This window comes from Pelodiscus sinensis, chromosome 5 (genome assembly GCF_052426305.1).
Source record: "Pelodiscus sinensis isolate ZL-2025 chromosome 5, ASM5242630v1, whole genome shotgun sequence".
Lineage (NCBI taxonomy): Eukaryota > Metazoa > Chordata > Testudines > Trionychidae > Pelodiscus > Pelodiscus sinensis.
The window spans coordinates 27,036,162-27,158,057 of NC_143056.1; the positions used below are offsets into that span (position 1 = coordinate 27,036,162).

The following is a 121,896-nucleotide window of genomic DNA, read 5'->3' on the forward strand; positions in this document are numbered from 1 at the left end:
TTCAGATGTTCAATGCCAAATCACTATCCTAATGTTTACACATTCTAACATCCTACTACAGATTGCACTTTGCTAAGGGTCAGCAGAAGTGAAATACCAATCCCAAATCGGGGAGGATTTTGAAACATTTTCAGTCTAACACTAGTAAGTCTAACTGCATTTTTTTTTCCTGGAGAGACATATGACTTTACTTATAAAAATACGAAGTTATAGCCTTGAATGTGTTTCTATCTACTCATATCTGCAATACATACCTCCATTCATCTATAGATAAATGAGGGGTCTAATTATATTTTTCTGTACATTTCGTAGACTTTGCATTGCTATCACAAGTATGACTTTGGTAGGAGAAAGATTCCATTCTGACAGAAATAAAGAGCAAACCTTCATTTCAGATCTAATAGTGACACCTGCAGTTGAGCCGAACACACTGACATACAAACATTTTAGAATTAAACAGACATATTTTGAATCAAACTGTTCCAGGTGTACACATCTCCTGCTTAATTACACTGATGTACCTAAAATTTGCCTCTCTCAATTGACAGCACTATCAGCACCGACCAGCATGATTCAGCTTTTTTCCTGTAAGGCAAACAGCCTTCCATGAATGTATATAAATACATTAGACAAAAAACCTTCCCTGGGCTGCTCAGGAGGAGGATAGCAATCCATGCCCATAAATACCAACAAATTCTTCCCGAAGAAACACTTGTTTAAGAAACAGTCAGTTGTATTCTCCATCTGAATTCCCTGCCTATACAAACCAGATATTTAATGATTTGTGGGTTGTGCAATATAAAATTGTGTTTGGTCTGAAAAAGAACTGAGATCTTGAGATGATTCTCCTGCACTTACCCCTCCCTCTTATTTTTGGTGACAGAAGGCCACAAATCAGTAAGTGTGGCCTCTTGTGTCTACTGCCCTTATCTTTCCCAGATGCTCCAAGGACAGGGGATTTTCACCTGTTCATTCTTTTTCACCTATTGTTCAAAGTGTACAAAAAAGCTAAAAGGAAAAAATCCTATTAAAGCTCTTATTTTTCATTGTGGTTTTAAAGACTACTGCTAAAGGGGCCTGAATTCACATATGAATAAGTAGAAGGTAAACCTTGATCTATTATTTGTTTTCCTCTTTTCCTGTTATTTATTATTATTCTGCTTCATCACAAAGCCTGTGATAGAGAACAAGCACCTCTCTGAATGCCTTAGAAGCAGACATTGCAAGTGAAGGCAAAGCCACCACTTTGCTACAGAATAGGCATATTCTGTTTTTACCATCAATCTTATTGACCCACTTTCACTGCAACAGAAAGATTAACAAAGTTCAATATTTCCCTCACCTGCAAACACAGTATGAATGAATGTGATGTTTTCCTTATGGATTTGCTTTATAGCTCATGTATCCATTTCTTCCTGCATGTAAATGTCTGCAAGTTTGTGGTTTTATGTGTGAGAGAAGGAACAAAAAGATTTCTTTATAACTTTTCTCAATGTTCTGCTGATTGCTAGTTCAGTAGCAGATGTGCTATGCTTAATGATGCATATACAAGAAGCATTCCCTAATCCCTAAATGAACTTCTTATCTCTAAATATATACAGGGCAAGCTATATAAACTCAATTTAGCCACTAGGCTATTAAATCTACCAGAACTGAAAAGTGATAAGATATTGTTAAAGGCAATCACCTATGCATATTAATAAAAAATTAACCAAAGCAATGATGACCACAAATCAAAACAAATCAGATACAAGCCCACAGATTCATTTCTATTGTCCTTTGCACCCCATTTAACTAGCAAAAGAAAAGCATATAAGCAGTTCCAGTCAAACTCTTTTGGGTTTGCAAGTGCCACAGTGTGGCAGTCACAATTCATTGCCAAAAAAGAGGTATTGTTTTCAGATGGGCCTTCCTAGCTTTGTGTGATGCAGATGGGTCTAATACAGGATTTAAGAGAAATGTACAATGAAAGGAAGTGCCATCTACTGGTTAGAGTGCAAAAATAGCAAGAACAACTCTGATTATTCCAGCTGTGAGTAACTTTTTTGATTTAGGGAAAGTCATTCAATATCTGCCCCTCCGTTTACTTTTTTCCAAATGGGAATATATTCATCTCATAGCTGTACCTCCAAGATCTGTGCACATGGATCTCTCAGAAAACTAACAATCTTCCCTCCTTTTCCTGTACCTTGCAGAGGAGTGAGCTGGCCAAGGACAGTGCCGGAGAATATCTGTCATTTCTCAGTGGGACTGCAGAGATTCCCTCAGAAAGATAATGAACCTTAGAATATTATAATATTGCGATTAGAAATGGCCCTTCACATAAGACCTCTAGGGGTATCTGCCAACTAGTGAAGTCCTATTAGCATGTTTCCAGTAAAGCCATGGCACTAAGGATGACAGGACATCACTGACCTTAAGAGTCCCCACATGAGCAGTAGTCAAGTGCTATATGCCAACATTCCAGCTTACTTCCAGTTTTTTTTTTTTTTTTTTTTTTGCAGGAAGGAGTAATCAGCTCTACAGTATTGTGAGGTTGGATTCCTAAATCTTTGCAAAGAGCCCTGAGATCCAATGCAAGGAGAGAAGCATCTACTCAACACCTCCACCTCCTTGCATGCATCTCAGAAAATGAACACTGAGGTCTTATCTTTAACTTCCATTACCTCCTGTGTCATCTTCTTTAGAGACTGGCACTGACTTTTCCAATCATATGAGTAGTAAGAATATACAGAGCCCTCACAATGATAGATTGAAGTTAATGGACCCCATTGTTTGGATTGCATCCAACCCCTACTAAACATGAGGCTTTCATAGCATTCCTGGCTCCTGATACAATCTGCTCCCCAGTATCAATGGCACATTTTCCTACCCCCCAGTGGTCATTTCTGACCTAGGATCCAAATCCAGTTTAACATGTGGGTAGTGAAGTAGCAACACTAACAACTTTCTTATTTGGATTCGAAGCTGATCTGATTCCAAAGTGAAATTAGCTGATGGCTTCCCCAGAGACAACTGTGCATGTAACAAGAGAATTGTGAAGATGACCACATCTCAGCACAAGAGTAAGGTCCCTATGTTGGGACAAGAAGAGGTAATTGCAGGTGAGTGGGGGTCTTGTTTAAGAGTATCATGAAACTCCTACCCACATGGTGCTCAGTTCTAGACCTTGTTAATGTCCTATCACCTGAGGTAAATATTAAAACAAGATACAAGAAAAAACATTTAAAAAGAAAAGGCTTATGCATATGCAAAGTGGATTGAAATACTTTTAGATTACACTATAGAAAAGCTGTGGCCTAGTTTTTGAAATACACATTTTACTTTATGTTGTACACAGCTGGGTTTATATTGGCACTCACACCAATATGCACCAATGCACATCTTGAATTCATAAGTGACTCTTTATAAAATGCCAGTAGGGCACCTGTCATCTTTTAAGCCTATATCATTGAAAATAAAAAGCATGTATTAATGGCCAATTTCCGGTTCTGACCATAGCCTAAGAAGATATATGCCAACTTGGTCTGAAAGAATATTTGAAGCAAGCACTATCTCCTAGTCAAAAGGAATTTCATACAATTTGTAGAAAAGAGACTTATTAATTAGGAGTAGAGTATTGGAACGGGAATGTTTGTCAAACTTGATCACAAATGGAACAGTTACTGAGACCTCTATACAAACTCATACACAATCTGATCAGCTGTGTGAAATGATAGACTTGGTTCAATCACATTAAGCATATAAACAAATATTCAATGTAAGCAGATCAACAGATATAGCAAAATATCTGCACTTGATGGTTTTCGATGTTAGCCTACTTTTTTGGTAGCTAGGTGAAGTTACCACGACTAACTGGGAAAATTGCTAGATGGTGAGATTTACTATCTTATGAGTCAAATATTGAAGCGTTTCATCCAAATAATTTCAAAGAAAAGGAACTGGTCCCAAGTGATTTGGCATGACTGGTCCTCATCATGGGAAATTCTCACCGTTTGACAGGGCCTGGATTTTTTTTTCCTTCATCTTTATCCGATACAAGGCTCACCAATTTTCCAGGATTTTGACTGAGAAGGTAGGTTGCAGTATATCAAATAATCTGACCAAGGGTTTTCTTTAACAGATAGATTGAACAGCCTAGTCTTTGCAATGAGAATATTTAACATTTGGTTTTCAACACTGTTCAAAATTTAAACAAGCACTTCATAACCACAAACATATTCATTTTAAAAGCCCCTAACATTATATCAGTTAGTGTATCAGCCAGTCTCTCTCAAAAGTGCAGTGCCTTGATCGTTCATTTGATTTTGTTCACAAGGTTTAGGAAGACAGTTCTATTCTTCGTGACAAAGTATTTCTTTTGAAATCTATAATTATATTGGAATTGTAGTTAACCATTTTCAATGCCTGATGGTATTTGAGGTGCCCTTATTATGAGCAGCAAAATTGTGCAGCACCACTGTCCCATATTTTGTCACATCTGAACAAGTACTCCACATTGGTAAATCACTTAGAGATAAAAGTCATCAACAGCAAGAGCTCTGCCGGGAAATATATACATACAAGAGAAATGCACAGCAACTGCACAGAAAAAGCAAGCTTTGAAAAACTGGTATCTCAACACAACTCCCTGCTAGCCTTTGTTCTTCCCTGAAGTTTGCCATCAGATCATTAATTGCTACCATAGCCTCTCCCCCCTTTGCTTTTATTCAGAATACTGAAAATATCAAATCATGGAAATCGAAGATGGAAAAGACCAAATAGGCTATGTGGAGGCTGCAGTACAAAATTATGCCATACAATGTCTTTTCTGTCTTCATCTAAATGTCTAAGGTTGGCCTTTAATTTTTTTTCTACTAACGAAGGACGTTACAAGCTCAGCTCCCTGCTGGATCAACAGACCACCATTCTTACACACTAGGTAGGGTATCACAAGGTCAGGTATGATCTTATGTTAACTCCTAGATGAGCTTTGGTCAGGACATTAATGACCCCATCCATGGCAATTTTCTCTCACTGTTCTGCAGCGCTGTGTGCGCTATTTGGCTGCCATTCCCGAAATAGCTGTATTGCACTAATGATATATATGTGCATACATTATATATTGTCAAGTATCAAAACAAAAGAAGTCTGTCATCCTCTAAAAATGGAGAGGATAGTTAGTGCACAATCCTGCCGTAAGGCAGCAACTGCTTGTGCAGCGTTACCTAATGTTCATTAAAGGAATCTTGGTGTGATCATACTATAACTGACACACTCATTTAATAAAATAAGGAACCTCAGGGCAGCTCTGGGACGAAGACCCTGCCCCCAAGCCATGTCCTGCTTCCTGGACCAAGGAAGGAACAGTATAGGAGAGAAGAGGTAGGACTCTGCAAAGTGGGCAGGTTTGCCTGCATGCAGTAACACAGTAGCTTCTCTTACTAGTAGCCAGTGAACACGCTTTTCTTGTTGCCAAAATGCTTTGTTGGGGCCTAACAGCCAGATGTTAGTCAGTCTCCAGGTTATACTTCCCTGCATGGATCAGTGGGTTAAAAAACAAAAAAGAAAACAAAAAACCCCACACAACACCCCCCCATCTCTCTCTCACACACACACTCACACACACACACACACACACACACACACACACACACACACACACACACACACACACACACACACACACACACACACACACACACACACACACACACACACACACACACACACACACACACAGCCTGCATGGAGTTTAATATTATAAGGTGCCTGAAGTTATTAGATTAAAAGATTGAGTATAAAAAGTGCATTTAATTATATAACACTTACAAAAGTCTGCTTTAAACATTTTCTTTCTCCCTTTTTATTAACAATTAGCTATAATCTAATGAAGGTCTTTTGACAGATACAGAGAATGTGGATTTTATGTTGATCAATAAGACTGTGATGATTACCTCTTTTACTGGTAAGAACAATCAGGGTCAAAGCCTACGAGGGATATATAAATATGATCCATAATCCAGCCATATAATTCTTCCATTATAGTTGGTATATAAACTGGGTAAAACATGTGGGGTAGTCATTTTAACAGAGCAACAAGGGTTCACAGAGCTTTACATGACAAAGTGCTTCATTCATAGACAGTATTGGGACAACAAATTATTTACTGATGAAACTTTTCCCAATGTGAAAAAACTGGTCACTGGCTGCAACAGTCCAGGGGATATAAAAGATCTAGTAGTTAGAAATGGGACTACTTATAGTTTCAGTTCTACTCCTGCATCAGTGGGTGACCTTGGGCAAGATATAAGTTCTAGTTCTATTTACTCATCTACTACTATATTTATTTAGCTCATGGGGTGTCATAAGGCTCAATTAATGTCTGCTCACAGCTTTGAGATCAGATGAAAGGTGCTTATATCAAGTCCAAATTATTATAAAGACAATGAGAAAAATGGATCAATGCCAAGGCCGTCAATTGGACAAACGGCTTCTCATATCAGCATTGTCCATATTTCAGTTTCTAGTTTATCAGTGGAAATATACATGGCTGTTTAAATAAGAACTCATACATATTCAACTGTGTACAGACCCACTCACCAGAGTTTATAGTCTGAAAACCATAAGAAAGCTTCAAAAGAACTGTTGGCAACACATATATTGCACTTGGAATCCTAGCCATAAATAGTCTGTCTTACAATGTTTGCGCACACTAAGGCTGTGTCTAGGGTTTTTTTTTTTTTTTAAAGTAGCCTTTTTTCGACAAAACTTCCTCTGCGTCTAGACTGCTGCCGCGTTTTCAAAAGTAAATCGAAAGAACGTGGCAGTTTTTTTGACTGCAGAAAACCCTCGTTTTACGAGAACGCCTTTTTTCGAAAGTGCACTTTCGAAAAAAGGCGCTATGTAATGTAAACTCTGCTTTTTCGAAAGTACTGGTTGTAGTCTAGATGCTCTTTTTCTAAAGAGGCTTGCAATCTAGACGAAGCCTAAGGGGAAAATTTCCAAGGGCAGCTCTATGTAGGGGTTAAATGGATATTTTTATATACTATAATATTTGATCAGCTGGCCCTGGAATTGCTTTCCCTTAACTGTTTTATGGGCAAGAACTTAAATTTAGTATCTGCTAGGCACATTACCAATGCCTAAATAAATAAGAATCTTACTTCTGAAGATACCCATATCTTAGTTTGGAGACTACAAGCATTAATCTTTTGCCAAAGCACTGGAGGGGAACTCCTTTTAGTGCTTTAATTGGCTGGGTGAATCACCGATTAATGGAAGACCATCTCCTATGCTTTTCCCCTAATTTGGTGAAAGATAATAAGCCAATTAAACAGCATTCAAAACCCAGCTAGTATTGTAATCCAGAATAGAACACAAAACAGGAGAATATTATGTCTTAACTTCTATAATATACAAGGAACTGCTCCCCGAGCTTGCGGGACTTCTGCTCCCAGCTCTAGCCCTACATAGGGGCCTGGCAGCAATGGCGCAGCCCTCTGCTTGCAGCAGGCCACGGGTAGGGGGCTGCTCCCAAGTAACTGGTTAATCATTACCCACAGAAGCATCACTCAGTAAAGGTGATGCTTACTGGGTAACCGGTTACCAGTTCGTGTCCCTACTGTGTAAGGAGATTCCCCGAGAGCCTAGATCGGGGCTATTCAACACATGGCCCATGGCCCTTTTGTTTGCAGCCTGCAGAGCAGTTTGGGTTTATGTGAGACAACACATGGCCTGCAGGTGGGATCCTTTGAATATGGCCTCCACTGGGAACACGCTCCGCAACAGCAAGGCGTCTCCCAGGAAGAAGGAGCACTGAAAGACGCAAGCAAATAAGCTGGCTGGAATAGATGGGTACAGGATGTCAAGATTTCTCACCCCCGAGAAGGTGCCAGGAGCACTGGGGCACTGTGGGAAGGGCTGGCTGCTTAGCCTTGTGGGTCCAGTGTTGTGGCTTAAGGCTTAACCTTTACCTTTGTATTCATGCCCAGTGTGAAAGTTATTTGCATGTATATACAACCACACTTAAGTTGCAGCCCTTGGCATGTACTGAGTGTATCATTGTGGCCCCCGTGGCTTCCAACGTATGAGTAGCCCTGGCCTAGAGCGACCTGACACCAAGCAAACGTTTTGGACTAATGGGAAGCTGTCTCTGGGAAGTCATTCTCACTGCAGTTACTTACTAGACACAGCCCAAATGTCAATTTTTTTTGTTAGGAAGGCTACATTTACTTGACAACCAAGAGGACATCCCACTACTCTAATCCGCTCCCTTTCAATCTACAGCATACCCCTTGCAAAACAGAAACTTGTCCTAATGAAGTATGGCATAAAAAATTCCCATACCATCTCTACCAGGTCAGACCCAAAACTTAACATAGCATCACTAAAAGGAAGTTATAGATCCATCTGGGTGTTCATTGAGCTGGAAGAGTATCCAAAAGTAGTAAATCCAGAGGAGAAAGCCCTTCCCTCCAGTACTCCAAAACTATTTCCCACAATGTATAAAGTCTAACAAAACAAAGTGCTGTAGAAGATAAATGCTGGTATACTTCAAATTAATTCTCAGAACAATTCCTGTGTTTTGTACCATGCAAACCTTCCACATTCTTTATACACTGTGGAAAACATGAGGAAAGACATGCTCTTGAATATTGTTTCACAATATAAAAATGTGATTAAACATGGAAGCCAGCTAGTTAACTCTTGATAAGATTTGTGTCATATGTTAGAGTAGCACTCTCACCCAAGTTAGACTGAAATGAAGATTAGATACACAAAAAGGAATGAATACATCAGACTAAAGATTCAGGTGGTAACTGGTTATAGTGATTACTGTATAGACAGCACCAATTTTTAAAGAATTATAGCTTAACTTCACAACCTCAAATGAAAAGGAGAAAACAGCCATGAGATATGGATGAGCTGTGATTTAACAAACACCAAGGTAAACCTGTGTTGAATTGGCCAATCTTAATATTTATCTTCACTGGAAGGCTGCAGATATAAAAACCAGGTAGATATAACACTATAGCTCCTATAAAAGTACAGAAAGATTCAATGTTATAACAATGAAGATTCTCAAATTGCTTCCAAAAATATTACATGTACCATACCAGCAAAGAAGGCTGAAAGTATTCTCATTTTACAGATGGATAAACAGAGGCAAAAAGAATCAAGTGACTCAGCTATGCTTATACGATCATCCCCATCTTCAGAGTAGAACCCCTATCTCCCGAACTCAGTTTTGTGCGTTGCCCATCAGAAAATGCTGCTTCCCAATGAGAGTAGACAAGCCAAATAAATGTTTAAATTTTGATAGTACATATATATTTTAAGTCATTTACCCCTAGGCTGTAATTAATGACATCCAAAGTATTTTGAACCTTGAAACAAAAGTGTCACTTTTATTCACAGGGAATTTGAGTAATCAAGCACTTCTGAAGAGACTACACACATTTCTATATAACATATTACAGATGAGAAAAGGCCCTAGTTTGCAAAGTTAACCCAGTTGAGAAATGTATACGTTTTGTTAAAAGACAATTAGTCAAATTCCCGATACTTTTTAAATGTTAAATTTTATCTCTCTCAGTAAATTACAGAAGTTGCCAATATTTGGCTATTAAGAGGTTTGAGTCCAAAATGGAAGTTTTTGCACCTACTATGTGTGTTACCAAGTAAACTAAATAGCATGACAATCTAATTTAACACACATACACAAATAGGTATAAACAAATAAGTAAATAAATTGCCCAGTTAAACTCAAAACTGGGAACATTTGAGAAAAAATCTTCAATTATGTTAATTTTTGTAATGACTGCTGAGCCAGACAGGAAAACGATTTCTGTGCTGTTGAGGTGACGCCTCAAACTGTGAATATCATGCATCTTTTTTTAAAATAAACCTCACAAAGTATTTTCACTGCTCAAAAAGAAACCAACAATGAGGAGCCCAAGGTTGTTGTTTATACTTTATTTGAAAAAAAAAAAGTGAGTGAGAACATCTGGGCTACTTTTAGCTAGACAGGACAAGATCAATGGAGAACAATGCAGATACCAGATCTCCAAAGCAAGTGCAGAAATTACAATTATACAGTCAACAGGAAAAAAAATTCCATGGTTTGCTTTAGTCTTACAGCAGTTGACTGGTACTGTAGACTCGGTAAATAAAGCTGAGATTCTTAGGGCTGAAAGTTGTTTTCACATGCTCAAAGCTTTTGGAAAAGTTCTTGGAGATAAGACTCCACAATCAATCGCAGCAAAAATGTAAAATATGGAAACTAAAGAGAAAAATCATTTCAGCAATACAGAGCTATTGGAAAAAAAAGAATTATCCATATCTGTGCAGCCCTAGGATTGTTCTGTTGACTAAAGAGAAAAGTGTAAAATTTCTTTCACAGCCTATAAACCAAAAAAGTAGAAAAAAAAGCCTTTAAACTTTACATGCACATTGCCCTTTTGTAGGAATTATATCTGTTAGCAAGTAAGGATGACGTTTACAAAAGTGTAACTGAAAAAAAATCACTTATAAACATGCTTACTAGCAATCTACAATTTTTTTTAAAGACTACCACCATGCCTCCTTCATGATGCATATTTTCCAAGTCAGAGCTAGGTTCTCATGTTAGGATCATATTAGAATACTTTTGTCTTATGCTATTTGTGCCATTCTGTCAGAAAATGAGCTCCCACTGCACAAAACCCAGAAGAATATAAAGACTCTCCCTCTTGCAAACAAACAAAAAAGACAAACACTAAATGAGACAGGAAGTGGGTCTAAACCCATAACTAGTTATTCCTGAAAATAAAAAAGCAAATTTTTCCTGAGACAGTTACATCGAATATATACTTTCAAAAATATTCCTAGCAGGCACACTGCTTCTAGTAGTCAAAATAACTTGATCAAGAATAAATACAAACCATGCACCTTCTTCAGAGTAAAGATTAAGAACATCCAGAAATATCATTAGTACATATACATAAGGCTGCACAAACATGGACAAATTACCAAATGTTCTATCAGTCTTGCCATTCTCATATTGTGATGGGTGAAAATTATTCACAATAAACTGTGGCTAAGACACTGAGCACATCCATCCATCATTCTAGACTACTTTTATTCCAACCATGTCATCAAGCTGAATCAAGCTTATGACATATCTCGGCAGGGAGATTCTGAAGGAAGCTAATATCTAGAAAACACATGAATAATGCATTTTTCCATAAAAGCCCCAAAAAAGTTAACTTTAGCCTTAACAAAAGAAGCGAGTTTTACTTCACTAAACAGGACCAAAATGGAAAATTCTGAAAGCCCTAAGAGCACCCTCAAAAATATTTCAGCACTGTACATTTAGAATGGCACATTCTTTATTTGAAACTGAAATTCTTCTCATGTCATGAAACTAATAAAAGACAATGTGTGAAAAATAACCTAAATTAAAAGGATGCCTGAAAGTTGAAAGCGTAATAGAAATCTTGTAGTATAGTGGAAGATTCTTCTGTTCTCATATACTAAGTCTTGGCACAGTGTCCAGGCATGGCTGGCTCTCTGTTGGGGGCAGCATTCTTGGCTGTGAAAGCCGGGCATGCCCTCTGTCACTCATGAGGAGCAGTCCCATCCAAATGTCTCTCTTCAATAACTTAACCATCAATCTTTTTGTTAACAGCTCCACCGTAGCCTCATATTGTAAACAAGGACCAATGCTTCATGTCATTTCTGAAAGGTAAAGAGTACCAGGCACCATACAAGTTTGTAAAGAGGGTATATGACTGAATCCATACAAAAATGCTTTGTTTAAATGTATTAAAAATATACTTTTTATGCCAAAGGTTCCCATTTAGGAGCAATATAAAATTGACTGATTTTAAAAAAAATCAATTAAAGAATATTCCTCAACTTCAAATTCCAGAAACTTCCCTTAATTGATTTCATTTTGCAGCTCAAATTGAACTGTCATATTAGTCAGGGCTACATGATCTAATATACCTTTCAACTTTAATAATTCACCATTCATGCAAAGAAAAGTATTTTATGTTTTAAATGCCTTAGAACTGCATATTATTACTACAGAAGCAAGCTTATACCACAATATGAAGATAATTGTTTTCAGTGAACTCTAATAAATCTATGTATCAATTAAAACTGAAGATTTTTTGAACTATATAAAATGTGACCCAGTATATAGCCTTATCAGGAACATTTATTTGTAAAAAAGGATACAAGTAAAATGTACTCAAAATGAGAATTGCTAGCTTTTAAATAAAGCATACAAATTAGAAACAAGAGACAAATAATATATGCTACTTGTGAATCTGTGTGGGTCACTAATTATGGAGCTGCTTATGTAAGTGTACTGGCTATTTTTCTGTGTTAAAAAAGATCGAGCTTACTTAGGCAACTAAGTCTGAATTTTTACCAGAATACATGAGTAACATTTTGCTTTATTATTCTTTTCCATTAAAGCTGAAACTCTCATCTTGGTACAAATTCTTCTTTAAAACCGTAATTTACTGGAACACTGATTTTGAGAATATCTGCATATACCATTAAGCACAGTTTTTCCATCCATCAAAAGAGGTGGTTTTATTCAAATTAGTTTTCTCATTCAGTATCTTTGAAGCTTATTCTGTTAGATTTTTATTAAAACACATGTAAGAGCTTCTTACTTGCATTAGATGAATTAGAAACATTCCACTACAGCACTGGATTTATGTATACACAGACATGCAGAATTATTTTGTGAGTGACTTGACCTAATTCTTTAGGTGTGAAAACCACTCCCCAAAAACCACTAGAGAGTATAGTAAAACAGTTAATATGACTGTACATTATTTAAAAATGTGTCCCATCTCTTTTTGGGATATTTAAAATAATGTATATACTCTGAAGTTTGATATCTAAGTTAGCTTTTTGGTGATGACAATGGCAGATGTTTGGTGTTTGAAGATTTCAAAAATTAGCCTGAACTTTGTAAACATCTCAAGTTGTCTCAACAAATCTGTGCTTTGTAAACTAAATAAAAATGGTTATTGCTGTTATGTTGGATAGCATGAACATTTGCATCTTTGAAAATATGCACCTGCTAGTCATACTTTTTTGGAAGGATGTAGAAGGAGAGATTTGTTTACTTATGTGACTTACACTGAATAAATAATCTGTTCAACTATAGTAATGGTCACAAGACGTAAAACATTCCAGCAGCTTTTCAGATGGACAACTCCAAGGAATTAAAATAAGCTATAATGACCATTTGAAAACAGGTGAGAGTTCTTTTATAAGTAGTCAATGGTTTTCCAAAACTGTAAATGAAAGAAAATACACAAAAGTAACATTTACACACTAAAAAGCGATTTCCCTTTCACTATTAAGTTTAGTTGGAATTTGAATATGGCCAAGTGTAGCTTTTCGCTTAAAGCAAAGTCAAGTCCAATGTACCCTCTCTGGTTTTGTCTTTTACTTGAGACTTCTCAAGGTACATTTAGCGATTTTCTTTTTATATTCCAACACTATTAAAAGTTACTGCTCACTTACCACCAGAGGCAATGCTATGTGGCTCTTGGAGGAACAAAAGATGCAATAATAGTGTAAAAAGTCTAGAACATTCACTGATCTAAAATATAAGAGCAAAATTTTAGCTAAAATCACTACTAGTGTCGGTGAAGCCTAATTCACATACCCAAAGCCATCTAATTGTGGAAATTAGGAACTATTTTTATTAAACATACAGTACTAAATACAAATTTAAGTCAGTCATTTCTAAACATCTGCAGGATTCTGTGTGCAAGCTAATAAGCTCAATCAAAATGATGCACAGCTACTGGCACCTTCTGAATGTGTAGTTACAGTGCATGTTGGAGTCTGCAGAAGAAAAACAAGAGAACAGTGCCATCTGCTGATAATTTATATAATGAATTGCTTTCAAAACAGCAAGCATGGTGTATTTTAGTTGATCCACGCCCCCCGTCTATGTAAACTGATTATATCTGCTATTTTCCAGTTTTGCCTACCCCAGCCTTTAAGATTTTGAAGCAGGCACTCAAATGAGAGAACAAGGATAGGGTGCTATTCAAATGGATTTGTTCTTTTTAAAAATAAACTATGATAGAAAATAGCAATTTACACTTTTCTAAAATCAGAGTAAAATGCAGCATGCCATTAAATGCCACTTTTCATATCTAGGCTCCATTTAAAGAACAGAGTAGTCTTTGCATTGTTCCTTTCAGGCAGCATTACATTCTATATAGCAACAGAAACAATTAAGTAATTTAACTGGCAAGTCTGAAAAAAAAAAAAAAGATCTGAAAAACCATTTTGAACATTAGAAGAAAATCAGGCAAGTGTGGGATTGTGCTGTTTTTTATTGTGTTTTCAATGGAGAAATACATCATCTGTTTACAAAATAGCTCTTGAAAAATACAAGGAGTACAGATACTATAAAACAAAGCAAACTCCAGTCATGAGACACTACGTACATCATGCGAAAGCAACAGTCTGATCTCCAGGTTATGAAAAACTAGAATTAAAAAGTCACTATACAGATAGAATCCAAGTTTCCAGCTTGGCAAAACTTGGGAGCAGTTACATGAAATGTTTAATAAAATGGAGGAAAAAAAAAAAGATTTCCCAATGTGTAAACAAAGTGACAAAACTAAATTTGTGCCTGGCAATTTCGATCTAAACTCCATAACTACACAAAATACACAGACACCTTGTACACTTCAATTGTTAGTATAACCTTTTTTGGAGGTGGGTGACAGCAGGCTGTACAGGGGAAGGAAAAGAAATGCTGGACATTTTAGACCAATGGCAAAAAAAACCCTTAGTTATTGCACAGCCTAAGGAAAAAAGAAAGCTACACTCTGACTTGGGAAAATTAATTTAGAAGGATATGGGGGTGGGGGAGGGAGAAGAGTGTAAGTCATTTAATTTTAACAGGAAATAAGCACATGTAATAGGATGGAGCACAATGGGAAGAGGAAATTCATAAAACATGCTAATCAGAAAGTATGGGAAGAATGATTTTTACCATTCCAGTTATTTCAGACTAAGTAATAACCAAGTTTGTTATCTACATCTGGTATCATCACCAACATTCCTCATGTTTCCTAAACACCGATGTTCTGCTGCTTAATGATGAAAGAATCAGTTATTTTAAAGAAAACATTTGTTGCTAATCTTTTTGCTAGGACTACAGAACAAAAAATAGAAGTAAAGAGAGCTTGCTAGATGTCAAGTGCTTTCTAGAAATAGGATTGCTAAAATTCAAAGTTGTTCAGTATGTAAAACTATTTTGATAAGCCATCTAGAAATAAAAAAAAGATTAAAATCGTTGGGAAATTTTGTTTGACCTCTATTTAAAATTTGAAATGTTTTAATGCAGACGGGACTTTTATGGAGTGTACAAAAATTATCTTATATTTAGTGATGAAAAGGCCATCAATATAGGTGTTATGCTTCACAGGCACAGTACACAGTTATTCACTCTGAAATTTTCACTATGGGACAAAATTTGGTTTGTGCCTTGGAGCCCCAAAGTTATCTAACATCATGAGATTAGGTTAAAAAAGCATTTGTTTTTGACATTTGTCCTATTTTGTGCATACAAGCTGCAAAAAAAACATTAAACACAAAAGCTTTTCCAAGAATATGGCAAAGGGACCAGCAAGGGAGTAAGTACTTGGATTAGGTCAATGGAAAGTGTATTTGCTGTTTGATCGCTGATCTGTATGCACCATAAAATAATCCTATAAATAAAAATAGATCACATCTTAATCATGTCCCATCAAATACCAAATGCTTCCCAATTATTTTCTCAACGTATGTCATATAACCTCAAGATTTGACATTTTATTTTAAAGGTTTACTGCTGCTTGATGGTAATTTAACTAGATACAGTGTACATTTGGTCTTCAATGCACAGTATATCATAGAAAGTTATTCATTTGCAGATTACTAGTACTGAAGAATCTCTTCAATAAAAATGAAAATTATCAGTTCAAGATCTAAAATTAGTCATACTCCAATAAAAAGGTACATAAAAGTGCATTAAGGGATTCTTATGCCAGTTTTAGCTCAAAAATTTTCAACAATGCATCAAACATAAATCCAATCAGAATGTTAATTATGGCTACAAATAGTGTTAATGTTTGTTTTTAAAGGCAGTAATCCTTCGAAATATTTAATGCAACTGTTGCTAACACATTAAAAGTACTCCTGGCTTCACATACTAACCTGGACTTCCAAAGAGGTGGTGATTATAGCCCAGTCAGGGAAGTGCACAAAATATAGCTAAATCCATTTGCAGTCATGTTTTAGTCTTGCACCCTCAATTTTCCTTTTTTAGCATTAGAAGACAACAGGTTGAGTTGGCAGATATTGTTTATGGACCCCTGAGGTTGTTTTTACCGATTCAATCTCAGTTTTATTGAATTCTTGATAACAGGAATAGGATTTGCAGGGAGAGCAGGGATATCTGAAAGATCTGTACTGGATGTTTTCTACCAAGGAAAGAGTAAAAAGGAAATAGGTTAAATGTATTTTAACTGTCCAATCTGCAAATTTTAAAGCTTTATGTTGTAATCTATTTTGATTATTTCCAAACACCTTAAACACCAAAAATAGTGAGAATTACAACTGATCAGTCAACAGAAAAATTGATAATTAAGAAGAGAATGTTTGTAACAGTCTTCATCATAGGACACGTTTAGTTTTCTACAAGTTAATAAAATGGGAAAAATAGAGCTCAGTAGTAACACTTGAAAAACTCCCACACAGATTTATTGCACAATTCAAATGCTATCTGAATTTTCCTTTTTTTAAAGATGCCTTTAAACTGTGTGATATTTGAGGCCTCCCTCGTAGAGGCATAATGAAGTACAACTGGAAACTATTTACTATGATTTCCTATTACAGAAATAGGAATTTATACTGCAGTGCTGGAACTGATAAAGCTACAAAATCCTATAACTATGTTCATGAAATCAAACTGACAGAATTGGGTGGGTGGGTGGGTGGGTGTGTGTGTTAGGGTGAAGAGAATCAATGCACATATTGCTAAATAATTTTTAAATTGCTTACACCTAAAAATTCTAATTCTTATGTATATATCTAAAAGATTTGCCAGAAAGTTTGTGCTGCCCACCATTGCCGAACACCTCAACTACACTTCCCATATTTAAAGAATTACACAGCGTATTATACGGTTTCCTGGCAATAAGAATTGAGTCTAGGTTTAAATATTTTATATTTGGGGGGAGGGGGGAAAAGGGGAGAGATGAGCCAACAGCGCTTTTACTCATTTGTGGAAAAAATTAAAAATATTAAAGAAATTTAAAATGAATACAGCATGACTCAATATAAAACAAAACAAGAGAACGTGGAAATTCAGAGATTAACCATGAACAAAATGGATATATACACTTAATACCTAAGCTTCCTACACATAACTGTCAACATTTTTATTTTAAGTAATTTTCAGCTGCCCTTTTCTAGCCATATCACTTTACAAAACATTCTACCACCATGATGTGTACAGCTTTCCACAATTTATTAGGCAAGTTAATTTCTTATATGTAAGGATGGTCAAAATTCACATAATTTTTTCTGTGCACAAGGAAAAACAGTACACATTACAATGACAACTGTGTTTACTGACCTTCTATAAATGAACGGAGGTAATAGTGATAAATATGGCAGTGAGTGTAACAGAGGCAGAACTGCGACAATGCAGAATAGTGGTCCTATCTTTACACACTTCAAATTGTCCCCCCTCTCCTCTGCCAATAGGAAATGTGGTGACAAATGCAGCAAAACCCAGAACAGCCCACCAGAATTTTGCAACAGCCAAACTGCATCTCTGCCATAATTGCAACAAATCATTTACATATGAGGTGTTAGAACTTCAGAAACTAAACAATATAGCTCTTGAGCAACTGAAAACTTTTGTTTATTTCAATATTTACGACTAAGTGACCTATAAATAAGCTGGTTTCTGTGATGCAAGCTATTTCGTCTTGTTTTGCTAAGCATCTATAATACAAACAACAACACAGTTTGTCACAAACAATCTTGGCACCTGAGTGAATAATTTGTTTATTTGCGTTATTCACTTACATAGCTATCAGATTGTTTTTTAGGCTATCACCACCCTGGTCAACACAAGTGAAATTTATTCATATTTCAAATCAAGCTAAGTGACCTATGCAACAGTGGAGCTATTTAAACAAGTGCATGTCTACAAGAGGTTTGCAATGGTTCAGCTACATCAATGAACTAACAATAGTGCATTAAAACCCCAGGGGAGATGAAACCTCCTTTTAGAACCAGAATTCCATATTAGTAAACAAAGGAAAAACTTTATTATAAGGCTAGACAGCTGTGTGGCTGATGACTCATTTTCAAGGTATCTACTGAGAAGCAACATGTGGGTAAGCAGAGTATGAGAAGTTACCTTTTCACATATATTTAACAACTTTAAGCAGCTGTCTTGGAATAGCAATTATTTAACTGACTGGTTTAGCTTTAAAATGGAAGCTTCCCCCCTGCAAGATTACATCATAAAGGGTATAATGAAGGGAAAAAAGTGTGCAAAGTGTTGCTTTGACATTTAGGTAAATATTAAGAGCACAACTGTGAACAGATAAGTCAATCCAGCTTTTCTAACAAGTAACAGATACTAAGAATTAAAATACATATGTAAAATGTGAATACTGTGAAGCAAGCACAAGCAATCTGCCACACATATCTTTATGAAAATGTTACACTATATATTTCTTTGCTGCCATTTTAAATATTTGGATGAACCTTATTCTCTGTATTAAGTCATCGTGATTTGAATATTCACAAAGTGACACTTCTTTAACATCAGTACCTGAGGAGCTTGCAGAGGTGCCACTGCCTGAACAGTTTCTGTTTGAGAAGAGTTATCTGTTTCTGCATCAAGTTGTTCCTTAAAAAAAAAAAAAAAGAAGAAGACTGAATTGCTTGTATCAATTTTTTAGAAGTTATACAAACATTCTGAATGTAGCCCAATAACTCAAGAAGAAATGCACACAGGGAGATCTTTCACCAATACTAGAGTGGCTCTGCACAGTGTATATCACAATGCAGGCAAAAACACACATTAAACAGAGGCAGATAACGCTATCCAATGAATCACTAAGCATTTTTGCACAATAAAAAAATCATTGGTTAGCTATTACAGTGTCCTATAATTTGCCTAATCTACATGATTCTTAATTTGTCACATTTTTTTAGGAATCTTTCACATTTGGATCCCTGTAGGTGGAAATCTTTATAAAAAAAATCTCAGCATTTTTGATCCAATTCAAAACAAGGTGTTAAGGATTTCTTCTCAAATTCTGTTTAAGCTCCTTGATCTGTAAAAAGTACACCATAAACAGGAATGTGTAAAGTCTGGAATTTGCAGCAAATGTCATTGTTTGTTCAGCCCATTCTGTTAAGGAGAAAAGTTTAAAAACATGAACCAAATGAAGACAGTGCAATGTTATCTTCCAAAGTCTGTAAAGAGGCTGAAATAGCTCTATGGTGAAATGTCCTATTAATCTCATTGGGATAACTGAAAAACTGAAAGTATTACAGGCAGTTCCCGGGTTACGTACAAGATAGGGACTGTAGGTTTGTTCTTAAGTTGAATTTGTATGTAAGTCGGAACTGGTACATATTGTAGGGGAAACTCTAGCCAAACATTTCTCCAGAGCTCAGTTGTGTTCTCCCACACCTCACTTCCCTTAGTCCTTTATTCTCAAGATGAGGTGTCTGCTGAGAAAAACCGCTTCGCGTCTCCCTGGTCTGCTGGGGGGGGGGGGGGGGGGAGGGCACGCTAGCTTCGCGTCTCCCTGGTCTGCTGGGGGGAGCGCAGCTAGTGCAGGGTTGCCTCACCCTGTTTGTAAGTAGGGATCCGATGTAAGTCGGATCCATGTAACCCGGGGACAGCCTGTAGTTTCCATTTTAGCAGTAATATCTGTTAATATTCTTTCACCTCTATCCTAAACTACTGGGCAAAGTCCTAATAATTCCCTATCCACCCTGGTATTTTACGGTACAATTATGCAGAGTCAATAAAAATCTTCAGCATGTTGAGATAATTTGAGGACAGCATAAAATGATTTCAATTTGCTATCTAAAACTGAGTCTTCTGTACCAACTATTTAATTCACTGAATACCTCAATTTTTCACTTGAAATGAAACATCTGAAGAATCTCCCATCTGACATAGAAGACTGACATGGAATACAGAGACCAAGCAGGTTAGACCTACTTTACTGTGGACTACATGTGCACCTGGATTATACATCAAGTCAAGTACACATGCCACCTATACTGACTGACATTTATACTACTGACACTGAAGGTGTAAAACATTTAAAAAATTACAACTTAAAAGTTGCAAATTATACTGTGTACAGACAGTTGTCATCACAGAACCATGGAACCTGCTAGTTTTAATACCTTTAAATTAGAGAACACTTCTCTAAAAGAAACAAGTACTGCCATGTCAAAATTAAATGGATCAAAACACAGTGCAGTAAGTTATTATTTGATTGCAGTAGCAGAGTTTCTTCAGTAATAACCGAAAGAACATACATAAGAACATAAGAACGGCCGTACTGGGTCAGACCAAAGGTCCATCTAGACCAGTATCCTGTCTACTGACAGTGGCCAGCACCAGGTACCCCAGAGAAGGTGGACCAAAGACAATGATCAAGCAATTTGTCTCCTGCCATCCCTCTCCAGCCTCTGACAGACAGAGGCCAAGGACACCATTTTATCCCCTGGCTAATAGCCTTTTATGGACCTAACCTCCATGAAATTATCTAGCTTCTCTTTAAACTCTATTATAGTCCTAGACTTCACAGCCTCCTCTGGCAAGGAGTTCCACAGGTTGACTACACGCTGTGTGAAGACGAACTTTCTTTTATTAGTTTTAAACCTGCTACCCATTAATTTCATTTGGTGTCCTCTAGTTCTTCTATTTAGGGAACTAATAAATAACTTTTCCTTATTCATCCTCTCCACACCACTCATGATTTTATAGACCTCTATCATATCCCCCCTCAGTCTCCTCTTTTCTAAACTGAAAAGTCCCAGTTGCTTTAACCTCTCCTCATATGGGACCCGTTCCAAACCCCTAATCATTTTAGTTGCCCTTTTCTGAACCCTTTCCAAGGCCAAAATATCTTTTTTGAGGTGAGGAGACCACATCTGTACACAGTATTCAACATGTGGGCATACCATAGTTTTATACAGGGGCAGTAAGATATTCTGGGTCTTATTTTCTATCCCTTTCCCAATAATTCCTAGCATCCTATTTGCCTTTTTGACCACAGCTACACACTGCGTGGAAGTTTTCAGAGAACTATCCACGATAACTCCAAGATCTCTTTCCTGATTTGTCGTAACCAAATTAGCCCCCATTATACTGTACGTATAGTTGCGGTTATTTTTCACAATGTGCATTACTTTACACTTACCCACATTAAATTTCATTTGCCATTTTGTCACCCAATCACTCAGTTTGGTGAGATCATCTTGGAGTCCCTCACAGTTTGCGTCTCTCGACTATCCTAAACAGTTTTGTATTATTTGCAAACTTTACTACCTCACTGCTTACCCCTTTCTCCAGATTATTTATGAGTAAGTTGAAAAGGATTGGTCCCAGGACTGACCCTTGGGGTACACCACTAGTGACCCCTCTCCAATCTGAAAATTTACCATTTATTCCTATCCTTTGTTTCCTGTCTTTTAACCAGTTCTCAATCCAAGAAAGGACCTTCCCTCTTATCCCATGGCCATGTAATTTACACAAGAGCTTTTGGTGAGGGACCTTGTCAAAGGCTTTCTGGAAATCCAAGTATACTATATCTACTGGATCCCCCTTGTCCGCATGTTTGTTAACCCCTTCAAAGAACTCTAACAGATTAGTAAGACAGGATTTCCCTTTACAGAAACCATGTTGACTTTTATCCAACAAATTATGTTCTTCTACATGCTTCACAATTTTATTCTTTACTATTGTGTACACAATTTTATTCTTTACTATTTAACATACTGCAGTGCACTATTAAATATGATGCAACTGAACATTAGTTTACTATTAGCAGCCCAGAAGCTTTTAAATGAACACTGCCTTATAATGGAAGTACAGTAATTCCCTCATTTAACACTATAGATGTTTCAGAAAATGATCGTGTTAAGTGAAAACGTGTTATGTGGGGTCAATTTTCCCATTGAAAATAATGGAAAAGGTGGGGGTTGCGTTTCAAGCAGTGGCGTCTGTTGGGACCGGAACATAAGGTTGGGGAAGAAAGGGGACTGGGTTACAGCAGGGAGGGGAGGTGTTTGGCTCTGGGGAAGGAAAGGAGAGGAGAGGGGAGGAGAATTGGGTTGGGAGTATGCCCCTGTGGCAGGTCTGCCGGGACCCACAATGCGTCTGGCGAGGGGGGGAGGAGCTGTCGCCAGGGAAAGGCGCAGCAAGCTGCAAACCCTCTGCCACTTTGCAGGGAGGCGGGAGAAGCCCTGCACAGCCGCCGGTAACGGGCTGGGTGGGGAAATCGTGTTATTCCAGGGACAGTTGTATAATTCAAAAAAGTTACCTAAAAGAATCATGCTATCGTGAAAACGTGTTAAGTGGGCACGTGATAAATGAGGAATTACTGTCTGTCTAATGAAGGGATGTAAATGTATAACCAGTTAACTGGCACTTGGCCGGCTGCTCAATCATGGCCAGGCGTACCACTTCACATCACTGGCTGCTCCCTTGGCCCTCCACATGTAGTGGGTCGGTTAAATGAGATTTTACATCCCTAGTACAATGCTTGCCAACACTAAAAGCAATAGCATAATTCTAACATTCATATCCAACATATTATATTCTATTTGGTTTAAAAATGTAAGAATAATATACCTTAGTTTCCATTTTATCATCACTCATATCAAGACAATTAGCATCTTCACTTATTTCATCCTGGTGAAACAAAACATTTTAGTGAAGTACACTGAATAGGCAGAAAAATAGAGTGACAAGAAGAAAACTTGAAGAAATTCAAGATAAGCCTGTTTCACAAGCAGAATTGATGCACCAGTGATAAAACTGGTCTGTTTTTGTTCTAAGGGCATGGTGTGGGATATGTTTATAGAGTATAGGAAATGACTGCTGCAAGAGATCTCCTGAAATGAATTCCCCGTTTAACAGAAAACCATTGATAACTCCTTTGAATATAGTTTTTCCACTTGTATACCCACTTTATAGAACTTTCATTTGGATCAGTGGTTCTCAACCAACAGTCCTGGTCCCCTGTTGGGGCCTGAGAACTGGTTTCAGGGGGTCCTCCAAGCAGAGTCAGTGTTAGACTTGTTGAGGCTTAGGGCAGAACGCCAAAGCCATCCTGCATGGGGCTGAAAGACTCCGAGTCCTGCCACACAGGGCTGAAGCCAAAGCCCGAGAACCTTAGTTTCATGGGGGCCCTGTTGCATGGCGTCCCAAACAACTGTCGTGTTCACCCTAATGTCGCCCCTGCCTTTTATATGGCAGAAAACAGTTTTTTGTGGCATAAGGTGGCCATGGAGTTTTTCCAGAATGTTGGTGGGAGGAGGGAGAAAGAAAGAAGAAAACTGAGAACCCTGGACCTGGACATTTCCCTAGTTTGCCTCTGAGAATGTCGTGTGGGACTGTATCAACAGCTTTATCAAGATTTATCACATTTATAACTTCCCCTGCCATCTATTAGGCCAGTAATCCTAGAAAAAAAATTAGGCTGCTTTGGCAAGATTTGCTCTTGACAAAGGCATGCTGTGATTACTTATCAGCCTATCACTTAGAGGGCAATAGAAATTGATTTAATCATTTGTTCCATCATCTTTCTGGATGTAGAAGATAAGATAGCTGGTCTGTAATGCCTCGAGTGTTCCCTTCTTGTCTCCATTGTAATCTCCCCTAAAAAAGTAAGTTACTGAAGGTCCAGTACAGACAATACTGGACCCAGTGAGAGGTTTAAGATTCAAAGCTAACAAACATCATACCCCAAAGGAATGGTATAATTCTCCACTTTAAATGGGGGTACAGAGCTTACTCTAAGGCCTGGAAAGTCAAGCCATCATCTTGAAATTTCTCAAGTTCTTTCCTAAAGTTCTGTGTAATTAAAATCGTGGTAAATAAGGCAGTCTGGTTAACAAGTAGAGAGACATACAAACTGCAGTTGGTATTTCTTTGTCTAACAAATAAAAAATTTTCAAAAATATTTTCTATACAATGCCATATATATAGCATGTGTGTGAAGGGTATGGTATAACAGATTTATTAGCAATCGGATGGGATGACTTCACTCAGATTTGCCACTTGCAAGCAATAAGAATACTCTAGGCTTAGGCAGAAAACATCTTTAGCATACAAACGTATTGTACTGACAAAATAAATTATTGCATTATATTTGGTGTCCTTTGCCATAGTGTTGAAGTTTTAAAAAGAAAAGTTTTAAAATGAATGAGTTACTACACAAAATTATCCCATTTACATTTCCTCTATCCTTAGATGTTTATACTTTATGATTAGATTTTCCAAAGAGCGTAACTGGTACAGGCACTCAAATGCCACTAAAAGGAAGAGCCTCTCCCTAATTCCCTTGGGATATTTTGAAAATCTCTACCTTAATTATTAAAATAGGTAGTAAACAGGATGGTAAATCTATTACTGTATTTCTACACATTTAGAAAGTGTGTGTCTTTCTTTAGAACTAAGAAAAGTGTTTCTTCATGCATTCATAAGTACAATTTTAGCCTACTAACTTATTAAGAGTAATGGCCAGTAAAAGTAATAGTTGCATTGCAAAATTCAGTTTATTATTTAACTTTAAACAAAGGAATAAAATTACTTTAGGCAATTCCTTTCTTGTTAATGTTGCTCATCTTTTAAATAAAGATTTTGTTGAACCATTTTCTGTTGAATCAAATGCCAGAAATAAGCTAAATACATTTTGACCGATCAATTAAGCCTGTGTAATGGGCATTTAAAAAATTAATTCCAGGCTCTGCACATGCTTTTAAAGTTATTACATAATTCAAATCTGCAACTCAGTGTTGATAAAATTGCAAAATGAAAGGCCGGATTCAACCAATTAAACCTGACAACCTTCTATTCTTTATCCTTGGTTCTGTTTTTATTGTAAAGTGCCTTGGAATATATTAGCAAAGTATGTGTGAAACAAGTTCTTAAAGTTCATTTAACACTACCTTAAAAATGACCTATTGACACAAAACAGAACTCATTTATTTTACAGGTATTTAAGTGTTATCCAACCAGAGCAGAAAGATGCATAAAACTGAACAGAATTCCTCACTGCAGTACCACATGTATAAACTCTCCAAGCTGGCAACAAAAGTACTAATATTTCTTATGCACGAACATAATTATGATCAAGGATAAATACCTCTTCTGTTTTTATTTTCTTAGGAGACTCTTCTTTATGAGGGGAAGACGTCCTCTTCACCCCTACGACAGGGCTAGGTATTTTTGTTGCTGTGTTCCCTGATGGTCTTGGTGTTTGGTTTACCAGACGTGTTGAGGAAACAACTCTAGAGATGGTAGGCTTTGGTGGAGGAGAAATGGCTGGCTGTGTGGCAGTTTGAGGAATGCTTTCACTTGAAGAACCTATGAAATTAATAGAATACGTTTTAAAATAGTTTATTTTTTTATCTGAACCCACTGGCACTGAGTGGAACAAAGTTTGGTGTCTAAACATCAAACTTGGACACAAATTACAGGTTGGTCCTATCTGGTATGGCACCCTCAGGGCCTGACCAGTCCCGAATAAGGGAATTTGCCAGACCAGGGGAGGTCTCCGCCAACAGCCCCACAGTCCACTGCCCCTTCTTCACTGCTAGCTCTGCTGCTGATCTCAGCCAGCCCCCTACCCCACCACCATTGGGCTGCTGTGGCCCAGCTCTCTTGCTAGGCTGCTGCTGCAGCCCCAGAAACTGAGGCTACCGCAGCCCTGGCAACGCTACAAAGGCTGCCGTGGCCCCAGCTCCACTACTGGGGTTTTGGCCCAGGTCCCAGCCCTGCTGTCATCAGCCCTACTGGGCTCCAAGCTAGAACTTCCTGATCCAGAGGTCAAACCTATATCTGAAACCACATGTTTAAATCAAAGAAGAATTAAAACTAAGGTCTTTTTGAGAAAAATCAATAAAGGAGACTGGAAGTTCTCTGTTTTATAAGACCATTAAAGAATAGGGATTAATGAGGAAAAAATGCCCCTTTCTCTCTGTTTTGTATCATATCCAGTGAACTAATTAGCTGATAACCAAAGATTATTACACATGCAGTTGGTATAGCTCTCTGGACATATTTGGAATAAGCAACACATGTAAAATTACAGTAGTGATTGCGATTGCTCATCTGCATAAACGAGTAACACTATGTAGCTGACTGAGGCGTGTGAATTAGCAAAATCAGGACCACTTTTGTTTAGACCATTTTACAAAATCCAGAGCAGTATGCTACCCCAACCACCTTTAGCAGTAGCTAAAGACAAGGTTACTTATATGGGAGGCAACTGATTTACAACACAGGACAAAGAGGTTAAGTCAGGTTGGCCCCATGTCGCTGCTCTGGTAAGGCTGCTGTTGGACTAGAGAGGAACCCAGCAGAAGTAGAAGTCTTTAAAAAATTGAACTAGTCTCCCTTACAAGAATTCTGATTTGTTCCTTCTTTGTAGCTACAAGCCTCACAGAAATGATGATTGTTGCTCCATTTTCCTGAGATGATTTTTATCATGAGTATGTTTTTTTGTTTGTTTTTTTTTTTCAAATGAGAAGACAAAGATTCACCTCAGCAACATGGAACGAACTTTACTTGCTCCATAGCTGGGCTAAGTATAGGGAAGTACAGAGTCTGAGGAAATATCACTGAACAGTTTGGCTATTGTCCCCACATTGCCCCATTTCATTCCTACAAAGATTCCAGCAAAGCAGGAGCAGCAAGATCCTGGTCCTGCACCATCTCCTATCCTCATTCAAATTTTAATTGTACTAGGAAGCAGATGTATCCATGGCAGTGGCAATGTAAGGGCTTTAGCAAGTACCTACCCATTCTCTCCTTCATTGGCACAATTGGGAACACAGCCATCATCTATAGTGGGCCTGACCTGAGCAATATTGTATCCCTATGGTGAACAACATACGTGAATATCCATTTTTAGAGGATTTGCAACTTACATGTAGATTACTGAAATTTTAGTAGATCATCACTATTTTGATAATTATAGCAAAATAACCTCAATCCTAAAAGTCTCAGATAGTACGTAAATTAGAGAAGGCTACATGTGGCAAAATTTAAATTTTTCAAATTACGATAATACAGCCTCATTAAAATGCACTCCAGAAATTGATATTAACAATGTAGTACTGTATATAATTTTCCCTACCCCCTGAGCTTTCATTGGAATTGGTTTGTGGCACAGTGACTTCAGAAGCCTGTATGTTGGTCACAGATGCTGCTGTTACAGCTGGAGCAGGACTGCTTCTGCTAAAACATGGAAAAGGCAAAATGGATAACAATGACTATTAAAATATGTATATGATATACTGTTTGCTTTTCATATTATACTGTTTCCATTTAAATAGCCAGAGACCTGCATTGACATGATTTAGCCAATAACATCAACACTACAGAGTTAAAAAAGGGCCAAATTGCAATTATGACAGTGTGAACATAAAAAAACTATGTTAGAAACATTAGTTATAAGACTACACTTTGTGAAATACTATATGAGGTCAATAATTTCATATTAAATAATCCATGTTTCAATCAAGTTGTTAAAGCTATTTGAAAGCAAACAAAAATATTAATGTCCTCCAATTTTTTTTTTTTTTTTAAGGAAGTCAGACCTTTTACCTTTGGAACAGAGAAATCCAAGTGGAGATGGCTGGCATAAGCAGCATGTGTTAATACCATATACATCACTACAGACAGTGCATGGATTGTTTACCTAAATCCCAATTTCTTAACATGAGTAGAGCATTGGGTTTGGTATTATACTAGATTTTGCTGTATCAAAAGGGATGGGTCTTAAAGTGAAGTGTTAAACCCAAAATTTTGGCTATGGTAGATTTTAGGGCTGAGAACCATGCTTAATTATATATGTTCCACCCTGTCTCCCCTTCTTAAAGAAGAGTGCTCAGTAACAAAAACTGAGAATAGTTTAACAAACGAGAATAGTTAAAGAACGGTGTCAAGGCACTAAGATAAGCTACTTCCTTTTTTCTTACATTATACTCCATGCTTTATAATTCAATTTGTGTAGAGTCCACATCAGACACTTTGCATATTAACATACAGATATTAAAATAACCATATTGCCAATCTTAAAGAAAGCTACAGATTGAAAGAGTGCATGATTAGAAATGGAATCTAACAGACCAAATGAAAAAACATTGTTTGCTGTTCACAATTAAGACAAGTTATCTGATGAGGAAAAAAATCATTGCATTAAGTCTAAAACAAACGATATGCCCTTTTGCAATATACACTATAACTACATTAGAGGATCATAAACTAGTATTGAAGGTTTAGATTACAACTATTACCCCTGAGAGCTTCCAGAACTGTTCAATGGACTTGTCTTCATAGCACTAGTAGGAGAAGGCACAGACGTGCTGTTATCACTGTCCATAGATAAGTCTAAGCTGCTGTCATTCAGGACTGTCAGTCTGACCCCTTCTGTTGAATGCTACAACCAATTAGACAATAAATCATGGGTGTTATTTATCCCTTTCAGGACTGAGAATCAGTTGAAAGTCAATGATGCAATATTTCAACTATACCGATAACTTTGTGAAAATAAAACATTTAAACTGGTGAGGGTTGATTACTAGCAAACTTGTATTAGGAATAATTTGACGGAGCTCATGCTGATCAGCAAGTTTCTGTTCATGCTCCAGAACTGCCTAATTAGATCAACTATGTGAGGTTTATATTTTAAAAATAACTAATGCGAAAAGTTCATGACCCAATCTTTGAATGTGGTTTAAGAACAATCATATATTAAAGTGGACTTATTTTTATACATCTTTTTGGGAACCTGCATGTCATGGTTATATACAGCCTCTCCCCGACTTATGAACCGGGTACGGACCAAGCAATTGGTCGTAACTCGGTTTGTTCTTAAGTTGGACCCCATTGAGTTACACGCGATCGCGCTGCGTGGATAGCGTTTGTAACTCGGGGTCCACCATTTGCGACACTTTTGGTCTAAACTGCGAACGGTCATAAATTGACCGTTCGCAACTCGGGGACCGGCTGTACTGCTGTTCGCTTGTCAGCATTCATCTAAACAGCTCACTACAACGTTAGTAGCTTTTAGCCATTGTCACCATTTTAAAATCTCTCTAAATTGTGTAGAAAAGTTTGCACATGGTAGACAAAAATTCAGAATGTATCAAGCTGGCTGTCATCTTACCTCCGACATTAGCCAATGCTGGGTGCTTCAGAAGAAAATATCAACTAGGAATATAAAATCCCATTTAATCCATTAACCAGCTAAATGTCACGTTAGCCACTTAAATGGAGGGCTTGAGCTGCTCCAGCTGGGCTGGGCTTGCCGCGGATGGGGGCTAACTGATTAATCCCCATTCACATTCCTAACATAGACCTCACATGTTGTGTCTAATTAGTCAGTTTTGAAACATGAGTGGAAACTTGGTGAATAGCATGAAGACTGATAATCTTGATGACAGATATACATGAACTCTTACAGTCTGGAAGATCACAAGGTACATTTCCTAATTTCTTTTAAATTCTTGATATTGTACACTTGTATTGATTGAAAACGAGCCATATATATCTGTCATTCCACAAAACCAAATACATTTGAGATGAAGCTGGAATTCAAGACACACAAAGTAAGTACATAAATTGGTCTTGCATGTTGCATTATTTGTGCCTAAATAATGTATCATTCAAACTCTTAATTTATAAGTTCAAAGATAAGACAAAACTGTCCCAATTGCGGGTCAGTGGAACCTTTATATTCAGAAAAATCTGAAAATTCTGAACATCTCTATTTTGTATAACTTTTAAAAGCAATTAATCATGATCAAACTAAAACAGCTTGATCTTAAATTGCTGCTGCCCCTAACGAAATGCTGTTTTGCAAGCTGCCTCTTGCATATGGTAATATAAGCCTGCCATACATTAAAGGGAAAATAAATTTAGACAGAAAATAACCCCTTTCAAAAAATTTCCTGTGTAAGTATAGTAGCCAAATGTCAAGTCTTAACTGTTATTTAAACAATTCCTGTTCAGGATTAAAAGGTTGTACCCAAGACAGAAAACTTTTGAATGGAGACCTTTTCAAGTTTTAGGCCAGAGCATAGTCACATTAACTTTTGAAAGCATTCTAACCCACAGCTTCAGTTATAAATATCCATGTTCGCTATAAATGGCAGCATCAAAGCGTCCAATATTCTACTCAATCATGAGAGGTCATACTATTTCTTTAGTATTTTTATGGTCTACACACAATTTCAAAAACTATTAGTTGACAGGGAGATGTTAGGAAACAAACCAAATTCTTAAGTGTGCGCGCACCAGATAAGCTCTGTTATTCATGGAAGTACTCTGCTGTAAATATTTCTGTAATTTGGCTTCCAAGTTATACTAGCAAGAAGCACTCAATTTTCTAGATCAGACTTAATCTCTTTAGTATTTAATAGAAATCATCATGTCATACCTGCATGATTTTAAGGAGAAGAGATGAAATCAGAAGCAGACACTTCCATGAAGGAAGAAAGGCATGCATGAAATGTATACAGTATACAAATAATACTGTATTAACTCATTGATATTGATGAAATAGGGAGTTATCAATGTTAGGACAACAAATTTTGCATATTAGGTTATCTGTACCACTCTACTGAAGAGGTTAAAAAATTTGTGAATATTACAGATAAAACTGCCCTTTTAAAGTGGGTTTTAGCAGTTTCGTTAGCATACCAAATTATAATGTAATGAATTATACTATAACATTAGTTATGTTTCAGTAATTTGTAGGTTTACCTTTTTTTTTTTCTGAAGCACATGATTAGGTAGCAGTTGGTGAAGTTGCTTTCGTTTTACATGCATTGCAGCAATTTTCATATCCATCTCAAACATCTTGCTGTTTATTGCTTGCCTATAAACTACACGATTAGAAGAAGAATAAAACATATTGAAACATTGAGGAAAATACAGTTAATTTCCTTGGAAGAAAGGGGTTCAAATCACTCAAGGCGGCCAGTATTTCCTCAGGCCTATGAAAACAGAAACAGCCCTTTCTCCTGAACTGACAATTGTATCACATTTGATGAGAGTATTTGAGTTTGGTTATTTTTTAAGAAAGGAAAACACATTAAAAATGTAACCTCTCTCTGAAATATGGGACTGAGTAAGTATTAGAGCCCTTTGTTGTATTTTATGGAAGAATACATTTAAAGATGGAACCAAGTAGAGTCAAGAGGTTTCTCATCTAACTTGACAGAAACTGAAGTTAAGACATTTAACTTAACAGGAATATTTTTGTTACTGTGTACCAGTGCCTGACGCTGCCGGGCCCTAAGGCTCTGCTGTAATTACTGAATCTAAAAATGTACCCTAATTGTAAGTACAACTCTTTCAGCTTCTCAAATCCTGATATCAGCTACTATACAACAGCACAGAGAAACTGAGATGACCACAACCCTGTCCTGTCTGAGGAAAAATTCGTGATGATGCCCCGAACAGAAGAAGAACAAAGTTCCAAATACATAGAGTGGCCAGACTTCCAGCCAAAGCAGCTGTTCATAAATGACTAGCTGTCCACCATTCCAATAACCATCACAACCAGTGATCCTGCTAAACTGTACAGCACCACAGCTTCACAGGTGATTAATCAGCCCCGCCCAATCAGCCAGCTCCAGGCATGGAGCCAGGAGCCTCTGACTGGGTGGGGCTGATTAATCTCATCTGTGAAGCAGTGCTGCCCTACAGGTTAGAGAATACACTGATCACAGCCATATTTTCCACACCTTTTCTATCTGTTTCTTCTCCATCTTGTGTCCATTAAAATTAGAACATAACAAAATTAACACTTCTTTTCATAAAAGAATGCTGTTGGGTGAAATTAAGACACTGATATTTGACTCCAAAGGGAGAAACTTTAATAGGTTTGATTAAGTTTGTGTAATTCATCATCAATCATCATCATCAACCACCACGGGCTCAACACCTGTTGGTGTCCGATGCTTCCCTCACTATTTCCTTCCATCTTTCTCTGTCCAGTGCAGAGTGGCTTATTACTCAATTTCAATATAAATGTTCAGTTTGATTTCTTGTTCTTGTGTTTGATCAATAAATTTTCAGCTTTAGAATGAATGTTTTTGGTATTTACCAAGAAATTGTGTACAGTGGCCTCTGTAAGAACTTTCCCCTCAATAAAACATCCCCAAACTTTTGTATCACTGTTTTAATGTTGGACAATGAATATAGAACGCTTTATTTGTAATGTTAGCACTGTTGATGTAAATTACTGAAATCAGATTAAATTGATTTGATTTCCAATGAAGTGTTTTATTTAGGGGTGAAATGTATTTAATCAAAAAGCCTAGTATATTAATATAGTTATTCATTGCCTCTGCACATCTACTCTATAATGGAAGGAGAACTTGTCATCAAAACACTCTGGTATTGGAAAAGCTGTTTTTCAGTGCATTGAATATCTCAGTCTGAGGGGTAGCCATGTTAGTCTGTAACTGTAAAAATAAGCAGCAGTCCTGTGACACCTTAGAGACTAACTACATTTTGTTAGTCTCAAAAGGTTCCATAGAACTGCTGAGTATGTCAGCTTTCACAAAGGTTTGTTTGCATACTCTAACCAATGTTATGTTATATTAACTATTAATAGCTAGAAGCTATTCCTCTTGTGGAATAAGAACATACAGAAAAAAGAAGGCCTTCTGGTAGGGTTTGTGTACCATTGCTAAGTACTTGTAGGTTAAGGGTATTACATCTTGCATAACAAGTGAGACACATTTACGGAAGCACTAACAGATCAGTAAGAGTGGCATCTCTTACCACAGCAGTTAAGGAGAGGGTGCTATCTGGTGTACTGCTCTCCCAATCCTAGGAAAAGATGAGGAGTTCTCTCTGCTTTTAGTAGAGGAAGGGGGGAGCCAAGCTCCTCTTGAATATATTACTTCTGTTAGGCTATTCTTTTGCCTACGTAAAGGTGTGATTGCAGCAGTTGCTGTTATATTATTTCACTCAGAAGGATATATAGCTGTGCCTAGGACCATGCATAATCAAGCTGACACTAAAATTCACTGGGGCAGAGCATGCTCAGTGTAGAGGGAATGTTTAGTGGCTTCTGCTCTGAGCATAAGCAAATTGCAAGTTTAGTGAATTATAACTTGGTCACATATAAGAGTATTTTCATAGAAAAAACAAAAAAGACTTTCCTTGAGACCACAGATATGTCCTTGACAAATTTTGAGTTTCAATTTCAAACTGTGAGCTCTTCAAATTATATAACATTGCAAAACATATGTATTTCTCTCTAACCTCATTCCTGAAAATAGTTGAGCTCTTTGGTTATACATGAAAAAACTGAGGCAGAGGACATGCATAGAGACCGCCCACAAAAATGGTTGAGTGGCAAAGTCATAAGCAACTAAAATAGTGGTTTACAAATCAACAGGTCATACAATCTTAACATTAGGCTCAATAAGGATGAGATGATCGTGTCCAGAGAAGGATTTGATATCCACAATTCACCCATGAATCTAAGAAGTAGTGTTTAAGTAGTTTATAGCAGGTGGTACTGAAGAAGAGCTGTTTGACCTCATTATCATAAACCTCGTGAGTTGAGATCTATGATGGTGCCCCCCCCCCCCCCCCATTGTCTGCTGTTTAGATCACTAGCCGGTGGCTGATTTAAGGGACTCTTCTCAGCAATGGCGAGATTGTGGTGGATGCAACATTTGTTAAGGATTTCACTGTTGATTTTCTTTCTAAAGCAATCAATGTAAAGATCAAATGTGTGACTTCTTCCACTAAGGGATATCCAGTAAGATTATTCTCTTATGATTATCAGTGGGGATGTAGTAGTTGTGAGTGACATTCAGTGTTGTGAAACAATTCTTCAAACCTGAATTAGTAAAAGAATTCTAATTCTCCATGTTACTATGGTATTAGGTTTTGTGCAACAGTTCAGCCCGTGGGAGAATACAGCTCAGAGTAATCTTGACAAACTGCTGCTGCGTGTAGTGACTGTGATTTTGTCCTGTAGTCATGGTTGTGGCAGTTGGTTCCAATGTTTTGGTGCTGGCTGGATAGCTGTTACCACAGGGTTGTTTTTTAACAGATGTTGAGTTTCCTGTGTGATCTCCAGGTAGGTTTCCTGGAGGTTTTTTCTTCTATGGAGTGGGCCTATGTGATGACTTCATACTCTCCAGAAGGAGAGCACAGCAGACAAGAAGTACAGAAAATAGTTCATCAGTCCTTCTGAAATTGTCCTTCACAGCTGGAGTTTTATAAAGTAGTCAGAAAGTTATAGGTGGTGAGTGTCCCAGAGATATGGTTTTATTACTTGCATTTGCTCAGAAGATATTGCTGTTAATTTTTTCCTCATGTTGTGGAGTTGACATTTCAGATGGCAATATAAATATCCGTTACTGTTTGCAATTTTGCTCAATCCACATTCGTCACAGGATATTAGAAAGACAAGGTGGATGAAGTATACCCCCCCCCATGTGCCCCTTCCCCCCAAAAAAAACTTATTGGGGAAAGACAAGTTCAGCACTTCATGTTTGGGGAAAGGTACTCTGTGTGTCACAGATAATAGGTGGAATAGAACTCGTTTACACATATTGTAACAGACCATTCAAGGTGAAGTGGCAGTTTACACCTCTATAGTCAAAGCACAAAAAAATTTAATTGGCTAAGTACTGTTATAAGAAGCCATTAATACCGTGTCCTTATTCAGAGCATGATTATTAATAGTTAGCAAAGTTACAAATTTAATCTTTTGAAGGCGTTGTGCAAGTTTCCTTTGAGAGGAGGCCTGAGAGATCAGATAAAGCAACTGATTTGTGAAAGATGATTGCTGTCAGGTGACATGGTGCTTCAAAATTGTCCACTTTTAAAATGTTCCTTTTTGTGGGTGCACATATCTCCAAAATGTTTTTACTTCAGATTTATTAGCTTTGTTGAATGCCATTTAATTTTTTTCCAGGGGAAGACGGGAGATGAAGGGGATGACAGCTAACGGCAGATTTTAAAAGTATATTTGCAAACATTGCACTGTATAAATATCTGCAAACAGCAATATTTATTAAAAATAGTAGCTCCAAGCAGTTGGTGTGAGGCAGAGGGTTGGGGGCATGCAACAAGTGAATACTGGCAAAGGAGAGAGACTAATGAATGGGAGCACTGGTAGGAAACCAGGAGAAAAAAAAATGTCAAGAGTCTTGAGTTCATGGCATAGGAAAGCATGGAGACATTGTTGCTAGTATGTTAAGACAGGAAACACTGTTGCTAGTAGTTAAAAGATAGGAAACAGAATAGGAATAAATGGTCAGTTTTTAGAACGGAGAGAGATAACTAACGGTGTCCTGCAAGGGTCTGTATGGAGCCCAATCCTATTCAACATATTCATAAATGATCTGGAGAAAAGGGTAAAACAGGGAAGTGACAAAATTTGCAGATGATACCAAACTGCTCAGGATAGTGAAGTCTAAAGCAGACGGAAGAGCTTCAAAAGGATCTCACAAAACTAGGTGACTGGGCAACAAAATGGCAAAATAATTTTAATGTTGCTAAATGCAAAGTAATGCATATAGAAACAATCCCAACTATATGTACAAAATGATGGGGATGTACAAAATGATTGGCTATTACCACTCGAGAGAAATCTTGGAGTCTTTGTGGATAGTTCTCTGAAAACATCCACTCAATGTACAGCAGCAGACAAAACAAATATAGTGTTAGGAATAATTTAAAAAGGAATATAAAATAAGATGGAATCGCCTACTGCCTCTATATAAATCCATAGTACATGCGCGTCTTGAATACTGTGTGCAGATGTGGTCACCTTATCTCAAAAAAGATATCTTGGCATTGGAAAAAAGTTAAGAAAAGGGCAACTAAAATGATCAGGGGTTGGGAACAGCTGCCATATGGAGGGCAATTAAAAAGACGGACTTGTCAGCTTTGAAAAGAGGAGGAGACTAAAGGGTGATAGAGGTCTATAAAACCATGAGTGGCATGGAGAAAGTAAATAAGGAAAAATTATTTGTGTGTTCCCATAACACAGAACTAGGGGGGAGGGTCACCAAATGAAATTAATAGGTAGCAGGTTTTAACACACATACAAGGAAGTATTTCTTCATGCAACGCAGTCAACCTATGGAACTCTTTGCCAGAGGATGTTGTGAAGACCAGGACTTCAGGGTTCAAAACAACTAAAATGCATGGAGCATAGGCCCATCAATGTCCAGGATGGGTAGGAATGGTGTTCCTAGACTCCTTTTGTCAGAAGTTGGGAATGGGTAACAGTGGAGGAATCACTAGATTACATGTTCTGTTCATTCCCTTGGGAGCACCTGGTATTGGCCACTGTCGGATGACAGGTACTGGGCTACATGGACCTTTGATCTGACTTAGTATCATTCGTTTGATAATGGGTAGGCCCCTATCAGTTTCACAGCCATGAAAAACATGTCAGACCATGAAATTGACCCTGACTTACGAAATCTGAACTCCTCAAAATCGGCTGGGCTGAAGAGGGACAGGACTTGTGATTCCCTTGCTCATCTGTTGTGAGCAGGAGATCAGCCCCACCTCCAAGGGCATCACAGAAGAGATGGTGTATCACCCTCACTTCTGCACTGCAGCTGCGCTTGTGTTGATATGGGGACTCTGTAAAATCCATGTAGTTGACAACTGAAATATTCAGAAACTTAAGTCTTGAATGTGATTTTCATAGCGATAAGAATTTAGGATCTATTTGCAAAGAGTATATTTGCTACTCCAGCTGAGGACAGACCTTTAGGTTAGTAGTAAAACAAGAAAATTAAACACATGAAGTAGAAAGAGTTCTAGTTCGTCTGTCCATTTTTTTCTAGTCAAATCAAAAAAAGTGTATCGCTATCTTTAAAAAAAGTTATATTCACCCTTTGGGAAAGGGAAATAAATTTCTTCTTCATTGAGAATAGATATTCCTGCACAGTGACACCAAGCATTTTCAAACAACTCCCTTTAAAAAAAAAAAGATTTAAAATGGATTTTTTTTGTAAAAGGTAGAAGGACAGGGAATGAAAGGAAGAAGTAATTAAGGGATGAAGGAATGCTACTCATTACTCATGGATCAGAAGAGAAACCAATTTAATGTCTAAACTGAAGATATTTTTATGTTGGTTTGGGGGAAACAAGTTGATTTACAAATGCTACAGTCTTGCATTTCGTGTGTGCAGGTTTCTCTTCCTCCCCACTTTAAGGCAAAGTCAGTATATTACTTGAGGTCAGTTTAAGATACTCTCTCACATTACAATTTAGTACTCTGAGGTCAGTTTAAGATACTCTCTCACATTACAATTTAGTACTGTTTGTCACGTTCACAGTATTCACTAAATCACCCTCAATTGGGAAGCCCTAGATAGAGGTTTGTTAAATAATGCTTGCCTGCACATACTATAAAGTTGTGAAACTATACTGAAGTCTTTCATAATGCTTCAAAGTAACGCTGCTTCCATACAACACTGCCATGTTCTTAATTTTACTCTCCAGATGATATCTTACCAATTTCTACCAATGTTGTCCTTTTTGGTTTGCCAAAATCATTTAACAGATTGTGAGTTAGCATGACTTGTTCATTTTTGCATGCATGTATGCATACCATCTCTCTCTTTACATAGACAGTACAACATTAGGCTTGAATCTCATGTACTAGTTAGTATGAGCTCTAATTTTTGGATTAACGGCAGCAATGCACATGGTGCATTGCTTAAGTTCTACTAAGAATCTGTTTTCAGGAACAGATAATATGGGAAAAGATTTAGACTGAAACATACATTTTCCATTAGATAATAACATACTTAGGTCACGTTTGTTAGTTAAATATAAAATGTTTATACTATCACTTAAGGCCAAGTAATTTATGAAGTTGAAGAAACATTTAATAACTTGTATATATAATTTAATAAAGTGTTACCTTTCGGTGAAAAGTATTTTGCAAGTTAGGCCTTATATGTGAGTTTCTCAAAAAATTAAATTCTATGACCAAATTGTTCAGTTATGTCCCATGTGTAAAATGCCTTGCTGACTATCCTGCAAGCGTCTGCAGAATTAACATACTGAAATCACTGAAACAAGTTTTGCCATTAAACTTGCTGTACATCTAATAAGCAACAGAACCACCCATATTATACCCATCTACAGCAGGGATGGGTAGTAATTTTTAATAGGGGTCATTACAAAATGTTGGCAAGTGGTCAAAGGTCATACTTCTATGGAGAGGATAGGGGGTCTAGGATAGAGGCTGGGTGCAGAAAGGAGCCTGGGGTAGGTGACTGGGGTGCAGAAGAAAGTGTGGGGTCTGAGAGGGAGTTTGGGTAAAGAATCGGGTTGTGATCTGGGGCAGGGGCTTGGGTGCAGGATCTGAGGGGATAAGAGTGCAGGAGAGGATTCTGGCCTTGGGGAGGAGCTCTAGAAGGAGGTGCAGGGTCAGAGGGAGTTGTGATCTGGGAGAAGGAGGAAAGAGGGGTAGAAACTTTGGGTGGTGACCTGGGGCATGGAGTTGGAGTGCAGAAAGGATTGGGGTGCCTGAGGCAGGCTGTAGCTTGGAGGTGCTTACCTTAGCAGTTCCCAAGCAACAGCTCTGTAGGAACCTGAGGCATGCTCTCTGCCTTTCTGCTGAAGTCTCAGTCAGCTGGCTGCTCCACAGGGGTCTCCTCCAGGCATGGAGTTTGAGGGGTTGGGGGGTGGAAGGAGGCTTCACACACTGCCCCTGCCCTAACAAAAATTCAACTCCTACTGGCTGGAAACTGGCAAATTGGGAGCTGAAATTTCACTGGGGATGGGGCACCGTGCAAAACCTCCCATCACAGCTGTCAAGAGTGGAGAGGAGCCAGCTGTTTAAAGCATGAGCTGTTCTCAGCCTGAGGGTCCTAGCAAGGCAGCTGTGAGCTGGATCCAGCCCGCTGATAACCTATTGCCCGCCCTGATCTACAGCCATAGTGGAATATATTCAAACAAAGGCCATAATCACACAGAGCACAAATGAATTAATTTCAAGGTTTTTAGAAAAAGCCTTACCTGTATCAGTGAAAGACTGGATGTCATATGTCAGATCAACACTCAGATTTTCAGAATTTTCTGTCTTCTTAAATACTAACCCAATCACCCACATCGTACGAAATTCTTCCCTGAAAAATTATATACAATCATGTAACATTGGAAAAAATAGATTTAAGTTACTTAACCTAAAAAGTAACCTACTTAACCTACTCGTTAGATGACTTGTTTAGTAAAACGAGCAGAAAATTTGACTGTGTAGTTACATCTTTCCTAGCCTGGCATGGAAGTACCCAGAGGTCCAAATGTCAGAATTTGTACAAAACCATAACAGTAAACAAAAAGTCAGTTTCATGCTACCAACTAATAAATGTCATTAACCTTACTGCAAAAGATATAAAGCAAATACAAAACTGAGTCGTCACAACCCAGGACTGCTCAGTCCTGGCTCCAGCCAGCTCCTGCTGTGGCTCTGGAGGGCCTCCTTATTGACTAATTTTGTAGTTGATACAAACTGTATCCATTATACAGCTAGCCAGGTAATTGCAATTTAACATCCTTACTAAGGAGTAGGAACTGAGCTACCCAAAAGGTAAGTCTCTGTGCTGTCAGAGTTGCTGTGAAGGGACCAGGGTTGATACTAGTGTGATAGGGGGCACAGTACAATATGCTGCATTGTATTCAAAGCATCTGGCTGAGATTCATCATGACAATAGTAGGTGGCATCATGAGTGTAAAAATGGTCTGTGTCAAGGTTTTTACTGGCTGCTGTAGATGCTCAGGCATGGGGTTTCACTTTCCCCTTAGCTCTGTGGAAGAGCTTGCTTTGTTTTTTGACATGCTAGGTACTGGAGGGACCCAGTTCAACTGTAGTTATAGCCATTGCTATCGGTACCAAAAGTGTTTGGCTGATCTCAGAGTACCTTTTCTTGGTGCCAGTGGGCACCAACCAGTAGATCGGGGTCTACTGGTAAATCTTGGAGCCTTTGACAGGTGATCCTGACTGGTCTGGCCAAGAGGCTATCAAGCGCCAGCACTTCATCTGCTCCTTCCCCCACTGCTGCTTACCTCCTCCCATTTGTCTTGGAGCTGCCTTCCCTTCCCCACCCCCTCCAGTGAGCCTCCAGCTTGCTGTGCAGGCAGGGGAGAGGAGCTGATGTCCAAGAACCCCCTTTCTCACTCTGCATTCTTTCTCCACAGAGCAGAGAGGTAGCATAACAGGACTTGGGATGGAGTTTGCTGGCTGTTTTAGGGAGTGGTCCAGGGCAGGGGTGAGCCTGCCTTAGTCCCACTGACCCACCACCCAGGAGTCACCTGAGGTAAGCAGGGCCCAGCTGGAGCCCACATTCTGAAACCCTACCTCCTTCTGCACCCCTAGCCCCGAGCATTCCTGCATCCAAACGCTGTCCCAGAGCTTGCACCTAGATCCCCCTCCTACTTCCCAACTGCCTGCCTGAAGAGCCCCTCACACACCACATCCATAATCTAAGACCAGAGCCTGCACCCCAACCTTCTTCCCCAGCCTGATGAGAGTGAGGATGGGCAAGAGGGAGGATTCAGTCAACAGGGGCAGGGTGGAGCCGGGGCAAGGGTATTTATATTTTGAAACAGATCTAGATTGAACTTAAATTAAAAAATTGATCTCATACTTTAAAAGGTTGGAGACCACTGCCTTAGGCTGAGGATGGGGACAGTCTCCCGTCTTTGCTGCTTTCATTGGGCTATTCTGCCCTGGAAGAGGCTGTAGGGGATTTCTGGGCAGGAGGGGTTCATACCTCCAGCTCAGACACTGGGTAAAGAGATTTCTCCATGCTGAGATGCTTCAGCTATAAATCTCTTGTCTTTCTTGTGCATGCTTTGAGATTGTGGCAGTGTAAGCACTTTTGTTCTATGCATCTCAGAGACATCAGATGCACTGTAAATGTCCATCTGAAAGGGATACTGACAGTCATCAGGTAATGCAGCGTTTAAAAGCGTGGGGGCACTCATGCCCCAGAATGAGTGAAGTCTGAGAGCTGTATGGAGAAAGATACACCTGACTATAAAGCTGCTGCAGTCACAAGATAAATGAAACAGTCCTATGATGAATCTCTCTTTTTGGGGGACAGAGAAAGAGGAAAAAGGAGATAGCAGTCCTCAGTGAAATACTAACTACAGGTTAAAGCAAGAAAGTAGAGAATAGTAATAGCTGTGAAGTGGTACTGAATATTCCAACTCTAGCCAATGGCAGTAGAAAAGAAAGAGGGGGAATGGCTGCACAGTGGCAGTTAGCAGCCTGACCAGCAAGAGACAGTGTTTACGCATGTGCGGCTTAACTTGGCACTGCTACTTTAAATCTCCAGCTACAAGCGCAGAGGTGCATAAACACCTAAAGCAAAGCACCCACAGAAACAACACTGAAAGAAATAGAGTTACAAGTAAGGCTTACATTTACATTACCACTTAGGTTCGCAAAAACTTGTGTCATTTGGGGAGTGACTATTCCACACGCATGCGCACGCACACACGCACGCACACACTCCCGTCCAAGACATATAAGTATGTGATAATGCCTACGTAAACTTCTGCAACTCACAGGGGTGTTTAAGCTGATGGGACAGCTTTCCTATTGGAATGGAGCCTCTTTACTAATAGGTACAGCAGTGCTTTAAGTGCAGACATGCTTTGAGCAATCTATGATTTGTCACATTTTCAATGGCTTTTCCACATGCAAATGAGTATGTGGTACAGAATTATTTTAAAATTATATTTTTTGATTTAAGGTACTGAAATATCCCTGAAAGTTGACTACAAGGGGTAATCCATTTGGGTAGCCTGAAGTCTTGTAAACTGAACTAGTCTGGGAAACCCCACCCCAACCACTTCAAGAAGGCTCTTTTCTTCGTAAAATATGAAATCTAGGAAGAGAGACTAGCAGACTGAGAAACTAGTTTAGTGTAAGCCCAGATTCAATTGATTTCCAAGGCATTTAAGAGCAACATTTTAGGAATCCAGGTTTGTAAGTTATTGCTCATATGCATAAACCTTGTTTACACTGGATAAATGATGAAAAAGTGTGTTAACAGTAACTCCCCCCAAACCAGTCCCCACATGGTTTAACTATTAGGCCTGGTCCACAAACCATAGGCTGATGCAATATAGCTTACATCAACCTAGTTGTGCATGTGTGTGCACTCAAATTGCTCTCTGACCGCTGAAAGCACCTTGTTACACCAACACGGCATCACTACCTCCTGGAATGGCATGTAGTTGATGTATTTAGATCAACACCGCTTAAGTGTAGACATAGCAATTGTTATGTCTAGTAATGTTAAATTCTCAGGACTAAACTTTCGGAGAATATTCTCCAATGCAAGAATTTTTGAGAATTTCCTCTTAAATACGTGTTAAATAGTTTTTAAAGAATTTTACTATTTATAATGATGTCTTTCTTTAATAAAACTTCAAGAATCATGAAAGTTTCCAATTGTTAAAATGAAAATTCAGGAAAGTAAAGAAAAAAGACAGGTTTAAATTACTAGAACTTATTACAAATACTTTTATCTTTCTGGATTGAATACAAGTCTAATCAGAATCTGCACTTTCCGAATCTGACTGATTTTTTCTCTCTCCTTTTTCCTCATACATATCCTCCTCCTCTTCTTTGTCTTCAGCATCATCAATTTCTTCTTCCTCATTTCTCTGGTTCTGTTTCCTTTTTTCTCTTCGGAATTTCAATAGAGTATCATTTGGGTTTTTAAGAAGCTTTATATTATGGGCTATGAATGTCAGCTTGCCTGCCATTTCTTGTGTTAACTTTTTTTTTGCATTATGAATGATACTGTAAGTACTGAAACTTCTTTCAGTTGCTGCCGTTGTTGGTGGCATATTCAATATGTTGATCGCTACTTTCCCTAATTTTGATCCATAGCAAATACCTTTCCACCATGGTACTGCATCTATTGAGCCAGCTGATTTTGTTACATATGATTTACCAAAAAAGCCCCACATACACACATACCTTCTTTAGCACGATACTCTGCAAGCTCTGCAATGACTTTTGCTGAGAATGATCAGGGCCATACGTTCTTCTGACTAATTTATCGATGGATTCAGTTCCTTGTATTTGTTCATTTCTAGTAAGGCACTCACCATTGAATTTTGGATCTAGAATATTTGCAGCATAGTGAATGTCTTTGAGACATATCTTTTCTTTTTCCAAAACTTTTCATCACTTCCTGTTTTTCCTTGTTCATAAGTGGACTTTCGAGAAGTAGCCTATCAAAGTAATCGCTTAATTCCCTGAAACATTCAGGAACTTTGCTCATTTTTGGCTGGTCAGATTCAAGCAGCATAATCCATTTAACAACAGGACTTATCAGTGCATACTGTTTTTGAACCCATACCCAAAATACATCTTAATCCAGGATTGAATTCCTGGTACTTTTGCTCAGTTTAGTCTGTAAATCTTCATGGACAGCAAGGCATTTTAAGACATTTTTTTATTTCAATAAGCTTTTCAAACAATATAAAATGGAACCCCACCTAGATTTAAGTGCACAAGTTTTTCTCTTTTTTTAAATGCAGTAAAATGAGCTTGTAAAACTTGCAATGTGTTAATTTCCTTCACAGTAGTTTTACAGGTAGCTTCAGTTTCTTCAACAGATTTTAAGTTACTGATGTCACCAATTAACAATTTAGTTTATAAGCAGCACAAGTGTACATAGCAATGTGATTGTATTTTTTGTTAAGCATTGATAAGGATTTCACCATTGCTGCAGCATTATCAGTGACAATGGCACCAAATTTTTCAGTGCCTATTTCTGTCATTATTTCTTCCATACGGAATGCCATATACTCAGCAGTATGGCATTCAACATCAGTTGCCACTGTCTTGTAAAACACTGGTTGGGGTGTTGATATAATACAATTTATAACAGATTCATTTCTTCAGTTGCTCCAAGCATCACATTGCAGTGCAAGAGAAGAGGCTTCAGCAATTTTTGTTTATAAGAGCATCAACACGTTGATATTCAGCTTCCAAAAGTTTGCTAGAAAGTGTGCACTTGGATGGCATCTTGTAAGATGGTCTTAATTTTTTACATGAAAGTAATCCAATCTTTGTTTTCAACCAGTGAAAGAGGTGACCCCGATAAGAATATAGCTCATGCAAAAAATTCATCCAAAACTTTTTTAGTTTCATTCATAGAATCAAAGTAGCGACTTACAGAGTGAGACGCCTTGGCTGAACTAGATGTAGAAGGTGGTGATGTAAGTTCACTAGCACTCTAACAGTGTTCTATAGATGCTGATGTAGTTGATGGTTGAGGTGATCTGCTTCTGGACTCAGAATTTTACTGCCTTTTCCTTGATGTAAGCAGGAGTCTTCAAACAATTGGAAATATGATCTCTCAGCCTTGTTGCATTTCTGTTGTATTCAGCCTTGCAGTACTTACATTCATATAACAATTTGTCTAACTGTTTTATGAAGGAAATAATCCCACATCACTTTTAGGCTTAGTTCTTTTCATACTGATGAAAACAATTACACAATTACACCTTTCACAAAAGAGAATAAATGTGTTATTGCCTCTTTATATACTTTTTGTGATGCTTCCAGAACGTTCCATAATCAGAATTTCTGACTCGTGAATGTTCTAGAAAGTTCCATAACACTCTGGAACATTCTATAATGTTCTCAAACTATCCTGAATGATCAAGAAACCTCTTTAACATATATATTATTTCAAGAGGAAACGAAAAATAAGAAAATTCTCAAAAATTCTAGGGAAATAATCTTTTGGAGAATATGCTCAGAATATTCTCGTTCTCAGAGAATATTCTCACCTCACATCACTAGTTATGTCACACCAAACAGTCCCCACAATGACCACACTAACTGCTCAGGGGGTCAGAGACCAGAAGCATCCTCCACAATAAAGTCCTGCACATTTCTGAAATTCCTTTTCCTAATTAATCAAGTAGCTCTCCAATATTGGGTGCAACTGCCAAAATTACCATGTCAGGTGTAGGCACCAGGACGTGCTCCTGCTTGGAGAAGGACAGGAGATTCTGATTTCCTGAGCTTGAAGAAAGAAGAGACTGTGCAAGCATGCTCCAACACAGCCAAAGAAATGTCAGTATCTACGAGAATATTTCCAAACTACAATGATTAGAGTCTGACCAAGCAGATCCCCCCCCATCAACACCAAACGAAAAAAAAATTCTATCTGCACTCCTCCTGACGGTCGTATTTACAATCTGGATTTCTATATACAATGCTTCCGCAACAATGCACAGACTGACATTATGCACCACCACCACCAACTGACATACAATCTCAGTCGCACTGAACACTATGCTATCCAGAGTCTCAAAAATAACCCTGACATTATAATCAAACCAGATGACAAAGGGGGAGCTGTGGTCATTATAAAGAAGTCAGACTATGACCAGGAGGCAACTAGACAACTCTCCAACGTCACATTTTACAGACCTCTCTGCTCTGATCCCACTTCAGAACAACAAAAGAAACTACACTATCTCCTTAAGGAACTCCCTGCCTATACTGGGGACCAAATTCACACAAACATCTTCTGAACCCTGACCACAATTGTTCTATTTGCTTCCCAAAAATCCATAAACCTGGACACCCTTGACGTTCCATCATTTCAGGTATTGGCACACACACACTATCGGATTATCCAGCTATGTAGACTCTCTCCTCAAACCCTATGTAACCAACACTCCCAGCTACCTCCAAGATACCACTGACTTCCTGAGAAAACTACAAAACATTGATAACCTCCCTGATAACCTCCTTGCCACCATGGATGTAGAAGCTCTCTACATCAATATTCCACATGAAAATGGATTGCAAGCGATTAGAAACACTATCCCAGAGGATACCACAGCCAATCTGGCAGCAGGCCTATGCAACTTTGTCGTCACCCACAATTATTTCCAATTTGGAGACAACGTATACCTCCAGATCAGTAGCACAGCCATGGGTACCCATATGGCCCCATAGTTCGCTAACATCTTTATGGCTGACTTAGAACAACATTTCCTCAGATCCCGTCCCCTTTTGCCCCTCCTTTACTTACACTACATCAATGACATCTTTATGATCTGGACCCAGGGCCAAGAAACACTGGACGCATTCCACAGAGACTTTAACAACCTACACCCCACCATCAATCTCAGCCTGGACCAATCCGGGAGCTTTCCCTTGCAACAAACCCCGTTGCCAACTTTGTTCACATATTTACTCTGGTGACACTATTACTGGATCTAACCATGTCAGTTATATCATCAAGGACACACATTTCTGTTCATCCAGAAATATAATTTATGCCATCATGGGCCAACAGTGTCCTTCTGCTATGTATATTGGACAGACTTCTCAGCCATTTTGCCAAAGAATTAATGTCCACAAATCAGACATCTTCATAAGGAAAAACCAGTTGATTTTCATTTCAACCTACCTGGACGTAGTCTTAATGACCTTACTACACGCATCTTACTTCAAAGAGACTTTAACATCAGATTACAGAGGGAAACTTCAGAACTTTCATTCATGCTTAAATTTGACACTTTACGAATGGACCTTAACAAAGATGCTAATTACCTTACACATGACAAAGATAGCTTTCCCACTTATCACCCCTGATTAGCCATTCACTTACTCAAATAGCTATTCCCTTACTCGCTCTCCCTCTCCCCACTTTCTGTATTAAATCTGATATGTCCGTTTAATAATGTGTTCATTTTTTTCCATTGTATTCCTTTGGTATATATGGTCACACTAATTCTCTTCCAGAATACGATCTGAGGAAGTGGGTCTGGCCCACTAAAGCTCATCACCTATTAATCCATTTTGTTAGTCTTCAAAGTGCTAAATAGTTTTTCCTTTTATTTGACCTGTAACTGTTGTTCTTCGAGATGTGTTGCTCATGTCCATTCGCATTAAGCGTCTGTGTCGTGTGCATGGATTCTGGAGCCTTTTTTCCCCAGCGGTATCTGTCGAGCCAGCAGGGGGTCCTCTAGAGTGGCGCCAACATAATGTCGAATAAGTACCCTGCTGGCCCTCTCTTCCCTCAGTTTCTTCTTGCTGGAAAACTCTGATGAAGGCGAGGTGGTGGGGGGGGGGGGGGTGTCAAAATGACATGAGCAACACATCTCGAAGAAGAACAGTCACAAGTAAGTAAACATTTTTCCTTCGAGTGCTTGCTACTGTGCATTCAAATTAGGTGACTCCCAAAGCAAAACTAATGGAGGCAGAGTCAGAGAAGAATACAGGTTAAACCAAGGCTGACTGCAATATCAAAGCTGCATCGTCCCTCGCTTGCTGGGTGATCGCATAACTTTGCTGCCCTACAAATATCCAATATAGCGACCTGCACCAGGGAGGCTGTTGAGGAAGCATGTGCCCGAGCAGAGTGAGCTGTGATGCATGGCAGTACCCTGCCTGCCAGATCATAACACTCTGATACATGATGAAATCCAGGATGACAAGCGCTGGGCTGACACTGGCATACCTTTCATCCTTTCTGCCAATGAAATAAAGAGCTGTGGAGACCTGTGAAACTCCCTTGTCCGGTCTATGTAAAAAGCCAGAGCCCACTTCGAATCTAGGGAGTATAGAGCCCACTCCCTTGGGGTTGCATGAGGTTTTTGGGAAGAATATCGGCAGGTAAATGTCCTGCAACATATGGAATGTAAAGGGAGGAAGGCCAGGTGGAGGGACAGACGCACTCTGTCTGCTGAAAAAACATATATGGAGAATCAACTGGTAATGCTCTCAGCTTTGAAACTAGCCGATGTGATCGCCACTATAAAGATTACCTTAAACAATAGGTGTTTAAGGAAGCACGTGGCCAACAGCTCAAATGTAGGGCACATAATTCTGGTGAGCACGAGGTTGAGGTCCCACAACTGCACCAGTTGCTTGACATAAGGGAACAGCCTGTCCACTCCCTAAGCAATCTCTTGACCATGGAGCTTGAGAACATGGATCCCCCCTCCCTTTCCCCTGGCCGTAGTCAAGTCCAAGCAGGCTCCCACAAATTCTATAACTTGAGTGGGTAGTAAGGTGGATTTCTCCTAATTTATTAGGAGACCCATCCTGCTGGACAGATCTCTAATAAGGTCTATGCAATATAACACCTGCTCCTTGGAGCAGCCCCTGATGAGCCAATCATCTAGGTAAGGGAACACCCAGACTCTGCGCCTCCTCAGGAAAGCAGCTACTGTGGCTGTGCACTTTGTGAACACCCTTGGTGCCATAGACAGCCTGAAAGGGAGGACTGAAAACTGGAAGTGTTCCTGCCCCACAGTAAACCTGAGAAACCTCCTGTAGGCAGGCCTTTTGGAAACATGAAAATACGCATCTTTCAAGTTGACAGCAGCATACCAGTCCTCCATTTCCAGGGAGGGAATAAGACACATCAATGTGACCATCTTTAACTTTGCTTTTGGTATGAGGGCATTGAGACCCTCAAAAGGTCCAAAGTAGGTCTGTGGCCCCCCCTTAGAATATCCCACTGCCACCAGGATATCCCCTTCTGTTCAAAGCAGAGGACCCATCAGTCAGTTGCAATCTGGGCCCAGACCTGGTAAAAATGGGAGAGCCTGTCCTCAAATGTTGGGGGGTCCTCACACAGGAACTGGCACTCTGTCCTCGGGCATACCTTCAAAACAAGGACCTGGGCTGCTGAGGAAAGGGTAGCCCTGCTCTCCTTTCTGAGCCCAAATGAGACCTACACCTCCTCTTGAGTCCATTGGAATTATTGTTGCCCGCATTTCGAGGCCTGTGCACTTGATCAAGCCTATAACCTTGAGAGGGAGGCCTACCCTGTGGTCTAGGGTTGAACAACTACCTCTACCTAGCCATTGTGTGGATTCCCAGAGACATACATGTAGCCCTGGAGTCCTTTAGTCTATGCAGCCTGGCATCAGTCTGTACGGAGAGAAGTCCCTTCCCCCCAAGTCCTGCAGTGTGTTCTTCACCTCAGAGATATGCCAGAAACTTGCAACCAGGCCCCATGGCACATCACCACCCGTGGCCATCGTTTGTGCCGCCAAGACTGTCGCATCCAGCAACGTTGCGGGGGATATAATCCTACCCTTCTCTGTCAGTGCTACCAACTCCTGGTGAGAGAGTCTTGTGGCAGGTGTTCTTTAAATGTATCCGCGCCATCCAGGTATTTTATATATTCCTGCTTAAAATTGCCTGTTGGCTGGCAATGCGCAGTTGAAAGCCTCTGGTGGCATATGCCTTCCTAACCAGCAGATCCAGTTTTTTCGGCTCCCGGCTTTTGGGGGTAGGTCCTGGCTGACCCAGTCTCTTTTTGCCCTGCCGCTGGGACCACAAGCGAGTCTGGGGCCGGATGAGAGTATAAATGTTCATGTCCTGTCTGGGGACAAAATAGCACCTCTACTCCTTTCTGAGTAGGCAGAACGGATGCCAGCATCTGCCACAAATTGGTGGTCATCTTAGAAACTCTCTTCTTGAGTGCCAGTCTCGGTGGTGCATCTGCCAATAAAATGTCCATCATGGAGTCTGAGTCCTCACTGACAACTTCTTCCTGCACCCCCAAATCAGCTGCTAGATGACACAGCAGCTTTTGCTGGGCTCTGGAATCCATAAATGGCATAGATAGAGCTGGGTCAGCCAGGGCCTCGTCTAGAGAGGATGACGACGACTCCCTTTATCACTGGCTGGCCTTGAATTTGGTCTGCCATTTGGGAGGTTGCCAAGGATTGTGGTTGGTCCTGCACTCCCTGACCTTCACCCTCTGCCTGGGAACATGCAGGTCTCTCTGCAGGCTACCTATATATTCCGAGGCTGGGGCTCTGGACAAGGGGGTCACTGATGGTGTACCCCTGGATCAAGACCGAACAGAACCCTGAGTAGATGGCGCCGGGCCTTGCATTTGGTGGTAGTCCCACAGCATTCGGAATGGCCATTGCAATTGGATTGGAGGTGACCATGTTTGATGGGGCTGGTATCCCTAGTTCTGGGAGTGGTGCAGAGGAGAGGACCTACGTGAGGATACACCGGATTGTACTGATTCTGTGTCAGACTCCAATGAATAGTCCGATGCCAACCACGGCAGTGCCATTGAGGGAGCCTGAGAGAGGTTGCAAGGCCGGTGCTGAGTGACCAATTGTTTGCCTCGATGCACTGGAGCAGGGAGCCTCATTACAGCGGGTGTGAAAGCCCCAGACACACCCTGATGCCTTGTTTCCATTATGTGCCAGTCTATACCATCTCCCGGTATCGATTTGCTCGGTGCCAAAGATGGTGCTACCAGTGCCAATGAGGTCACCGTTGTCAAGTATGTACCCGGTGCCTTACGTGTCACCGAAGCTGAGGGCAGAATGCTCATCTGCGCTGAGTGTCTGCCCTGTCTCGGCGCCGACTCCGACTCCGGTGCTGGGGAAGAGAAGGGCGAGAAGGTGAGCTTGATCAGCTCCCTTGCAGCATCAAAAGTGTTAGGGGTTGACAGCCTGACTACATGAAGGACTCTCTTGGATCGGACTTCTTGGCTGTGACGAGCTCAACCGGTGCCTAAAGGGGCCAGGACTGTCCAGATGTCAAGAGGGGTGAGTCTTCTCCGTGGTATCCCCCATGCTCCTGCTTCCCTGGAGATCTTTCTCTGTGTTGCCATCTCTTTTTAGGGACCGGGGATTGCGAATGGTGCCTAGAAGGTGCCAACTTTTGCAGTGCCAAAGCTTGCGCCGGTGCACAATAACTCGTGCAGATAACTCGTGCACCGATGTCAGTGTGCTCCTGATCGCTGGTGCTCATTCCAACATTGGCTGTAGCATGGACTCCATAAAGAGCAGCATGAGATGTGAATCCAATTCCCCTTTCGAGGAGGGCTTAAAACCTCTGCAGATCAAGGTGGCCCTCCTCCAGACACTTTAAACAGAAGTCATGGGGTTCCCCGGAAGGCATAGGTTTTGCACAAGTCGTGCAAGGCTTGAATCCTTGTGGACCTGGCATCCACTTCTCTTGAAGGGGAGAGTTAGCAATAAATACGAATAATAAGAAATTGACCTAATTAATTGCTAACTATTTACACTTCAAGCAACTAACTACAAAGACAACTATGATCACACTGGATGCACACCCACACGAAACGCTCCAAGCTACCATCATGGGCGGTAAGAAGGAACTGAGGGAGAGGAGAGCCAGCAGGGGTTCGCCATTATGTTGGTGCCACTCTGGGGGCTCCCTGCTGGCACGACCAATACCACAGGGGAAAGTCTCCAGAATCTGGGCACACAGCACACATGTATCTAATTCGAATGCTCATGAGCAAGCACTTGAAGTATCAGAAGGAGTACAATAGGGCCTAGCAGCAGTGCTGCATAAAGGTTAACAATCCAGCTGGTGCTGAGCTGCAGATCTGCCAGTTTTATTAAGAGCTGCATGCCATACTTGGCAGAGACATTCCCCAGACCTCCACCACCCTCATCCCGCAACAGCACTATGGATACCTCCAAGAAGCTCAAGTCACAAGTCCATCTTCTTTGTCCATCACAAGGAGGATATGGTGATGGACAAAGAAGAGGTATATGGGAAACAGGTGATGAGGGACTCCAACTGTGCAGTGAGCTAGGATCTGTTTTTGATTCTACCATAGGTCTGTCGAACACAGGTAAGCCCAATGCAGGAGAAGAAATTTTAGGTAAAAATATGTTGATAAAATTTCCAATTACATGGATGGTACCCCTAAAGCAGGACACAGTATTTCAACTATTTATTAGCTTCCTTATGCTAGAAAAGAGTGGTTCAACCAAGAGAGGCAGAGTTGCTATAGCATTTTCTTCCCTTGTAGAGTTGGGCCTCAGTGACAACTTCAGCAGACACCCCTGTAGTAAACTGGCTAGCAACATATAGGCCTGGGCAGCTTTGGGATGCCAGCAGCAGCTGTGCTGTCTCTGCCTGTGTCAGCTTCAGGAGTGATATCAGGTAAAAGCTGCTGTAGAAAATCGTATCAATATCCAGCACTGTTACATTGTTGTTAGAATACTGCAAGCAAGCAATTTCCCCGTTCTCCCAACTTGTCAGCCAGACTCATGACAGCTAATGCAGTAACTGGTGCAGTGCACCCGCAACACCAACTAGAAGTGAAAATGAAATGGGAGAGCAAGAGGTGAGAGTTCAGAATCTTAAGTTTTTGTTTTCTGTAGTGAATACACTGACAATGTCACCTCTGAGTTTTATCTTTTGCTGCGGCCATTGTAGCCATCAGGCTCTCTTCCGCCATATCTGTGGAATACCCGAACAAAATGAGGAAAAAGAAAGGGAGTCAAGATGAAAGGAAATCCTGAAAGCCAATGAATACAGGATCTGGAGAATGAACAAGTGAAGAGAAAAAAGGTCCACAAGTTGCAGCAGGAAGACGACATAAAGGGGCTTCTCAAGCAGCCAACAAATGCTGTAGACACTGGTCAATCTGCAGATTCAAGAGCCCTGGGCTTGCCTCCTCTCCTATAACCCACTGAGAACTTCATATCAAGAAATCCCAATAATCAGAGAATCAAAGGGTTGGAAGAGACCTCTGTAGGTCATCGAATCAGACACCCTGCCAAAGCAGGACCAACCCTAACTAAATCATCCCAGCCAGGGCTTTGTCAAGCCAGGACTTAAAAACCTTTAGGGATGGAAATTCCATCACTTCCCCTCGGCAATCCATTCTAGTGCTTCACCATCCTCCTAGTAAAATAGTTTTTCCTAATATCCAACCTAGATTCCCCTCCCCCCCACTGTAACTTAAGGTGCTCCATTTTCTGCCATCCATCACTACTGAGAACAGCCTCTCTCCATCCTTCCATGCTCTTTGGAACTCCCCTTCAGGTAGTTATCAAATCCCCCTACACTCTTCTCTTCTGTAGACTAAGTAAACCCAAATCCTTAGCCTCTCCTTCTAAGTCATGCACTCCAGTCCCATAATCACTTTTGTTGCCCTCCGCTGGACATTCTCCAATACATCCACCTTCTTTCTGTAATAGGGGGCCCAGAACTGGACACAATACTCCAGATGGCCTTACCAGTGCCAAATAAAAGGGAATAATCACTTCTCTACATCTGCTGGCATTGCTCCTCCTAATGCACCCTAATATGCTGTCAGCCTTCTTGGCTACAAGGGTACACTGTTGACGCATATCCAGCTTCTTATCCGCTGTAATCCCCAGGCCTTTTTCAGCTGAATTGTTGCTTAGCCAGTAGGTCCCCAGCCTGTAGCAATGCTTGGGATTTTTCTGTCCCAAGGCAGGACTCTGCACTTGCCCTTGTTGAAGCTCATCAGATAATTTCCCACCCTGACATGTGGCATCATGGTTTGCAGCATTACTCCTACCACTCCACAGACATTGAAGACAACCACAAACTTCATATATACAGACACGTGAAAGCCTTGGTTGATGATTATAAATATTAAAAAAAGAGAGCGTGCGCATGCGCACGCTTGGTCTAACAAGCTATATATCGAGCAAGCTGTGGTGGACATGATTTCCTCCTACCTCTACCCCCTCTCCCACTTCCCTCCACCTTCATATGTTCAGTGGAGATCTCTAGCATCTCTGGTCCAAAGCAAAAACAATTTGCACATAAAACACTGCCATGAGATGAGCTTCACCAAGGCAAACACCTGTTTGATGCTTGTACACAGAGGAGGGCAGGAAGAATACAGGGTTCCAGAACCACAGGAAATGGGTATAATCCCTGAAGGATGGGCTGTCCTTGAATAGGGATGACTAGCTAATTTACCACTAACTACAGGGGTCTGCAACCTATGGCTCTAGAGCCAAATATGGCTTTTTTGTCATTCCCAAAATACATACAACTTCTTAAATTAAAATGAAAAATCCAATATTTTTTTAATTTCACCTTTAACTGTTCACTTTAACAACCATCCATACTCTCCACTCAATGGGGGTCATGCATATTTTCTTTTCATTTGATTGGTCAAGGAATCCGTCCATCATACATGGTGAACTCTAACTCCCTGACAGTAAAAATGGTGGGGGAAAAAAGAGATGACAAGTAGCAAAATTTTTAAAAAAGGAATGGATAGACTTGTATGCATTTGTGGATAGGTCTGAATCGTCACACTGTCTCATTTGGAGTGAGACTGTTCTCAAACAAAAATAACCTGAATTTCATGACAAAACATGCAGCATTTGCTACAAAATACCCTGAGGGCGATGTAGTAAGATGAAGGCCTAAAACATAAGCCCATGCAGCACAGGCCTGGTCTCAGGCCTACCTAACAATAGACAAAACATGGCAAACAAATCAAAGCTAAGCTGTGAGCAAGAGGCAGGTCCCAGTCCACAGAACTTGGTACGAACAGAGCTGAGTGCAAAACACTAACTGGTGCTAGGAACTGACTGTAGAATAACAACTGGTACTAATCAGAAGATGAAATCATGTGGTAGCACTAGCTCATTAAAACAAACTCCCCACAGATACAGACTCAGGAAAAGATCTAAAATGACAGCATGATGGATAGAGGGGATCTAATCAAACCAGGAGTTGCAGGGTGACAGGTGGCAACCTGACAATGTCAGCAGTGAGGTCTGATTTGTTGCACCTGCATATAAGGTGATGTCTTGGGGGGGAGGGGGGGAGGAAGACAGTCTTTGGATAACCTAGAGGGCAGTGGAAATTTCCCACTTACTGAGTCATTCCATTGTACATAGGCACAGTGGTTCAGGAGAGTCTACTGACAACTATTACTGTATTTTGCTTTACAATAAACCTAGCCTGGCACGTTCCATCCGTATCTGGTTTGTGGTCTTCGGGGGCTCTCTTGGAGTCTGCTGTGGAAACTAAGTGCACAAGTCAACACAGCACACATCACTGAGCACACACACAAGCAGCCTTCAACGGAACCAGAGACCTGTGAGGACACCTTGGCAGTAAATCCTGTGAAAGTAGAAAGAATTATACTGTAAGAAAAAGATGAATTGTGCTGTAATAACTGAATAAGTTGAAGGAATTCTGTTTGTCTTTTTAAGAGAAAGAAGAAAAGTATGTTAATGTTGATTGTAGGTATGCAGATCAAGGTGCTAGCCAATTTGGGCCTGAGTTTAACAGGAAAAGGAACATTAAGTGTTAGACAGGAAACAATTCCAGATAATCAGGGAGATATAGCCAGGAGATTGCTGTGTGCTTAATATTGAAATGAAGATACTTAACCACACTAATAATGTGAAGTTTTGCCACACCCTTTGATCTTGTTAACTTGGCCTTTTGACTGTATAAAATCAAGGGGTTTGAACCTTGTATGGTACTCACATTTTCTCCATGCATTCTAGCAAAGCTTTGCAGAATAAACAGAGCAGTCTGCCAAATCTGTGAGTCCTGTCTGACTTTGACAATTTGGAGGTTCCACCGAGATGGCAACCGTCTTCGCTGAAGCTGTGTGATCCCTGACTGTCTTGCAGGACTACCGTGGCAGCCGGCACCTGGGCATTTAGCCCGAGCGGTCCTCCGCCAGAACGGAAAGGTGCACAGCCACAGCGAAGTCTACGCCATCGAACCTGTTGGTTCCTGCTCTGTTCTGGTAGGGATCCCGGGATCTAACATCAGGACTCTGGTCAGGTAATTATTTTGTCCGGACTGAGGACTGTCTTGTCTCTGTGTCTATCCGTCTTCCCTGTGGTGTGAGTGAGTCTGGGAGCCATCCCTGTCCAGGGACTGGCCGACCAAGGGGCTCCTGTCCCCACGGTCTGTGTGACTGGAATCTGCACAATCGCAGCCGCACCACGCCTTGGATGAAATCCTTGGAGTGAACGCAAGGGCGATTGAGGCAGTAGCCTGTGGGCTTCTTTTGTGTGTTGCACCGGGCACCGCTCTGACGAACCCGAATTTCCTCCTGGTGTGATTGGTGTGTGAAGTCCTCCTGTATGGGTAACCAGACGTCTAAGCAAGGGCAGTTCCCTAAAGGGACCCTGGCTCAGTTTATATATTTTAGAAAGGGTCCGGACTCCTGTAAATTTCTGGAAAAATGATCTAGATTGACTCTGGGGGGATCCCAAAACTCAGTGGCCACTGTTAGGATCTTGGAACAAAGACCAAGTGGACGTCTTAAAAGACAAACTTGGCCTTCCCAAAACTAAATTGGCTAGAGGAGAGGTAGATTGCTTCATGCAGTGGTGGGACGAGGCAAATCTTAAATGAACTGAATTGAAGCTCGCCTCCCTTAAAAATTCTAATTATAAGAAAAAGCTTTATTGGAAACCTCCTCTCCCACCACCAGACCAAGCGCTTCCCTTTACCCCGTCCTCCAAGAAGACTCAGACCGGTCCCACTTGAAGCTATAAACCCTGGATCCACACGGAGCTCCACTCGATTTTAAAAGGTTTTCCAAAGCCCCAGGAAAACCCTACCAAATTTGCAGAGGAATTTTGCTAGTGTGCAATGCCTATGAACCCTCTGAAGCAGACCTCCTGCAACTGTGTAAGCTACTTATAACCCCGTAAACAGCAACAAAGAAAAAAAACCCGGGCAACTATCACACAGACTGACTGATGGTTTTTGTTTGTTTGGTTGGTTTTTTTGGGTTTTTTGGGGTACAGCAACCAGGTGAAAATGGACAGGGCGCCCTGGCGCATGCGTTTGTTAATAGCCTCTTATCTGCTATTAGCAGTATGTTAAAGCAAATAAGTGTTGGATGGGAGGCCAAGACCATGGACAAATTGCAAGCAGTGGCAGAGCATTGCCACTGCACTCTAAAAGGAAAGAGAAGCAGTCCTCACAAAAGTTGATAGCTCTGCAAATACAGCATTATTCAGGGCAGGGCAGACAGTACTGGGAATGGGGAGGGTACCAAGAATGGGGATAAGGTCAGAGAAGGGGTCGTGGCACCGGGTTTTTGGGATTTAGAGGTTTCAGCTCCGGTCATATCCACCCTGTGGGAACAAGGCATTATTGTCCCCTGTTCCAGCCCCTGTAACACCCCTATCCTCCCAGTTCGAAAAGCTGATAGTAAATCATGGCGGTTTGTTCAGGATCTTCAAGCTATTAACTGCATTGTTGTACCCATCTTTCCTGTAATCCCTAACCCAGCAACTATTCTGGCTTCTATCACACCAGATGCAACTCATTTTACTGTTATTGATCTGTGTTCTGCTTTCTTTCTGTCCCGGGTGACACAGGTCCAATATGTAAATGATCTACTCCTCTGTTCCCCTTCATTATCTGCCTCAAACTGACTCTTTAGTGCTTCTCACTGCCCCCCCCACCCCCACCTTAGGGTTACCTAACTGCTGTAAGCCTTTTACCCTTTTCTGCCATGAGCAATCTGGTTGTGCACTTGGGGTTTTTACTCAGGAGCATGGTGGCAAAAATCGTCCAGTAGCTTATTTCTCTGCCACCTTGGATCCTGTTGCCCAAGGTCTACCCCCCCGTCTGCGGGCTGTGGCTGCCGCGGCACGCCTAATTGAAATGTCTGAGTCCCTTGTCTTCCGCTCTCCTGTTTCTCTCATGGTCCCTCACTCTATAGAAACTCTCCTGCTACAATGTAATACAGCTCACCTTTCCTCCGCCCGCCTCACTTTTACTGCTTTCGGCTTCGCATATCACCATAAAGTGCTGTTCTCAGTTGAACCCTGCCACTCTCCTTCCTCTGTCTAATGACGGTGAACCCCACGACTGCCTTGCAAGTGCCTCTGCTGTCACCGTCCCATGCCCCGACCTTTCTGATGTCCCTCTCTCTAACTCCGACCTTGTGTTATTCACTGACGGTTCCTGCTTTAGAGATAGCCAAGGTCGTCTCCTTGCAGGATACACTGTGGTATCACTCTCTGAAACCCTAGAAGCTGCGCCTTTACCTTCTGTGACTTCAGCACAAGTTGCTGAACTAGTTGCCCTAACCCGCGCTTGCTTTCTGGCTGAGGGACGCTCCACCACCATTTATACTGATTCTCGATATGCTTTTGGGGTTGTACATGACTTTGGCACCCTCTGGCAAGCTCGGGGTTTCCTTACCTCTGCTGGTACCCCTATCAAGAATGGCCCCTACATTTCTGCTCTCCTGTATGCAGTTTTACTCCCATTTGCCTTAGCTATTGTTAAGTGCCCTGGCCACTCCACAGCAGATACTGATGTTGCTAAGGGTAATGCATTTGCTGATGCAGCTGCTAAACAAGCTGCTACCATAGAACCTTCCCCAGATGCGTTTCTCGGCTCCCTTTCTGTACCATCCCTTTCTGAACTTACCCTGCTCCAAGACTCAGCCCCAGAAACAGAAAAAGACTCCTGGGTCGCCCAGGGTTGCTCTCTACACCCTGATTCCCTTTGACGCTCGCCTAGTGGTGCCTTTGTGGCCCCCTTTTCGCTCTACCCAGCTCTGGCCACCCTGCTACATGGCGTTTCGCATGTCGGAAAGGAGGGTATGATCTCTGCTGTAACTAAGGCAGAATGGTGGGCCCCCCATTTCAGCTCTTTCGCAGCTCGCCACTGTGCCGCCTGTACCACTTGCCAAAGCTACAATGTTGGCAAACCTGTAAAGGTAGCTCAAGGGTTCCGAGGCCTGCCCCAAGCACCGTTCTTGCATTGGCAGCTTGATTTTGTACAAATGCCTAAGTGTCAACGCTATGAATTCATTCTGGTTATGGTATGCTTCTATTCGGGTTGGATTGAAGCCTTTCCTTGTCGCAAAGCTGATTCACTGTCTGTTGCCAAATGTTTGTTAAATCATATTATGCCTGCCAAAGGAATTCCTGCCACTTTGTCCAGTGACCGGGGTACACATTTTACTGGACAACTTGTTCAGCACCTGGATCGTGTATTACATGTCACGCACTTGCTGCACTGTCCCTACCACCCACAGAGCGCAGGTGCAGTTGAAAGACGAAATGGCATGCTAAAAAAATAAGCTTGCAAAAATTTGTGACTCTACAGGGTTAAGCTGGCCAGCGGCCTTACCATTGGCCCTTATGGAAATTCGATCCACCCCATCCCAGAGACATAAATTAAGTCCTTTTGAAATTGTTATGGGGCGCCCTATGCGAACAATGGCTACCATTACTCCAGTCTCAGACTTGAACTTGACTCACAGTATACTCCTTCAGTACTGCAAGGGACTAATGCAAGCTGTAAGTCACTTCCATTCACAGGTTCGAGCCGCCTGGCCAACCGAACCCACCTCTGACGCCTGCCACACCCTCGAGACAGGTGATTGGGTCTACATACGACACCACCAACGAAAACACGCCTTGGAACCCCGGTGGAAGGGCCCGCATCAGGTGCTGCTCACTACCCAGACGGCTGTTAAGCTATCCGGCATAGCAGCATGGATACATGCTTCTCAGTGTAAGAAGGCACCACCCCCAGCAGACCAGTCATCGCCTCAGGACCACGCAGAGTCAATTTTGACTCCAGAAGAAGACGTAGAGGAACAGCCTGCAATACCTTACAACCTACGTTCACGTAAGGGTTGCCTGAAGCAGACGACAACCAAAAGCAAGGCCCAAGAAGAAGCAGCAGTGAGCCTAGCGCCTGCTGCCTGGTGGACATAAAACCGTGACTGCGGTTCCCTCAGCTGAGGTTGTCAGAACCAAAAAGGGTCTTGCCTCCAGCATGTGCCTCTGGTGGGGCCTGTTCCTCGGCTACTGGTGTCTTAAGGTCTGGGGAATCCACAATGACAATGACAATTCTTTTATCCACCAGCAAGTATGGATCGCTCAGACCCTTAATATCTCTAATTGCTGGGTCTGCAGCCACATCCCAGCCCACTCACAAGCTGGTGTTCCTGTCTTGGCAATCCCACTTAATTCCCCAGGCCTCACCGGAGGACCTCATCCATTTAACAAGACATGGAACAGTAATGACACTTGGGAAGCAGTAGGAATAAATGTATCTAAATGGATAAGCGTGGTGGAGGGAAAAGGTCACTGGTGTTGGGTGTGTAATGGGACGGGGCTGAATCTGGGGAGGAGCAGTTGTCTTCAGCATATTGTAACCAATGGTGTATGGGATTATTCAAACAAGATTGAAAAATGGAGGACCGGGTATGGGGATATGAATTTTTTCTCAACCTGGGATCAAACAGGGAAATCACTCTCCTGCTCCCGCTACAGCCACCCTAGTGAGAACAGTACAATCTTTCAATGCCATGCAAATAACACTACTCCCCGTAAGGAGAATCACCTTGTGCCCTTCGGGGGATATTACTCCTCCTTTATAGACATCTATATGGCAAAGGGGTGCAACCGACCCTTCCCGGCTTTGATAGGGCATCATTGGGTCTGTGGGACAAAGGCCTATACCACATTACCAGTTAACTGGTCAGGTATCTGTTATCCCGCCCAACTCTTCCCACAATTCCGAGTGTTAGAGTCCTTCCCACGAGAACGCCTCCGTAATTTTAGGCGAAAAAGAAGGGACTTGTCAGATGCCCAATGGTATGTGAATCACATAAGCCCTTTAACTTGGGAAGAGGCTATTGGTGGTTCCTTTATCCCACTTGGGGGAGTAATACATCATGCAAAAAGGCTTCTGAGGTTACAAGCAGTAGTTGAAATCATGGCAAATGAAACCGGAGAAAGTTTAAGGGCCCTGGCCTAAGAAACGGGAGCGATCAGACAAGTGGTCCTCCAAAACCGTCAGGCATTGGATATAGTGCTGGCAGCAAAAGGAGGGACCTGTGCTCTCATTGGCAAAGGAATGTTGTGTATATATACCAGACAACACCAATGATGTAATAGATCGCGCTAGCTACTTAGAAAAGATTGCATATCTTCCTCACGAAGAGCCAAGTTCCCTGTGGAAATGGCTGAGTAACTTGTTCAATTTCTCTGGCATAGGAAACTGGTTGTTTCAGGGAGCCCTGACTATCCTATTTGGGATCTTAATGATTTTTGTATGTTTTCAGTTAATCTCCTGTTGTATCCAAAACTGTGCAAAACATATCACACAGCTAGCTACCCCTCACCAGAGTGCAAATCTGATGATTTTAAATATCACTGATGAACAGAGAGACAAAGAACGGTTAATGCAAGGAACCCAGTAATTGTTGGTCATAGGCGAAGCTTGACCAAAAGGAGGGATTGTGAAAGTAGAAAGAATTATACTGTAAGAAAAAGATGAATTGTGCTGTAATAACTGAATAAGTTGAAGGAATTCTGTTTGTCTTTTTAAGAGAAAGAAGAAAAGTATGTTAATGTTGATTGTAGGTATGCAGATCAAGGTGCTAGCCAATTTGGGCCTGAGTTTAACAGGAAAAGGAACATTAAGTGTTAGACAGGAAACAATTCCAGATAATCAGGGAGATATAGCCAGGAGATTGCTGTGTGCTTAATATTGAAATGAAGATACTTAACCACACTAATAATGTGAAGTTTTGCCACACCCTTTGATCTTGTTAACTTGGCCTTTTGACTGTATAAAATCAAGGGGTTTGAACCTTGTATGGTACTCACATTTTCTCCATGCATTCTAGCAAAGCTTTGCAGAATAAACAGAGCAGTCTGCCAAATCTGTGAGTCCTGTCTGACTTTGACAATCCCAACCAGCCATCCTTGAACTACAGGTGACACACAAAAGAAGAGCCTGCAAGAAGCTGCAGTGGAAAATTAACACTGGACAAAATAGCCATGGTCAAAAAAAGTGGGAGCTTAAACTCTGCAAGTTTTGCAGGCTTATACAGCATTACTGGAGAGGGGATTATGTGAAGAGATGCACGCTAAAAATTGGTCATGAACTAGTAGACTAGACTAGTTTCACAACAAGTACGAAAAGTCTTAGAGAAAATTCAAGACACGCCATTTTTGGCAAAAACACTTTGAGTTGTGTAAATGGCCCATCAAATCAACAAGGAACAATGTAAAATTTTGAGTACAGCTTCTTGTCTTATTCAAAGCAAATGAAAGGTAACTGATGTGACAATAATCAGTTGTGTATTCTGGGATAACATTAGTGGAAATGCTGTTCACGAAGAAATGATTGAAATATTACCACTGAAAAATAAAAGAAGGGAAAGATTCTTCAAACTGTGATGAACTTTGTAAATGAGAAAAGTACTGTTGGATAATCTTGTGTGCGCGTGTGTGTGTGCGCGCGCGCATGGTGCACTTGGCATGATCGGCAAATAAAGGGGATTGCTTACTCTTTTCAAAAGCTGGTAGTTCAGCTTTTCTGACCTTTCATTGCATTGTGCATCAGCAGACACTGTGTGCAATATTGTGGAATAGAACTCAGAAATGTAATGGAACTGGTCATTCATACTGTGAATTGGATTCTTTCCCAAGTCCTTAATCACTGGTAGATTCCGAACACCCCGATCTACTAATGCACAATATTTGCTGGTTATCTCACAACAAAGTTTTGTCTCATTTTGCCACCTGCATTAATGAGATTAAGTCATTTTTGGATATGAAAGCACACTGAGCTTTCAGACTGACTGGTTGCTCAAGTTTTACTAATCTCATCAACATTACTGGTCATTTGAATGAGTTGAACCGTAAGCTACCAGGGCAAGAAAATACAATCCTGACTTTGCAGCAGGCAGATTTGAGTCCAAACTGACTGTGTTCAAAGACGTTGATAGAGGCAGAATGGCACATTTTGAAAGATTATGAATGTTTCATGATTCATATCTGAGACAGAATCCAAAACAACATCCTTGATTTCCAGCAGCTTGCCAGGTTTGTTTGAGCTCCTGATAGCATTTAAGTCTCATTTTGATGACTTTTGCAAACACAGTGCTTTGTTCAAGTTTATGATTCATCCACACAAAACATCTGTTGAACTGGATTTAACAGTCATTGCAATCTTATAAGTCAGCGATTTGGAAACGGAAACAGCAGATTCCAAGGAGCCTGATATCTGGATGGAAAAATTCCTCAAGCTGAATTCTGATTTAGAATGCCTTGTTTGACAACATGCAGAATTGGCAAAACTGCACAAATGGGCTGACATGAATTTGGAGCACGATGATAATCTGATTCTGCAACCTTGGAAAGAACTTCCTGTCACATACCACACCACGCAGAATGTCAACTTGGCCTTACTTTCAATATTTGGTTCCACCTATAGGTGTGAGCACACACTCATTTGAATCACATAAAAGGTAATTTGTGCTCAAGATTGATAGAAGATGGCCTGAATGCGTGCATAAAGCTGAATTTGACCAGTTATGATATAAACTTCAAAGAAATGTACGAAAAGATGCAGCAGCAGAAGTTCCATTAAAGTCCTTGAGTACAATGTTTAATTTAAAGTTGTTTATTTTCAGTGATGCAAATGGGCATTCTTATACTGGCTATTTGTTGACTACTTATTCTGAATTTTGATGTAGTTTGGCTCTTTGGTTTTAAAAGGCTGCTGATCCCTGAACTACTACTAATGCTAAAACTAGTAATCACCATAAACTATGAACTACATACAACAGAAGATGTCACTCTCAGTAAAAACTAAGAGCACAAAAGAATGGGGGCTCTGACTCAGGCCATTCAGCAGTAAGCAGGAGCTGGAGAGGTATCCACTTGCATGACCTATTATGCCATCAGCTGTGAATTTGAAGGGATTAATATGAAGTGTGGCTCAGCTGACACTAATAGGAAAAACCTGGCAATGGTGCAAGTGCACCCATGTTTGGAATACATATTGGAACCATAACTGGAAGACATTTGGTTCTCTTCATTCATGTTTTAACGTGTCTGTTTTTAAACTCTATGGGGCTTTTTGACACTGTTACAAAATAAAATTATAGTAATAAGAATATAATTTTATTAGTTTACAACTTACACTGCTGAGAGCACACAAAGTATGAAAGAAATCAGTTACCCATTGCTGCACATTGTCATAACTCAGAGAATCATTCACACACAAAAAATAAGTGCACTGACAACGTTACATTCGTACATGTATAGCAACCACCACAAAATTCCTAACAGGCCACAAAAAACGTCAGGGACCAGGTAAAACCATCACAGTTAAAATCTGTCAAAATGGTCTAAGCCTCCATGAGCTATATAGGGCCACAGAGAGCTCTTCTAGTACTTCTCATATAGGGCTGTTCAAACTCAGCAGGCAGTCTCTCCCAATCTGTCCTCCATCCTCATAGTAACTAGACAGCTTCAATCATTGGAATATTTTTCTCACTGATATTCAAACTTGTGAGTAAACAATGCCAGCAACCCTTAAAAATGACCAAAAATCACATTGAACTGTCATTCTCCACCTGCTGAACTGACAGTTGAACCATTCCTTGGTGCTAGTGAAGTGGCCAGGACATCATAGAATCATAGAATAGTAGGACTGGAAGAGATCTCGAGAGGTCATCAAGTCCAGTCCCCCGCCCTCATGGCAGGACCAAATACTGTCTAGACCAGTGGTCCCCAACCTTTTGGGGCTGCTGGGCGCTCAGCGGTGGGGCCACTCAAATGCAGGGCACCTGGAGCCGGGGCCGCACACACGCCACAATGCAGGGGCCGGCGCCGCTCCTGTGCCACATCCCCAGGAGCAGGGCCGCCTATACGCCGGGGGCCAGAACAACTCATGTGCTGCATGCCTGGGGCTGCCCCTGTGCCAAGCACCATAGGGCCGGCATAGCCTTTGCGCCGTGCACCCGGGATCGGGGCCGCCCATATGCTGTGTGCCCAAGGGCCGGCACTGCCCATGTGCCACACGCCCGGGGCCAGCCCTGATCACTTGGTGGGGGCACAGGAACGGCCCGGCAGACACCATGGCATGTGCGGGCACTGCACTGAGGACCACTGGACTAGACAATCCCTGATAGACATTTATCTAACCTAAGAACATAAGAACAGCCATACTGGGTCAGACCAAAGGTCCATCTAGTCCAGTATCCTGTCTACCGACAGTGGCCAGCACCAGGTACCCCAGAGAAGGTGGACCGAAGACAATGATCAAGCAATTTGTCTCCTGCCATCCCTCTCCAGCCTCTGACAGAGAGGCCAAGGACACCATTTTATCCCCTGGCTAATAGCCTTTTATGGACCTAACCTCCATGAATTTATCCAGCTTCTCTTTAAACTCTATTATAGTCCTAGCATTCACAGCCTCCTCTGGCAAGGAGTTCCACAGGTTGACTACACGCTGTGTGAAGAAGAACTTTCTTTTATTAGTTTTAAACCTGCTACCCATTAATTTCATTTGGTGTCCTCTAGTTCTTCTATTATGGGAACTAATGAAGAACTTTTCTTTATCAGCCCTCTCCACACCACTCATGATTTTATATACCTCTATCGTATCCCCCCTCAGTCTCCTCTTTTCTAAACTGAAAAGTCCCAGTCGCTTTAACCCCTCCTCATATGGGTCCCGTTCCAAACCCCTAATCATTTTAGTTGCCCCTTTTCTAAACCCTTTCCAAGGCAAAAATATATTTTTTGAGGTGAGGAGACCATATCTGTACACAGTATTCAAGATGTGGGCGTACCATAGTTTTATACAGGGGCAGTAAGATATTCTGGGTCTTATTTTCTATCCCTTTCCTAATAATTCCTAGCATCCTATTTGCCTTTTTGACCACGGCTGCACACTGCGTGGAAGTTTTCAGAGAACTATCCACGATAACTCCAAGATATCTTTCCTGATTTGTTGTAGCCAAATTAGCCCCCATCATACTGTACGTATAGTTGGGGTTATTTTTCCCGATGTGCGTTTCTTTACACTTATCCACATTAAATTTCATTTGCCATTTTGTCACCCAATCACTCAGTTTGGTGAGATCTTCTTGGAGTCCCTCACAGTCTGCTTCTGTCTTCTGACTATCCTAAACAGTTTGATATCATCTGCAAACTTTACTACCTCACTGCTTACCCCTTTCTCCAGATCATTTATGAATAAGTTGAAAAGGATTGGTCCCAGGACTGACCCCTGGGGTACACCACTAGTTACCCCTCTCCAATCTGAAAATTTACCATTTATTCCTACCCTTTGTTTCCTGTCTTTTAACCAGATCTCAATCCAAGAAAGGACCTTCCCTCTTATCCCATGGCCATGTAATTTACACAAGAGCCTTTGGTGAGGGACCTTGTCAAAGGCTTTCTGAAAATCCAAGTATACTGTATCTACTGGATCCCCCATGTCTGCATGTTTGTTAGCCCCTTCAAAGAACTCTAACAGATTAGTAAAACAGGATTTCCCTTTACAGGAACCATGTTGACTTTTGTCCAACAAATTATGTTCTTCTACATGCCTCACAATTTTATTCTTTACTATTGTTTCAACTAATTTGCCCGGTACTGAAGTTAGACTTACCAGTCTGTAATTGCCAGGATCGCCTCTAGAGCCCTTTAAATATTGGTGTCATGTTGGCTACCTTCCAGTCATTAGGTACGGAAGCCGATTTAAAGGATAGTTACAAAACACAGATAATAGCTCAGCAATTTCCCATTTAAGTTCTTTTAGAACCCTTGCATGAATGCCATCCCGTCCTGGAGATTTGTTAACATTAAGTTTTTCTATTTGTTCCAAAACCTCCTCTAATGACACTTCAATCCGGGACAGTTCCTCAGATTCGTCACCCACAAAGGACGGTGCAGATTCAGGAATCTCCCCAACGTCCTCAGCCGTGAAGACTGAAGCAAAGAAATCATTTAGTTTCTCCGCAATGGCTTTATCGTCCTTGATTGCTCCTTTTATAGCTTGATCATCTAGGGGACCCACAGGTTTTTTAGCAGGCTTCCTGCTTCTAATGTACTTAAAAAAACATGGTTATTTCTTTGAGTTTTTGGCTAGCTGTTCCTCTAAATCTTTTTTTTGCTTTTCTTATTACATGTTTACACTTGATTTGACAGTGTTTATGTTCCTTTCTATTTATCTCACTAGGATTGGACTTCCACTTCTTAAAGATACCTTTTTGTCCCTCACTGCTTCTTTTACATGGTGGTTAAGCCACAGTGACTCTTTTTTAGGTCTCTTGCTATGTTTTTTAATTTGGGGTATACATTTAAGTTGGGCCTCTATTATGGTGTCTTTAAAAAGTTTCCATGCAGCTTTCAGGGATTTGGCTCTAGTCACCGTGCCTTTTAATTTCTGTTTAACCTCATTTTTGTGTAATTCCCCTTTTTGAAATTAAATGCCAGGGTGCTGGACTGCTGAGGTGTTCTTCCCACCACAGGAATGTTGAATGTTATTATATTATGGTCACTATTCCCAAGCAGTCCTGTAACGGTTATATCCTGGACCTGATCCTGCACTCCACTCAGGACTAAATCGAGAATTGCCTCTCCCCTTGTGGGTTCCTGCACTAGCTGCTCCAAGAAGCAGTCATTTAAGCCATTGAGAAATTTTATCTCCGCTTCTCTTCCTGAGGTGACATGTATCCAGTCAATATGGGGGTAATTAAAATCCCCCATTATTATAGAGTTCTTTGTTTTGGTAGCCTCTCTAATCTCCCTCAGCATTTCTATGTCAGTATCGCTGTCCTGGTCAGGTGGTCGGAAATATATCCCTACTGCTAATTTCTTATTATTGGAGCATGGAATTTCTATCCATAGCGATTCTACGGAACATATTGATTCACTTAATATTTTTATTTCATTTGATTCTACATTATCTTTCACATACAGTGCCACTCCACCACCCACCCAGCCTGCTCTATCCTTTCTATATATTTTATAACCCGGTATGGTTGTGTCCCACAGATTTTCCTCATTCCACCAGGTTTCAGTGATGCCTATTATGTCTCTCTCCTCATTTAGTATGAGGTACTCTAGTTCACCCATCTTATTAGTCCGACTCCTAGCATTTGTGTACAAGCACTTTAAAAATTTGCCACTGCTTATTTGTCTGCCCTTCCCTGATGCATTGGATTCCTTTGTATGCGGTTGTTTGTCAGCTCTGGCCCATGGTTTGCCCTCTCCCCTCCCCTCTTTCCGACTACAGCTTAGAGAATCTCTATCAACGGATTCTCCTCTAAAGAAGTCTATCTCCGATTTACGTGCATCTCCGCACCAATCGGCTTTCCCCCATCTCTTAGTTTAAAAACTGCTCTACGGCCTTATTAATGTTTAGTGCCAGCAGTCTGGTTCCACCCTGGTTTAGGTGGAGCCCATCCTTCCTGTATAGGCTCCCCCTCTTCCAAAAGTGTCCCCAGTTCCTAATAAATCTAAACCCTTCTTCCCTACACCATCGTCTCATCCATGCATTGAGACTCTGAAGCTCCGCCTGCCTACCTGGCCCTGCGCGTGGAACTGGAAGCATTTCCGAGAATGCCACCATAGAGGTCCTGGATTTCAGTCTCTTACCTAGCAGCCTAAATTTGGCCTCCAGGACATCTCTCCTACCCTTCCCTATGTCATCGGTACCTACATATACCACGACCACCGGCTCCTTCCCAGCACTACACATAAGTCTATCTAGATGCCTCAAGAGATCCGCAACCTTCACACCAGGCAGGCAAGTGACCATACGGTTCTGCCGGTCATCACAAACCCAACTATCTATGTTTCTAACAATCGAATCACCCACTACTAACACCTGCCTCTTCCTAACTGGCATTCCCTCCCCATCAGAGGTATCCTCAGTGCGAGAGGATACCGCAACATCCTCTGGGAGGAGGGTCCCAACTATGGAATGGTTTCCCTCTGCTCCCATTAAATGCTCTGTTCCCTTGAGACTTTCATCCTCCTTGAGAGCACTGGGGCTCTCAGACTGGAGGTGGGACAGTAATACAGTGTCCCGGAAAGTCTCATCAGCATAGCTCTCTACCTCCCTTAGCCCCTCCAGTTCAGCCACCCTGTCCTCCAAAGCCCGAACTCGGTCTCTGAGGGTCAGGAGCTCCTTGCAACGGGTGCACACATACGCCACCCGCCCACAGGGCAGGTAATCATACATGTTACACTCGACAATAAACAGGATAGCCCCCACTCTGCTGCTGGGCTTCTGTCTCCATGTTTGTAATGGATAAATTGAAGTATAATCTGGGATTCTTTTTAAACTTCTGGAGTATAGATTATTCTAAGAGTTATGTTTTAAAGAAGGACAGAAGTCACTAGTGCCCTCTCAACTCCCTCTCCAAAATCTCCTGTTAGCTGTTCCTGGTCACGCTCTCCCTGGTCGCTGAGTCACAGGCTTATATAGCTCTGGTAGCCCCTCCCCCTGACTGAGGCTCAGCCAATTAACAGAGGCTTCTAGATTTCAAACCTTTTAGAAGCTCCTTCAAACAAACAAACCAAACAAAAACCAACCAAACAGACAAACAAGCTCACACACTGCAAATAACTCCCCCACACAAACACACACTCCAGACAGCCACTTACCACAAGGGTCCTGTTTTTACTCCTCTTTTACCTGGAGAACTCCCTCTCCAAACTCTCCTGTTAGCTCAACCTACTCTTAACTATCTCCAGAAATGGAGATTTCACCACCTCCCTGGGCAATTTATTCCAGTGTCTGACTACCCTGACAGTTAGGAACTTTTTCCTAATGTCCAACCTAAACCTCCCCTGCTGCAGTTTAAGCCCATTGCTTCTTGTTCTATCCTCAGAGGCCAAGATGAACAAGTTCTCCCTCCTCCTGACATTTTAGATATCTGAAAACTGCTATCATGTCCCCCCTCAATCTTCACTTTTCTGAACTAAACAAACACAATTGCTTCAATCTTCCCTCATAGGTCATGTTCTCTAGACCTTTAATTATTCTCTTTGCTCTTCTCTGGACCCTTTCCAATTTCTCCACATCTTTCTTGAAATGCGGTGCCCAGAACTGGACAAAATACTCCAACTGAGGCCTAACCAGCGCAGAGTACAGCGGAAGAATGATTTGTGTCTTGCTCACAACACACCTGTTAATGCATCCCAGAATCATGTTTGCTTTTTTTGCAACAGCATCACACTGCTGACTCATATTCAAGTTGTGGTCCACTATAACCCCTAGATCCCCTTCTGCCATACTCCTTCCCAGACAGTCGCTTCCTATTCTGTATGTATGAAACTGATTGTTCCTTCCTAAGTGGAGCACTTTGCATTTGTATTTATTAAACTTCATCCTATTTGCCTCAGACCATTTCTCCAATTTGTCCAGGTCATTTTGAATTATTACTCTATCCTCCAGATTAGTCAATACCAAGCTGGGAGGGGTTGCATCTGCAAACTTAATAAGCATACTTTCTATACCAATATCTAAATCGTTGATGAAGATACTGAACAGAGCCGGTCCCAAAACAGACCGCTGCAGAACTCCACTTACGCCTTTCCAGCAGGATTGTGAACCATTAACTACTCTCTGAATACGGTTATCCAGCCAGCTATGCACCCACCTTATAGTAGCCCCATCTAAGTTGTATTTACCTAGTTATTGATAAGAATATCATGCGAGACCATATCAAACGCCTTACTAAAGTCTAGGTATACCACATCCATCACTTATCCCTTATTCACAAGACTTGTTATCCTATTCAAGAAAGCTATCAGATTGGTTTGACGTGATTTGTTCTTTACAAATCCATGCTGGCTGTTCCCTATCACCTTGCCACTTTCCAAGTGATTACAGATGATTTCCTTAATTACTTGCTTCATTATCTTCCCTGGCACAGAAGTTAAACTAACTGGTCTGTAGTTTCCTGGGTTGTTCTTATTTCCCTTTTTATAGATGGGCACTATATTTTCCCCTTTCCAGTCCTCTGGAATCTCTCCTGTCTCCCACGATTTTTCAAAGATGATAGCTAGAGGCTCAGATACCTCCTCTATCAGCTCCCTGAGTATTCTAGCATGCATTTCCATCAGGCCCTGGAGACTTGCAGGCATCTAACTTTTCTAGGTGATTTTTGACTTGTTCTTTTTTTATTTTACCTTCTAAAACTACCCCCTTCCCACTAGCATTCACTATGTTAGGCTTTCCTACAGAATTCTCGATGAAGACCAAAACAAAGAAGTCATCGAGCATCTCTGCCATTTCCAAGTTTCCTGTTACTGTTTCTCCCTCCTCACTGACTAGTGGGCCTATCCTCTCCTTGGTCTTCCACTTGCTTCTATTGTATTTATAAAAACTCGTTTCCCTTTATTCCCATAACTAGTTTGAGCTCATTCTGTGCCTTTGCCTTTCTAATCTTGCCCCTGTATTCCTGTGCTGTTTGCCTATTATCAGCCTTTGTAATTTGTCCTACTTGCCATTTTTTATAGGACTCCTTTTTTATTTTTAGATCATGCAAGATCTCATGGTTAAGCCAAGGCGGTCTTTTGCCGTATTTTCTATCTTTCTGACACATCGGAATAGCTTGCTTTTGGGTCCTTAATGTCCCTTTGAAAAACCGCCAACTCTCCTCAGTTGTTTTTCCCCCTCAGTCTTGATTCCCATGGGAACTTACCTCTCAGCTCTCTGAGCTTACCAAAATCTGCCTTCCTGAAATCCATTGTCTCTATTTTGCTGTTCTCCCTTCTACCCTTTCTTAGAATTGTTAACTCTATGATTTCATGATCACTTTCACCCAAACTGCCTTCCACTTTCAAATTCTCAACCAGTTCCTCCCTATTTGTTAGGATCAAATCTAGAACAGCTTCCCCTCGGTAGCTTTTTCAACCTTCTGAAATAAAAAGTTGTCTGCAATGCAGTCCAAGAACTTATTGGATAGTATGTGCCCCACAGTGTTATTTTCCCAACATGTATCAGGATAGTTGAAGTCCCACATCACCACCAAATCTTGGGCTTTGGATGATTTTGTTAGTTGTTTAAAAAAGCCTCATCCACTTCTTCCACCTGGATAGGTGGCCTGTAGTAGACTCCTAGCGTAACATCACCTTTGTTTTTAATCCCTTTTAGCGTAACCCAGAGACTCTCAACACTTCCATCTCCTATGTCCATCTGCACTTCACTCCAAGTGTGTTCATTTTTAATGTATAAGGCAACACCTCCTCCCCTTTTTCCCTGTCTATTCTTCCTGAGCAAGCTATACCCTTCCATATGGCTTCATGAGCTTGAGTGGAAGGGTAAGCTGTGCCTCCAGGATTATTACAGCATTTCAACATTCCCAATGGCAAGCCAGCAGCTGAGGAACAAAGTTTTCACTTGTAGCTTTTTGCACAATTTCATATTCTTGAAGGTGAAAGCACACCATGAATCTTGCCTGACTAATCCACATGGGCGTCAGTAAGGCATTTCCACTGATTGACCACTGCTTGCATAACCATAGAAAAGAAGCACTTTGGCCACTAAGAACATCAAGACAAGTGCTCTGGTGCCATATAAGGATGTATGCAATCTATTACGCCACTGCAGTTCGGGAACACCACTGCTGAAAATCCTCCTACTTATGACTTGCCTAATGCTCAGGGTACAGTTCTGAAAGGGCTTCTGCAATGCATTTTCCAACTCCAAATTGATTCCTGACTGACCAATAGTCAACTGACATTGCACATTTCCACAGTGCAATCACAACTCACTTGTCCATGTAAGTTGTGAGCTCTACACACAGCTCGTTTCATGTCCCTGTACTGAGGGGCTAAGAAGTGCTCAGCACAGATGTAGGAATATAGTCTTGTGCATCCAAAAGTTTGGCAACCACAGCTTTTCATCTCTAACATGCATCATCATGTGCTCTCTCCAGTGCTTGTTTCTCACGCCCAGAAATGGTGCTACACCAACTGCAGCAGCTCTGTGAACTCCACCAACAATCTTGAATTGATAGTCATTATATTGCATAGCAAAAAAAATGTCATGAGTCTTGCTGATTGAGTTTTTCCCTGAAATTCTGCAAATATTACAGGATCATGCAATCTGTGCTTGCACATTTGTGATGATAATGCCAAGTTAGGCAGGCTCTGTTTTTGTCAGAGATAGTGGACAATGAGGACGATCATGCAGGTTTGTTAGTTTTTAAAAAAAATAAAGGTACAAAACACTATGAGATACAAATAACATGATGGGATGGAGACAGCAGCAAACTGCAAAGTTGACCTCTTGCGCCTAGTAACCCTTTGCAGAATTTGCTGTGGCCAACATACATCAAGTGTTCCAAAGACAGTGAACTGGATACCTACCCATGATGCATCACGCTCCATCAATACAAACACTCCTGACAAGCACATGCACTCCAAACACAACAAACCAAGTATGCATGCGCTCAAGTGATATATGCAGACATAACTTGAGTCAACGTAAGTCCGCTTTAGGCATGAGGGTTTCTCAAAAATAAAAAAGGGGGTGCGATGCCAAAAAGTTTGGGAACCACTGGTCTATAACATCTGATACACAGAAAATGCCAAGTCTTAAGTGCAGCTTTCTGGCAAAGGAAAAAAAAAAACGAAACAAGTCCTAACAGTATGGAAAGCAAAATAGAAGAACCAGAACTTGCCAAATGTCTTAACATAAGTTCTGCTTTCTTCCTACACGTACCAGATGAATATTTCCTAAAATATTAATCATTACAAGTTCAAGCACAAGTACTATACATGTGTTTCAAAACTACAAATCTAACTAAGCTGATGAAATCATTAAAAGACTGAGACACCTGCTTGACTCTCAGGGCTACTAATAAAAGCATAACAGACTTTGGTAATAGTGGCTCAGACAACTGCAACAAATTGTGAATACTAAGGTTAGTTTTATGGCAACTCTAATTATCGAAGTTGAATCACTCAAGGTATTCCTATGGCTATAAAAGTATCTATACGTAAGCTGAGTGATTTTACATAGGAGGATATCAGGGTTTTACCAATAATCGCTGACAAGTCATTAAAAATTGAAATAAATGAACACGTAATGAAAAGTTAATCATATACATTGTAAATTTACAGTTATCTACATAAAACGTCCTTCAATTATTGCAGTAATTAGCAACAATGGCTTACTTATCAGGATTCTCCTTGGGTGCTGGGAATGATTGAGGATTCACGTGAGCCAGTGTAATGAACTCATTCTTTTCCAAGCTTCCAACTAGAATACGGATTTTTGACTCCACCAAGCCCACCCTGAATCAATTACAAAAATAAGCAGCAATTTATAAATACCTGAAATACAATAATACACTTCTGGGAGGGAAAAAAGGCAAAATTTTCTGGTTAAACCAATACCTGGAAACAGCAAGTAACTAAACACTGTCAGAGAAGTTCACTCCAGACCAATTACTTTTCAACAAAGCTTTTTGGTCAGTGAATTCCACATCATCTTGCCTTGAAGCTATACCTTGTCCAAACTGCTTGTGCCCAAAATGACACTAACAATCAAAGATTTTGCTGGGTGTAGTAATTAAGATGCTATGCATTAGTAATTCTTCAGCCATCTAATACCCAAACCAGGAAAAGCGCAGAAAATTGAGAGGGGAATGAATTTATTTATATTCAGATTAGGATTTGTACTTTGATCAGCTACTCAATGCCTACAGAACAAGTATGTGAAGATTTAACACCACTGCTGCTTCAAGTACGGTGAGAGAAAGCAAACATCCGAGAACCCTAAATTAAAAAATGGGGAAGAGTAAGAGCTAGCTATTAAGACCTTCTCCATACATCATAAGACTGAAGGTAAGGGCACATCAAAATATCTTTTCAAGCCCTGTTAAACAGAGCATCTCATGCAATGATATTTTCCTTCATTAATGAATTTCCATATTAATGAAAGATGAGAAATAAAATTGTCTTCATGTGTTTAATTCTAGAACACAATCTTTACTCCCCTCCCCTATGTGTTACTTGTTTATTTACATCCAGGTAGGCTGACCAAGTATTTTGACATTTGGGGAATTTAAAAAAAGTAGTATGCATAATACTCACCATTCTAGTCGCTGTTTTTCTGTGGGTGCACTTGCGAGAAGTACAATGTAATGCCTTTGGAGATAAAGACAACAGGCTATTCTATTTATGTCAGACACTGGATATTCACAGTTATTAACATCCTCATGTATTTAAGCTACAAACCCAGACAGAAGAATAAAATCAACAGTTAAAGATATACACCTTACAATAAAAAAAGTTTATACAAGCTACAAGAGGCTATTTAATTATTGCAGAGTCTGGTATTAACAGATTATTTTCCAAAACATTTCGACTCGCGTTGATACCCACAGCTGCACAAACAAATAATAGAAATGCCACTTAAGCTGGAATTTCAACTAAATGAGCGTATGACTTAAATTGCCAATTGCAGAAGACTACATAATTTGAATATTCTTTTTAATTTCTTGCACCGAGTGCAACCACAAGGAAGTCTGGTATTTTAGCCACAATTACTTTATTTCTCAAGACATAGCTACATGACCAGATATATGCTGGTTCGACCATTTTATCAAGAAGATAAAGAGACGTGAAATGTAACACAAATAGTGTCAACTTTTTTTTTTGGACGCTTTCTAACAAAACGCTCTTCTCCCCATTAACCTTAGGGCTTCAGGATTTACTCTGGAACAGTCTACTGATTGAACAGATTTTCAATATATTGGGTCAAAAAAAATCTCTAAACGCATAAAATCCCCAAATATTTCATGAAGGAAAAACTAGAACAGTTTAGCCCAAAGGAATTAGATGGGCAAGGGAATCTCATTTAAATGCAAGGGCTGAATTTTTAGATTTTTTTTTTTTTTTTTAAAGATTAGTGGAATAATCAAGAAGATTTTGTAAAATGATCTGAAAAGCTCCACCCAACATGCCTTAAAACAGGAACATGCAAAGATTTAGGCACTAAATAGGATTACTCAGACTGTGTAAAATTAATGTTTACCTAAATCTTTGCAGAATCGGGGCCCAATTTGTAAGGCTGATAAGATCAGGGTCAATGTCAAAGTGAATTTCATGGTTACACACTGACAACACAAATAAACCTTCTGTCCAGAAAACTGTGAGGTCAGTAACAGGGAAACATTGTGATACAATTCTACAGAATCCTAGGAAAACTTGCTTATCTGGAAATCACTATGAAGGTAATTCAAAACCAATAGATCAACTGTTACGCACACAAATATCTTGTTAAGTATAAAGGGTAAAATGGGCTAAAAGTATTCTGGACTAATAATTCAAAGACTTGTATTTTAAGAAATGAGGGGGAAGGAAGACATTTATTTTCTTATGAAATTCTACTGTAAGATTTGTTTGGTTTTGTTAGCATCAAGTGCTTCATGAGAATACTAAACTCTTCTGTCTTAGTAAAACACGTGAGAAACCAACAGGCCAGTTATTCCACAAAACTAACACTACAGGGTAGCCCCGCTGTAAGTGGCACCAGTATAGTGCGAAATGGGTGTAAAGTTGTTGACATGTGTAGGAACTGATGCATTGTAAGTCTTCCCATTCCCTACTCTTAAGTTGCACACCCAAAAAGTGTAAATGGAAGTCAGCTCCAAGAAAAAAAAAATTCCCGCTTTAAGTTGTTCCTCTGTAACTCCAAGTTTTTTGGAACATATCTTGGACTTATAGCAAGGACAGCCTGTACTTAGAAACGTGCAGTGTCACAGTTACAGATACAACTGATTCTTTGGGGAGTGTTGTTCCATGAATTCAGCAATGTTATTGCACAAAAATTCATGCACCCAAAGCAGAAAATGAGGTTCACTTAAGCATCACTACATTCAGACTTTATAGTGTTTTATAATTTTAAATAATTCATTTATGAGCACTGGATATTTTTTAATTGTTCTAGTTGAAATACTAACAGGATCTCTCACAATGGGAAATGAACCTTACTAGTAAAAATTTTATATTCAAGAGGATATTCCCAGGTATTTACAAACATTTATTTTCTAGTGGTTTGTAAGGCCTGTCTGTGAAGAGCAACTTCCAAAAATAACTATGAAATCTTGATAAATCTAAAACTGGTTAGTGAAAGATGCTTCATATTGTGATTACGGATTAATTGTTTGAGAGATATAGTTACTGATATCTAAATGTTAAAGTAAATATCTATTAACTATCCTTGTTTCGACAGTATTAGTGAATGCAATTTGGAATTGAAACGGGGAAAAGGAATTCAAGATAATTAGAATTTTGTAATTTTTAAGGTAGAAGCTTGTGTTACATAGCAGGGTAAGAAATAATTTCTGCACAGGATATCCAGTATTTGCAGCTTTCCAATGAGTGAGTATTAGTTTTTAGCCACTCTTCACAAAACAGACTTTAAAATTGTCTTGGGTCCTATAACTATAACTTTGTAATTTTCAGGCTCTCATTTTCTTGCGTGTTCTTTTAACTTTACAATATCTTTATTGCTTTACCATGAGGTTAGAAGCAAATAATCCTCTTATAATACTTTATTTTAGCAGCAGCATCCCTATTAGGATCTATAGTATATTCTGTTCAAAAACATTTGAGTTTTCCTCCATTATACCTCATCCTGAGCAATTAAAAAAAAAAAATCATACTACTCAATGAAGATTTAGTTAACTGCACTCCATTTTTAATATCCATAACCACTTAGCAAAAAGCCATCCATCCTATTGTGCCTCTTATTCAGAACGTTTTAGAAAAAATATTGCAATGAACAATTGATGGTACACATCCTAACTAATGTATTTTAAATAAAGTTTCTCTGAGTAAGGTTGTGTTATGGTTAATAGATGTAAATTCTGTTATGTGCACAAGATACATTAATAAGTCAAGTACCCCTTTAATGTTTTCTGTAGTTTTTTTATTTACTGCAAGTGATAGTCTCAATTTTTGTACAATGTGTTCTCGTTGTATATGGAGAATATTTTCTTATTACGATACACTTTTTGTTCTTAAGTTCTAACATGGAAAGAGTCCCAATCTTTTCAATTTGTCGCCTAACTACATTTACGTGTGCTGGTAATTGTTAATTTTTGTACAAGTACACAGTCCAGATGTGATTTTTGTTGCCTCCTTAACAATTGTCTCGTCTAGAAATGAAAACAGTAATGTGCGAACAGCCTGAGCTCTGGCATCTCAAATTTGAAGCAAATAATGGCAAGTATTTAGACAGATTAGACTACATCTTTCCATTTCTAATCCCCTGCAATACATGATATATAGTAACCTCTAAAGTTCTCTAAAATAAATGAATTTTTCATTGAAGAGAATTGCAAATGAGAGTAGTTAACTCTATTCTGTCATTGACATGTTATTTCCCAAAGTAATTCTCATTAATACTCATTTAAATCTATGCACTTATAAGACAAGAGTCAAACAGGTTTGATAAATTATTTAAACACAACTTTAAGGCAAAGACCATGTTACCTTGTGTCTTGTACAGTACTGAACATTTAAATTTTAGCAATGAGAGGTTTGAACTGTACAAGGATAAAAATATATTGTTTCCAGATCAAAAGTTTTGGACAAAGTTTATTAGTGATGATACATTTATATTTAGAGTTATTAAAAGTGACTAATGAAACTTAATACAAATATTTCTCTTCTATACTTTAATAAATTTCAAAGTTCTCCCAATTCAGAAAATTAAGCTTCCGTGTTCTACCTCCCTAGTCAAGGAATTAGAAAAATCAGTATTTTAAGTAGAACCTACAAAGCATGTGCACACTCTGCTTGTAGTGACTATATCCATTGCTATGCTGCTGTAATTACTGATACTGGGGCATGTGTCAGGATAAAACACTATTTAATAGGTCTTATTTCAAACAAACTCAGCCATGTTAGCATCTATTAGTTTCAAAATCAGAGAGGAAAAAAAGCATTTGACAAATTGAAAGGGGATGTATTTTAAGCTTTTCTAGAGGTTAGCGCTAACAGTGGAGTGCACACAAAATTCGTTTTATAAAAAAATTAAAAATCACTTTACAGTATCCATCACAAGTTTTCAAATCAAATCTCCAAGATACAACATAAAAGCTGTTCAGGTGTTTTAAAGTTTTTATCATGCAAAAGATACAGAAACAAAACACAGACACATTATGATGGTCATCAATCTTTTTTTAATGGGGGAAAAACTGTATATATTTCAATCTTGTTTAGATTAATACATAACCACCTAAAACAGGAACAGAACTGTAGAAAATATTTAATCCCAATTCCAAAAGTGGGTCTCCAACAAAACTGAGGGCAAATAAAAGGTAGTCCATATATATTTCAATAATCTGTATTTATTATAAATTACATTTTTCAGGAAATCCAATATACATTTAAACAAGCTTCTCCCCTACAAATACAACCAGTAGGAATCCTTAAAATGTCTGTTAAGATTTAAGAGTGCATTTCCTAGACTTCCTCTTAAAAATATTTAAGGATAAAATTCTGAAAGTCTTTTCCCTAATATAAAGGCATGACACGGCAGTTAGCGATGAATACATTCTGAATCCTTAAATAACTCTATTTCTGAATGAGGAAAAACTAGTAAAAAATTTTTATATTCAACTAAGCTGCCAGGGTAAAACTACAGGGTATCTTCTGTTACTGAAATTTGTTTACTTTGACAAAGTAAAGAGGGGTTTCTGGTGGAACGGTTCCTATTATCTAATTTCTGCAAAATGATTTGTCAGTGGGGAGGCCGATTTCATTTTACTTGGCTTGATTTTAATACTGCTATCATCAATAACAGCTCATTACAATCACTTAGAACACGTCACTAATTGGTCAAAACAACTTCTAATTCAAGTATACTAGTTTTAACATATTAATTCTATAGCTTGTCAGTCACATTCTTCATTATAGGATCGTGGTCTATCAGGGTGATTAATTATACTATAGAAAAAGAGCAAAGTAGTATAACCATGTTATTTAAATTACTTTGGTTTCGCTAACAAAGAAGGGCAAAACAGATCTAAAAATTAACCAAGAGGAAAACCCTACGAAGTAGAAAACTATCCCTTTTTTTTTTTTTTAAAGAAAAAGATAAACCAGTTGTAATACTTTAACGGTTTCTAATGGAAGTGTTCAATCATACTTAATACTGATGCATGTGTCTTGCTATAAAGTATTTTTTTTTTGTAAATGATAATACTTAAACATGTCTTCCATGCCATAATATACATACTTGTACTTTTGAAAGAAGTTTGGAGCTTCAAAAAGTTTGGACCACTCTGCCTTACTCAGCAATATTTCATCTGTGATAGCAAGACCTGAATTATAAAAACACATTTAAACCTTTTTCACACAGTTGATCCACACCAAGTATCCACAAACAGTCCATAAAGAAAAGTTATTTCCAAGTTAACAGCTAATTTGTTCTTGTCAATCCAATGATCTTCTCTTCCAACAAACATTACTCCTGGTGATATTTTACATGAATGATCCTCAGTTACTGAGTATGTGTTTGAAATAATTTTAACATTTTTCAACAGAAGTTTAATTGAACAAGATTATTGTCTCAAAGCTCTACTATACCACTAGAGAATATTATTCTCTGCTGTTTCTTGTTCACCCTCTTGGCCTAAGACTGAACATGCCACAGAGGAAATGTGCTAAGCCCAGGAAAGAGAAGAAAAAGGTTTCCCTTGCAGGGGTTAAATCCTCTTTGGAACGAGGGCCACATATTGGCACAGATGACTGTTAAAAAAGGGAGAGTGAGTACAATACCCTGATGTGTATTCTCTGTATTTCCCCATGTGTACCAGTAAATGTCCCTTCACTGCCAGAAGGTTTACTCAACCATTCTCCCAATTTTCTTAAAGAGCTAATCTTACTGCCCCCTTAGCACCTTGCTGGCAGATGCCAGTGGAAGACAGAACTGCACTGTACTTTTCCATATGGTAATAAAGACTGTAAGACCACTGAAACAGCCTAGAAAGAACAAATTATCAGATTATGATTTCCACTTACGAGAATGCAACTTTCAGTTAATAACGATCAATGTCAGGAAGGAAAAAATAGATTTTTTTTAAAATATTCCATTTAATTTCAAAGTTACAAACAAAACATGAAGCCATGAAGATTGACTGATTCAGTTGCTTTTAAAGGGATGCCTGTTAACTAATTGTTCCAAAACAATATTGTCCCCATGATGAAATTATTTTAAGTCTTCTGGAATAGATAAGAGCGTAAGATAATACTTACCTTGTTTAAACTCCTCAACCATGACCATCCGTGTAGAAACGGACACATTGTAGGTAGAGTTCTGCTGTGGGTATGCTGGTGTAATTATAGGCATAAGATGGTACCTATCACTGGGATTTACCTATATATAACAACAGCCAATCAGTTTTCTTCAAGCACACACAAAACAAAATTTTTTTGGAATTCTCCTTGCTAAAATGAATCAAACTCCAAAGTAACAAATGAGATCTTAGTATACAAATTAGCCTGAACAATTGTGCACAGAAATTTAAAATACTCAAGGATAACATCTTGTCTGCATATTCCTGCAAGTCGACTACATCGTGGAAGTTAACTCAAATGGAACAGGGAAGATCAAACTATCAGCATGCCTCATCATCACTACTAGGTAATTTTTATAGCTAAAAACATGAAATAAAATAGATCAATGGTGAATTTTAGTATTAAAGGTCTAAAGGAAGCTAGTCTAATCATACCAAAACACAGGTACCTAAGTACTTGAGCACATTAGACAATCTCAGAGAAACAACTATGCTGAGACCCTTTTAAATATGATGTATGGTTTATTCCTGTAACACTACTGAAAATAAAGAGCCAGTTTAAGAAGAGAGGCTCTCGGCATCTTGAGGAAAGCAGTATTTGTATTAAAATATCCTTTATTTAAAAACAGCACATGGGGAAATGAAATAAGGAAACAGCAAAGACAAAAAAAATTAAACAACGTTAAGCTAGTGAGAACTTGTGGTTTGCCAGATTGCAAATTGAAAGTTAAGGTTGAAACCCTGCCCTTAAATTACCCTACTTTGTTTAGCTATTACAGCACATATGGCTTGCAACCTCAAACCCCCTACAACACAAACAATAGGGTGACTTAAGAACATTGTTTTAATCTTACTTTAAATCATAAGCTACACGTTATTTAAATGTATTCTTCTGTCAAAGCAAGCGGAAAATATATTTTAAAACAGGGAATGCTGTACAGCCTTCAAGACTATTGTGCTCACACTAGTCCCTCTCCTCCAATGAACCTTAAGAATATTTCACAATTGGTGAAACAGTACACTTCCGATTTGACAATTCTCATATTTACATCTTTAATAATGGTTTTATGCATATCACCAGTAGTTTTATTGCATGATTTTCATCTTTAAGTGAAAAATATAAATGGAGATACCATAATTGACATTTCTACCTTGTTGTAACAAAGAAAGGCAAAGTGAGATTCTTTTAAATGTGTGTCCCTCTTTGGTCCAAACCACAAAGGACACCTTATTGCACAATTCATAATACTCCCTCAGCAGTTAAAACACAAATTTTGAAAATAAGTGTCCTTAAATCAATCACCCAGAAAGTGAAATGTCATAAGTGTGCAATGCTCTAAAAATTGCTTTAGTGTATGCATCTAATATCAAATACATAAATTGTACATGGAGCATTTAGCATTTATTTAGATTACTTACTGCTGAATTGGACAAGCATAGTTACTAAGTAATCTAGAATTTAAATATAGTTTAGACTGCATGTTCTGTGCAGTACAGAAGAATTATAGATGAACTTATCAAAAAGAAAATGTAATATTCACACATTACATTCATTTATAATCTAAAAATAAAGCTTCCTTGGGGTTTCTTTAAAATCAACTGCTTACTCTAATGTACAGTGTAATTTATAGGGGGGAAAAAATAATACACTAACCCTTGGGTCCCATACAGGCAAATTAAGATTGCATTCTTCTGGCTGTTTCAATAGCACTGGATTTGGCCATTCCCTGTTTAAAAAGATTGTATCACTGAATAAGACTAATGGACATAATGATTTATTTTGCAAAACATACAATACTTTTGAACGTGATCCTTCTTCACTCTGCCCTCCTCGAACAGCATCTGATGATTTTTTTCTTGAAGTCAAGTTAGTCTACAGTTGGTTTTTAGTCGCTGAGCTAAATACTTCATATGCATTTATAACAGTTTGCTCCAACACATCAGTACAAAATATTTGTGCCTCTTAATTAAGGGAATGAAAAAAAAAAGTAGCTGTAAAGCAAACTTCTTTAAATTGCTCTCCAAAAATACTCAGACTAAGGTCAGAGAGGACCATCATTGTCCAGCTAGTCTGTTCTCCTGTGCACTGCAGGTCACAGAACCTTGCATAACCAACCACTCCTGAAATAGACACAACCTCTTGCTGAATTGCTGAAGGAATCACCTCTGCAGAGATACAATACTAATTCTGTATTCACACTGAGTTCTCTAGATTGCCCATAAACAATCAGGAACTATGGTACATTGCTGTATGATTAGTTATTATGAACTACATGTGCTGAATTTGAAGTTTTTTCCATCCAGATTACTCAAGAAAAAGCACGCAGCATGAAACACTTTATTAAATATATTACATAATTGGCTGCACTCTATAGGGTTACGAGTAAATGAAATGCAAGATAGTCTAATAGCCATCAATTAGATACTTTTATAATACTATTTTAAAAACTAACAGTTACCTACAGTGGGGTTTCCTCAGCATTGGTGCACTGTACTCTTGGGCAATGCACATGACCAACAATTTATAAACTCCTCACATAAAACTAACAATGCTTTGAGTGTACAATACACTATGAACAGGGGTTTGTCAGTTTGCTGAATTAGCACCTTGCGATATAAAGTCAGCAACTTGCTATTTAGAAGTCAACCCCCCTAAAAATGCGACAATCGAAGAGGATATGAAGCCACTTGGCTTTCAGAAAAAGTGAAACTGTAATAATGATCTTCTTGGTAGGAAGTTCAAGTGAGCATGTTGAACTTGGTATCTAGTTTCCATTTTCTACAAGAATTTAAGAAAGTCTCTGAACATTTCAAAAGAGAGAACAGACAGATCAAGATTTCAGATACAATCCTTTAGAAAAAAAAAGTCTTGGAACTTTTCTCTGCAAATACTTTAGAAAAAAATCTTGGAATTTTTCTCTGCAAATTACAATATTTTGCCCAATTTACTTTGCATTTTTAATGAATAAACCCCGTCCCTTGCATACTACCACCTTTTTTAATGTCTGAAAACATACAAGGATTCTCTCTGATTTAGGACTATGCAAGGGTCACATGTGAAAAGTAAAAGAGGTCCTCAATTATCACAAATATTTAAAACGCTTCCAGTTAAAAACCAAGACAAATTTATTTTGTGCTTGAGTTTTTTAAAGACACTAAACAGTGGTGTGTCTCATAACCTTTAATAAGACTGTGTTGTCTTGCTCACCATAACACAATTCACTACACTGAGGCAGCAATACACTTTAACTACTAACTTAACCTGATATGAGCTGAAGGAATGCCATAGAAACAAGACTAAAATTCAGTGTCTACAAACAATTTTATTTTAGTGTAATCTAAAATAAAAACATACCATTTAGAAAATACCAAGAAAAATTTATGTACAAGAGTTGATGCTATTGCATTTGGATAAAGCTGGCAAGTTCTTGCAACTAACATAGCCCAGGAAACACCACCAAGGAAACCTAGTATATTGGAATAGATGTTGTGGCCTGTTGATGCAGAGGGGGAAAAAAAAGACAGAAGAGAGTTAGTCATCATCACCACCAGTTGTGTCTGATAAGAATGTACTGAGAACCTCATTTCTGAGACTAAACTTACGTTTTGCCCACAGTTTGATAGCTCTCAGTGTTAACCTGAAGTTGTCGATGTTTGGTACTAGATGTAAAATTTCATCGGTTACCCTGCAACCTGGCCAACAGAAAGCACCTGTTACCTCTAATGATTAAAAAAATCTGCCCTCACACAACCTTCAAATCTACCATAGATTAGCACACTTGGCTCATTCTGTTGTACAGCAACATTTTATATATGTTATACAAAATTAATAACATACAAACAGCAGGTTACAAACAAATATCAAGAGCAGAGTTGTTGCACACAGCCTTTTATACTAGAACCAGATTTTTATGTAATTCTTTTGCTAAGGAATTTGACATAAAATTGGATTGCAGAATATAAACATTTTGAAAAGTTAATCTTTAGCCCTCATGACTCTGAAATCTTCTAAACATGAAAGCTAGCAGTGGTGGCTAACCAAAAGAACAGCCTACAACCAAAGTTTTCAGACATCTGAACTATATAATTAATTCAATGGAGTACCAACAATGAAGCTTACACATTGTAGTATCAACTTAGAACTCCAAGTTAATGTATAGTGGTAAATACTGCTGTTAAACTCAGACAGCGCTAGTTGGTGGGAGCCTATTCAAGGCCTCTTCCCAAATTTCACTCAAGAAGAGGACAGACTGATGCTAAAAATGTTAAGGCCAAATAGAACTGACTAATAGAACAAAGAATATAGTACTGATTCCATTTTCATTCCATATTTAACCTAATAAAAATGTCTATTTTTAAACAATGTACTTGAAGCAGTCAACAGTTCCAATTTGCAAGAGAGACCAAAGAGCCCTTACTTCAGGTTTTATGGCAAAACATAGGAGCCCGAGTAGAGTTGCAACAGTCACATTATGAATGCAATTTTCATCTAAACTTACATTTTGGTGTCTCTCAGAAAATCCTTATTTCATGCCTCAAAAGCCAAAACAACTATAATCCCGGTACCAGATAAGCCTCAGATCAGTAACGCTCTGACATTCCTAATTTGCTACTGAGAACACTGCAATACATATATCTTTATTTCATTAATAAGTGCCAGTGCTCTAGATGAAGCCTTCAGGACCAGCCCAATATAAAGTTTCTAGGCTTTGATGTTCAAGATGTGATTTGACAAGATTTGATAAAGAATCTGAACAGAAAAAACAGCAAGCATTTCAAATGCTGCCTCATAGTATTGGCTTGAACAAGTTACTTTAAATCCAAACAAGCTGATCTGCCATGAGTTCACTGCAACTTTGCAACTCAGTTACACACACATTCATCTACACCCCATCCTGAGAAACTAACTTAATAGCAAAGCTGATACTTGAAAAGCCAAAGTTTTATACATACCGTTAAGACTTCGTATACATCTAATGTCTAAATTTTTAAGTAGACTATCATCTCGAAGGTCCAAATCCTCAGGAATAGTTTGCAGTGCTAATCTTGCAAACAAAATATCAATCTAAAACAAAACAAACAAACAATTAAATACACCAACTTACCCCTGCATTAAAATAGTGAACTAAATTATCTTAACCAAAATCACTGTCTACCATGAAAAAAACAACATTTATTCCCTGTAGGGTAACTTCTCTCTCTCCAAATTAAAAGTGTTAAAAAGACACTTTTAGCATCCGCTGGACTTCCTATGATATTACCTCTAAGATAACTCTAGAATGCAAAAAAAATGATGCAATTCATCTAACCTGAAGCTGAATACGGAAACTGTATCAATTTTCCTTGCAAATACCACTGAAGCACAGAAAAGAAGTGAATTTGCCTAGCGCTGAAATTGAAGCATACATATTACTAATTAAGGCTATTGATTTGTGAGTTTTAAACTTGTTTTGTTGTTAATAAAAACAGACAGTCATCGTATGAAATCCCGGCAATCGTCCAACGAATAAATGCTCCACATGGTTTGCAAAGACTAGCTTGGCACTATGCCTTCGGCATAGTAGCACACATCTTTTATGAAACAAAAGACAGGACTATGCAGCACTTTAAAGACTAACAAGATGGTTTATTAGGTGATGAGTTTTCATGGGCCAGACCCGCTTCCTCAGATTAAATTGTGGAAGAAAATTGGCATGACCATATATATACACCAAAGGGATACAAAAAGTGAACACACATAAAATAGACATCAGATTTTAGAACAGAGGGGGATGGGGGTGGTGGTGGTTAATGTCTATGAGGTAATGATATTAGAGATAATATCTAATACTATAATAGATATGATCACCTGTAATATTACCTCCTAGACATTAACCACCACCACTCCCATCCCTCCTCTGTTCTAAAATCTGATTTGTCTATTTTATGTGTGTTCACTTTTTGTATCCCTTATGGTCATGCCAATTTTCTTCCACAATTTGATCTGAGGAAGTGGGTCTGGCCCATGAAAGTTCATTACCTAATAAACCATCTTCATAGAATAATAGGACTGGAAGGGACCTCGAGAGGTCATCGAGTCCAGCCCCCTGCCCTCAAGGCAGGACCAAGCTCCGTCTACACCATCCCTGACAGATGTCTATCTAACCTGTTCTTAAATATCTCCAGAGAGGGAGATTCCACCACCTCCCTTGGCAATTTATTCCAATATTTGACCACCCTGACAGTTAGGAATTTTTTCCTAATGTCCAATCTAAACCTCCCCTGCTGCACTTTAAGCCCATTACTCCTTGTCCTGTCCTCAGAAACCAAGAGGAACAAATTTTCGCCTTCCTCCTTGTGACACCCTTTTAGATATTTGAAAACCGCTATCATGTCCCCCCTTAATCTTCTTTTTTCCAAACTAAACAAGCCCAGTTCATGAAGCCTGGCTTCATAGGTCATGTTCTCTAAACCTTTAATCATTCTTGTCGCTCTTCTCTGTACCCTTTCCAATTTTTCCACATCTTTCTTGAAATGTGGCGCCCAGAACTGGACACAGTACTCCAGCTGAGGCCTAACTAGTGCAGAGTAGAGCGGCAGAATGACTTCACGAGTTTTGCTTACAACACACCTGTTGATACAACCTAGAATCATATTTGCTTTTTTTGCAACAGCATCACACTGTTGGCTCATATTCAACTTGTGGTCCACTATGACCCCTAGATCCTTTTCCGCCATGCTCCTTCCTAGACAGTCGCTTCCCATCTTGTATGTATGGAACTGATTGTTCCTTCCTAAGTGGAGCACTTTGCATTTCTCTTTATTAAACCTCATCCTGTTTACCTCTGACCATTTCTCTAACTTGCTAAGGTCATTTTGAATTATGTCCCTATCCTCCAAAGAAGTTGCAACCCCACCCAGTTTGGTATCATCTGCAAACTTAATAAGCGTACTCTCTATCCCAATATCTACATCATTGATGAAGATATTGAACAGTACGGGTCCCAAAACAGACCCTTGAGGAACTCCACTTGTTATCCCTTTCCAGCAGGATTTAGAACCGTTAACAACAACTCTCTGACTACGGTTATCCAGCCAATTATGCACCCACCTTATCGTGGCCCTATCTAAGTTATATTTGCCTAGTTTATCAATAAGAATATCATGCCAGACCGTATCAAATGCCTTACTAAAGTCTAGGTATATGACATCCACCGCTTCTCCCTTATCCACAAGGCTCGTTATCTTATCAAAGAAAGCTATCAGATTAGTTTGGCATGACTTGTTCTTCACAAACCCATGCTGGCTATTCCCTATCACTTTATTACCTTCCAAGTGTTTGCATATGATTTCCTTAATTACCTGCTCCGTTATCTTCCCTGGGACAGACGTTAAACTGACCTGTCTGTAGTTTCCTGGGTTGTTCTTATTCCCCTTTTTATAGATGGGCACAATATTTGCCCTTTTCCAGTCTTCTGGAATCTCCCCTGTCTGCCATGATTTTTCAAAGATCATAGCTAAAGGCTCAGATACCTCCTCTATCAGCTCCTTGAGTATCCTGGGATGCATTTCATCAGGACCTGGTGACTTGCTGACATCTAACTTTCCTAAGTGATTTTTAACTTGTTCTTTGGGTATCCTATCTTCTAAACTTACCCTCTCTCTGCTTGTATTCACTACGTTAGGCATCTTGTTAGTCTTTCAAGTGCTGCATAGTCCTGTCTTTTGTTTCAACTAGACCAGACTAACACGGCTACATCTCTATTACTATTCTACATTTTCTATGGGCTCTGCCATTATTTTAAATGGTTTTTAGTGTAATTGTAATATTTTACTTCCACACAATTTTATAAACACTTATTCATTAGGGCATCAAAGTGTTTTTTGTTTTTTTTTAAAGAAATGACTTCTACATATTTGCCATAACAAGCATTGTTACTAATTGTAGCTTACAAATGGCAACTGGACCCAAAAGGGCAGACCTCTGCAGTCACATGTAATCAGAACCAGAATATATGTACATGTCTCTTGAAGTGCTATATAGGATACATAATTCACAGACAATTACAAGGCTACTGATGGGGGGGCAAAGTTTGCACTTGCAACCTCAGACTGAGCCAGTCAACATAAGAATTTAAATGTAGGTCAAAAGCTTATTGCTGAGACATCAGGTTTCACCAGCCCAGACTATGTTTTTAATTCTTCCAGGCCAACAATAAGTTATCCTATCTGGTAAAAAGGTTAAGTCCTATTAGTTGTCTCTCAGAGCCAAGAAGAGAGAGAGAATACAAGGCCAATACTTGTGATATCTAAAGAGCACCCCAAAAAATGCAGCTTCAAAACATCTACAACACTTTCCAGCCCCAGCACGTACATTATGAAACAGGAATAAGGATAAAAGAAGACCTTTAGTCTAACCTGCACAGGCGGATCAAGGACACTTCCTATATATTATGAAGGATATGCTTTAATAATAAATTCTCAATATACAATGTTGATACTTTTAGCACAGTACCCCTTAAGAATAAGCATAATTTTAAATTATCAGCTCTTAAAAGAATCAGCTTCTATAAAGCCGTGAAGTCTGCTTTCAACTATAAGAATTTCAAAATGCAGTTTCACACAGACTGGAAGCAGACATGAAAGATTTACGATTGAACATTTTATTGAGATATATAGGGATAGTTGTAGTTTTACAAGAACCATTTTATAGATTTCATCTTTGGGAATGAAAGTCAGAAGTGAGTAAGATCTCTTATTTCATTGGAAAAGAGCTCAACATGAAAAGCAAGATAAGAGGAAACTGGCACTAGAGACAACAGAACTAAAGCCCACTTTCACCATATCCGAGACTACATTTTCTTGCTTCCCTTGGAATGGAAGGTTCTCTCAGCATCTACAGCATGGAGCACCAATTCCTTCTGTCCTTCTGCCTCAGAGTAGAGAGTAAGGCAAAAGCTTACTTGTATTATAGACACAACAGTACTACCAGATTTGACGGAGATCTGGCATCAGACAAAATCTTCTTTGTGAAATTCAGACTAAAAACATCTGCAACACCAGAGGAATGGTACTGGCAGATTCAAAAGGCAACATGTGCTGATTCTCCAGCAATTACATGAGATACTGCTGAACTAGGATATTATGGAGCCCTTGAAATGGATCGGGAATCTGATGGTCTAAGAATGGCATTCTCTGATCTATCTTTTTTGGCCTTGCATTGATTCCAAGCCTTTCAAGAAGGAAGAATAGACTGAACTACACACAGATTTTCATGTCCAGGATGTGAATGACAAGTAGTATTGGTATACTGAATAATTCTCCCCAAGGTACACTGAGCACCCAGACAAAAGCCGAGAATGGAATGGTGAAACAAAAAAGTATATTCGTGCTATAAAAACTACAGTAACAAAATTACTTTTAAGGACTAGTCTACATTAGAAATGCTACAGTGGCACAAATGCACCAATACAGCTGTATCACTATGGCGTCTCTGTCATGAAATGTGAGTAGTGTGAATGGTTGGCATGAGTGAATTAAAAATAAGTGAGCTGAAGAGAGGCCATACTAGGGTCCGAGTCAGTGCCCCTGTGGATTATTGACTTGTTTCTCACTTTGAGAAAAGACTGTGCACCGAAAGAAGCAAAACTGTACAAAGGAGGTAAAGTTCCCAAATAAGAGGAGTCAGCGAAGGGTGTCAGGGAGGAACTCGACCAAGGACATTCCGTTGCTTATCGCTCATGGCTAGGCGAGCAGAATTGGGTGTTGTAAGCAGGCTGTTCCGATATCGGTCATGAACACATTCGCAGCATGTGACATCATTGGACCTCATCCCCACTCGAACTGTCCCTTGCCAAAGGGATATATATCATGCCAATTTGCCATACAGGTCAGAGTCCATAGATTCAGCATATTGGGGTGACGTACACAACAGACTTCCACCTCAAACCAAATTAACCAACATTATCTGGGGTTTGGCTGATGATGTGTGTGTGAGAATGTGCTTATGAGAGTGTGTATCAAAATTGGGTTAAGAATTAGACTTAATTTAAGTTAAATACTGCTTTTGATCTGCTTTCTAATTGCTTACTAGATTTAAACCTTGCTTTTGAACTGCTTCTTAACTGCTTGCAATAAAGTTTGTTAAAGGCATATTTTGTCTGATGTGAATTCATTGTTCCATGTAAGCCCGGCCTATGGGACTGTTGTATGGACTGATCACCAGTGCAACAGAGCCCTCTTGTGACATCTCTGGTGAAAACGTTCTCTGCTAACAAGACAAAGTTCTCCCATCCACATAATAAAATTACTTACATGAGATGTGGCAGCTAAGTCAGTGAAACACAATGCTGTCCACACCAGTGCTTAGGTTGTTGTAACTTACATTTCTCAGGGGGTTGCTAATTCACATCCCCATCTGACATGTTATACAGACAAAGCACTGTAGTGTAGACAAGTCCTACAATCATTGAACACGAAAAGGAAGGTTACGGGTTTTAACAATGTACCAGGGTTCCTGCATATGCAGCTAGGTGATCGGGGGGCGGGGGGAGGAGAAGAGAGGAGAAAGGAGGAGGAGAAGAGAGGCGAGTTTGCTGGGGAAACTACCAGGGATGTTAAAATTAGATTACTCAACTAACTGAATAGTCAATGGAATTTCAATCAACTATTCAATTAGTCAGTAAAGGCACATCTGCTTTGAACTATAGCTGTAGCCTATCAAGTTGCTTGCCTATCATGCTAATACAGTAATATAGTTGTGTTGATTTAGATTAATTCATTAATATATTAGCGGGCAGATTTAGTATAGAGATATAAGGAAGAGTTGTAATGCAAGAAATCTGCTAAAGGCTGTAACAGGCCGTTTGCAAGATTAGCAGAAGCGAAGGTTACAGATTTCTGTACAGGCAGTCCCCGGGTTACGTACAAGATAGGGACTATAGGTTTGTTCTTAAGTTGAATTTGTACGTAAGTCGGAACTGGCTCCAGATTCAGCCGCTGCTGCTGAAACTGACCAGGGGCTGACTACAGGAAGCTGGAGGCAGAATTGCTCTGCCCCCAGCTTCCTGGAATCAGCCACTGATCAGTTTCAACAGCGGCTAAATCTCGAGCCTGGGACAGGACAGCTGGGCTGCCAGGTAGGTCCCTGCAGGACCAACTTGGCAGCACCCCAGCTGCTCTACCCCAGGGTCCACAACAAAAGCCTGGTCTGCTGGGGGGAGGGGGTTGAGGGGGGGGGGGGGGGGGAGGAGCGCAGCAGACAGTCCCCAGCAGACCAGAGGCACCGGGAGCAAAGCCGCAGCGGTGGCAGGGTCCCGTGCCTCCCCGGCTTTGCCACAGCAAAGCCTCAGAGGCGCGGGACCCCGCCGCCGCTGCGGCTTGCTCCCGGTGCCTCTGGTCTGCTGGGGACCATCTCCAGCAGACCAGTGACACCCGGAGCAGCTTTTCTCGCCCCAGAGGTCGAGGTGGCAGGACCGCTGCGCTCTGGGCAGTTCCGCTGCCTGCGAGCTCCGGGGCGAGAAAGCCCTGTTTGTAAGTGCGGATCCGACATAAGTCGGATCCGCGTAACTCGGGGACTGCCTGTAGTTGAGACATTGATCACACCCAGACACAGGCCATAGCTTATTTAGAGGTTCCCTAGACTGAAAAGGAGAACTTATGTCTGGGACCTTTCACCCACATAGGACAGCAGGAAAAATTCCCTTAGACTCAGCAGATGCATTATTATATAAAAAGTTCCAAAATAACAGGGTCAGGCTGAGCTGAAGTAATCAGGAGACAGGATATGATAAATGACCATGAATGCCCATGGTAACAAATTGACATACATGATAAGAATTTGAGAGAATGATACATTGACCTATAGGAAAAGAACACTTCAATATTAGAGACATCCCCTACTGAATATGCATCAAACATGTCATCGTCACATAGTATAAAAGTGGTGTAGTCCTTGGAAAGGCCAAAATGATGGCCCCTGGTGATGATGGTGAAGGTAATGAGAAAGACGACGCGATAACACCTAAAACTGCTCTAGAAGGAATGATGTAAGTATATGGTATGGAAATATGGACGCACATTCCCTATTTTATGAAATAAGGGTGTTCATTACTGTGCTAACAGTGTTAATAAACTACAGGCAGTCCCTGGGTTACGTACAAGTTGAATCTGTATGTAAGTAGGAACTGGCATCCAGATTCAGCCGCTGCTGAAACTGACCAGCGGCTGACTACTGGAAGCCCGAGGCAGAGTTGCTCTGCCCTGGGCTTCCTGGAATCAGCCTCTGATTAGTTTCAACAGGCTGAATCTGGACGCCAGTTCCTACTTACATACAGATTCAACTTAAGAACCCCAGGCGTCCCCAAGTCAGCTGCTGCTGCAACTGATCAGCGGCTGATTCCAGGAAGCCCGGGGCAGAGCAACTCTGCCTCAGGCTTCCTGTAGTCAGCCACTGGTCAGTTTCAGCAGCGGCTGAATCTGGATGCCAGTTCCGACTCACATACAGATTCAACTTAAGAACAAACCTACAGTCCCTATCTTGTACGTAACCCGGGGACTGCCTGTAAATCTGAAATGCAGTTACAAGTGTACACACGTGGTTCTTGACAGTAACAAAGAAGCTAGAGGCTATGTTAAATTTGTTGGGGGGGGGGGGGGGTATTAACAAAACAATTAAAAGCAGGTTATAAATCTCAGCTGTGTCCAGCAGAAATTGACACTTCGTGTAGCATATATGCTACAAAGTTCAGACACTGGTGCCTGTGCTTCCGGCACTTTGACTAGCACAGGGTCACAAAATTCTCACTGGCACTGGGAGATCAAATTCATGGGAAATTGACATGTGACATAGGATAGAACAGAGTAATCAAACCACATGTGTTACTGCCAAACCAAACACTATCAGAGAAGCACCTACAGTAAAAATTTTGAAGACTAAAATCGTTTGTCGTGCTACTGCCACAAAATTCTAGAGACTCTTGGAGAGAAGTAAACTGTGGAGACTTTACCTCTTTAGGCAACCTAAATTGTCAGTAGGGACACCTTTCTACACAAACTCAGGTTGTTGAGCATTTCCCAAGGTAAATATAAATAAAAGACTTTGAGAGAGAAATAACCCAATCATCCCCGCCCCCAAAAATGGTAATGGAAGGTGGGAGTGGGAGGCCTGTCTCTTAAGAGGCCCAAAAAAAGGCAAGTACCCCTCATAAACTTGTTTCATTGAAGTAGACAAGCAGAAAGGGAGAATCAGAAGCTCAAGGTGTTGACAGTAGCTGTCAATGTTATTATTGAGGGGAATCTAACCAGGCTTTTGAAAATATTAGGACCAAAAGAATCACCTTGTTCTCTTTTAGCAACACACTTAATTTTTTAAGTTATTTTGAGTTTGAAGACTGGACAATTGTTAGTATTAGTTAAGAAACCATCACACCAATTTTTCATTGACTTGCAGACAAAAAGTACTCTTAGTAGTAATACTTGCAGCATTCCAAAGGCTGCTTTGTGTGATCGGCAGTTCACACAGGAAGTCCCCTTGATGTGCAACTCTTTAATACAAATTACACATACAACACTGGTAATTTCAAAAGAGCTAATGTTTTGATTAAGATTATTAGACATGTTTTGACTATAAAGATAGCTGGCTAAACCTTACCTCTATCCCATCAAAACACAGTTTGATAACAGGGACAAATGCCTCTTCAACAGCCTACAAAAAATATATAACAAAAAAATCCAGTTTTTATTTTCAACATGGAAAAGAATCTACAAACAAATCAAAATGGTTACTATGACAGTAGAACTTATATTGTCACTTCTCATCCTTCAGACTCAAAGTGATTGCAATAAATGGAAGTAACTGACATAAAACTTAATACACTATTAGATGCTGCTGTTTTATCAGATAAGATTTAGATACAGTCAGTCTAGGTCAACAGAAACTGGGGTGTGAATCCTGTGGGGTCTGACTAGTCTTTAATACTTTTAACAGGTGTAAACCACTGTAGCTTTACTTATTTATTCTGTACTTTTTCTGTTTGTTAATTTTACATTGTGTCCTAACAAACTCTTTGTTAGAGGACCAACATACCCTTAAGTCTTTTACTTCTTCTTGTAGTTTCAGTTTTTCATAAAATGAGGTGAAAAAGTCACTCCTGTCAACATGCCTTGGTGCAACACATAATGCATCAATATCAGCTCCTAAAACACATGTTTATAAATGCCATGAGGCTACACTCTAAATAGCTACACAAAGAATACCAGCAAAAGACTACAATATAACATTCTAGTAACAAAGTAAATTACAATAGTAATCCTTCATACAGCTATAATCCAAGAACACAACATTTCAAGCTGTGCTCCAAAAGTAGAAGTTAATGTGCCTTTACAACTATTGGACACATTGAGACTATCTCCTCTCTGGTAAGGGAGGTTTGCAACATTTTTCCAATAACTCTACATTAAAGCACGAAGAATCCAGATATAACCATTTCTGACAGTATTAATTTTTTTTAATCTCTCTTTCTTCAGCCCTTCTATTACCCAGACCATGAACAGAAAGGATTCCAGGTATCTAACTTTGAACTGACTCTCTCTCAAGGCATCAAATGAAAACATACACTTACGATAGCTACATACTTCAATACCAAAGTAACTATTCTAAATGTGCTGTATTATACATTTTAGATATACCTCATTAGGTCAGATACACTTTTTTTGTTCATAAGCAAGGTAAATTTTACCTTTTGTGTGCACGCCTAGTCGGTAGGACCCAAATGTAAAAATTTTTCCTCCAACATTTTCTATTACAGATTGTGGAAGATTCTAATGGAGCAAATATACAACTAGTTATTTCAAGCAAAGTATATTCAGATAATGAACAACGGTTACAAAAGAAAATATAATGTAAACACAAATAATGCATACACTGAAGCTTATTCCTGTTATATTTCTCCTCATTTTAAATAAATACACCAATAGCCAAGAGTTATCCAGTTATCAAATGCTGGATCACGATAAATGAATTTGGTGGAAGACAGAGGTGGCAATATGATACTCAGGAACCATGTTATATGATGTGAGGCATATACTTAAAGTTGACGACACTAGCTGTAACCATTCTATTCCCTGGGAATCAGTCACAAGACGGTTGACACACGTGTTCTGCTCAACCTCACTGTAGTAACGTATTTTAGCACATGTGAGACAGGACCTCAGTCTGTTACATAAAAGCTCTGGTGCATCTGACCTAGGATGCATGAAACCATTAATTATATTTACAATATTATATCGTTTATTTCCATCAACAGCGATTTACTTTTGAGAAACTTATTAAAGATAAATTTACCCAAGATAAAATCAACCAGATGGGCAAGTATAATATTTAAAGTTACTGAAGCCAATCAACCTAAGCCCCACTTGCCAATTTTGCTTCTACATTCATTTGCACTTTTATCTTATGGGTTTTCCTCTTCTGTTTGCATAGACGTTGACAAAAAGAAAATCAACTATACAGGCAGTCCCCGAGTTACACGGATCCGACTTATGTCGGATCCGCAGTTATGAACGGGGCTTTTCTTGCCCCGGAGGACGGGAGCAGTGGGATGCCCAGATGCGCCGCGGTCCCGCCGCCTGCATCCTCCGGGGCGAGAAAAGCTGCTCCGTGTCTCCCTGGTCTGCTGGAGGGGGGTGGGGGAAGGAGCAGACCACGGAGACAGGGAGCAAAGCCGCCGAGGACGCCGGCAGCGGGACAGCCCAGACGCACCGCGGCTGTCCCGCTGCTGGCGTCCTCCGAAGCTTTGCTCCCCGTCTCCCTGGTCTGCTGGGGGGAGTTGCTCTGCCCCGGGCTTCCTGGAATTAGCCGCTGATCAGTTTCAGCAGCGGCTGACTTGGGGACACCTGGGGTAGAGCTGCTGGGGTGCTGCCGGGTTGGTCCCCGCAGCGCTGAGGTGCAGCGCTGCCGGGACCTACCCAACAGCACCCCAGCTGCTCTGTCCCAGGCGTTCAGATTCAGCCGCTGTTGAAACTGATCAGGGGCTGATTCCAGGAAGCCCAGGGCAGAGCCACTCTGCCTCGGGCTTCATGTAGTCAGCTGCTGGTCAGTTTCAGCAGCGGGTGAATCTGGACGCCAGTTCCGACTTACATACAAATTCAACTTAACAAACCTACAGTCCCTATGTTGTACATAACCCGGGGACTGCCTGTACAGAGGAAACAGTAAAATCAATTACACACAAAGTAAGTTGAAAAGAGGCTTTTATAGCCTGTCATCTTTGGTCTTAAATACATAAAAATTCACACAGAAATATGGTTTTCAAGTGTGTGTATCTCAGAACTAGAAAATAGTAGCTTAAAAAGTATGGATTGGTAATTTTCAGAATTTGTTTTAAAAAAGTTTAAAAACCCATTATTGCAAAATGAAAGTAAGAATGAAAATAGTAATTGTGCCAGTACTAAGTAAGTTCTGAAAATTTAAACTTCAAAGGAAAAGTTAATAGCTCAGTGTAAACAGAGGTCACATTTTGCTATCACCAAAAACACTATTTAGTCTTAAGAATGTTACTCCCTACCAATTCAAATGATTAAATGAAATTAAGTGTTGATAATCTGAAGCATGACTGTCAAAACCTGAATTTTAATAAATTCTTGTCATACTTGAGATAAATAACTCCTCCCTCAAATTTGAAATTAAGCAGCAGCTAAACATAAATCTTTCAAAATCCATTAACAAACATTTCAATCTTGCATACCTATCTGTAGTGTTTGCTAAAAGTCAAATCAAGAATATAAAGAAATCCATTTTAATTTGTTGACATTAAAAAAGTGAAATACAGCTCTTGAATTTTTTCCATGCAACACATTTTAGTGCCAAGTAACTCTACAAGGAAAATACAACCATACCTTGATTTCACTGATTTCCTGTATCCATTCCTTTACCAGATTATTTAACTTCCCCAAAATTAGAATCCTGTTGATACAACATCAGAATTCAGAAATAATGAAATTATGGCAAACTACGGAGTTTTACTAAGATTTTGATCACTATTACATGAAAAAAAAATAGGGTACATTGGAAGTCTAAAAGCAGACATTCACCTATAGAAATTAAGTCAGTCTGAAAATATTTCCTCTATTTGTTACTCTAGTTGAACAAGTGTTTCAGTAACATCAGACAATAAGAGCTCTTTGGGATACACCTATGTAGGAGCTGTACACGCATTTCTAAGTGAGTGCATCCCAAAGATGTGACCTTTCTATCATTTCCTCAGGTTCACATGCTTCCTGCAATAATGAATAGTAGAAAGACCCAAGTTTCAGACAGTTTTAACAGGCAATAAATATATAGAAGAAAATCAAAGGGAGTAATAGAAGAAGAGGAAATACATAAACTAACACTCACAAATGCAAATACTAGCCTCAATTCAGGGACACAACCATTAGAACTCTGCATTCTGAGGGATTTCTCCCTAGTACCTGTTATTGAGAAGCACCCAGTCTTTAAATAATGTTAACTGTTGATTTTGAAACCCAAATTTGAATATGATTTTTCATTTCACTGAAATACCCTTTAAATTAATATAGGAAACACCTACTGCAGCATTCACTCACCTGCGCTGCAGTTCCTCTTCTTCTTCAAACACGCCAAAGGGCTTTAGGGTATCAATTAATTTCTGGGTAAGCATACAGTCAGTCTCCTTGGGGACAGCCAAACTGATAGGTGAGGTAATACCATAATGCTTCTGTAGTTGCTGTGTTTGTTGTGATCCCTGGTTTGTAACAGGACTAAAAGAATAAATAAAATTACTGTCAAAAACATAACTTCTGCTACTTTATTTCATCATTGAATAACCAGCTCAAAGACAGATAAAAAAAACAGGAGAAATCTTATTTGCAGCCATTATGCCCCATAACCAGTTTAAGATGTCACTTTAAAATCATTACCTAAACTCTCCTTAATCTACTCTTAACGAAATGGTCACTGTCACTATGAAAAGTTGCTATAAAAATGGCACCATACTCAGATCTGCTCTTCAAATGCTTTATATTTAAAGTACTTTTTTAAGCTACTTGCAAACCAATGTACATGTCGACAAGTATAACTGTACTGATTTTAAAACAAGTTTAATTAACTGAGGCAATTTGTGTACATGCACGAGTCCTCAATAATATTACAAATGCAAGAAAATTATTTCCATAAACAGTTTTAAGACACGCAAATATGGCCAACTATGTACTTAAGAAACTGAGGGGAAAAAGTACTGCTTCAAAGGAATTCTACAATGCAAAAATCAAGAACCAATTCATTACATTTCAGCTGATTATGTAAAAATTTTTCATTATTTTAAAATATGATCAAGTTTTATTATACAATACAGAAATTGTTTGTTAACTGACCTATAAAGAAAACCCTGTAATATTTAGCCATTCTTGAATGTATATGAATGGTCTTAAAAAGAGCAACTGCTATTAAAATCAGTGAACAAAAATTAATTTAGCCAAAAACTGTCATCTCGAAAAAACAGAATGTACGGTAAACAGATATTTTGACTAAGTTTATTCTCAGAAACATATGAACAAGACGAACAGGAGCTCAACAGCAGACTTTAGGAACTCTTATTTAGTAGCCACAAAGCTAACAGGCTACAAGAGGTCTACAGTAATATTTTTGTTAAGTGTTTAGCCATCAAATTTCTCCAGATATGATTAACTTCTTCTGGCTTGTGACAGCATGCACTAAAGCTGCAACATGTTTACCCTTACAGCCCCTCCTTTCCACCTGTAATAATCCTTATTGCCAACTCTGTCCACACATCTACCCTAGTGACACCTTCATAGGACCTAACAACATCACTTATCCCATCAAAGGCTTGTTCACCTGCACATCTACTAATATGATATGCCATTGTGTCCCAGCAATGCCCTTCTGCAATGTACTAGGGATGCCAATGTGTAGTCAACTATCAACAGGTAAGCCTGGGCTTATGGGTTAATCATATCAGCTACATCCACTCTAAACACAATCATAGTGTCTAAAATTAGTTGTTGCCAGACCTCCCCCCCCCCAAAAAAAGAAATATTGGGGTCATTTTGGATACGGTCTAAAAATAGCTACTTAGTGTTCAACAAATCAAAAGAACTAAGAATGTTAGGAACCATCAGAAAAGAGAAAGTACGACAAAATATAATGCCACTATATTCATCTCTGAAATTCCCACATCTTGAATACTGTGTGCAATTCTGATTATCCATCTAAAAACATGCATCTTAAAATTGATGAACACAGTGAAGTAGAGATATAAAATCCTATTTAATTGGTTAACTGGTTAAACATTATGGGTAACTGATTAAAGGGGGTGCAGGGGATGGGAGACAGGAAGAGATTGCGCCAACCTGGCCAGAACAGCCCCTGCTTGTGACCAGCAGCACCCTATCCATAGCAGGCAGAAAACTGCTCTAGACCCCACTTGGTAACCAAAACCAGTAAGCATCACCCCATTAAAGGTGATGTTTCCTAGTTAACATTTCACATTCCTACAGTGAAGAGCAACCAAACAATTAGTAGTACAGAACATCTTCCCTGTGAGAATTAAACATCTGGGATTGTTTACCGCCCACAGCCTGTTCAGTTGCCCCTCCACCCAACCTTGCTTCATCCTGCAGCCAAGTGGCTCCCAGGATTCTCCTGCTAACTACGCAGAGCAGAGAGGGGTGGGTGAGGGCAAGAGAGGAGTGCTGAAGTGAACGTGTCCTACTGTCCCCGTACCCCATCTCTGCAGAGCAGGGGGTTGGAAGAGGGAGACACACGGCAGAGCTGCTCCAATCTGAAGTGTGGATGATAAGTGACTCAGAGCAGTACAGATACCCCTAAAAGAGACAGAGCATGACTTCTCTCAAATTTACCCAGTAGCAGCCAACACAGTGTCACTATCACATACACACTGCCACACAGTCTGTGTCATGAAGTCAGTCACACACAAAGGCTATGTCTACACTGGCCGCTTTTTCGGAAGGGGCATGCTAATTTTGAAAGTGGGAATAGGGAAATCCGGGGGGATTTAAATATCCCCCGCGGATTTAAATAAACATGTCCGCCGCTTTTTTCCCGGCTTGGGGAAAAGCCGGAAAAAAAGCATCTAGACTGGCCCGATCCTCCGGAATAAAGCCCTATTCCGGAGGATCTCTTATTCTTTACTCAAAGAATAAGAGATCCTCCGGAATAGGGCTTTATTCCGGAGGATCGGGCCAGTCTAGATGCTTTTTTTCCGGCTTTTCCCCAAGCCGGGAAAAAAGCGGCGGACATGTTTATTTAAATCCGCGGGGGATATTTAAATCCCCCCGGATTTCCCTATTCCCACTTTCAAAATTAGCATGCCCCTTCCGAAAAAGGGGCCAGTGTAGACGTAGCCAAAGTGTCTTTCACTCTCACACTCTGTGTGTCAGCCTCCAGCCCCACCCCTTCTGCCCATGTACCAAAATTTGTGACAGGACCTCCCTGTAGAAATTATTGCCCACCCTGGAGCTAGATGCACCACTGGTCTGACACCTGTGATCATTCTTACATTCTCATAGTGATGCAGGCAGGAGACCCATTGCTGTTTGTCTTCAGACTGGCTGCAGCATCCCTACTTCTCAGCCCTGGCTCCCTCTTTTCAGATAGACTGGAGACCAGCCCATGAGATCGGATACCTTAGCCCAGTTCTTGAACTTTTTGGCTTGTGGACCACCAGTCTCAGTGCAAATCTTTCCATGGACGCTGCCAATGGAAACTCACCATTAATTACATAATTATGCCTGAGCCATTTTTCTAGTGCTGCAACTAGGGAGAACGGTTTAATTTAAACAGATTAAGCATTTTAACTCTCATGTTAAACTAAGTAAAATATTAATTTATCTCCAAGACAAAAGGTTTCAATGTTTTCTTTATTTATGGCAGAGAACCTCTTTTGGGACGGAGATCATTGGCCCACAGAAAAAAAAAAAATCAGTTGGGGACCACAAGTGTGAAGCAAAAAAAACTTCTCCAAAAACCCCAACCCTCACTGATGTGGCCCCAACTGAGACACCTCATTCCTCTGGCGCTCGAGCCCCACGGAGCAAGGGGAAGTGACAGGGAGAATTGAGGTTCAGGGCTTTCCACAGGCCAGATTTACTTTTCTGGGGTTCCAGTGACTTTTATGGACTCTGGGGTGGGGATAAAAACAAGGGGTTCAGTGTGCATGAGTGAGATAGAGATGGGGATGCAGGATCTGGGCGGAAGGTGAGGTGTAGGAGGTAGTGAGGGTGCAAAGTCTGAATGGGAGGCAGAAGCAGGCTGGGAGCAGGGTCTGGCTGGGAGGCGGGAGCAAGAGCAAGCGAGATACAGTGCGTGGCCAGGAGAGAGGGTGCAGGAACAATGGTGGGTGCAGGTGCAGGGTAGCGGTAGGTGTCTGGCCAAGGGGGAGGTGCAGGAGCAGGCTGCGGGGACGGTGTGTGGCAAGGAGGGAAGGGTGTCTGGTCAGAAGGGAGTGTGCAGGAGCAAGCCTGAGATGCAGGGTCTTGGTGAGGAGAGATGGATGAATGAGGGAAGATGGAGTGCTGGGGTCTGGGTGTGGGGGTGCTTGTCTGGCTTTGCCCCCCTGTGGCTCCTACTGGTGAGTGATTTGTAGGTAGCAGCTATCGGAAGCAGGAACTGCTACTATAATTTTGCTACCACAAGTAGCACAATCTTACAGGATATGGTTTCTAAATAGAAAACCAAATGTTAGAACTGTTACCCATTTCAGCACTGTGTAGCTCCTCTACTGTCTTCTGCACTAGTTGTGGCTTTGTGCAATACAGAACCTTTTCTTGGATTACACCAGCACTTCGGTGATGGGTGAATGTGGGAGACAGTCCCCTAGTTACCCCACTCCTTCTGGCTGCAAACCCTCCCAACCTCTTGGGGAGACAGGCAGCTCTCTTCCCTGGCTTCTGCAGGAGTTCTGCTGTGTGGCTGCCCTACAGAGCAGCCTTCCCCGCCTGGGAAATGCAGCTGCCTATACCACTGAGCAGAAGGTAGGATGGGTAGGTCCTGCAGGGGAAGGCCTCAGGCTCCTCTGCATGTTTCCTCAGCCCCATAGTGCGATGGTGCTAGCCCTGCTGCTTCCAGGGCTTCTCCAGCACAGCACCTGCCTTGGGTAGTACTTGGAAGTTGTGGGGCCTGCAAGCAGATGCCACAATGCAGCCAATCTCCTATCTAATGGAGCTGGCTCCTCGCGGGCAGGGCTGGATGCCAGGCTGCAGTGGCGCTAGAAGCTTCTGGGCCAATGGCAACAGTTGGCCAATGGCAGAAGCAGGGAAAGCCTCACTGCTGTTCCCCCAGTGTGTGTGTGGGGGGGGGAGGGCACTTCGCTATGCGGCGGTGGTGGTGGGAGCGAGAAGGCAGAACAGGCTCCCCCGACCTCATCAGGAAGGAGAAGAAGGCTGAGCTTGAGCCGCAGACCTGGGAAGTAGCTGCAGACCACTAGAACCACTGCCTTAGCCCCTACTATGCCAGGAAATAGCTCTCTGCGTAGGAGCCCTCATGCAACCCCACTGTGGCATCAACATTAATGAGAAACTGCCATAATTGAAAAGTGCAGCATAAACTGTTTTATTTCATGTTTATTAGGAAAAGTAGCGTTAGACACGCCAAGATCAAACTCAGAGTAGACCAGGATTTTTAGCCACAAGAGATACACCCAACAAGCAAAGGACATAAGATTTTAGAAGACTGGCAAAGTTTTGCTGGTAATTAGATTTACTGCCTCAGGTAGTAAGCCCATGGGTACATTTTTCAAGCTTAGTATTTGATCTACAGAGTAATGAAGCATTTAAATCAGGAACGGGGAACCAACAGCCCACAGGTCAGATCTGGCCCCCGGCTTGTCTTTATCCAGCCCACAAGGCACAAGGCTTACATACACCACTCCCAGTTCCTCCACAGTGGAGCAAGCTAACACTAGTGCTTCAGCCCCATGGTGAGTCTCCAAGCTTGGCCCCTCTTCCGCTCCTCCCCATGTGGCTGGAACACAAGCTCCAGTTGCCTACTGTAGGAGGAATTGTCTCTGCATGCTGCCTTTCCCTCTTCCAAACCCCAAGTGGGGCAATCACAGCACAGTGCTTACTTTCAGGCGCCATCCTTTTTTGGGTTTCTCTTGTGTGTGGCCCCTCCTCACTGATTTTTCTGTGGGTCAATGGGCCCCCAGTCCAAAAAGAATTGCCCATCCCGGTTATCACTAAACCATTCTCTGCATTAGACACAATCTGCTCATCAGATTTGGCATCATATGCTAACTGGAGTAGAGGTTAATATCTTATAGGCCATGCTAGTTCTGGCCTTCATTCTTGAATTACATAAAAACAAGGAATCCTGTGGCACCTTAAAGACTAAGGAATTTAATTGGATATAAGCTTTCATGGGTAAAAAAAACCTCTTAATCAGATGCATCTGACGAAGTGGTTTTTAGTCACGAAAGCTTATGCCCAAACAAATTTATTAGACCTTAAGGTGTCACGGGACTCCGCATTATTTTTGTGGATACAGACTAACCTAGCAACTCCTGAGACATAAATTATATAGAGTTCCATGATGTTTATTTCATAGATTGTATTATTTTCCCCACAAGACAGTTTAACAAAGGAAACTGTCTTTTCTCTCTGGACAATGAAGAGCTTATGGATTTGTAAGAACAGAAACCTGCTCCAGAGATACTGTACAATTCTCCAGCTCTTCACAAGTGTTACATGTGATGCACTAATTAGCTGCTTTCCTTCACAGAAGAAACTGATGCACAAGTAGAATATATTGTAACACTTGTTTATCTGGGACAAACTTAATCAGGAGAACTTTAGTGGGATATCTCCCAGGAAACTCATCTAGCCTAATTGCCTGTCACTATCATGACTAGTCTTAGTTGGGATACTATTAGTAGCAGTAAAGTTTCAGGGATAATATTAATCCAGATGTTTATAAATTTCAGCGCATGCTGAAAGGCCCCCCTCTTCAATAAAATGTTTCTGCCATAACTGGCAAGTAGGGATGTAAAATCCCACTTAACTGGATAACTAGTTATACATCATGTTTAACTGATTAACCAATTAAAGGGAGCGTGTGCATGCATGCGTGCAGTGGGGGAGAGCAGCCCCTATTGCGCCAGGTGGGGAGCTGCTCCAGCCCCCACCAGTTAACAGGTGATGCTTAACAGTTCCAGTTAAGGGTGATGCTTACTGGTTAACCATTTATCCTTTTACGTCTCTACTGGCAAGATTATTAATACCATGCAAGCACACTCTCAGGAGTACAACAGGAGCAGAAAACCCTAAGTTCAATAACGTTTTTCACCACTTACCTTATAGGTTGTGTTTGAATATTATGTTAATAAGCACTAAAGAAAATCCCAAGGCCTTGCCTTCACTAGAGAAATTAACATTTTGTAAGTGATCCGCTATTGCATTCATGTAACCAAACAGTTCAGTGTGTCCATGCTAAACATGCTGAATTATTTTAAGAAATTTTGCATGTCTATCCTGCATCAAGAGTAGCACTACTCTAAACAACCTCAGGCTAGGTATACACTAGAAAGTGATACTAACGTAGCTGCACCACTATGAAGTTTCTCAGATAGCCACACTATGCCAATGCAGAGAACTCTCCCACTGACAATTGTGCACACAAGCAGTTATGCTCATGTAACTTGTGACACTCAGAAGGTAGAAATTTCACATCTAAGTGACGTAAGTTTTGCTGACATAAGTGGAAGTTTAGACATAGGTATCTGGAAGAAATTGTGATTAAGGCTAAGATACAGTTCCCCACACAGCTTCCAGAAGCACAGGATTTCAAGCGATTTCAAAAAGCTAAAGATGAATTGTGGGGCAGTAATGAATCATACCAGCAATGCTGTCCCCTTAATGAGATTAAAGTATTTTAGCCTGAAATATTTAGTCTAAATTTCAGCAAGTTTAAATTATTCCAAATGATATATCATTCCTATAACTGCACTGCTCATCAATGATGGTGCCAACCAACAACCAATTGTTTCCACCCTTGATGAATGTGCGCTAGTGCTTGAGTCTCCATGAAGTTTATCGCTGTCCACTCATTGTCAACGTATCTCTTCTTCTGTCTTGTCCCTTGGAGAATGATCTTGGATAAGCCAAATGATCTTGTTACATTACATGTTGGTACCACTTGAGCTTTTACTTCTTCATGGCTGTCAGGAGACAAGTCATATAACTCAGCAAATTGGGTGATGTTGTGGACCTCTTTATTAGTGATGTGGTCAAAGTAGAAAATGAGATTTCTGTAAATCCTGGGCATCTCTACTACCTATATGTCCATTCAAGTTCTGCTGTAAGGGTCTGTCTTTCTCATGCAGACAGAAAAATGAACATGACCAGTGTGTGTGTAAGTTTCAGCTTAGATTCCAGAAAGCTGTTCTTGTTCTTCCAAAATGGCTTTAGCTTAGTCACTGCAACTGTTTGCAGAGTTCTTGCCAGAATTTCTGCCTTTGATCCTTCAGTGATGATTGCCCACAAATACCTGACCTGTTTCACTGTCTCCAGCTCTTGATCATTGATAGTGATATGTGAGCTAATTCCATCATGTCTGTCATCAGCTTGGTTTTATCTGCACCTCTTTTCCATGCTGTATTTTGCCGACATTTCATCCAATGATTTCACAAGGTTTGCAAGTTCATCTTCACTACCTGCCAGGCCATCAATGAACTCAAAATTTGAGATTCTGCACCCCAATGCTGACTGTGCATAATGTGATCTTCTAGAGAAGGGGTGGAAAACCTATAGCACAGGGGCCTGATGCAGCCCCTGGCTTGCCTGGATCCAACCCCTGTGGCTCAGGGCTTCTCCCCGCCCCCCCCCCCCCAGCATTGGGGTCCCCATACTGGTGTTCCAATTTACCCCTGACCTCACAATCAACTAGCCTGGGCCCGCCTAGGCTCTGGTGAGAGGGGAATGGGAGGCATGTCTTTCTCTTTTTCAATCGGGGGCCATGTCAGTAAGGACTAGTTTTGAGGGGTTTTATGCTTCTCACTTGTGTGTGGCCCTCAGCTGATTTTTCTGTGGGTCAGCAGCCCCAACCCAAAAAGGTTCCCCTGCCCCTGACCTAGGGCTTCAATCATTATGTGCTACAAGTAGATGAACAGCGTGAGTGAAAGAAGGAGCCATGCAGGACTCCTATTGGACTTTCCTATTGTACCATTGATAAGAACTACAGTTAGCCTTGGCATACAGTTGTTTAATGGAAGGAATAAACTTATAAACACTTTCCTCATGGTTGCTCAAATTCATGCCATGATCTGTCAAATGCCTTCTTAAAGTCAAAGACATGGTAGTTATTTCTGCTGGTGTTACAAATAGTTCTCATGTAGAAGATGAAGGCTAAAAACTGTTCTGTGGTACTTTCTAAACCACAAAAGCAAGCCTGTTCTTCAGCTATACCATTCTCTGCTTATTGTTTTAGTCTGTTCAATGCAAATTGAAATACAGGCAGTCTCCGACTTGCATCGGATCCGCAGTTACGAACGGGGCCCTTCCTCTCCCTGGTCTCCAGCAGACCAGGGAGAGGAAGCAAAGCGGCGGAACACGCGGGCAGCGGACAGGGCTGTCCGCTACCCATGCGCTCCGTGGCTTGGCTCTGCTTTGCCCCCCCGTCCCTCTGGTCTGCAGACCGGGGGGGGGGGGGGGGGGAAGAGGGGGCCGCAAAGCAGAGTAAAGCAGAGCCAAGCCGCGGAGCGCGCGGTCAGCTGACAGCCCAGATGCGTCTGGGCTGTCAGCTGGCCGCGTGCTCCGCGGCTTGGCTCTGCTTGCCCCCCCCCCCCCCCCCCCCGTCTCCCTGGTCTGCAGACCAGGAAGAGGGGGGGGGGGGGGGGGGCAAAGCAGAGCAAAGCCACGGAGCCCGAGGGCAGCAGGACAGCCACAGCGCATCTGGGCTGTCCCGCTGCCCCGCGGCTTTGCTCCGGACACCTGTGGTACAGCAGCTGGGGTGCTGCCAATTGGTCCCGTAGCACCGCTCTGGGCGCTACTGGACCAACCGGGCAGCACCCCAGCTGCTCTGCCCCTGGCGTCCTGATTCAGCCACTGCTGGTCAGTTTCAGCAGCAGCTGAATCAGGACGCCTGGGGCAGAGCAGCTTGGGTGCTGCCCCGTTGGTCCAGTAGCGCCCAGAGCGGCGCTACGGGACCAACTGGCAGCGCCCCAGCTGCTCTGCCCCAGGCGTCCCCAAGTCAGCCGCTGCTGAAACTGACCAGTGGCTGACTACAGGAAGCTCCTGCCCCGGGCTTCCTGGAATCAGCCGCTGATCAGTTTCAGCAGCAGCTGACTTGGGGATGCCTGGGGTTCTTAAGTTGAATCTGTATGTAAGTCGGAACTGGCGTCCAGATTCAGCCGCTGCTGAAACTGATCAGTTTCAGCAGCGGCTGAATCTGGACGCCAGTTCCGACTTACATACAGATTCAACTTAAGAACAAACCTACAGTCCCTATCTTGTACGTAACCCGGGGACTGCCTGTACACTCCTGATGGGAGCAAAGTGTTAAGATAATGAATGAAAATGTGTCAATAAGTTTATAAGCTCTTTACGATAAGGTTCTTCCCTTATTTTATGCTTTTGAAGTGCCTTTCATTTATGATGATATATAAACAAAAGTACTCCTTTTATGAGTACAGTGGACTACCTATACAACATTCTGAGATACACTTAAGAGCAGTTAAAATAGTTAAAAGCTAATACCCAAATTAAAAATTACAATATAGGAAATACAGAAATCCACAAATTGATGCTGAGCACGGTGTTAACTGACACAGATAAAAATCCCTCTTGTAGTTAAAGCATAATAAAAATGCCATTATTAGGTAACATTACATCACAACATCTGTATTTAATACCTTGTTCAATATTCTAGTTTACTAGAAAGTGTGATTTTTGTGTGAGAGAAATTTCAGGATTCTGTCCACTATTTTTTCATGAATGCAATTCAAAAAAAGAAGGGGGGAGGAGAGACTCCAAGTCCACAATTTTTTTAAGTGTTTTTTAAAAAGTCACACTAATTTCTTAAACACTTCCTTTAAAATTACAAATCATTTTTTAATTTTATAAAATATTTAATTAAAATTAAATCTGTAGAAAAAAATTCCACAAAAAGGAAAATCCTGTGCAGACTTAACTGTGGATTTATCTGTATCACCAAAATTATAGCAAAGCACCAACTCTGCTTGTTATTTGTGGTCCCACTTCCTCTTTAAAGATGTATTATTCATGGTACCTTACCATCCACACATTATGATTGTCTTGAAATTTGCTATGCTTCAGAGTAGTAGAAAAAAATATATCAGACCTTAGAAAAATCATCACACACAAGCCTATTAATGTGTGTGACAGGGTAGCAGCACCCCACACTGCCAAGTGTGGCAGCACGGCCCTCTTGGGAGAGAGCCTGCTGCCGCGGCGTCTCTGCTGGACATGCTCCCAGGCGGCTGGGCTAGATCCAGCAGGTGCTAGGACCCAAGGAAAATGCCCGGAGCCATGCACACCAACGCAGAATGCCCAGCACCAGATGCAGCTGGGGAAGCCAGCACCTGCCAATAAAGTGGCCAGGATTGGGGCAGGGCGGGGTGGGGAAGGAGCCGCCGGGCACATCGACGAAGAACACCTGGCACCAGCCGATAATGTGGCTGGGGGGAGGCACATGGAACAACCCGCCAGACAGGTAGGGCCAGCGACCATTTATTTGCATAGTCATAATTTGCTTAATGAATATGCAAATAAATGTTACTGGTCCTCCAAAAGCTTGTGAATGGGTTTACTTGTCTCCAGTATCAATAAGATTGGGAAACCACTGATTTAGAGCATGGCATGTGCTGCACTTTTGAAGACTACTTAAAATTAAAAACAAAGTTTTGTACCTCAAGGCTGAAATATGCCAAATAGATATGTCCAGAGGACCACAATACAGGTGTACAAGACAGACTAGGGCTGGCTCTACTGAAGCAAGAGGGTTCCAAACAATGTGCTACCATAGTAATTCAGTGGCTCAACATCATATGGTGTGATTGTTGAACCTGAGCTGCACATGTGTGCTGTGAGCTACCCTTAACACATTTCAGAAAATGTTATCTTATGCACATTTCTTGCTCTCTGCCTGCATTCAGCAGGGACTCCTTTTGGAAGTTTTGCCTTAAGACCAACATTTCCAGTTTAAGAGGTATTTTCCCAGTGTTCTAAAAACCACATGCAGACTCAGATTTTATTTAAGTGCTTCCATGGAAATTAGTGTTCATTGAATAGAGGAAAGAAAAAAAAAGACCTTTGTAAACAATAAGGATAATATACTTCTTCAACAAGGGGACCAAAGGTGAAGAGCATGTTGGTGAGTCAGCTGGTCAAACTGTTCCTAATCAACAAATCCCATTTACACGAACTGCTCATAACATTAGGAGATTCTTATTTTTGGTTGGAAGCTAAGGAACACTGCAGTTCGAACAGTGATGGAGATGGGAAGAAGTGAAAGGAAATAAAAGGGATTTGGGGTTGTGCAAAGGGAAATACAGGGTGATTGGTGGTATGGAAGAGAAAGTGGGACGGGAAGGGGGAGAGATCAGGCCGAGGGAGAGAAAATTAGGGACAGGAGCAGTGTTCCCTGTAAGCTGAGTTTGAGCAGCCATCCAGAAGATATTCAGGTGCCACCCAGCTGATTAGCAGAGCATGCGCCTGCAGGTGCCAATAGCTAGCAGAATGTGTTCCTTTTGCTGGTGCACATCTGCATATGCCTTGGTGGACATAATAAAATGTACTCATACATGGATGGAAAAATTAGAGGGAACACTGGACAGCAGGCCTACCAGTTCTGCACTGATTCTCACTTCCCATTTGAAGTTAATGCCCCTTTGTCAGTCCCATGCCAATTTTCCTGACTGGGTACTGGGGAAGATACCTTCTATTCACAGCTGCATTCCTCAGGGCAATGGTCAGAGACACACTTAGGCCACACACAGGGCAGGAGAATGAGACCATAGTGGGAGAGCAAGGACCCTTCTCATGAGAGGTTTTTCCTCTCTGGGGAGTTCCTGACCCCTCACATGTTTGCTAGGATCTAGAAGGTTACAGCCCTTCTCCCTGCATTTCCCATGATAACATCCACTGAAACGAATGGAGTTCACATGTCCCATAGTTACAGTACTGTGTCAGGATGTATTTATGCTGACAACACCTCAGAGATGACTAGGCCACTTACACTTCTCTCAGCCTTTTATACTGCAAATAGATGTGTCAAGCCTCTTCCCCATACATTAGGTACAAGCCTGAAGCAAATACTCCACTCCCTTATTCTCCTGTCCCTCCCCCCCTTCAGCCGTCTCTGTACTCTTCAAAGATCCACCAGCTTCCTTTTAGGGATGTGAACAGGTAACTGGTTACCCAGTTACCAAGAAAGCATCATCCTTACCAGGTGCCTGGGAGCAGCCCACACCTTTAGAGGGCTGTTCAGGGCAGGGGCCAACAGGTGGCAGTACCATGGGACTGGTGCTGCCTCCTGCTGGGACAGAGTGGTCTCCTCCCCTTCTTCCAACATCCCATTTAACTGGTTAACTGATTAAATAGGATTTTACATTGCTACTTTCTTTCTCCTCATGGGCCTTCCAAGTTTAATCAGGGGAAAAGTATGGCAAGAAGGAAAATGAAGCTGGTGTGTTTATGTTCAGAGATGGTCTGGATCTCTGACCATCAGGTCCTGCCATCAGGACAGGGGACTGGACACAAACTCATGAGGTCCCTTCCAGTTCTAGTGTTCTATGTGAAGTGAGGTGCTTGAGGCAATCAGAGGTGTGTATGGTCAGAGCAATGGGCCTGATGAAAGGAATACCGGAAGAGTTGAAACTGTCAAGGGAAGGAAGAAGGATGATGAGCAGGGGGAAAGTTTTGAAACAGTGCATGGAAGAATGAAATGGAAAGAGGGGTTCAGAATTGTGCAGTGGGGGGATATTGAAGAGACAGTCCCCACTCTTCAAAGAACATTCCTATGCCCGGTACTGTTCTTGCATCCCCTTCCTAGCTCAACCTCCTGTGGCTGACCCTCTCTGAGGAAAAAGGCCTCGGAAAAGAACCAGATGAGGAGAAAATGCTGAGGCAACCTTGAGACTAACATGAAGCCAGTGCATTTTGTTGGCACAGTAATAATTGCCAAAGAATCAGAAGAAATTGAGGGAAAGCTGGGACACTGGGGTGCTGATTTTTTTTTAAACTAAGGAATTTTAATGCCCCCAAATTTTATTAATAGACAGTTAAGATTTCCACTGGTGACCAATGGCCCCTTCAGAAAGTGAAGAGTTGCTAAATTTAAACCTCTGAAAAGCAAGCAACATAGTCTTAAAGTATATGCATCCCTGCAATACTATTCTGTCACATTTAAGCAATGCTGCAAAATGCCAACATCCCATCGCTCTCAAATATACTTCAGGAGATTTTGTGAACAGAACACATGAATACTGACAAAGTCTAATACTACTCTTTGCTAAGCCAAACCTTCAGTTTAGGGGAGGAGTAGCAAACAGAAGCTATCCATATCTACTCTGTACTCAGTCACATCAGACACTATTACCAACTCTTCATCCTTTCTCTGAGGATTCCTTCTGAAACATTACCATTATTAAGCCCCGGAGACTGCTGTCACATGTACTCAGATAAATGACAATCCCCTCAAAGTGTCTGGATCTCAGTGTTTGGGGAGAGAAGGCTGTCCAGTCCCAGCTGCGTGCCAGCCATAGGAATTAGGATACATATGGGTAGATCTCGAAATGCATGACCAAAAGAGGCCATTACTAGGATACACTGCAGTGCAGGTCCATAATGAAGGAGCTGTGAAAAGCCTACAAGGCACAGGAGGCAAACTGCCACTCTGATACTGAAAATAAGAACTACAGTAAAACTCCATCCAATGCTCTGGCACTCCTTATGGTCCAGCACCATCGGGAACCTGGAAGAGTTCCGGGCAGCCGGACAATTGGAGGTGCTCTGCGCCCAGCTTCCCCAATTCAGCCGCTGCTGAAACTGACCAGCAGCTGAATCGGGGAAGCCGGGGGCAGAGCAGCTGGGGTGCTGCTGGGTTGGTCCCGTAGCACTGCCCCTCGGTGCTGCGGGACCAACCCGGCAGCACCCCAGTTGCTCTGTCCCAGGCATCCCCAAGAGCTGCTGGGGTGCTGCTGGGTTGGTCTCAAAGCGCCGACGGGCAGCACTACTGAACCAACCCAGCAGCACCCCAGCTGCTCTGCCCCCGCAATTCAGCCGCTGCTGAAACTGACCAGCAGCAGCTGAATCGGGGACACCTGGGGCAGAGCCAGACTATTGCAAGGGGGGGGCTATGAGGGGTTTGAGGTGGCATCCCCCCACCCCACCCTCCACTCCTCATAGCCACCCTCCCCCCCAGATAGTCTGGCATATCTGATAATCCAGCATCCCCTGGGTCCTAAAGGTGCCGGATTATTGGAAGTTTACTATACCATGTTAGGTCAGACCAAAGGTCCATCTAGTTCAGTATCCTGTCTTCCAATAATGGCCAATGCCAGATACTCCAGAGGGAGTGAACATTACATGTAAATCATTAACTGATCCATCTCCTGTCATCCATTTCCAGCCCCTGACAAACAGAGGCTAGGGACACTATCCTTTACCCATACTGCACCAAAAAACTGCTGATTCTACAAAGAGCAGGAAGAACTACTTGGGGAAAATCCCAAATCTACTCCAAAGGCCCCTGTGGATACTTCAGGGCCCATCCCAGAGTGCACTGAGCTAAGAGGAGAAAATCCTGGACAAGGGTGGCAAATGGGATGGGGACTCTGATCCAGAGGATGGCGCAGCGGCCACAAATGCATGCAGTCAGGAGTTATTTTCTGCCCTGCAGAAAACAAGCAAACTGTAGTATTTGGAGGTTGGGGAAGCACAAACAGAAAAGGAGATGGCAGGTAAGTGGCTTTGAATTTCTGGAAGCACACTGGAGCAAGATGTTGAGGTTGAGAGGGTTACAGTAAGCAGGGTTGGATCTGTGTTATGCTAGTACCAACATCGGGCTAGTCAGATGAGGGAAAGGGTATTCATGGACTCTCACCTCACTGTAATTGGTCTCACAGATCTCATTGAAAGTGTGATGGAGATGATGGGCTACTCATCTGCGCAGGTTCTGTGGCAGAACTGCAATGTTCACTGTACTATAAAGGGTAACATTCCCACACCACTCTGACAGAAGCACTGGGAGGACCACTGCTGCACACAAGCAAGCTACATAAAAGCCAAAACAGAAGCTGCACTTACAAAGAAGACCTTCTCGTGTTTCCCTTCTCACCTCAGCAGCGAAATATCTTCCAGGATTACCACAACCAGCAGAAAATGCATGGACCAGCGTGATTAATGGGCCCCCCTGAAGGGTTGGTGCACCCCAAGATACAGCCACCCAGACTACAACTCTGACCCAATGCACCATTTTGAGGGTCTTATATTCATTCACCCTGGGATAGCCAATCAATGATAGATGTGAATACTGCTCGTGTTTAATGTAGCTACTGTCAGTGTTCTGTTTAATGTTAACAGTGGTCCCTCCTCAAAATGTAGCATTTTGGCTTCACAAATTTAATCTTAAGATCCAGGCCTCCTTCATATTGCATGGTGAAAGCCTGTGCAGGGCAAGGAAGCATCCTGAGGAAGGATGACTTGATGTGCAAGGTTATGCTACATGCTGCTGCTGAAAAGAAATAAGTGAATTAGTGAAGGGACAACTAGAGGAGGGAGCAAAAGGAGAATGCTGAGTACCAGAACAACAAAGCAGCAAGCTGATGTACTCCAGATGCTGGTAGTACTGAAGACAGAGCAGCTTCATGAACACATCCACTGCAGCTGGTATCCGAAACGGTTTTTCATCCACCTCCCTCTCACCACCAATACATTGTGGCCACCATCCTGCCCCCATTAAGCATCCACTGCATTCCACATCTGCTCCTTCACCATCCAACCCTGCAGTCTCCTTCAGGCACCTAATGCACTCCATTCCCACACAGTTTAACCCCTCTGAACAGCAGCACCCATTGCACAGCACATTAGACAGCTTGGCTGCATGATACCTAGACATCCCAAAATCTGTAAATGTGCCAGAGCCTCACCACCTCTTTCCTTATTCCCCATAAACTGCAGATGTGTCACGCTGCATGTATGTTCTATGTTTGTTTTTAATAAGTGAAATTCTTGGGTTTCTTTATTCCAATAAATGAAAAAAAAGTGACACCCCAGCAAAGCAACAGGCACTATCGTGCCTCAGTGCATCTTAAGAGTACATCTACACTGCAGGGCTTAACTTGAAATAACCTACGCAAATTGAGCTACTGCAATTGCGCATCTTATTTCGAAATAGCTTATGTCAAAATAGGAAGCATCTACACAGCACTTATTTTGAAACAGAGCACTCTTCCTCCGACTTCTCTTATCCTCGTGCAATGAGGGTTATAGGAGTCGAGTAGCTTGACAGTACTTTGACGTTATTTTGAAATAACTGCTTGCTGTGTAGATATGGACTAAGTTATTTTGGAATAGTGCTAGTTATTTTGAAATAAATGTTGCAGCATAGATGTACCCTTAGAAACCCATCAGAATATCCCACTAGTATTCAAGTCACTGCACTCACATGCTTAACAAATATTACTAGCTTTCAGCATCAAATTGCTGACTCTAAGCATCCCTGATCCTCCTGGCCCTACACTGTGCTCCTCTAATAGCCTTGATCTCAGGCTGTTCAAACTCAACCTCCAAGCACTGAGTCTTAGTGATCCAGCCTTGAGTAAACCTTTCACCCTTCCCTTCACAAATATTACGGAAGCTACAGCACATAGTTATAAGCATAGGAATGTTATCACTGGTTAGGTCCAGCTTCCTGTACAAGTACCACCAGTGGACTTTTGCAAGTAATACAGAGGTAGCAGCATGAGAGGGGCGGGGGGGGGGGAGAATATAGTGTGTAACCATAAGGGTTCATCAACTAACCATTCAAATGTGTATACTACCACATCCCTCATTTTCACTGATGCACTCTGCGAGCAGCATGCGCTGTAACAAAGCGCTTTACATTTGCCAGTGCAGACAAACCCTAAAAGTGACCAGAGAGAGAGCTCAATGTATTTTTCTGTCATTTTGTCTACTACTAGTGATTTTAACTATTAAATAAAAACATCTTTGACAACTTACAGTGTCAGTTGAATGCATTCATCAGCCAATTTATATTATTAAAAGTGAAAGAATTCTACAAATCCAGTGTGTCAGCCATTATTCACAATCCATTCACCCTTTGTATATCTTAGTAAGGACAATAAAAATGAGGCCAACTTTACACCCAGAGATTGCACCAATTTAAATACATTTAAAAGCATTTTTATACTGCAATATCTCTATGCAGGTCAGCGCTAAACTTTCTGTAGCTTATAGTTAATTTCAGGTTCCTACTATCACAATGTCTACATTTCAGAAAAGCCAGAGGAATGATGTTTGTGAACAGCATTTTGTTATATTATTTGAACTGCGGAAGCATCTAATGTTTTTACATTTATAAAAGCTCCCAACAAAATTTAGAGATCAACAGTGCATTTTTTAAAGAAGTTAAATTATTTGTAAAATTACAACTATTTCTTAAGTTATGAATATATGCCAGCAGTCTAACCATATACCATGCAATCTCTATTTAAAAAAGTTCTCAGAATTGAAATGTGTATGGCAAGTTTAATACTGAAAAGACTTTACAATTTCAGATTTAAGTCCTATAAATCAATTAAACCATGGTAGTTTAAATTAAATAACCTAATAATGTATAAAATCTCCAACTTACACATGAGAGTCCAGGACTCATCTATTCTCAAACCTACATATGCAATGGTGCAATTTTAGAATGGACCCACAAATGGAACATTAAGTTCAAAGAAATAATCTTCATTATATTTTCTCAAAATATAAAATCCTCTTAATACAATGAAAGTAATAGTTAAACATTAGAATTAAACAGGAATGGGCCTATGCCAAATAAGAGCTTTCCAACACTAGAAGGAATCAAAGGAATTGCAAAAAGTCATTGTCTCTTACACTGCCCCATCATTACATTATGCAAGGCTGCCAAACCCACCACAAAGAGAAAAATACCCTGAGCTCCAGTTCTAGTTTTTCAAAGAACTGCAGACAAGAGATGCACAAACCCCACCGACTTTTCAGAGCTGGAATGGTGGTGGGAAGTCCGGGAGAAACGAGTATCAGGGACTACTAGCTTGTGGCTTCCATAGGGCAGGGGGCGCTAATGGCATGGTTTAACAGAGTAACCTGAACAGAACTGCTGCTACTGCTTTCCAGCGCAGTAAGGCGGTTGGGGGAAACATTTGCAAGACACCAGCTCAGTCCAAAGACATTACACGTTAGAAGTAAAAGAGCAGCCCTTCCACGTGCATCGTTTCTGTGGAAGAGGCCCCTTGAAGGCCGCGCTTAACCCCTCGTGCGGGGGAGGGAGACAAGCGTGCGGTTCCCGCCGGGCGGCCCCTCACAGTGGGAAAGCGCCCAACTACAGGGAGCCCTGGTAGCACGACGTATGGGGTCTTCCCGAGTCTGGCAGGAAGGAGGTACCGCATGACCCCTTCATCCCTCCCATCCTATCACAGCGTCCTCAGAGAAATGGGCTAAGGGGAGCGAAGCCCGGGAGACAGCAAGGCAGCGGCCCCTCACGCTACGGCACCGGAAGAAACTGGAGGCTGCGGAGGGCGAGAGAGCGCAGTCCCGCTACGCAGGGGGCAAATCCCGGGGAAGGAAGGGGAGACGGGACCCGTGGTGAGGAAGCAGGCTAGACAGAAATAAGGCCCAAGCCTTCGAGACACCCTGCCGGGTTCTAACTTACAACGGCATCGTCTCTCCGGCGCCACCGCCTCTTCTTCGTCCCCCTCCTCCTCCCCCGCTGCCGCCTCCGGACCAGTCACTCGCCCCGCTGGGAAGCGGAAGCCGTGAGCATGATACGGGCCGGAGTAGGGCCCTAGAGGGAGAGGAGAGCTGTTCCACTAGGCCTAGCTGCTGCCGCCGCCGCTTTTCCTTCCTCTTCCTCTCTGGCCTCCTCCTAACATGGCGCCCGGGCGCTACCACAAGCGACGTTCTAGAACGGGAGCCTACGCAACGACACGCCTCTCGCGTACGCACGACACGCAGAGCCATCTGCGCATGCCCACGAGCCGCGTCTCTGGCCAGCATCACGGGATTTGTAGTCCTACACAGTGAGAGCGGCGGTGGGTTTTGAAAACAGAGTTCTAACGGCTGCCAGGAAAGGGTTGCGCACGCGCACAACAAAAGGAAGCCTGACGTCCCGCTCCCTCTGAGGATGGTGTCTCCCAGAGGCAGGGCAGCCCTCTCAGGGTGGAGCCTGTGCTGTTGTGGTGCAGTGCTAGGTGACCTCTCCCCTGGGACGAGAGCCCTGGGCCGGCCGGCCTCTTAGAGTCACGGTAGCCGGTGCGCTCTGGGGTGGGCTGCGAATCGATAGCTTCGCCCGCAACGCGGGGTAGGCGAGCGCTCGCGGTCGTGGGCACCCGCCTTCCAGGCAGCGCGTGGCAGGCAAGCGTACACCATTGCGCTCCCACGCCCCGGGTGCTAGCCGGGCCGGCTCTGGGTGGGCAGGGGAAAGCCAGCCGCTGCACGCAGCGACACCTGGGTCTAGTGCTCCGACAGCGGGCCGGGATTTGCAAAGCACACCGCTCCGTGCGTCCCGCACTTTACACCCTCTGCGGCGTGAGTAGGTCCGACGGGTCTCGTTTTACACAGAGGTAAACGAGGCGAAGTCACAGCTCCAGAGCGGGGCTCAAGTCTGAATCAGAGCGAGGACTCCGGGCTCCATCCTTTATCTCACGCCTGTGCCCAGTCTACTCGCTTCTTCTCTTTTTATACTCCATACAGCAGGGCTGGGGGATCTCAGGCCCCCGGGGCGGGCCGAATGCAGCTCCCGGCTTGCCTGGATCCGGCTCCCCAGGCTCATGCCCTCCCAGCCTTTGGGGAGCCCACACTGGTGCTCCAGCCCCCCTGCTCCGCCATCTCAGGGCTGGAGCACACAAAATCTCCTAGGCTGGGTCACCCTAGGACAGTGGTCTCCAACCTTTTTACACCCAAGATCACTTTTTAAATGTCAGGACAAGCCAAGAGCTACCTTCCCCAAGGCCCCACTGCTTCCTTGAGGCCCCACCCTCTCTGTTCCCCTCCTCTCCATCACTTGCTATCCCCAGCCCTTTATACACTCTCAGAATACGGGCTACACTGCGGCTTTTTTTTAATCCTGTTGGAAGAGGTTTTTCTGACATTTGGCCAGTCTAGACTTGGCCAAATGTTGGAAAAAACCCTTATTTCAGAAGGCTCCTTATTACTTGTGGAACGAGAAATACAGGGGCTGCCGAAAGAGCATGTTTGCTCTTCCGCTAAAAAAAGTGGAAGAACAAACACGTCCCTGGACACAGAAGAGAAACTCTTGCAATCTAGCTGTACCCTCACGGGGTTGAGACAGGATGTGTGGGTTCTGGGATGGGAATGAGGGATTTGGGTGTGGGAAGGGGTGAGAGGTGCAAGCTTGGGAAGGAAATTTGGATGCAGGAGGAGGTGGAGAAGAGGATGCTGGCTTGGGAAGGGATCTCCAGGCTGGGGAGCGTTGGGGTGCTGAACAAGCCACAGGCTTGTGGCTCTGAGGGTACAGGAGTTTGGGCTGAGGTATGTGAGGTGCTCAGGGCAGGGAGGTTGGGAGTATGATGTGCTCAGGACACAGATTTGCAGTGTGTGGATGGTGGAGAACACTGAGGATGTGGGGGTGCAGGAGTTTGGGGATGTGAGAGGCTCAGGACAGGGGGTTTCAGTGTATGATAGGCTCAGATTTCAGGTCTGGGTGTGTGTGCAGGAGTGTTATGATGTTCTGGCCAGATGGGGTCTTGGCCCCAATTTGAGGCTTATTGGCCAGGCTTAGTTTTTAAATAAAATATGTCAAACACAAAAAGTGTCAGCATTGTCTTTATTTATGACAGGGGCAGGGAATCTGTTTTGAATCAAGGGTCACTGACCCACAGAAAAGTCACTTGGGGCCACACAAGAGAGATGCAAAAAAAACAACCCCTCCCAAATCCTCAAAGTCTCACTAATGTGGTCCCAACTGTGCTGGTGGGGGCAGGGGACAGGGTGCTGGGGTGGGGTGTTGGTGGTGCTGGGGCAGTGGACAAGGAGTCCCCACGCAGGAATGCAGCCGGGGAAGTCCACGGCATGTGCTTCCTCCAGAGCCCCTCCCCCACTCCCCCTTCCCCACACAGGAAGGCAACAGGTGGAAGGAAGTTTCCAGCGTGCCACAGACCTAGCCTTTCAGGTACCACGCTGGATGTTTGTGAGAGGGGAGAGCAGCAGCCTACGCACTTCCTGGAACCCCAGAAGTGGCACGCAGCTGCAGGACTGCCCCTCACACACTGCAGAAAGCCAGCGCTACCTCCATTGTCTCGAGGTAGCATCAGTGGGGGCTTCTTGAGGGTGGAGGAAAATGAGGTGGGCTCCGAACGCCTCGTGATCAACTGGTCGAGTCCTCCCATTCGACCAGTCAATTGTGATCGACAGGTTGGTGACCATGGCCCTAGGCTCTGATGTCATGGGCCATGTCAGTGAGTGGTTTGTTTTGGTTTTTTACTTCTCGCTTGTGTTTGGCCCCCGACTGATTTTTCTGCGGGTGGGTGGCCTCCGACTCAAAAAAGGTTACCCACCCCTGCCATACGGAGCTACATGAAAGGTCCACCTAAAATATAGGTTTTTGTACCTCGGAAAACTGAAGGATTGAGTTCTCTCCTTTTTCACAAATCTCCCTCCTAAATTTCCAATATTTCCTCAGCAGTCAGATTAATACAATTTATGAGAAATGTATTGTGTGTTATGAAGTTTGATTTTATTCACAAACAAATCCTAATGTTGACAGCATAAGGAAAAAACCCTCAGATTATTGTCCCTCCAAAACAAATGTCAGTCTATTTAGGGAGTGCAGTAGTTTCTTCTGGAAAGAAAATAATTCTTAGTAAAGTTAGTACCAAAATTTACAATTGATCAAGTTCCCTGTCAAAGACAGGGCTCTGACACTATGAGACTGTGTGAACAATGCAAGAATTAATATTAAATATAAGATACTTTTTAAACTGTCTCCAAATGAATCCTAGATGATTGATCATTGGCTATTAATGGGATAATTAGATCCACAAAATGTCTAATTAGAAACTTGGCTCTGATGCTGACATGGCAAGATACCTCATGCAAGATATTATGCAGAAGGGTTTTGTGTGTTAGAATGGGACACAGAGAGAATTAATAAAGAAGTACTATATTAAAGATGAAATATGTGCCATTTATTATATATAGTATTAATAGGTCACCAGACTTCTTAGGAATGCTAGTTTGTTTCTCTTTTTTCTTTTCAAACAGCCCCCATAGGCATGTTTTCTGTTCTGGGATATGTGACAGGATGGAGTAAACCTGAGGTGCCTTCTAGTCCTGACACACCCTACACCAGAAAAGGGTTGTCGAGAAGTCCTCCAATCTGCCTATAGTGGCTCTGTGGGAATCAGGGACCAGCAGGTCACTATAAAAAGAGTTGCAGGGCCAAGAGCAAGAGCAGTTCATTGTTAGAGCTGCAGGAAAGCAGATGGTGTCCTGGGTTGG

General features: G+C 41.2%; 1 protein-coding gene across 3 annotated transcripts; it reads right to left on the minus strand.

Moving 5' to 3' along the window:
- Positions 1–14,324: 14,324 nt before the first annotated feature.
- PAPOLA (poly(A) polymerase alpha) lies at positions 14,325–118,449 on the minus strand. 3 transcript variants are annotated; one of them, XM_006133714.5, is made up of 22 exons: positions 118,091–118,449; positions 98,782–98,955; positions 98,074–98,140; positions 95,916–95,997; positions 95,264–95,373; positions 94,829–94,882; positions 86,152–86,263; positions 84,802–84,891; positions 84,554–84,692; positions 82,853–82,925; positions 81,158–81,278; positions 80,139–80,223; positions 74,981–75,034; positions 74,060–74,179; positions 39,323–39,432; positions 31,055–31,176; positions 28,585–28,727; positions 27,423–27,520; positions 25,428–25,648; positions 22,910–22,969; positions 18,854–18,931; positions 14,325–16,481 (listed from the first exon to the last, which is right to left on the minus strand). In XM_006133714.5, the coding sequence occupies exons 1-22, from the start codon at positions 118,432–118,434 to the stop codon at positions 16,386–16,388; spliced, it is 2,553 nt and encodes an 850-aa protein (XP_006133776.2). In that variant the 5' UTR covers positions 118,435–118,449; the 3' UTR covers positions 14,325–16,385. The 3 variants fall into 3 exon arrangements, with proteins under 3 accessions (XP_006133776.2, XP_006133775.2, XP_089634487.1); XM_006133713.5 differs by having other exon boundaries at positions 27,423–27,523; XM_089778361.1 differs by lacking the exon at positions 118,091–118,449 and adding an exon at positions 116,209–116,255 and having other exon boundaries at positions 27,423–27,523.
- Positions 118,450–121,896: the final 3,447 nt, after the last annotated feature.

What these genes read in the sequence shown, in the direction of transcription:
- PAPOLA (XM_006133713.5), bottom strand. Translation starts at nt 118,434, where the DNA reads ATGCTGGCCAGAGACGCGGCTCGTGGGCATGCGCAGATGGCTCTGCGT. An exon ending in TATCAAACTGTGGGCAAAAC is followed by an intron (nt 84,693 to 84,801) that starts GTAAGTTTAGTC and finishes CTGCATCAACAG; the next exon opens with GCCACAACATCTATTCCAAT. An exon ending in CACCTCTGCAAGCTCCTCAG is followed by an intron (nt 16,482 to 18,853) that starts GTACTGATGTTA and finishes TTTCCTTGGTAG; the next exon opens with AAAACATCCAGTACAGATCT.